The sequence below is a fragment of the Anopheles merus genome, chromosome 2L, assembly GCF_017562075.2.
Source record: "Anopheles merus strain MAF chromosome 2L, AmerM5.1, whole genome shotgun sequence".
NCBI lineage: Eukaryota > Metazoa > Arthropoda > Insecta > Diptera > Culicidae > Anopheles > Anopheles merus.
The window spans coordinates 28,175,479-28,291,422 of record NC_054083.1 but is presented as its reverse complement, the minus strand read 5'-3'; the positions used below and the strand labels follow the sequence as shown (position 1 = coordinate 28,291,422).

The 115,944-nt window shown below is 46.1% G+C and overlaps 3 protein-coding genes across 8 annotated transcripts; 1 reads left to right on the top strand and 2 right to left on the bottom strand.

Moving 5' to 3' along the window:
• Positions 1-4,937: 4,937 nt before the first annotated feature.
• On the bottom strand, positions 4,938-37,656 carry LOC121592609 (probable chitinase 10). Of its 3 annotated transcripts, none has more exons than XM_041914233.1 (9): positions 37,474-37,656; positions 36,614-36,729; positions 10,251-10,332; positions 9,796-10,046; positions 8,556-9,728; positions 8,369-8,480; positions 7,320-8,290; positions 7,051-7,252; positions 4,938-6,983 (listed from the first exon to the last, which is right to left on the bottom strand). In XM_041914233.1, the coding sequence occupies exons 2-9, from the start codon at positions 36,614-36,616 to the stop codon at positions 6,775-6,777; spliced, it is 3,003 nt and encodes a 1,000-aa protein (XP_041770167.1). In that variant the 5' UTR covers positions 36,617-36,729; positions 37,474-37,656; the 3' UTR covers positions 4,938-6,774. The 3 variants fall into 3 exon arrangements, with proteins under 3 accessions (XP_041770167.1, XP_041770166.1, XP_041770168.1); XM_041914232.1 differs by having other exon boundaries at positions 37,496-37,656; XM_041914234.1 differs by having other exon boundaries at positions 37,542-37,637.
• On the top strand, positions 16,590-19,040 carry LOC121592610. Of its 3 annotated transcripts, none has more exons than XR_006004687.1 (2): positions 16,590-16,851; positions 18,396-18,481. XR_006004687.1 is itself a non-coding variant. In XM_041914235.1 (2 exons), exons 1-2 carry the CDS (start codon positions 18,288-18,290, stop codon positions 18,663-18,665), a joined length of 318 nt encoding a protein of 105 aa, XP_041770169.1. In that variant the 5' UTR covers positions 18,062-18,287; the 3' UTR covers positions 18,666-19,040. The 3 variants fall into 3 exon arrangements, 1 of the variants encoding a protein (XP_041770169.1); XR_006004688.1 differs by having other exon boundaries at positions 16,590-16,740; positions 18,396-18,480; XM_041914235.1 differs by lacking the exon at positions 16,590-16,851 and adding an exon at positions 18,062-18,335 and having other exon boundaries at positions 18,396-19,040.
• Positions 37,657-63,722: 26,066 nt separating the features above from the next.
• On the bottom strand, positions 63,723-114,524 carry LOC121591741. Of its 2 annotated transcripts, none has more exons than XM_041912626.1 (7): positions 114,056-114,524; positions 101,142-103,324; positions 68,371-68,489; positions 66,021-66,155; positions 65,237-65,947; positions 64,354-65,166; positions 63,723-64,284 (listed from the first exon to the last, which is right to left on the bottom strand). In XM_041912626.1, exons 2-7 carry the CDS (start codon positions 101,953-101,955, stop codon positions 63,937-63,939), a joined length of 2,940 nt encoding a protein of 979 aa, XP_041768560.1. In that variant the 5' UTR covers positions 101,956-103,324; positions 114,056-114,524; the 3' UTR covers positions 63,723-63,936. The 2 variants fall into 2 exon arrangements, with proteins under 2 accessions (XP_041768560.1, XP_041768559.1); XM_041912625.1 differs by lacking the exon at positions 114,056-114,524 and adding an exon at positions 106,871-107,036.
• Between the last annotated feature and the right edge of the window lie 1,420 nt (positions 114,525-115,944).

The window sequence follows — 115,944 nt, the reverse complement described above, 5'->3', positions numbered from 1 at the left end:
GGCAATCAGTTCGTACCGGGTGTACCGTGTGAGGCTGCCTGTGAGCATTGTGGCTGCAAAGGAATCTATCTAGGCGAGAAATGCATCTGTTTCTGCACAACCGACGACAAAGAAAGTAAGTTGAGTGAGTAAGTAGTTGCTGAAGTTTAATTTAATGCATTTTGTTCTTCTTTTTATTCCCCAGAGGAAAACTGTTTGTCATCGATTAGGAAAAATGAGCTGAGGGCTGGCATTGATAACGATATTCTGATCCTCACGCGCACTGGCGGTAGATTTGCTCGGGATATCAGACAAGTGGCATCGCTGCGGGCACGCATGGGCCGAGGAGCATCTGCTGTGTGGAATTCAAAGCGTAACCCAGTCATGTTTCTGACCAAAAAGGAAAGTGAATCAAATAAACATGTTCAGTAACCATTTCAGTAAGTCAATTATAACTGTAATAGTAGTAGAACGTTAAAAAAGCTACGTGTATGTATTGATACTCTTTTTATAATTATTTAGATCTAACTGCTGATTGAATTATGAACATTTAGCTATGAATAAATGATAATATTTAATTAAATAAAAACTGCTTGTGTTTTAAAAGTTAGTTTTCCCATTTCTCAAAACATTAAATTTCAATGCACTTTAATTCCAGATTGCATGTAGTAGTATCCCTTGGCTAAGAATATTTTATAGTACAGAATTAAGATCAACAAAGATTGTTTCCAATGATCCACTTTCCAAAATGATTAAATAATGCGTCTTCCTCTAAAACAGCTTCATATTTTAGTTTTAGTGTAAATAAACTAGATCCAAAGCTCTTACATAGCTTAGTTTTTGATAAAACAATTGTGTGTTATTATTTATTAAACTTATTTGTCGGTATCAGTATCATGTAATGTAAAAACATAGGAATTAGTTTTTCTGGTCTGTTGTGTGTCGTTAACATTGTAAATGAAACAAGCTTGACTTACAAAAAAAAACTAAAAAAATGTAAATAAAATAATGAATTGATTAAATAAATAAATAAATAAATGAACAAATAAAGAAAACAGAATATAAATGTACAAATGCGATAAACAATATAAGAATGTATAAATAATAATTAAATTATCCGCAGACGATGTACTAAAGAATATAAATAAGGAAAGTGTACGTAAAATTGTCTAAAATCTTATTTTTTTTCTTATTTAAGTAAAGCTCGTTATTTTGGTTGAATGTGTACCATATTGTGTGCGACTGACAAGTGTTCTAATAGCTTGTCAGGTCAGATAAATGAGAAGCATGTTAAAGAAAACTCTGCATTAGAGACGATTTAATCTTACTTCAGAATGACATGCGCAATAGAAGACAGCATTAGATGGACCGACCTTCTAATTCGCTGTCTTATATTTCCTACTAGTGGTACACAAATCAGCCACGGATAGCCGTAAGCCTATGAATGGCTTAGACAGACCTAGACCGACAATGGTTTGTGTTCCATCGGGCAATGGCCTAGATGGCCGTATCACTTATCCGACAATGGTTGATGTTTCAAATAAAAAGAAACAAACTATTAAGAATGGTTACAAATTGCTATCTAACGACTCTTAGTTAATTTCTGATGGCAATATACTCTATTTCGATCAAAAATACAGTTGATAGGGATATGTGAGATTTTTGAGAGTTTTTTATTTATAACTTTTTTCCATCATAACGTTCCACAAATTGTAGGACATCCACCCTGCTGCAAGGTTGCGACTTGTTTTACTTTGTCTTGTTTATTTTTCGGCACCGGCCACAAACTGTCCACCGCATTGTTTAACGACGCAACCGTGTGTCTGTAGGCACCGTACGCTTGCAATGGCGCCCCGTTCCCGCGAGGGTTAAGCTGATTTGCGGCATAACATTCCAGCAAGAAAGCGCTGACGCAGTGGACGCACCAGTTGACCTGGCGCCCCGACAGATGCTGCGGTGGCACATTCCACACTCCCAAGCGAAAACATGTGCGTCGCAAGGCCGCAGATGAACCCACGGCAAGATGGGCAGAAATGGGATCACCCGCTCCCGGGCAACGCTTTGATTCTGGTTAAATACAGTACGACGCGCTTTCTCACTTATCAGAACCGTACCATGGTGATCCGAATTATGGACGGCGCGTGGCCGCTTTGGTGTTTAGTGGGTTGCCTTTTGTTGTTGGGGTCTTCACTCCCACTGGTGCGGGCGGACGAGACGGGCCCGGTCGTGGGTGAGCTGCTCGAGCCGAACGAGTACGGTTCGATCAGTCCCGAAGATCTGTGCCAAAGTCTTTGCGGGGAGTGCCAATGCCGCGGACGGTTGGTGAGCGAGAACCAGTGCCAGTGCAGCTGTGACTTTGCAGTGGACAGTGTGGGAGGTAAAACATTGAAAGGAAGGGTGTGATGAATATTGATGAAGGCGATAACTGATAATTTTTCTTTTGGATGGTCCAGGACAGCAATGTACTTTGAAAGTGCAGCAGCTGTGCAGCAAGATGGATGTGCAGTGTGTCTTCAACGGAACAGAGGAAGCTTTCGTCCGAGAGCCTCGCGGATGCCACACGATGTCGTGCTACGAGAAGGAGATGCATCACGATGAAGGAGGCTACGACGGATACGAGCATGGTGGGGAAGGATATGGGTATGACGAAGGATACGGCCACGGCGTCAAGCAGTTGGTGTGCTGCAAGGACAAGCACAAGCACAAGGAGAAGAAGCACAAGCACAAGAAGCACAAAAAGCACGAGAAACACTTGAAGTTTCACGTTGTGATTGTAAGTATGCGCTATTTGTGTTATTTTTTGGAGAATTTTTATTAAATCTATGTATTATCTCCTTATAGAAAGGCAAAATTCCCGAACATTCCTGTCACGGAGGACACGAAGGAGGAGAGCATTATGAAGAATACGAAGACCACGGTGGATATCGCGCAGCAGCTCCCGACCGTCCCCAGATGAACCCGGCCCAAATGCCGATGGATCTGGCGGTGTGGACGAACCGTCAAAAGCAGGCCAAGAAGCACCCGTTACGAAGACCTGTCCATCACCATCAGCAACCGTCACATCACAGACCTGCATCACACTACGGACGTCCCCCATCGTACGGACCTCCACCGCCGCCTTATCCGGTCGATTCCAGAGCGAAGTCTGCTGATCCACCTTCCCCGGTACCGATGCATCACTCGCAGGATACACAACCCCCATCTCCTCAAGAAGGTCCTCCTCCACCACCACCACCACAGCCTACACCACCAGCAGAGCCTGAATCACCCCCAGTGACTCCATTTCCCCAACATCAGCTAACTCCACCGCCGAACCTGTACGATGGAGCCCCAGTTGGTCCAAAACCCGCTCCACAAAACTCCAACCAGGAACCTCCAAAGCATCATTCGTTCACTCCACCATCACCACCATCCCCACCATCACCTCCCGTGCGTCCGCCGATGATCACTGTCGATCCTCCACCGAGGCGCATCGAGTCATCGAGAAGCTTCGACGAACCGAGTCACTCAAGCTGTCAGTTTGACAGCTACGATTTTAACTATTATCATCCCGCACCTCCACCACCACCATCATCCTACCGTTCCTTCTCTTCCTCTTACGTCCCATCCTACCCTACCAGTCACTACCATCCTCATGACCAATACGATACACCTGAATACTATCCCGAGAAGCCTGTTGAGTATAGCAAGTATGATGACAATTCGAATGAGCATCGCGCCTACCATTCATCCCACGGGGTGCATCCACTCTCCGACAACGAGGTAGAGGACTGGCCCGAATATCCACCCCGCTATCCGTCCGACATGCACACGTACAATCAGATCATTAGTCGGCAGATCATCGAGGTCGACACTGCCCTCGCGTACACGGACAAACCGTTCCAGCCGACAACGCGCCCACTGCGGGATGAGTTCGAGCCACCGACGGCCGAGGTAGGCCCAATACTGTTCGAGTCGGCCGGTCCGGCCGACAAGAACTACGAGATGTATCCTGTGCCGACACCACCACCGGAAGCGTTCATTCCAGCCGTACCTGCACCACCGGCCGTACCGTTTGAGTTTGCCGATCCGGAAAGTGGCCCCATCTTGTTCCCGCCCAACTCGGAGGAAGCGTTGTATCCGCAGCCAACGCCACCACCGCACTATCTGCTCGCAAAGGAGGCGGGCAGTATGAGTTCGTTTGGCTTTGAGCATCAGCAGCAGCAGCAGCAGCAATTTCAGCAATATCCATGGGGACCAACGTTCGACGGTGGATCGTCGTGGGGCTATAGTCGAAGTGCGGCTGGACCGAGTCAGTTCCGTTCGGGGTCCAGTCGGAGCAGTGCGCCCTGTAGTCGAAGGTATCAATAATCGGAGAAATCACAGGAAAAGTAGTCTAAGTGATGCTAGGTTAGGAAATAATTAGTTACTATAATATAAATGTCTGAAACTGAGTAAACTTTTGTATATTTTTGATTTCTCGTGGGATTTAAGTCATCCAGTTTTGGAGAGAATTTAGAGCAGGTGATATAAATTCATTGGGAGATATGAAGATGGAAGAAGAGTGTTTTTTGTCGTGTCGCTCAAAACTTTGGGGCCTTAAGCGACTGCCTGGTTTGATTAGTGGTTTATCCAACCTTGGTACAATGTGGTACATTCTTTACATTCATACTTTTTAAACATCAAAATCGATGGATCACGTGTGTTTATCACGCCTGAGTCTTTTATTTAATCATGTTGTTGAAGGCCGATTCGACAAATGTAGGCAGAATGTAGGTTTCTCAAAAGCACTCATGAGCGCTTGAACAAATGAGCATTGAGAAACTCCATGGACCCGCGGCCTAACACAGTAACTCCTGAGATCGACCATCCACAGCATCGCATAGTGATCGCATGCCATCGCAGTGCCCTCTGCCAGAATTTAAACGCACTACCACTACTATCGAAGTCAGGGAATGTAAAATTCAACCACATCAATGTTTATATTTATACTAATAAGTGATTTATTCATCAAAAAAGTACATTTAACATATATTTTTTTACATTAAAAATAAAGTATTGTCGCAGTTTGTATTAACTCTTCTCGTTTGTCGCTTGCACTCCGAAAGGGAAACTACGCCTGTCAAACGGGCCGCTTTTTCCAAATAGAACCCCATACTTTTACTGATTCCTCGTAATATTTTGCAGGTTTTTGTTTCCTTAGAATCTCCACAAATTGTACTGTCCCCACAACCCGTTTCCAATCGGTGTGGGACACGCGTCTTTCCCAGGTTCTGCGGCAAGGCTCACTCGCGTCACTGTTTCGCACGTGCTGTTAATCGCATCCGCTTAACGCTTTCCTGTTCTCCACACTTCCAGTTTACTCGTCCTGCGTTGAATTCATCTTCTCATAAACAGAAAATGAGCTATCTGTTTAGCCTTAGAAACAGTTCCTGCTTTTCTTGTTCCGCTTGTGTTCCGCTTATAAGTAGTAACGTTTTTCCCTTTTCCCGCTCGTTGTCGCTGGTGCTGTTTCGTTTTGTCTTGTTTTACTTTACTGGTTTGTATTTATTTGTCTGATTTTGGAAAGTTTTCTTTTAATGTTTGCTGTTTGCTTGTTGTTTTGCTAGTGTATTTGATCTCTTTTTAATTCGTTGTTTTCCGTTCTCTGTTGTTGTGTGAGACGTTTTCTACTTCTGTTTTCAATTCATTTTCGCTTCCTTCTCTTGCTATGCCTGCTTTCCTAATCATCTCTTCTTTTACATACTTTTTTTTCTTCACACGGCTGCTTAGCTTTCGCTGGCTCCTTGTTTTGCTTTTCTTTTGTTATATACACTTAATTATCACAGTTTTTATACATCTATCAAAAACGACATTTACAGATATTACTGGTGTTTTTAAAAAAAGAGAGAAAAAAAAAACAAGCAAACAAACAACTGCTGTTCTTCGATTGATGTCGTGTGTAATTTAATTGTTGTAATGTTAAAAAAGTGTAAAAAAAACTGTGGTTGTGTTGCCTTCATTTTTGTAACCGACGTTCGAAACTCTCAGCGTGCCGCCTTTTACGGTAGATTGAGCCTGGTTGACAACGAGCTCACGCACAATCACACCCGGTGCGTGTGGTAGCAATTTAAGCTTCATCTCTTTTTGTTCATAAATAGCATCTTTTTCTTTTTAATGTGTAGAACCAAGAGCATAGTTTAAGAAAAGACACCGTCCAGCATACGTAGCAACATCTCACACCGGTTTGTCGAGACCTGTTTGCTGTGGCTGGTGGAATGATAGCAAAAGAAGGACTTTTATGTATAAATAATTGATGTTTTCCTCCAGCACATTCAGATTGTACTGTTAGCAAGAAGAAATGCCTATCAACCGTTCTACCGTTGCAATTCAAAGTCCGTGTGCCAAGGCACAGGCGTTTGTGAAGAGGAAACAGGTTGCAATTTGTATTACTTTAAATCTCCACATGAAGGTGAAAGTAAGGACGTGTGGCATACAAATATAATAGTATTTACAAACAGTGGCTCCAAGGCTGTCGTGAGTCGATTTTCTTCTCATGTCATGCGTTCGTTGTGTGGCAGAATAAGTTTGGCCGCACCAAACTCCAGGGAGCAGAGTGTGGCTGACCCATTTTCGATTTCAGGTGGCAGGGTAGAGTATTCTGTTTTCATTTGCTTTACACGCTAACAACGCTAGCAATGAATCAGGGCAGTTGAAGATTAAGTTTGCAGTTGACAGACAGTTGTAAAATGGCTCACGATAAAGGGGGCGCCTGGCAGAATAGCTCACTGGGGCCGCTCAAGGCTGACCTTTTTGTTGTTGTTGTTGTTCGTCTACTTAGGCTGCCGGGGCCTGCGTGTGATGCTGACAGCCTTCCACATTTTCGGGCCAATCGCACACATTCTCGTTCGGATTGAAGACCAAGTTGGCCGGGCATGGCATGTGATGTTTGCGCTCTCCCTCGCACATGAAGTAGTGCGTACAGTCGGCCTTATCCGGATGGTAGCTGATGTGGCCGTCCTCTTCGGCGCAGGTCACCTCGTTGGCTGGGAAAGCAAACATTTGGGATTATTATCTTGCCAATGGAGAGCATCAGCTAGTCGAGACACTTACGATCCTTGGTCGTGTAAGCACCGCGCGGTCCGAACGACTCATACGGGCCATCGTACTCCAGCGCCACCTTGTAGTCCTTCAGCTCACTGTTGAGTACGTTCAGCAGCGGGTACTTGCCACTGCCACAGCGACCCGAGAAGTCATCCATATCGATCGACCACACCATAATGCCACCGAAACCTTCCTCCTTGAGCCACTCCATCTGCAATGTATCCACCAAATAGGCATTGAATTCTGAGTTCTGAGTACTTATTGAATCTCCAGCTTACCTTTGTCTTCAGCGATCGCTCATCGTCGAAACCGACCCACTGATCCTTTCGGTAAGCGAATGGCACCTGCTGCTCCGAGTCCCACACCAGCGTCGTGTTGTCCACTCCGAGGAATGCACAAATTTCGTAGTAGCTCAGGAAACCAGCCTCGTTGGTAAACTTGCCCGGCAGACCACCGCCCGATGCAGGCGCTCCAATATCGAACTGCGTCTGATTAACGAGCGTGAACGATCGTCCGTACGTAGGCATACCGATCAGTAGCTTCTCCTTGGGGGCACCCTGCTTAACCCACTCGCGCGCACTATAATCGACGGTCAGCTTCTTCTGATAGTTGGAGGCCGAATCCAGCGGGAAGAGCGGTGAATTGTGCCCAACCTGACGCTCCCACTGACCGTGGAAGTCGTACGTCATCACGTTGATAAAGTCCAGATACTTCGAGATCTCGGGCACATCGTACCCGGCAGCGATCGCTTCGAACGAGGCCGGCACGGCGGCGGTCAGCAGCAGACGCGGTTGACCAGACGTTTTCGCCTCACCCTCAAACGCGACGCGCAGCTCGCGCAGCAGATCAACGTACGCCTTGCGGTCGTCGGCACCGCGCGGATACTCCCAGTCGACGTCCAGCCCGTTGAACTGGTACTCGCGCAGGAACTCGATCGCTTCGTACACGAACTGGTTCATGCGGAACACGTTCGAGGTAAGCTCCTTGAACGGGGTGGACCCGAACGCCCAGCCGCCGATCGCGAGCAGGATCTGCAGGTCCGGGTTCTTCTCGCGCAGTGCGATCACCTCGTCGTACATGTCCGGATCGTTCTCGTTCGCTTCGGTCAGCTTGTGGTCCTTCAGCGTGGCAAAGGCGTACACGATGTGCGTGCAGAGGCTGGCGTCGACGTCCTTCGGTTCAAACTTACCGGCACCGGGGCGCTTCACTGACCAGCTGGTCAAGTAGCAGAACACTTGCGCTGGTCGTGCTGTGTAGAATGGGAGTCAGGTTGGAATGAATGGAATTGGAAGGAACTCTTGGAAAATACGGGCAACCTGATACTTACAGTTCTTTTCCACCGTTGCCAGTCCTTGCTTGATGATCTTCTTCTGAGGCTTCTGCACCTTGGCCAGCAGCTCCGATACGGAGATTTTGATCGGTGCAGGCTTTTCAACTTCCTGCAAATAAAAAAACCCCAAAAAGATTGGGTTTGTTAGCATGAAGACACCCCTTACAAATCATATTGCTCTTACCTTCTCCACAATGGTAGCAGCCACCGACGACCAATCGACGTCCTTCGCCTCCTTGCCACGGCTAACACCGCGCAGCTCCTCGCGCATCGCCCCGATCAGCGGGTACTTCACATTGCCACCGCAAACCGTGCCCGAGAAGTCATCCATATCGACCGTCCACACCATCGCACCGCCGAACCCGTTCGTCTTGATCCAGCTCATCTTGTTGCGGATCGCGCGCTCATCGTCAAATCCAACCCACTGATCACCGTCCACCAGGTACGGCACCTTCATCTCGTCGTCCCAAATGTACACCGCACCGTTCAGCAGCATCTCGCAGATCTCGTAGTACGCCAGGAAGCCGGACTCCTTCGTGTACTCGCCCGCCTTACCGCCTCCGCTGGCCGGTGAGTTCACCTTGTACCGTTCCGTGTTGGACAGCGTGAACGAACGTCCGTACGTTGGCATACCAATCACCAGCTTTTCCTTGGGTGCACCCAGCTTCACCCACAGATTGGCGGCATAGTCCACCGACAGCTGCTTGCGCCACTCGCTGTCCGACGACGGTGCGTACAGCGGTGCATTGTGGCCGGTCTCGCGTTCCCACTTGCCGTGGAAATCGTACGCCATCAGGTTGATAAAGTCGAGGTAGCTGGCCACCGCCGGCACATCGTACCCACCGCGCACATTGTCCGGACCGACGGGGACGGCTGCCGTGAGCAGCAGCCGCGGCTGGCGGATCTCCTGCGACTCCGCATCGAACGCTTCCTTCAGCTCCTTCAGCAGCAGCACAAAGTTCTTCTTGTCATCGCCACCCTTCGGGTACTCCCAGTCCATGTCGAGCCCGTCGAAACCACGCTGCCGCAGGAACGGAATGGCCGAGTAGATGAACGTTTGGCGGGCGTAGCGCGTCGCCGACATTTCCTTAAACTTTTGCGTCCCGAACGACCAGCCACCGATGGCCAGCAGCACCTTCAGCTTTGGGTTTGCCTTCTTGAGCGTCATCATCCGCTCGTACAGGCCCGTCTTGCCATCCTTCGTCTCGTCGTTGCTCTCGAACGAGCTCAGCTTGCCCTTCTTGAGCCAGCCGAAGGCGAAGATGATGTGCGTGCAGAGGTCGGCCGGGATGTCCTCCGGGACGAACTTACCGATCTTGGTACGGTACTGCGACCAGTTGGTATAGTAGCAAACGATCTGTGAAGAGAAGCGAGTCCGTATTGGTCAAAGATACGTTTGTGGGAAAGAGTTATATGACATTTACCTTGTAGCCATCACTGTCGATCTGCGCTTTCTTGGACACGAGGGCAGAGCTGGCAGCGCCCGCTACGACCGCCGTACCGGCAGCACCGGCCGCCAGTGAGCCGCGCGTTTTCGTGCGCACGCGGAATCGGTTCGTTGCCGAGGCGGGCGCCTGATCCGACCGATCCTGTGCCTTTTTCGTGGGGATTTGATTGTCTTCTGGCTTCGCTACGGAGGACTTTAGGTTAGTGGGTCGCCGTATTCTTCGCTTTGCTGTCGGGGCAAAAAAGGCAGAACGGTGAACGATTAGTTGTGCGGATCAAACGATTCAGTCACCAGAGAGTGTGTATGTGCAAAGATCACATTGCGAGTGTTGCAGTGACATCAGGACAATAAATTAGTTTGATTTATCTAACCTTCCTCTTGGGTGTTAAATGCCAGCTTAATGCGTTTAGCACGACGGGAGCAAGTACTTACTTTGCGCACTGTCTGTCGCTTGGGAGAAGATCGCGATGAGGATGCATAGCACTATCGCTATTCTTAGTATCCGAGGCGTTAACTGCAAGTGGAGAGGAGCGCAAATGGAAAGCAAAGTATTAATTGTCTGTCATTTAAATTCGCACCACCATTTAGGTTGAACGTTAAACGTCGATAACGACCGAAGCCTTATGGGTCACGGTGAAACCTTTCAGCACCTGCTTAAATGTTTAATGTTTACCTTTGGATGTCAACATTTAGTGTTTCCCTACACGGGCAGCGATAGAAAACGATCGGTTGCGAAGTTGTTCCAATTTTAGGATTGAAGATTACACGTTTTGCGTGCTGTCTAAGCCGTGGCAAGTACTAATCTGATTAGCAAATTGGCTTAGAAAACCAATTCACTCCCCCATTGTTTGTCAATAAGCCCAGATTTCAAGCGTCCCCCATAGGTAGGAAGGGTAGGGCTTGATGCACACACAGCAAAAAACACAGGCAAAACAGTTGTTATCTAATCACACCGGTGGATCTGTATGGGGCTGTTTTCTTCGCCAGTTAGATAATCACTCTACCGTCAAGTTCACAGCGCGCTGACCTGCATTCGATGAGAACGAGTTTTGCAAAGCCTGCAACAGCAGCTTGCCCCAAGTGCTTGTGCCACGGGCACATCTTCCAGATCACCTTCGGCAGATGATCGAGTGGATTGAGCACAGCTCGAAACAATCGGTTTGCCATTCTGACTGCTGCTGGATGGTGAAAAAGGCACGGCGCGTCTTGACGGTGTTGAAGCAACGCCGATACACAATCCACGCGTTGGCCACCTCTCGGCGGCTTGCCTAATTGGGTCGAGTTGATTAATAGATTAATAGAGGCGGCCGGAGTAGAGGGGCTGGATGGGCTGATGATTATACGATTGCAATCGTGCGATCGTGCGATAAGATGTGTGGCGATGCAACGGCACGAGATGCCACCAAAAGGTTGCAGGAGGTGTTGCTGAAGCTCCCGTGCGCGCCAAAGATATTCGTGGCGCGCGAAGCATTTTCAAACCCAACCCCAAACCCCGTTTGTCAGCTTCGCCAAACGACTTCGAAGTATGGCACGACAGTCGGCACTGGCTTTGCCTGGCCTAATCTTTTTGGCCTTTCGTCAAACCAGCGGCAGTGAGCGAGAATGTTTGAAAAAGTCATCAAATGCCACCAGCACATCAAATGTCGAGGTGGTAATAAGCGTCTATTAGCGATGCTGCCTAGGGTACGGCGCAGCTTCTTCGTTCGTGGTTGCTGCATGAAAAATTGTTCGGTTTTCGTGGTTCAAAATATTTTCATAGTTAACCTTTTTTTCGTGCGTTAACCACGTCCAAAATTGGACTTTCTCTCACCGCACCACGTAAATGCAAACGCGCTTGTTTTCGTCGGCCAGACACAGCATACTTCCCTCCGAGTACGAGACTTCACCGCAGCGCCGATCAGTTTGTACTTGACCGCAATTGGCCACCCCGACCGTCATAAACGGCATTCGGGGACGTTGCGACCAGCAGCGAACCTCCACAGCTGCTGCTACTCTTCTGTGCAACGACCGCAGCTGGCTAAAACATGGCAGAATGCTTCGTTTGTCTGTGCTTTGAACGGACAGCTTCTCAGCTGCAGCTGCTTGTCATGTGCTTTAGAATGCAAACATCTTGCTTTGCAGATTCTTTGATTTCGACTCTCAACACCAGAACACCTGGTGGGAGTGCATTCTTAGTGCATTCATTTCAAAACTGTAGTTCAAGCGTAGGTTAGAGTTTGGCAAAAGCGTTTGGCAAAACCAAACGCACACTTAATGCGGGGTGGGTCAAAAACTCTATTTCACCCCATTTTGGGCTGTGCAGATTGCGTAAGTGATACGGCGGTTACATTCGCAGACTTACCGTACCAACTGCGTCACGATACCGACGTTAAGTTCCCCCAAAAACCCACCACTACGGGGAGGAGATTATGTAGCGCGTGTGTCCATTTGAGGTTAGCTGTCTCCGTGCGCCTTCCATCTCCATCACTGGCTTAGAGGTTGTGGTGGGCTGTGTAGAGGCAACAAAAAACCCACCGACACAAAGCTCCGCTCAAGATCGCCAAACAGTACAACTCACAGCACAAATCACACAAGCCCCCGGGTGTGCCATATTATCACACAATGCAGCAGCAGTAGCCCCCCACGTTCGTTGGTGTGGTTGTGAATTTTCACGTCTTTACCGTGAGCCAAGAAGGAGTGCTGAAGTAGTGAAGCAAAAGCTCTCGATCGGTTTGCTGATTTGTTAATCTAATCTTCGTGTGCACACAAAACACACACACATACACAGAGAACGGGTCGTAGGAGCAATAGATTGTGTTTTGCTTAGTGAAAGGCCGATTGGTACCTACGGACAAGGAATTGAGTTATTTGATAGTCTGTCGTTTGAGCTAATTATCTAAATTGAAGTTGAAGCGTTTACAAGTGTTAGTTTAATGGATTTGCTGTTTGATAGGTAAATGTACTTTACGCCACATTATTGTGGAATAGGACTCAAGGACAGAAGAGTAAGTGAAGTGATGTAGCAAACGAGTAGTTCTTATTATTTTGCAACGGAATTTGATACTTGTAATTTTACGACTCCAATTGTAGGCAAGAACAAAAAGGTGTCAAGAACAAAATAGTTTGTGAAACAAATGAAGTTGATGCAAAGCTTACTAAACTCGTAGTCGTCGTAGTCGTAGAATAAATCAAAACGATTAACTGCATTCAATTAACTCATTCAACATCTTGGAATGAATTCATCTATTATAGTAGATCCTATGACCCCTTCTACTGCTTTATACCTGAAGGTTACGGCAATGCACCAAACTCCAATTTGCTACCGTTAAAGCTTTCTTCCACAATCTTCTAATAGGCCCTCTTCTTCTTACAGACTCTTAACAAACCGCAAAGCGCAACCCTTTACGCAATAGACATTTCAGGCAGGCTCATTAGCATATGGCCACTATTCCACTCGGTGCAACAACAGCCACAACAGTAGGTACGGATTTGCTCGTTGATCATGCTCTCACGACGAGCTTGTCTGTTGCCAGCTTATCATACGATGAGCTCACATGGGAAAGCATGGCATACCGACGCTACATGACGTTACACTCCCAGCATTACTTCGTACTTTACGGCGGCAAGAGTGATGCAAAAGCGAAAACACTCAAACGAAGGCTTTATCCCTTCGCCACAGAAGCGACACACAGAGACAGGCCGGCACCGTACGAGGCGCCACCGAAGAAAGCGTGCCTCTAATGGAATGGATGCTACCGCTACCGGACTGGGATCGGATGCTGCTGTCTTCCATTTGCGGCAGACCACCCGTAACCAACCCCGGGGACCTAATGGTTTGCGTGACTACACACGACCGCGTTGAACACCGTTCCTGGAGGGCCGCGTAATACCAAGCGGGCGATGGTGGGTTGGATGATAAATCATTGTTTCAAGATATTTTAATATTTATTAACCATTAGTGCGCTCACACCACCACCACCACCACCACAGCACTACCGGAAAGATGGGATAGGTCTTACGCGAGCGGTGACTACCTTTTACAGATTGCTGGCGGACGGCGTTATCGCCGCATTTGGAAAAAAACGTGTCAAAGCAGAACGAAACATGCTGGCGGCCCTTTGGTGCCTTTCTCACACCTACCATCGCTGTATGGTTGTGACTTAACACGGCAGGTGAAAGTTACTCCACACACACACTCACATGCAGCTGTTCACCTCGGTTCCCATAACACCGGAGCCCTTTTGCTTCCGAAGGGATTACTGGAGGTGTTGGACAGAAGTTACTGACCTGCTACAACTATGGAGCGTGCGCGTGCGCACAACGGCATCAGATTAGAGGGAGTTGGATGGGAGGGCACCGGTATGTGTGTGTGTCGGCCACGTGTTCAATTTCCCTACACTACACTGTCAGCTCAACTGTCATCCGTGTGCAGTCAGGCGAAAACAAACGCTTCCTTTCACCAGGCGCACAACACCGAGCGAAGGTGGCTTTGATTTCGATGAAAGAGAGAGAGAGGGAGAGACTCCCATGACGACTGACATGGGCGAAAAGTTCAAATTGGCGTTTGTTTTCCGCTTTCCTTTTGCTGCGGGAAAACCCCATTAGCATCAGTGGAAAATCCCTTTTTCTTCGAGCAGCCCCAGCGTGACATTCCCGGGTGGGCCGAGACTGACAGCTCAATTAACTTTTCCATCAGAGGGACTTCTGCTCAATCAAGCGTAAAGTTGTGATTTTCTTTGTACCGGGAGCGCAGAACCATGCAGCAGGATGCGTGAGGAGAGGTGAGTGTATTTGTGTGTCCTGTCAGCTGGTTGCTATACACTCCGGTTGCTAGGACTCCACTGTGCAGTCATGCGTGGTGGGAAAACTGCTCCTGTCACTGTCAGGCTCCTGGTAGCAGTAGGGAAAACTCCGAGCAGCGAGCATTCTCAATAGTGGTGATAGTGATGCTTGGTGATGGTGATGGTGATGCTTGGCAAGTCCGCCCCACTAATTGGAGCGATTTTGGGACTTCAATGTTCACTGAGGCAGAAAGCTGGAGACACCATGGCCGGGAGAGCATGCCCGGTTAGGAGGTCGTCGTTCGAGGCTGGCGTAGACACGCGACAAAGGGCTCACGAAGGCTTGGGTTGGAAAATGGGGTGCCCCAAGCATACTTTATTGACTTCAACCTGCCCAGCAGTAGCTGTAGCCGTGTATGACATCCTGGTGCGGTGAAAATCAAATTATTCACGGTTCGCTGCATCTGATCGCTGCCGATGCCCTTTCAAATCGTGCCCAAACCCCTCCCGGCCATGCCCGGGTTGGGCTGTGTCCGGGTTCGGGCGTGTTCGCCCCGCTTGCCGTGCATCCGTACGCCGCACAGACAATTGGCCCGCCGGTCCAATTTCTCCAAACGCCGTTTCCACGCCAAGGCTGTTATCACGTGCTGCGGTCTTTAACGGGGAACGCTTTCTCCATTCTCTCGCATTTTGTTCGGCCTCCAGAGGGAGGGCGCATGCGTGCAGCGGCCGAATGACAAGTGCGCCCTATTGCCTGCTGATGGCAAACCGCCTGCCAAACCGGGTGGAGCCGTTTTCGCACGGCTGTGATTCGATTGTGCAGTGGAATGGAGCGAAATTTATCGGCCACAGCTGACTGAGCTGGAAGATTTCGATGCCGCTTTTCCTAATCAAACGGGCAAACGGGGGGGTCGCTCGAGCGCACTAATTTGTTCGGTGCAATCAAGCGTGAAAGATAGAATTTTCCGGCGCCAGGAGCGCATACGCGGGTGTAGGTTGTTTTATGAGTTTTCCCCTTCACTGAATTTTCCTTACGCCCGGGGTCTCCCGTGTTCGGTCATGCGTAAAAGATGGAAAATAATTCCTCACCACCAACGCAGCATGGGAGATGCGTTTCTTCTAGATTCGTTTTGTGTTTGTGTGTGTGTGTATGGGGGATTTTCCACGGGAAAACCATACAGATAGGAGTTAACTCCCTGAGGGTTTGATGTGTCCGTAATTTGGGAATTTTCCACTGCAAATTGTTCAGTCAAGCGTGAAAAGTAGAATTTTCCCGTGCAAAGAGCGCAGCAGCGAGTGGAGGATGTTTCTTATCGGTGTTGAAGGACTCCCTGTTCAGTCATGCGTACAGCAAGTAAGAAAACAGCTGATTCGTATCGAAGTGTTGGTGGAAGTAAAACATTCAATAATGCGTTACTATTCGCAATGGAAGTCATGTTTTACCTGAAAATGTTCAATTTAAAATATTTGTTTTCCTTTTTTTATGTTTCATTATGTTCTTTAAAGCTCCTGAGTAAACTCAAACATTATTAATCATCATTTTACTTTGTCATCAAAAAGGTTCTTTCAAGTGCAGCCCCTCCAGAGTCAAAAAGCCGTCCAAAAAACACAAATCTATGAGGCAATCTAAACCTTCTTAATGAGCTTAATGCTCGAACCTCTTTTCTTATGAACAGCTGCTAACTAGCGATACTTAGTTGTCGCGTGGTACTATAAATCATCCAATTTTTGAAACAAACCCTCGCTCCCGTGAAGGCCGTTACCAACGCTCTCCCTGTAGCTGACTGTGTCGTGTCGTTACACCGATCTAGATCGTGGCGGCAAAAAAGAGAGCGTACGCAAACGAACAACACCGACAGCGAGGTGTCAATGTTTACAGCACAGGTTTTAGAAGGGCAGAGACTTTATACCTCCCTACCCCGGACGCATGCGCACGGACCACTTCCGCACCATAAGGTTCGATGATTTTCTCATGACATTGTCTAATGAAGCGGAACAGTTGCGATTCGGAGCGAGCAGGGTCGCATAACCCTAAACGCGGTAGATCGTTACTGGTTGGGTCCTCAACTACTAATCGGGTTGAATCACGGTAAAGGAAAAGGGACAGAGAATGAAACTACAAGCACCGTCAGAGTAAGCAAGCACAGAAAGGAGCAAAAAAGGTAAAATTGCGCACCAAAAAAGCCCGATAATCGTTTAATCGTGTGCTCAGTGATGCGAAAAATTCGATTCCACACCGATCAGGCACCCAGGACTGGGCAGGAAGTGTGCCGGTGAGTGTGTGTGTGTGTTTTTCTTTCCGATTTTCCATTGAGACTCCGGATTGTTCAGTCATGCGTAAAAGGGACCTTTTAACCCCTCGCGTCGAACGGAACCATTCCGGCGCTATGTATGCGGAACTGTCAGTGTGTATGTGTGTTTGTTTGTTGGTGATAGCCCTCGTTCACGGGGGGGTGGAAGTACACGAATGATAGTGGAACTTTTCGCCGCGATGTCTGTGGGTGTTATCATTGGGGTGGGAAGTGTTGGATTCAATTAAAATATGGCCGGCGTGGCGTGTTTGGAGCCCCACGATAAGGATGTGTTTGTGCGTTCGGGTTCACTGGAGCATGAATTATGATTTCGTTTTACCAGGGAAGCAGATGTTTTGAGGGATGGACTTTAAAAATGAGCATTGAAGTGGAAATGTGTGTTTGGTGCCACTTTAAAGGGAGATTTTTTGCGAAATCTTTCGACAATTTCAGGAGCTGTTTTTGATAATATTTAATATTTTTATTCATTTTCAAACAATAATTTCCCATGTTTGAGAGCAGCGAAATCAAATTCGAATTACTCAACCGAGCAGAAAATAATCCCTTTGCTTCCTTTTACTGCAGTTAGCTTGTTGCTCCTCGGAAGTGGGCGTTCGCTTTCCAACAGCTAAACACACTAATCGACACGAAGTGAATGTGCTCCAGCCTTTTGATTGCTCACTCTGCTTGACACCTTTCGCCCAGCGCTCGGCCAATGTTCCTGAAATTTGGTGTTGGCATTTAATTTCCTCAATTCAAATTCCTATTAAAGGTTCACTAAATTGCATGCGTGTATTTAAAAAGTGCGCACGAGCATAGCAAACACGCTGTCGTGCTGCCTAATTGTGTATGACTTTGTTGCACATTACATCGTTTAGTGAGCAATTGGTGGGTAATGAGGCGTTGCAGTGATTCGGGTGAATTGGATGAATAAACACTTGTGCTATTTTGTGTTCGTAAAAAAAACGGGTTCAGGAAAGCGAATGGAATTTGAACTGATTTCGATGAATGTTGGTACGCTTTTAGTGGCGCAACACAGCCGGACACGAACCATCATTAGCATCTTGCACGGCTCATTCCAACCACTCCTGTTGAAACGGTCAACCATCTGATTGAATTTCTAGCTCACCTTAAGATGCCGTCGTGGCGCACGGTCACCCTACGGTGACTGCTGCCACTGTTGTATTGTACTTGACATTGCTCAGGGCTGCTCCCAGGCACAGATCAAATAACTGCGCAAGGCTTGCGCTGTGAGCAATCGAGAATGTTCTCGGTGTTGTTTGCTCAACTGGGTGCAATCACGCCAGCTGAACGCAATGCACAGCAGGTTGTTTCTAGCCAAGAATCAGTTCAGTATGACTCTTGTTCTTGACGATCTTGTGTGAGAATAAAGGCACACACAGGAAATAGCGGTGAAAATGAAAGGAATATGTATTCTTTTATTTTTCGTACCTACGTTCGTTTTGGTGAGATGAAAATGTATTCAATAAGGCGTAGTACCTATGAAGAATTTATCCATTTTTCAGGTGTCCAGTGCTCCAGCTGAACCAAACCAAACACCAGTCTCGAAAGCGATCGCCCTCATCCACCACTTATCGTACCTGATCGACTACCTGGTGCAGTTCGTCCTGGGAAGCGGGAATGACCGCAAAACACCACCGGAAGCGGCCGACTACTATCAGACCGCACTGGTAGAGGGCAAAAATCCAGCGAGCAAAGATGAGGCCGGCCTAAAGCCGGATAATGCACGCGCTCGGCAGGAAACGGAAATTATACACAAAATGATGAAGGTTTAAGTGTGTACCGTGCTCACCCTCAGTGCTGTAAAGACTACCGCGCATTTATTGAACTCATTGAAGACAGGGTGTGATCGTTTGCATCTCTCTTGCCAAATCATGATGATGACAAAACCTAAATCGATGCCGTACAAACACCTGCGTGTGTGTGTGGGCAGTGTGGTGGAAATTTTTAATAACCATAACCCCCATAGATCACCGGGGCAGATTTGTGTTGGTTTCAATCCTTGACATGATTGCAACGGTGCCGTGCTGTGACATCGACAGCCCATCGTCACAACGCAAATCGATCGCTGACCACCGACGTATCTGAGGTTTTCGGCCGGCGACTCCCTTGGAGAAGGTTCATTAGTATGCTCAGCCGATCATTAAGCGCTGACTGCGGCGTGCCGTGGTCCAGCACGGGCAGGTTTATTGGTCTCACTGGATTGCTTTCACGATCCCTAAGATTGAGCTGCATTAGTATCGCGAGCTCTGATGAAGCAATGACAATCGAAAAAACACAACAAATCATTTCTAACGCTTACGGTGATGTTTACGGGCCACACCTAGCAAGCGTCTACCTTCCAAGAACCGGAGCACGGGCCAGTTTTTCGGCAGTTTGTTGGCGGCTGCTTAAAATTAATTGCACGCAGTCGTGGTGTGATTGCAATGTGAACGTGGTTGTTGGTTTTTTTTTTGTTGTTTCTGAACGGGGTTTGTATTCGAAGAATAAGAACAATATGCTACAATTTGGTTTCTCCCTGTGTGTCTGTGTGTGATTGGTGCGTGGTGTTCCCTCTCGACCGAACCCCTCCCTACAGTGGGCACACAAAGACCCTGATGGAGAGAGGGTGGGTTCGGTTCACGTCATTCTGCTTTCGAACCCGGCTGCCCGCCAAGGTGATCCAGTTCCCGCTCATGCGATCGATTCGTGTTCCATGCTCTAAGACCGAGCGCGCGAGAGCCACACCACGTCCATTCTTACCTTCAACGGCGCATGAAACAGCGTCCGGAGGGTGTGTGTGTGTGTGTGTGTGTGTGTGCGCGCATGGCGGTGCTGCACACTGCCGTGGCTTTGTGCAGGTTTGTTTGTTGGTTTTTTTCTCGTTCCCCATTTGCCACGCTTAGCATTGCGCACTTGCGCCTACAGGGCAACTTTTACGCTTTTGTTCTCCACGCGAATTCAGATCCCACCCCGTGCGAGGGGCGACAAAAGAGGCAAGCATTCACTTCGGACCTGCAGGGGCAGTCCGGTTTGGGGTCTAGCAGAACACAGGTCTCGGGTTCTCCCAGCCGCGCACGCACTTGGCAACACACGTTTGGGGCGATTGCGTAGATAGGCTCGAACTGCAGCAGCAGCAGCAGCAGCTTTTTATCTTGCCCGTACTGCCCCTTACCGCGAAACACTACCTGCTGCCATTTCATGGCACCGGGTGCGACCTTTCAGGGGTTGGGATTACAAGGTCTTCCGCCAGCTCCGCACAGTGCCGCGGAACCGAAGTGCCGCCGCCAGGGAGTGACATTTCACCGAGTACTGAGAACGGAAATGGTAAAGCAGGTAGCGATATTCGGTTGTAGGCAATAACAAAAAAAAAAAAAAAACGACAAACTATCAGGGCGGGAAGGGTGGACTGAAAAACTTACAGGAAGTTAAAGAGCAACAGCACACGCAGCGATCGTTCTTAGATCGTCCGTGTTTCCGATCAGCTAGAACGAGTGATCGTAATGGCGAAACATAAATTTAGCCAGCACAGTGGTGTCCTGTGTGGGCTTCTGTTCTTCTGGCTGAATGTCAACTATTGGCGGAGGCATTGATTTAGGGGTTTCCCTCGTTTTCTGTCAGTTTGCCAATCGCAGCTTCCGTCGCAGGAAGACCTTTTTAAACTGCATTTAGCGAGAGACCTTTGTGCACAGCGAACGAACAAAAAGGCGAAGGCATCTGCAACGGGCTGTAGGATCGCGTGTGCCCGTTTACTTACGAGCGGATCTGTCAAACGTGTCATGATGACAGTTAGTAAACATCAATTAAGCCACGCAAGCGTCAAATGTCAATAACCGCGCATTTATGAACGGTACGTGCGCCAACACGGTGCGGGTTTGATGCTTTTCTAATCGTTTGACCTTCAGCTGTGTAGCTTTTAGTGACGGTCTCGTGCATTGTGGGTGCTTGTCCCGTGCTTACTGACACTGTAATTTGGTTTCCAAACACACAAACCCTGTCGGTGACAGGTGCGATTGATGCAATGGCCATTGTGTGTGTGGCTATTAATTTTCTTTTTTAACAGAAATGGAATGATGTTCAGATGATGGAAGACCTGTAATACTTGTCAAAGTGTTTGATTGCTGTTGGCTTGTTGGTTTAATTACTTCAAGGTCAAAGAGGAATCTATCAAAAGTGGCCAATAATTGGAATGATTCATGTTGCAGCGTGATTGATCAATGTTTGCCAAATGAATTGAATTGAAGCAGTTGTTTAAAGAAATGATTTTTAATGGTACAAAATGCTTCAGACGATTAATCTCTTATGTTAAACCTTTTTAATGGATTTTTTCTTATTTTGAACCTTTTCCACCAACGACTCACATACGACTAAGTGGTTTGTTTTGAAGCACAAACTCCAAATTCCACTCCAGATCGTAACGCAATCGCTGGACGCGTGTAACTGTTTTGACTGCGAAACCCGCTGTGGTTGCCCAAGTGTCGCCCAAGTGCCTTTCATGCGTAGTTTTGTCTGCCGAGTTTGACCAGTTTGTGCGTTGAAACCGGTCGGTCTGCCATATGATTAAGTATTCATTGACCTCCTCGGCCGCGAGCAGACATAGAGGAGCGAGCGGGGTAGACCGTTTTCGTTGTCGTTCGCTGTAAACATCAGATGAAGACGGTACGTTAATCGTGCTGGCGCTGGGCTCTGCTCACAAACTCCAACGCCGCGCGGAGAAAAAAAAGGTCGAATGATTTCAGACGATCTTTTACTACGCCCTTGGACCACTGATTTTCGAGCACCGTGCTCACATTAGCATTCGATTGATCTTTCAACGCGCGTTGGTTTGTGGCGTTTACCGTGACGTTCAGACGCAGACGACTGTTTGAGTAGTTTTGTAACGGAAAATTGATTCTGAACTGTGAAATGGTGCAGTACGGTGTGAAAAAGAAACCAACACGGCTGTTTCGAATCGTCCTCGTACCTGGATGATCCACTTTCATTCTTTAAAGGGCTTAATTATTTTCCTCCCCAAAACCGGCTCTATTACTTCATTCCACCGAAAAAAAAACGAGAATGCAAAATTAGCGTTAAAAATCACTCTCATTTAATGCCCCATCATCATGATCGATTGAACCGATCACGGTTCGTTCGTTCGTTCCCGTTCGATCGTGCGTGTATCGAGAGGGAAAGAAACCGCAACCACTCGGTGCCATAATGCTGATGGATTTCTCCTTCCCGTATGATAATACGGTACGCATTCCCGCTTCGGAAGCGATGCCGGCCGAACGCAACACAGCTTCCCAAAAATGGCCACGGCACGTTTGCTGGTTACGTTACCGGTTGCGCGCTACGCGCTCGCGAACGCTTCTCCCCCAACGACCTCGTACACCGTACAACGCGAGAGCCACTTTCTTCCTGTCCGAGCGGCGACTATTAATTACAGCTGGGAGTGGAAAAGACAACGCCAACGACACAACACCCCAAAACACGATCTTCACCGCATGGAGCAAGCATCGATGTAGCGTTGCAGGTTCGTGGCAGGTTCGTCACTTATTACATCGTTATCGTTGAAGTCACACGGTCGAAAATGTGTTTCAGCGTGAGGAGCCAGCTTCCAGAAAGAAAACAGGGAGATAAAAACGCGATCCCGACGCGAAAGCATCAAAAGACTTGAACGTTTCAGAAGAACGCTTCTCACAAAGCAAGTGACGAACCTTCGCGTTGCTCGATGGAGCGATCGAGCGTTGTGGGTTGGCGCGTGTGCGTGTTTGGGACTTTACTTGTCGTGGCTCGTTAACAAAACCAATCGAAGGAATCAAACAGCGAAGAAGGCTGTGCATAGACACATATCCCACTTCCATCCGCGGGCTCCACTCGTGCATGACGATGCCCGGTTTGTGTTTTCTTTTTTCTTTTTTTGCTAGCAAACGGGACGTCGGGGATGAGGTAAGCGATTACCCGGGTCCGGGCTGATGGAAGATGAAAGCGAAAGTGAATTACGACGACCGGTTGTCTGCGGTTGTCTTGCAGTTCGTCGTCGCCGCTTCCCATGCAGTAACCCTTTTGCAACGGGTACGATCGACGGGTCCGTTTCCTCCCCCTAAAAAGGGCTCGCTCGTTCGCACTCGAACGCTCGGTGGCACTTGATTGGGTGGAAATGGAAATGATGATGCTGCTGCTGCTGATGCCGCTTCCTTTACGCTAGCAACAGTGCAACCTTCACAGACACATGAACATGAGCACGAGGGGCGGTTCGGGAAGATACAATGAACCGGAAGTGTGGCATCGGCAATCCGCTGGCCAATTGTGGCATCGTGAGAACGGCTAAAAGGGTTGAAAAACTGCACTAACCATTGGCTTATGACCTTTTGCATTGTTCCCCCGCACTGGCATCGACTTTCTGCTGGGGGTGGTGGTGGTGGTTGGGTGTTCGATTTCTGCGGGCGTCTTTATCTTTAATGATGGGGCATTGTGCATTTACTTATTGGTTGCGACCTTTTGCCTGTCTAGATGGCTTTCAGTATGGCTGAGCAGTTTTCGTTTGAGGGTGGAAATACGGGGTGGAAAAGGTTTCGTGCCCGTTTGTGGGGAAGGTTAAGTGAAAATATTCTCACCTTATCGGATGTGGATAATTGAAGGTTTTTGGACAATGCGATCAATGCAGAGTTTTCGAGGATCATCATTTGTGCTTCAAAATAGGTTACTATGGATAATTTGGAATGTTTTATGTTGCTCGCGAAAGGCTTGTACTAAACTATCTTTGATGCTTTATTTTGACAACATTTGGAAATAGTTACTAAAAATCCACACCCTGTAACTGGAACATTTATTGCACAAAGCTTTGACTGTGGTTCAACAACGAAAACCATCACGGAGCAGTAAAATACTTCCGTTTCCTTCGTACCCAACACATCACCTACTGCGTGATCATAAACCATAAACTATAGCCTAGGTGCCACAAAAGCGTTGTTGCAAAATGTTTGTTTCTTTTCCTCCATTTCCTTTGTCTTTCGACCATCGCCAGCTGGTTACGAGCAGCAAAAGCTGTCTCGCCTGTTGTTGCACGGTTGTTACACTTTCGTCCGTACCCAACAAAATAAATTGCTGCCTGATCTGATAGTTACACTATTCCGACTGGGAAAACCGTGCACACACGATTCTGATTTAATTTCGTTCGACAGTGTAGACTCACGCCACCACCAACAGCAGCCCACAGTGGGCCAATAAGTTCGGGCTCCGCTCGCCAAAGCGCCGTTGTGTCATTGTGAATTGTCCGGCTCTCTGGCGTGCGTGCGTATTGCTACTCGATTCACCTGCGCACACAACAAAACCGGACCCGTTTCGAACTCTTGGCCGGTCGTTGGACTATGTTTGGGAAAGTTAATTATGCACTCCATCGTCGTAGTCGTCATCGTCGTCGTCGATGTCGCTGAGCCGCGCGGCTTTCGTTTCGGTTCAAGTCAATCAGGCGGGCGCGCTCGCACCGACGGTTGGCGCAGGCAAAGGGGACACCGACCTTCTGGGGCTCAGTTTTCAGCCAACCCCCCGACTTCGCCATAGCTCCATGGACCGTGTGGACCGTGTTTGTGAGCGTTTTTTTTTCTCTCGCTTGGTTTCGGTGTGCGACTAACGGGGTAGCGAAATACTCACACGTCTTGAACGTTGCGTTGGATCGGTTTGGAAAAGTTGGAAAGAAAACGGGGAAGGGAGAAGCAGTGCTGCGTGCGTGGAGTCGTCGGGTGGTGGACTGTGCATAGCAATTCCACCGAGCTGCCCAGTTTCAATGACATCGATTTCTCGATAATTTTGCGATCGGTAGTCCTCGCGGTTGATCCGCTGGCGCGTTGCGCGTTTGCAATGGCTACAACGCTGCAGCAATGACCTCTGCACGTTTTGTCGATCATACAAACGTCGAATCAGAATCAGAAGCAACAAGTGTGCAAAGAAAGATGCTAGTTCCCGGGGCCACGTTGTGTTTCATTTGCACAATCAATTACACTCTCTTTGCATCCAACGGGCAGTGGCTGGACAGAGACCGATCGGTCGCTAATGTTTGCGGGAAAAATTGTCACCTTCAATGTGCGGTCTCCGGTCGGGTCCGGTCCGAGAAAAGGAAATCGAAAGTGACACAACACGGCTTCCGTTGCCTTCTGCCGTGTCGGAGGATAATTGCACAGCGCGCGAAAAACCGTCCAACGCTTTGGTCCGTCCACGGTGTCAACGAGACGACGAGTGTGAGACGCGTTTTGTCGCGTGTGTGCGCGTTTTCCCTTTCGGTTCAATTACGCCTGCTTGTTGGGGCATTATGTAACGCAAAACAAAATTGTCGCGTGACAGTGAGCGAAGCATAATGGAGGTGAAGAGTGAAGAGACACAAAAAATGCGCCCAAAAAAAAAATTTTGTCCAAAATGATGCGAACACGGAGCTAAGGAAGAAAATTACTAACGAGCTGGCATAATGTCCATGGGACACTCCCTGCTTCGGCAATGGATCAAACAGAGGGAACGGTTTTGTACTCCATTCACTTCGGTGCTGTTGACATTGTTGTCCAGCAGCTGGTACAGCAGTGGTTTGCAAATTTAATTTTGTAAATTATTATTTATTATCTTTACAGATGTTTCCGACAGTGCTTCTCGTTGTAGCCTTTTGCTAAGAAATGAAATCATTTTTTCACGCATTGTCTTGGTTATTAAAACCCACTAATCTTCAACCTATCCTTAAGCAGTCATTGTTTCGAGCAGTTTGAGCACTCCATTTAAGACGATCGAAATCTTACAAAATGATGGATAAACCTCACCGTCGAGCGTGAAACATTACGATACGATCGCATTTTTCGTGCCATAAAACGGCCGTAAACCCCCCCCCCCCCCCCCCCCGAAAGGAGCTTTGCTTTAAAATTGTCTTCCTGATTCCCATCGAGATCGTTAATCGTTGCAAATGGATGCCAACTTTAGATCGAAATCCCATAGACAACGATCTGTCGAAAGCTGACTTAGTATAGAAAAAAAAAACATTAAAACATTCCAAAAGAAACCATTTTCTGCCCGCACAAAACACAATGGACCAGAACCACAGTCTGGGTCTGGCTGTGTATTGGCAACTATTATCGCCACACCTACCGGGTGCTCGCGCTTGGGTTCGTCGCACCCAAAACGATCGACAATGGTGGCAGCGGCAGTGCAGATTTAAAAAAGATCTGCCGCTTGTGCGTGAGTGTGCTTTGTTTGTTTATTTTTCTTACTCTTCTTTCCCCAGGATTGGATTGGGTTACCTGGCCTCGAGGGAGCGCTCGCGCTCGCTCCAGATCGGACGGTATAAATCAAACCGGTATTGGCGGTGCTTCCGGTTCCTGGACGACGCCGTGGGAATGATATTATGGATAATCAGGAATCGAAGTCTGTGTGTTTGCGGTGGTCCCGCCACAAAGTCACCACCGGGAGCGGCTAGATTGGGATCGGTTTCCAGTGCTTGGTTTGCTAGTAAATAATTACATTGTGTTGGGTGCAGAAGTAAAACTTGTTTCTAATTTGATTCCACTTTTCCACTTTTGTGTAGTGATTTTATGAAAATTTCCATTCTCTGAAAGTTGTCTGTAATTTGATCGTTTATGGCTGGACGATCAATATGAATACGCTCTCTCTCTCTTCTGGTCATTTTGAAGCAAAATGGAAAGGAAGTGAATCGTTTGATGTTTGCAGAAACATTGATACAACCATATGATTTGCGATGGTTTCATGTTTCGTGCGGTTCAATATTCGGATTCGCTTTCCGGATGTGTTCCGAATGGACAATCAATTTTTTTTGTTGATCGCTTGATGGGTGTAGTTTTCAGTTGGAATATTTTCATTGAAATCATGGGAGTTACCTTATTTAGTTTTAATTTGGAAGTTTGGTGTTTGCTTACCTGAAAGTAGAAAGACAAAAACAGCATTAATAAAATTGTTCGAATTGAGGAACGAATTAAGTGTAAAATAATAAGCCATATCGTTTCCAAGCGCACAAACGAGGTGAATCATTAGCAACCTATTAACTATCAATTTGATCGCCTTGCTGTACGCAAAATCAATAAACAAACCACCCCTCGATGGACCATTGTTCACGGTAAATAGATCTCTTTCACTCTGCGCGCTGCGGAGCGAAATGCGGAAATCAATGTATCGCTGTTTTCGCAACATCTCCTTCCATCATTCGACCAGCCAGTCGTAGCGTCGGGCTCACCCAGTGCCCAGCACAATCTTCATCAAACCTTCCGCGTATTATTAGAGACACGATCGACCCGTTCAACCCGTGCGGTTGCTTGTTAGCGCCGACATTCTTGTCCGTTTGGAAACGGCTCGTACGCTCCTTCAAACGACTGCCAAGCCCTGTCGTACTGCATATGTCTCAATTTTGCTTTAAATCGTGCAGAGAGGACTTTATATATGAAAAAAAAAGAAAAAAAACATAACGATGGTAGCCCTTTAATTGCAAAATAATTATCACATTAGATCGGGATCAATTAAAGGCGAGGGTTGGCAAGCAAGACAGGAGACAGGAGTGATAGCAGAAAGGGGCACTTTGGGGCAGGGCCGATTGTGTGCCCTAATGAACGATAGTTTGCTTCATAGCTTTGCAGCCAGGGTGCAGGTTTAGCCCGTAAAGTGTCTGAAGTTCGTTTAACGAAGCCCATGATTATCTTTCTTCAGCGTTCAAGAGGCTTTGAATGAGCGATAATTATTGCCGTCAGCTGGGTCGGTTACTATTGACTACATGCATGTTCCTGCTTCCTGCCGTGTTGGTTGGAATTTCAAGTGTCACTTTTGACGTGGCATAGAGCAAACGAAACATATACTCCATTTCAGTCGAAATCGCATCCATGTTGGAAATTCCTTTCTTGTCACAACAATCAACCCACCACATTTCTGAGATAGCGTTCAAGCTCCACTGTAAACTATCATCACTCAAGGACAGGTCAACAGGGTCATTTTTGCACCGCGAGACAAGGTTAACAGGGGGGTTCGGCAAAGCAAAACACAGCACACGAACCCCAGAACAGGAAACATAACGCCATAATGCGGCTGTTTTATCGGTCGAAGGAGACCATCAATCCATACTGTACGCCGTAAGCGCCATCGCTGACGAAACGGTCGACAGTGTGCGCGGGCAAAGGTTCGTCGCTTGCTTATCGTTGCTACGCTCGTTGAAGTCGTTCGTTTTTCGGGCCCAGCACACAGCGCACGACGAAAGATGATGGTTTTTGGATTAGTGTCGCTTTCTGCATGCCTCTGTGTGTGTGTGTGTGTGTGTGTGTGTGTGATTTTGAACGTCTTCCCTTTCCTGATCCACGGTACTACCCTCAGAAAGCTACCCCAAAACCTGTTTTTCCACCTCGACTTTTAGAGGATGAGCAGCAGCGAACCGGTTGACATTTTCCCGGGGCGCACTTTGCGCTTGTGCGCATCGATTCCGGCTGGCTTGTGTTTTGTATTTAGACGATACGCTGGTGTGCGTGTGTGTGTGTGTACGCGCGTGTGTGGGATTTAGGGGGTTTTGCTTCAGGGTGTTTATTTATCAGGACTGCCTTGTGGCGAGTGTTTTATGTTTACAAACATTGGTAAGGTAAATTTGCATGGCATAGCAAATACGGCGGTGGTAGCGTGCACGTGCTGATCATTAGTTTTGGACAAATTTGCGCAATGTTGTTTTTTGCCATGATAGCGGAAGTATTTCTGAGCAGATCTTGATGAGTTGGGAATGAAGGAGTTTTATTTAACCGCGATGAAGTAAAAAAGACTTTTTTTTAAAACATTCGCAAGAAAACACTCATCCATCATGGAAACGCTAGAAAGCTGTGCAATTGTGATCTCTATTTATCACTCGCAATGATTCAAAACTTTCCCGAAAGTACCCAGTACGTTGCATCAAAGCGTAACAGTTTCTCCTGCTGCAAAAAGGGAATGCATTTTCTCATTCGGCTTTTCTATTTCGGTATGCGAATCGTGTGTGGGAATCACGCTCAATCTTCACCAACAATCAAATGATCGATCGCACCATCGCTCCCCATCAATCTAGCAGCCACACACACACACACACACACGTACATCGAAAAAAAAACTGTAGCAGGAAAAGTTTGCCCAAATCGCGTTGGCGGTTGGTCGCGGTGGGGTTCGGTTGTGCACGCGCTGCATTCCATAACTATCGCGTGAAATAGTAAAAGTTATATGCTTGGGCGTGAGACGATCGGGGACCGGAGGTCCGAAATCGAAACCAAATAAAAGCGCAACGCATGGCGTGCGATGAAAACTGGGTTGAATTTTACGCTGCTCGCGCACTGGTAATTTGGATATTGGGTGGGAAAATGGGAGGTTTATTTTGATCGGTAGCGTAGAAAAGTTTGATGACGTGAGATCTGCCGGCGTTAGAAAGTAAAAAACAGCTCTCACTGGTGAAATGTAGAAAACTGTTAGCTACTGAGACTGTCATTTCAGATGCAGATGATGAAGGAGATGGTGAATAGCTAACAGTAGCACTGCAGAGTGAAGCTTTACTACATCTGTATAAGAGTCTGTTTGCTGCATCACAATAAGCGTAATTGAACAAATTTACTTATTCAGCATAAACAATGTTGTGCATGATCGCTTTGAACGATAAATCAAATTTATCAATCAAGTATGCTGTTGTCCAGCTGTAGCAGAAGCACCAGACCAAAAGACCACCTCACCGTCCTAACCCACTGCTGCGGTAGGAAATTACGCAAAACTCCATGACCGATTTGGAGTCTCACTTGGCTCGCTCATTCAAAAAGCAGCGGCTTGCTGAAGTGTAGGTCTCGCTTTTTTTTTTTTTTGCGTTCCATAGAAAATTATGTAATTTTGCAGCTTTGCCTTCGTCACACGTCGACGAACCGAGATGCCGGACCGTGGCCAAGATGAGCCATCACGCAAGCGGCCGCAACAGCGACAGCAGCACCAGAGACAAATCGTTTTACCCATTTTCGGTTCGGGTGCGACAATTATGCCAGACTTGTCGTGGTACGTAAGGAGCCGCCACGCATAACACGCAACGTTTGCCAACGGCACACCCATAGACATCCCCCTCGTTATGATCGGTGTGATAAGATCTGCGAAAGGAGATGAGTTTGTGCAAGAGGAGTGAAAGGGATGTGAAGATTTAATTAAAAATAAAGCTCCTTCCCCAAGCAAAACAAGAGCTCGTCTACTGCGTGCTCAAACGCAACGGGAAGATACTGATCTGGAAGATAGAAGCTGTTGATGGTTGTTTTGAGCGACGCCAACATGGAGGGGGAAACCGACAACTTCACATGGCAGTTTTGTATTCAAATCGGCTTATTACCGGCTAAGCTGTCCAATACAGTCAACACATTAACGCGCTCTTCCACCCTGCTAACGCTTGTTTTAGGAGCTTTCAATTAACACGCAAGCGTACTGAAGCTCACACTGTTGCTCTTTCGTCGGCACCTTGGATTTTGGCTTCAAATCTCTAAGGCACACCCCCCGCCCGCCCGGTTGTGCGATATGCTGAAGCCATTTGCGGTGGGGTAGGGGCGTTTGGTGCCGCGAGGTCAACCATTTATTGTGTCCCAACCAGCCGCCCATGCTGAGAATGGATCATGCTGCTGTCCGAGCTGGCCGGCGGAAGGGGGCGGACGTGGTGTTGAGTACAATAAACAAATGAATTATTACCCTCGAAGAAAAAGTCCGAGGGCACGGCGGGAGTTTGTTGGAGCGAAAGCCAAAACGTGCGGAGGACAACGGAACGTGAGCCGGCCTGTTGTGGGCCTATTGTTAAATTAGCGCCCTAGGTTTGAGGTTTGAGCCCCGGCGTGAGCTTCTAATGCGGGCACGGTTCCTTGGGTGCCAATTTTTTTGTTAGACTGGGGTAGGGTGAGGGGTGAAACCATACTCCACCAAAAGGAGGGTCAATCTTATTTATGTAGTCAAAGTCCGTATGATCTCAAAACCCAAATTTTGAGCGTCCGAAAGGGTTTTTTTGTGTGTGCTATGGGTTCGGTTTCGCTTTCGAAAACGAGCCTTTGGGTGTGCGCGGGTGAAGTGTTTGGAGATTGGCTTCATTTTCACTTTTGGTAGCACCTTCCCCCCTAGTACGTGACCAGCACTGGGCGGCAAGATTCGCTTTAACAAAGCGGTAAGGCGTGATCGTTGAGGAAACAGTATAAAAAAAATGGTCAAAGGCATTTATCGCCTATGACGCACGTCGATCGCGCTGGTTTTGCTTGAGGAGGCGTATCGTTTTTTGTTAGCTTTTGTAGCAATATAGTAGGATATCCTTGTTAGCTGTGAGTAATGTAAATGGAGTAGATTGCTTCCTTGAAACGCGTTTTTTACGTTTTTTAGCAGCCTGCCGAATTTTTGGTGTAAAAAAGCAGCACTTAAATTGTGCTTAGTGAAACAAAACCACAAAATAAAACACTGTTGCAATGCACTTAAGCTAGTGGGCAGTTAGGTTGGCCATGGCAGCAACATTCACTCGTTTATTCCTTTTTTCACTTAGGCCTGCTGTAAGTGCACTCAATTTCAACTGCAGTTCAATTGCAGCATTATGTAATGTTTCTTTCCGAACAGCGATCGGGTAGCTATTGATAGAGAAACTCCCAGCAGACTTGGTTTTAGGAGAGAATGGATTGGTTAAATGTGTGTCATAAGTCAATTTAAATGGCATGGATGCATTTTAACAGATAAAATGAATGTCCATGGATATGAATTTTAACTACAAGAAGTTCCAACTGTTCCGAATCTTGTTAGAAACTATGTAGCACTGAGTAAAGACAAAATCATTTGAACGATGAGTTAGCCTAACTTAAAGAATTAATTAACTCAGTTCTTTTAATTACACTTTTATTTCCTACAACAAATGTAGTTCTTAAATCCAACCCTGATGTAAGATTGTGAAACAATCTCAAGCAAGCTCGAAATGAAATCGTCCACCACGGACAGACGTAGTCAAATTGATCGTCGTCCAGCTTAAAATCAAATGTCATGCTACGCATTATTGAGCCGTCAAACGGCCAGATGCAGCGTACACGCGCCACATTCAGGCCCTGGTCGAGCGGTTCGCAATCTTGTATTTCCAAGGTTGAGACAGAAAAACCGGTATCGGAATCGGAAAGCATGACAGAGACTGTACCGGGCATGGGAGAAAACATTCATTAAGCACTTCCGTCCGCCCATTTCCGAAGCATTGCTACGAACCGAGGGCAGGGGAGGGGAGAGTGATCGTGGGATGAGTTTCTAAAATTTCTTAAACACTCAGCAGCCACGGTGCATCGCATAGCGTCTATTTTTTGCAGTCCTTGCGTCGATGCACCCGGAATTGGAAAAAGCGTAACAGATGCAGCGGAACAAGCAGCAGTGAGGTGGTAAGGCATTTGAATGGTTTTGAATGTTTCGCGGTGGAAGATCAACGTGAAAGCGGAGAGAAAAGTCAACACAAACATAGCGAGCAAAAATCAACACGTATCAACGCGTATGCTGCAAGTGGGCGGAAAAATAAACATTCAATCATGATTAGCTACGGTATGCGGCAGGGAGTGCAATTAAAAAATATGCTTCGCGCGCGCTCGTCTGTGTGCTGACGGGTAGAATTTCGGGGAAGGGAAGGGAAGATGAAAACAGAAAAGGGTTTCTACAAACGCCGATGCTGGAGAATAACAAAGGTAGACTGAGAAAACGGAAAAGCCACAGCACACTAAACGGGGCCGTCGCCCACACGGTTTGCGGCTCGTTTTCTCCGTTTCATCTCGACGCATTGCAATCTCTCAATTTGCACAAACACACACACACCACAGTACGATCTCACGTACAGCTCGTAAATAGATGGGCGAAAAATTTGCAACCACCAACAATTGAAACCCAAGCTGCAGCGATCGCAAGCGAGAGTGAGAGACCGTGCAAGAAAAGGGAGCGAAAGCAACGAACGGGTGAAGCGAGGGAAGCGGAACGTGTACAGGCGAAGCCGGGCACGATCGTTGGGGTGGTAAATAAAAGTTATGAAAATAAACAGCAAAAGTGGCAACAGCTCGCAGGCCGACAGCACACCGTACGACCAGGTTGCGACCGGTGGCACTGGAAGAGAAAATAAAGCTCGTAAATAAATAAAAAATAAACGCCCCGGCCTGTTGTCGTCGTCGTGCACTGGTACGCTGGTCCGCGGTGACTTGAGCGAACGCGCAGGCGACGAGAATCCCCGGCGGGGAGGAAATCTCGAGCCGTTCGGAAGGGAACGGCCGATTTTACTTTCTCTTTCGATTGAACCGACCAAAGCGAGGTTTGGAGCTGAGTGCACACACACACACCGTTGTTATGGCGATCGATCGAAGTTACTGGAGAAGTAGGCAGCGACTACATGGTTAAAGAGTACCAGCCGCAGGGGCTTGCAGCAAGGTTAGATCGTGGAAAAGTCTTTACATTGAATGGATCAGGATGGTGTTTTGGTTTTTCTTTTCAGTTCATTTAAGAGGCTGTTTAAAAACCTGAAAATGTGACCTTTAGTCGAGGATTGCAATTTAATCTTCGTATGGCAAAAAGAGTACCATAAAAAGAGCCTTATCCCTTTCACGCTCAATTTGCGTGGATTTAAATCATTTTCACTCAACAGATGGAAGGTACACCTGAGCACGATCTCACAACCCGTTTCACAGCTGCCGCTGTGATTGAAAACTCCTGTTTTATTATTATTTCTTTTCTCTCCCACAAGGTCACAGGCCGGTCCATTTGAGTGGTTCACTGGCTGTACAGTTTTGCGTACTTTTTTGCTGTTGCTTTTTTATGCTTTTGCCCACCATTAAAACTATCTCTCACGGTGTGGGAAATACAAAAAAATGGAGCTGCAAACTGCGCAAATGAAATCAGCGGAAGCGATAAATAAAACTGCCGATGATCGTTAGATGGTACAGTGGTAGAAAGAGATGCAAAAGAGCGCTAGTATCGCTAAAAGGGACAGCTAAAAAAAATGGCAAGTGAATGGGAAACGGTGAATGAAAAATGATATCACTTGTCATAGCGGCTGGTAGAAAACACACCTTAAAAACTGTGGGGCCGAGAAAAAAAACCTTGTTCAAAAATAGAGGCATTAGCATTATCTTGGCACACTCGAAACAATTCCACTGCGGCCAGAGATACTACCATCCCAGCCGTTGGGATCTGCGTGGAAAAGTTCAAACACATTAGCATTCAGCAGCAGCGAAACGGTAATCCGTTTGCGGTTTGCTTTCAGCCACCGAATTGCTACGCTGCCCTCCATTGCATCCGGTTTGGGGTTTTGTTTTTGGTTTGCTACTGCCTTTTGCGTGAACGCTCTTTGAATGGTTTAGAGCATCAGGGTCTCAATTAAGGGTAAAAGAGTTTAGTGAAGGGTGGCATTTTTACGACGATTTTTGGTTGGTTTTGTGTGACCTCTTGCAGGAGCGGCTGAGGGCATTTCGTTAGACACAATTCCTCCGCCAAAGTTAGAGCAGAAAGAATCACCACACAAAGATTAGCAAACAATTGAATGTGTGACGTTTTATCAAGCTTTACTAACGACCTTTTGTTTCTTTTGCAATGGAACTTAAGCTATGAAAAATAGAAATTTCAATCCAGCAAACAATTAACGGATCGCTCTTCTGACAAGAGAAGTTAATTTTCTTCTCATTTGAGGCGCCTTAACGCAGGCACGCAGCGCAACTTCAGCCACCGTTCAAGTTGTCATTTGGTACGGGTTTCCTTGACATTTAGGTTTGGCTTTCCGTTATGCGTTTTGCACTTGCCGGACGCGTGTTGTTGTGTTGTTTGCGGTGTTTGGACAGCAAACGCGTCCAAACCAAACGGTATCAACGATTAGCGCACCCCGATCCATCCCCTGGTTAGTCAGCCTGCAACTGCAATTGCAAGCTATTTACAGTGGTGCAAAATATTACGTGCAATTATCTGCAATCGATGATGCTTGTGGTCTGTGCGAAAGTGCCATTCGTGTGGCCCATGCAGGGGTCGGTCTGCCATTAACCTAGCGAAACGGTAAACTTTGCAAATGATTTGAGTCGCTGTGCTTGTTTGCCTTTGTACGCATGCTATTTTTAACTGTAAAGTACTGTGATCTCGTTTTTCTTATGAAAAAGAACAACTTTTCAAGAGTGCAACAGACAAACAAAAAAAACCAACAACGAACAAGCGAACAAACTTGGTAACCTTCACAAGACACCACTCCAACGGCTCTGCTCTGTCGGGTTTAATTGGCTAGAGTGAAGCGGAGAGAACAGCAACAATCACCTTCCAATACGCCCGTGTGCAGCCGTGTGCAGCTTGCAGAGAACCCCGAACCAGAGCCCGTTGTTTTTTTCAAGAGAGGCCAAGAGTTTTCACGAAACGATGCCAGTGACGGTTGACAGACAACGGGCCGTGTCGCGCGTCGTGGCATAACGGGTATCGGTGGCAGGGTTTTATTGTACCCGAGCTGCCCGATCACCTGGCAAAACCCGACCCGACCCAGCAGAACCAAGACTCGCAAGACAGTTTCGCGATACGCGCAGTCTCGGACCATGATGGAGGTGGACGGCGCGACAGAACAAACGAAATCCATAATTACGAAAACGTTCAGTTATTTGTCACGCATAGCCAATTGGTACCGGTACCGGCGTATGTGTGAGTGTGTGTGTGTCTGTTTGAGGGCCGTGAGATATGGCCAGAGAAGTACCAGGGCGTCACCGCACCACTGGGCCCAATACTAGGAAAAGCATGGAGAAGCGTCGCAACCCTGAGCCGGCCGCTCTGTGCCGGATGATTGGCAAATGTTGACCGACACGCTCAACGCTGCGGCATGTTCTTGGTGTGGTTTTATTTGCCTGCCCGTCCAAGTGGCAGCATAAATTTGCATACTTATGTGTATGTGATGAGTTTGTCCGAGTTTTCAATGTCCGAAGACAGACGAAGACGACAAGGTAAGCAGAGTCACAAGCTCGATCAGAAGTTGGATTGATTATCCGATGTATCACGTCATCGTTCTTGTTCTGCTGGAAAGGTCTTTTTTACTTTGAGATGTTTACGTTTATTCGGCAATTTCAAAACAATTTGTTTACTGTTGCATTTCTTCACGTACAACAGTTAATAAGGCACAACCAAAATGGTGCTCGCACACGATTACGAAGTGTTCAAACCTAGATACCCATTCCATAGCCTCCTTCATTTGTTTCCCTTTCCCTGTGTTTTGCAGCTCTTGCATTAATTAATGCTTTACCCATAAACACACACATACACACACAACTCCGAAAAATGGTGTGAAACCGGGTGGTCTGCAAAACATAGGCAACACTCGCGAGCCACGGCCAAAAGGAATGGATCTGTGAAAAAGCGTCAAGAAACACACACACGAACGAAAAAAAAAAAACAGACAGAAACAATTTACAACCGTCCCCAAAACCGGTGTTTGATTATCAGAGGTTGTGTTTTTTGTTTGTTGCTGTCGTGGCCGTTTCACATAGTGCGATGTGTGTGAGAGCGTGGTGGCAAGGCGAAACCGTGCCCACCACAACACATCGCCCAACGCGCATCAAGCAGAGACCCCGATCGCCCGTGTGCTGATGCTGGCTTTCAGTTTCGACGGACAGCTTTTATGCTGTCATCAAGGTTGGAGGGTGAACAGCTTATTCGGTTTCGATTCTAGCTAAGCTGACGAACCGTCACTAGGATCAAGCGGCCACCAGAATGCATTGTCTCGCTGGGCTATGTATGAAAATTCATCATTCATTGCAGAGTTGTATGCATTACTTACCATTTTTTTGTTTGATAATTTGTAATCCTCAGTGGCTAACCAGCACTCACTCTAGACACTCTAGGAAACACACTACACACTATTGCACAGGCTCTTGGGAGGGAAAAAAACGATCGCTGCAAAGTGATAACCATTTCGTTAGTATAACATTTTAAACGTTCCTTTCGGAAGGAAATCAAGTTTGTAATAATTAAACTATAAAATTAAAACAATGAAAAGTTTACTGTTCTGCACGCTCATTGAAGTCTTTTGGTTGTTTGTCGCAAACATGGCATTAAGCGTGAAGTTGAGTAGAGTGTAAAAGGCTAATTATTTTTTAAAATATCAACTCTACATTGACAAATTTCCCGAAATTTTCACTACAATGCATTGACAGTCCTTTAATTGAATTGATCTTGCATGGCACGTCAAAAAATATCGACACGAAAAAACTTCTTCACACAGCACGTTTTCCTCACATGCTTCAGTTCAGCAAGTCTTCTGGCTCCATTCAACCGTTAGCGGTAATAGTCAAGGTGGTGTGTTTTTCTCTCCACCTTTGCTCCGCATTGATTCGAACACTTATTAGCAGCATGAAACACTTTACGATCTAATGTGCACGGAAGCAGGAAATATGACCAAGGACTTGCTCGATTTCGGTCGTTGATACTCCAGGCACACTGAGTGGTTGAACTATTTATTTTTTTTACTCTACACCACGCCACACCAAACGGTGGCCGTTACTCAAGGCCACAGAACAACAAGACTCTTGCTGATCATGATCGTGTCACTTGTCACTTAGACGATCACTAGCTGGTAGAATGATCGCAGCAATTTTTTTGGCTTAATTTTGTAATATTTAACGTAGTTTATCGATTTACTTCCTTTCACGCCTTAACTCACCACTCAGACTAAAAAAAAAAAGGTTTGGTTAAAAAACCACACGCACGCTCGATAAATAAATACACACAGCACCTCGCACACTCTCTGGTGGAGGAGGACTGGAAGCAAACTGTCCGTACTGACACAAACTATGCGCACTAGGGACTGACTCGCCGTTCGATCTGTCGCAAGCGTCGAAGCCCACACCAGTCGAAGGAAGATCGCCCGGCCAGGGATGGAGGTCGGGGGGGGGGGGGTTTCTTTTTTCGCCCGCAAATGGAAAGGCGCCGCCCGAGGTTCGGGTTTCGCGAACCAGCCGAAGCCAGAGCGTTCCAAAGCTAGCGCTATAGCGGGCCACCGGCTTGGAACGCGTTTCGGTAGGATGGTAGGGGAAGCCGTACCAGTAAAGACACGGCACGGTTTCTATCCCGCTCGCACTGGAGGGAGCGGGCCGCTGTACCGTTTCGGCTGCACTCTTCGGTGGTTCGGTCTCTTGGGACCGATCAGTTCGCGCCGTTCGATTCGATTTTATGTCGCGGCTGCATTCCACCCTCTTTGCCAGCGATATGCTCCGTCTCGCTCATGTCGCCAGTCCCGTGAGCCGTTTTGATGTTGCACGATTGATCCACTCATTAAGGTAAGCAGTTGCTACTGCTGTTGCTGCTAGTTCCACAAGAGCACGAACGGCCGTTTCCTAACTCTCGTGCTGGATATGTTGATTTCGTTGCCAGCCACACACACACACACACACACACACACACACACACACACACACACACACACACACACACACACACACACACACACACACACACACACACACACACACACACACACACACACATCGGCGCCCGTCTCGCTCGGTCCGCGAGCGAGTGTGTTTTATGCTGCAAATACTACTACCAACACCAGCTAGGAACGTTGCGAACTGCAAACGCTACATACTAAAGCTACTACCGGTGGTACGTGGTTGGCCACTACTGCTACCACTACCATCGATGCAGCTCGATCGATAGAATGACGGTTAAAAACTTGTCCGTCGCGATGATGACCATCATTGGCGACTGCTGGCTGGTTGTTTCGATGACTGGTTGCAGCAATCGCTTTTCGCGGCTGGCTGTGTGTGTTTGTGTCTTTTGTTAGGTGGCAGTACTACCTATAGCCGAGCGGGCGTAGGAACGAAAAACGCAACGTTTCGTTCGTTTGGCCAAGCGTCTTTTGGGCACGCGGCACGGTGTGTTAAAACATTACGCAGCACATACACACACACACTCACACACACACACACCACACACACACACACATACACACACACACACACACACACACACACACACACACACACACACACACACACACACACACACACACACACACAGTGGTTGGGGTTGAGGTGCTTTTGCATCAAAATGTTGATCGAGAACGGCAGCTCGAAATGGAAAACTGTCTGTAACTGGAGCGAGAGCGATGTAAAAGCTGAAATGTTGAGTATGGCTAGCGTTGGTGTAGTTGAAAGTTGAGTTGAACTGCTTTAGTTGAACGAATAAATGCGTTTTACCTACTGGTACAGTGGAATGTAGAGAATAAGGAGAAGCATGTGCAATTGTTATGTGTTGCTAAGTAACAATATTACATGATAAGAACTAAAAAATCGGGAAAAGATAAGAATAAACAAATAAATAAATTCACCATTTAAAGAGGGGGTTAAACATTCAAAATTGAGCAGTCATTCTCTTTCTTTCCCTGTTCTATTAGAAAGTGTTTCACATATCAGTTTCATCTTCACCCCTCGTGCTTTGATCATCCTCTAAAATGGGTCAGCGCTGCGACACAAAATCAATGGGTATCGGCGATCAGCCTTCGGGCCCCATAAAAATGTTCACCCGATTTCTCCTTGAAACGGGTGGTCGTTAGCTCTTTCTTATGCTTGAAGCACTGCACCGAAGCAAACAGATTTCCACAGCATCCGAGCATTCTCCTCAGCCGCAGACGAGCTAGAGCTAGAAGAAAGAGAAAATGTAGAGCGATTCTATCAGTTTTCCTGTACCACATTGGAACCGGTTGTGCATTGGGACGTGGAGCGTTGCCAATCCATTCGATGCATTTGATGGGGCTGATGCTGCTGCTGCCGCCCGGTACCGTGTGACCCGTTTCAGTCTACTCCACCACAGCACCCGACCCCGTAGCGGAAGCGTGATGTCAAGATTCTGGCATGATTAATGTAACCGATCCCCGTCGTCCTATGGGGAGGAGGGCCCATCCATTTTTATTGACCACTGCTCTAATGTGATGGCCTAGATTGCGGATTTTCTGTCGCTCTTTTATTAATTACTTAGTCTCGTGGAAGTGTTGTCCATCGAAAACGTGTTACATTCAAATGCAAACCCCTGCCGGAGGAAGCGAGGACCAGTGGAGCATTTGAAGCGGTCCACTCCTCAAGGGGAAGTGTTTATAGGTGTACGAAACGGCAAACATAATGCATACCCTTCACCTGACCCCAATATGCCTCGGTGTAAAGTGTCGGCCAGGTGCTGCATTAGGTCGGCAGCACGAACGCGCGAGCGCGTGTGTGTGTTGATACGGTTTAGAGGTTGGAACGTTTTCGTCATCTTCTTATGCTGCACTACTTATGCTGCTGAGTTGTGCGGGGTGTGATTGGAAAGGCATCAACTCGGTAGTGGACCATTTGTCAGAAGGCATATTAAAGCGGGAAGGTAAATTGAGATAGCTGTAGAAACTTCCTGAGCATCTTAGCTATGCTCGCAAAACAGGGTATAAAATACCATTTCAACCTAACAATTGCCAATAGAAAAACAACTTGAAGGCAATTTATTTTATTTATTTACACTTCAGTTTTACCCATGGATATGTTCGTAGAAATGCAAACAAAATTTCATTAGGATTTTTCACATTTCTTCAATCAACCTTCTCAGCGCGCTCCTTTGTGCACCTGCGACTGCGAAAAAAAAAATTCTCCCCCAAACAGACGGCATACCCAAGTGTCTGGTCCATTATGTAAGCGTTTGTTCAAATATAGGTGAACGATTTTTCCACACTCGAAAAACCGCACGAGCGCGCGCGCGCGCCTTTGCCGCTCGAAAGCAGTAACACTCTCCTCCCTCCCTCCGGAGTTTGGCGCTCCGATGTCGACGCACACATTGCATCCACCAGCTGGTGCAAAGTCTGGTCCGCTTTGGTGAATATAAGCGAAAAAAGAGGCAGCCCCTTTGGCTTGGATTGGTTTTCCACCAAACAAACCGTCCACTCGTGGCAGGCTTCTTTCTCGGTGCTTGTTTTGTGGCGATTTAGGCTTGATTTTTCTGGTGGAGACATCTAACGAACCACTCTAAACGTTGCCGAGATTCCAGCGCGTCCGTTACGTGTGTGTGCGCGTGCAATTTTGGGGGGCATACTTGCGAACGGTTGCAAGATTGAATAGTGCGACGTTACGATTTTGATGCAGGTGGTACTAACCGAGCCATGGGAAAAGCCACGATCGATAGCGATCGAGTGAGGGGAAAGCGTCAGAAGATAAAGGTTTGCATTTGTTTTAGGTTTTATTTGGAATTAAACATGGAGTAAGGGTATTGATTCAGGCTTGCGGTCCTTCGAAACACGATCGTTGTGGTGCCAATACAAGATATTTGGGGATCAACCTGTTACATTGCAAGTCACCATTGCATTAATCGAGACCGAATCGAAATCGCCATGTCACGGGTTACGATTGCACTACATTTCAATCCCCAATGCTCCGTACCTTTCTCTTGCCTCCTTCTGTATGGCGTATGGTTTTCTGTTATCTTGAAACCTTAAATTCCAGTTCGACTGGACTCACGCCACTGTACTCGGTGCAACCCGTTCCCTGGCCACCGAGAAGAATTCAGGTCAGCTTCGAGCTATGGACGCCATGAGTGGAATCCTGCCGATAATTGGGTGACGAAGCGAGGTGCTAGTTTATTTGCTTTGACTTACATTACTGGACAGTCGAGCGCGAGCGTATATTCCACATAATAGCTCCACCCATCGGGATCGCATCGTTGTGACAGCATCATCATCATCGTCCACTCAATTGTGACGATGCGTCGTCGGTGCCGTGACATAATAGGAACGAGTAACTGGATCATCCATCAAAGCGCATCTGCACCCGGTGGCAAGCAAACGACGAGCAAACGGTGCTTAATTGCCACCGGTATCGCATAAACTGGTCTAATCTAACAGTTTCTCTGTTCTGTACAGCGTCCCTGACATGGCACTCGGAACACTCGGAATGGCTCTGGACGCCGTGGTTTGACCGTATGGTAGGATTGCATAACTCGGCCCGAAAGACAGGGACACTAATTTGGCCGCGCACTAAGCCAAACAGGGCAAGGCGGAGCCCTGCAGGACGGTAATACCAATCATTAGCGGGTTAAAGTGGTACGTTTGGAGTACGTTTCTTACAGACCTGGCCGGTGGTCTGGTCTGGTTTCCGGTTAATATATTGAGGCACGGAATGGAGGGAGGGAAAATTGTTTGTCCCGGAGTGTATGGGTGTGAGAGGTGTTTGTTGATTTATTTCGAGCAAACAGAGCGCTTGCGAAGGATGCGAAGTGTGTGATTAAATCATCGTTCGACACATTTCATAGCAAGCAACCGATGCACGAGAGTGGATCATTGGATAATTGGTGTTAAACGGTTTTCTGTAATGATGGTTAACTAGCTTGCAGTAATTGTTTGCTTAAGGTTCAACAGGACGGCATCTTGAGTCACAACACCGTAAGAGCAGATTTCTGCATCTCAACACGCGCTTCAAGGTCTCGCGATCATCGAACGTCGAACTGACACCCGATCAATTGTCAATTTTTGTACAATCGTGATACGCACGCCGAGCTTGTGCCCTGCCCGTGCCGGCACGGTTCTTGCCGGCTGCATGGTAACCAAATGAGGAAACGGGCCTGACACGATCCAACGTCCAACGAGCTGTGACGAGAATCGAAAGTGCAACAAAAAGAAGAAGAAAAAAAACTTGAATCTAAAGCAGTAAAACACTTAAGCCCAGTCGTGCCCCGAACTGAAACGCACCAAAATGGAACTACTTTTTGTATCCCTTCGGTTGTGGGGCGCAATTTTAGTGCTTGTGAGTGAGCGAACGGTTGGGACTTTAAGTATTCCACCGACTAAGGTGCGTTACGGTGCTGGACAAACGAGTCGAGTCGAGCTGAAAGAGCCGAATAATTGCATGACGGACGCGGTTAGTAGCGAAAAGAACGTGGCCACCCCACGTTCAACCGAACGGTCCGATTTGCGACGAAACACACCGGATCCCTTCTCTTTCGGCAGCTGGTAGTGGCCAGGGGGCTAGGTGGTTTTCGTACTGGGCAAGTATGGCAGGGAGTGGTAGTCGGGAGATTAATCACCCGGTGGACACCGTGAAACCGAACCACTGGCGAACAGTGGCTGGCGGGTTTGAATGGGGGAAGGTTTGGGCGAGTTATACAACAGACAAACTCACACACTTACACAGCGATACATTACGCGTTGATTTAGAACTGCTTGGGGATCTAAAACACTTCAACACTTAAGTCATAATCAATTGCCCCACCAGGATGTGTATTGAGCGGTTCGATACTTTGTACTGCAGTGTACGGTTTTCTTCTTCCATCGTATGGTTGGCTCTATGTATGAGTCATGCGATGCAGATGTGTTCTGCACCCGTTTCGGTGCGTAATGGAACAGTTTTATTTTGAATACGACAGAAGCCAAAGAAAGCCCTTTCATTAATATGAAACACAGTTTGAATACATCCCTTGTTCTTTAACGAGGTCCACTGTACACACTTCTAAAAATAAGCCGTGTCTATGAATTTGACGTGAGTTATGCATTAGTTGCTGGATTGGTATGTGTTCTAGATCAAATCGAGGTTCGCGATGGGATTAGAATTAGATCCAGGCCCTGTATTGATTAGACCGGAAGAATTCAGCATTAGTTCCAGGAGCGATATAGAGATGAATTTCTTAGTCGTTTTTTTGTCGCGTAAAGCTCTTACAGATAAAGGGTGTTTTGAAATTGTATTGCATAACTCTGAAATCGGACCAAAGTTACTAGTAATATTAGAAATTATATAAAAAAAACGTTATAATTTTCATCCATCATCACTATGTAGGGGCTGTTTGTTAGAATAGCGCCCTACGACATGTCAAAAAAGGATGCATCCGAAGATAGTCAAAAAATCTGAGAAGATAGGAGTCGAATTGATCGTAATGGGAGCAGCTGGTCATTCGAGGTTCTTAAACCAAATAGCGAGATTTTTTTTGTTACGTTTCCATTAATAAATGCTTATCAAAGAATTCCACCTCGTTTATGGTTGTTCGTTGTTTAACACTCTTGGGTATGGTAGGTATGTATCACTTGGATGTGGCTTTTTTCCACACCTAATTATGAAACTGCGATTTATCCACCTAGGCACTGGAAGAACTACAACAGTATGTTTTCCTTAAACAAAAATAATCAACAATTGTGTGTGAGATAGCAATAATTATCAATCTGTTTAGACATATTTTTATTTGTTGTTAGGCGATGATTTAACGCGGATTAAAGTGCTTTTGTGGTGATTCTATATGCTTGAACAAAGCTTGAATAAATGCATGTGTAGTGCAGGCGGGTTAACATGCCCTTCATCGTACTAAGCCCCGAATGGATTGTATTTTGAGATTGGAAATAAGACTGAAACAGAGCCAAGAGTTAAGCATCGATGGGCATTTTGAGGAACAGATGTTTCGAAAGGAACCGGATTAACGTCAGAGGTAAGGGAATGTCCCAGGATGCAGACAAAGACACGGATACAACAAGGTACAGTGATTCCTAGCAAGGTAGAAAACTTCGTGTGCACTTTGTAGTAAGTAAATGTATATTAGGTTATTAGGTTTAGCTTTTGTTATCGGGGCATTTTTACTAATTTCATTCAAAACTCTTCGCAAAATATCTATGACAAAATAATATTCATGAGTCGTATACAATTTATCTTTACTGTCAATAATCATCCAAGGTAGCCACGACTCTACCAAACCAATGTGACACTTGCGACACAGCTTGTGGCAACAGAAACATTACCAAATTTTGCACAAAATGTTTCCCTTTCGGTTATGGCACTGTGGCTGCGTATCATTGTTGTGCAGGCGCGTCTGAAACCGCTCCGAATACCTAATCCAACACGCACGTCACTTTGCGCGCGGGAGGTACCGTATACTAATGATTTGATTAGTGTTTTATTTGACTTTTCCTCCACCTGCGCAAAATGCACCATTACGAGGGAGATGGCGGTGATGCTGCCAGCAAGCCAACCGTAGCCAAACCGTAGTTGACGGCAGTGGGATTACAGCTGCCCACACGACGACGACGACGACGACGACGACGACGACGACGACGGCCGCACAAGGAGAGGGTTACACCGTAACAAAAACCCATCACCGTCAGGCAGCCGAAACGAAACCTTCGCCAGCGGGTGTGTGAGTCCGGCGAGAGAGTAATTATACTATTTGCAAATGGAAAGTCGAGCCCAGCCTTAAAAGAAAGGCACTGGGCGTTATGGCCGGGGGCAGCGGGTAGTAAGCGGGACGGTGGTTTGTGTACGCGAGCGCAAGGAGGAAAATCAAACAATGTGCCACGGGTTTGCGAATGCGTCGTCACAGAGGGAGAGCCTGTGGTTTCGCGTCTTCCGGAGTTTATGTCACCCTCCGGGGGTTTCGAGTAGGGTTTTGGAATAATTTGTTTGAAATAAATCAAACATTCGTGTAAGAGGGTCGTAATGAATGAGGAATAATTTTAGCATTAGTTTATTTTTGTTATTTTTTGTGAAAATCGCGCTAATGAGGAAGGTTCAACGGAACGTTACACAAACGTTTGATCTTGAAAATTCGATGCAAAGAGTTGCCTTTGGTTGGTAATTTTAGACTTGTTGCTAATCAACAGCTGTTGCTTTGTCGTTTTCTACAACGTGTGCCATTTCGGGCTAACGAGCCACAATCTCGGCGGCACGGATTGAGTAATCATAATGAAAAAAAAAAAAAACTCCAGAAAAATGAAACCATGTTACTCGAGCAGCCATTCCAGTCTCTGCTCGTTCGTTCATTTTCGGTGGGGAACAGGATCACCCGGACTGGACACTTCGTTATACTGCACTTTGTGGTGGCTTTTTGTGTGTGCCTCAAATTACATGCACGGCTGTCGGATCGCTCCATTCCAATTATGTGATATTTAGCTCACCTGTATGAGTGTGTTTGCGCATGTGTGTATGCGTGTGTGTGGCTTCATACCGTTGTCCTACGATGGTTGTCCTTGAGACTTTCCCCGTTACTGCGGCTGGTCCTGCCAAGATGTTCTAGTTTTTTGTTGCCCTACCGCCTCCCACTTAACTGTTTCGCTTTTATCAGCCACCCGTTTGTATGTTTTTTTGTTGTTGTTGTTGTGTTTTGTTTTGTTTTTTCTTATAAAGCTTTGGTGGCTCCACGCAAAGCTGCAACGTTCCGAGGGGAAGAAAATGGTCAGTGGCTAGTGCGCTCGGCCGGTAAGGTTGCGCGAGTTTATTGGCACACTTTTAATCGAGACGGTTTTCGGTTCGCAACTGGCCGCGATTGTGCCAGCAGAACCTGTTCGATGCATGATGGGTGTCCGATCGGAGCCTATTGACCGGGGCCGGCACAACCATGTGAAAGGTTAGTAGTGCGGCACGGTTTCGGGACACCGTGCAGTAGTAGTGCACCGGTTAGCTAGTGGCTGATTATGTCACCGCACTTGCGGTTGGCAAGCGGGAGCATGTGTTGGAACAAGTGGCATTGATTTGGCGTGCATGTAAAATGACAAATAAGCTTGGGGGCGATCACTAAAAACCAATTATTTTTTCATAGCGGACAGGTAAAACCCTAAAATAACTGACCAGATGAACTGTTTTGTGCGTAGTTTTTATTTTGCCGTTCAACTGGACAGTTGGTTTAACATCAATATTCTTATTTACTATATCAATAATTAACTCGACGGTACTCGACTTACACGGATTTGTAGATATGCGGTTTAATAAATTCGATAGATTTAATGTAAAATCTATACAATTTGCTTCAAAAATTGTCTAATGCAGTATAAATTGCACTTTTGTTAATAACAAATTAATTAAAAATTTATTTAAAATAATAAAGCCAGCCATATCAAATCATAAACAAAAACTACTAAATATGATCAAAAAACATCAAGTAACCCATTGAATTTTAATCGTAAACGTGAAATTCGACTTACGCGGATTCCTCGGGAACGCGTAAATCGCGTATTTCGGGAACAGACTGTATTTGAAATCCTGTTGGCGAGCACCCACGCTCAAACATTATGATAATCACATCAATATAATGAATTGCTATATAAAGCAAAATTAAAGAAAAACTTTTAGGAACACAGAGATGGTGATTTTCCAGGAAATAAAACTGAACTTATGTAAACACCTAAACGAATAATAAAACTGTACGTTGCATGCAAGCAGTGGCTCGAAGTTGTACACATGCCGTGAGCAGTTGCAGGCAAGCTTTTGCATTAAAGCTGCTCGAATGACCATTAAACTGATTATTTTTAAAAAGACAAATGTGTTCTGATTTTATACGAGTTCGTCATCAGCAAATGGTTCATATTTATTTCATATTGTACATTACACGTCCCAAATAGCCAGAATTGCTTAAGCAGCTCATTTTGGCACGGTAAAGATCGCTGCTCTAATTCGCCTTTTGCAGTAGATAAACAGCATTAAAGTTCTATGTGGGTCTTTAAAACAGCGCCTAAGCAGCTTCCTTATGCCACGATTCCAGGGATTATTTTTCTGTGTGTTTTATTTTCAAGCAAGCGTCATCGATGAAATAAACAACAAGATTTGTTTCGTTTAAACACATATGTATATTTTTAAAACTTTTGTATTGATAAATTACACAAAATTTTACACAATTTACTGATAATTCACAATCACTTCACTCAATATTCCTTCTTTAATTAACTTATCTAACTTGTACAGCAGCAATGAGATGATTGACGGCGTCTCTCTTTGACACTTTGACAAGATCCACCTTGTACCGATGCCATGCATTAAAAAGCTATAAAGTTCCATCAAGTTCGATACACACTCTTAACAAGCCTTAAAGTTCTATCATGAACCCTACACATAGTGCTAATCAGCCGCAAAGTTCCAAAGAGTACCATGTGCCTGTTAAAAAGCTCCATAGTTCCGCAAAGTACCGTCTATCTCTTAATCAGCCACAAAGTACGACATCGGAACGATTTTTCGTTAAACAGCCCTAAATCAGCTATAAAGTACGAGCTGGCTATTTGGGGTTGTACATTATACTGCCATAAGTGATTCTAAGCCACATAAACTACAAATCATAATGTGATTTAATTGCTGCGTGGTTTGTCCTGGCTTTTAGTTGATATTATCTCCATTGAGAAATACTCAACAATCAAAACAGTAAAGCTAATCATCCAACCAACCGCTAGCAACTGCCACACAGGTATCAGATACTCTAAGGTGAACAGAACCTCCGATAGTGATGGAGTCGGTGCTTTTATGTTTGATCCCATGATAAAATACGCCTTTTGTCTACCGTGTTCCCATAATCCTGCATCGTTGAACTCCGCAAAGTAACGCTTGAATACTTCCGTAAATGGTGAGTTGCCAGGAAGCTGAAACCTATGAATATGTGGGATCAACTTTTCTTTTAGCACAAATCTGGGAAACTGTGAGTCGTAGAAATATTTCGAGGTAAGCTCTAAAGCATCACCACAATTTTGGACTGAGCAAACATGACGATTGTATAGAACTCCATGCTCAGCGGACATTTGCTCCGCTTCTTCTGGACTCAGTATCTTTGGGCCTAATATGTCTTCATAGAGTTTGCTGCGTTGCTGTTCGTGCAACAAAACCATGTAGTCCGACTGCATAAACTCGGCGATAGTGTCTGGCCGTGTATGGAAATTTCTTAACGACATAAGGCCTAATAGTCTACAGTTGTAAGCTTTGGCCAGGAAGAACGAGAGCAAAGCGAATAGAAAAAGCAATATTTGGGTGGGGAAATTGTGATTACAGGCAGTTCTATTTGCTCCAAAGAAGACGAACCCGATTAAATCGAATCGGAACAGGACTGGAAAGAGAAGATGCAGAAGAAAAGTAACGGTGATCATAGCTCCAAGTAGAATCGCAACTTGAGCGGAGAAAGGTTTCAACAAATGAAGAAAGAAATATTTGAAGGTCCGTTCTGGACACAGCAGACACGTGCCAGTCATTTCCCGAAGCACGATCTGTTGATGAAAATCATCTTCCAGGGAGATTGGGCCAAAGTAGATGTCAACATGATTAGACTTGATGTTTGCATCGACATAATAAAATCTCACATTCAAAGACTTGGTTCCTGAAAAAGTAAACGTCACTGGTACTACTCCTGAGTAAATGCCTTTCACATAAGATACAACATAAGGAAAATCTCTACGAAATATTCCAACGACTAGGTACATATCATATAAATTATTGAGTTTGTTTGGATAAACACGATGCAAATTATCGCGGTCATCCAACTGCACAAATATCGCTTCGTTTGAGAATCGGTTTTCTGTGTACACGCTGATGTTATCCACTCCTTCTGAGGCACTACTGGGCATTGGGATGATTGCGTAGTTCAGTATGCCCTGATCGTTGAGGAACTGTATGACGTTGCGACGATCGTCGGAGAAACACGAACGCGTCACAAGGACAATAAAGCGAGCATCGATGAAATGACATGGATTGACACTGAACTGATGCGTAAACTGTTGCACTGGAAACTGAGAAACGAGCACTTATCATTACACATTGAATCACATTATACCCGAACGTTTAAGATCACCTGTTCCCAGCCAGTAGCATCCAGCAGCACGATACTAGCGAGCTTGGGTTTAATTCTGAAGTCTAGTGCAACATGGGTTTCCGCAACAAACTTAGTAGGATAGTTGGAAATGAAGAAAGGTTTGACAGTTGGATGGGTTTGGTCCAGTGTGGAGTTGTTGGACGATATGATGCAGACATCGGCATGGTTGTTGTGCACGAATCGCTGATGTTGTAGTTGGATGATAGTTTCGACAGCTGGCGAAAGGTTACAACTGTCCGAAATCGTACCTAGTTCAGCTCTAAGGCCTATGACAGAGGCACACAACCAACACAAAATACATTTGAATCTGGATGTTAGCATTGTGTAGTGATGAGAATGCCTGTTCGAAGTAAATCTAATAAAGTTATACACCAATAGTTTGCAGAGGTATGCAGGTGACCTTGGTACATATCATTTCAGTGTAATGAATAATGCAATATGGAATTGAATCTTAGATAAGGGTTCATCATGTTTGAATAATGCAAGATTAGAGGAGCGGATGTACTGATAGTCTTTTCATGATGGACAAATTGAAAAGTCATTATATATAAGAGTTAAAAGAAATCTCAGCAGTTACTCAATTTTTACAGCAATACTCTATGTAGGTTTAATGGACATTATTATCGGTTGAACTTACATTAGATATTTGTTTTCATTTGTGATATTGTCACTGATGTATCTACAAAGGTCTTGTGAAGGTGTTGGAATGTCAGAATCATACTTTTAATAGTTCTTTTCTTTTGTTTCATAGCTTTTCGCAGCATTATTAATTTATTCGGATGTAAAGATTCTATAATAAGTTGAATTATCACATCTTTTCAATGTCGTCTGCTTTGATACAGAAGTAAAGAAACCAAAATGTGTGGTATATTATTGGGATTGTTGTAAAGGTTTGGATGAATTTATTACACTGCAGAATGTCTGCTATAGAAAATTATATAATCATACAACCATCTGGAAACTATCTGTTGGAACATTTTGCTAGAAAAGTGTCCAACGACCTGTCACAAACAGAAGGTATCCGAAGATACCTAGAAGCCAAAAAACTCGAACAGATAGGAGCCGAACTGATCGGAAAAGGCACAAAAAGAGTAGCGGGGTAATATTCGAGGCTTGGCGCGTATCACGTAATTAATGTTTGGCAAACAATTCTATCCGTTTTGGTTGTTTCAGTTTCTAACACTATTTCACAGATCAAATTGTAAAAACTTTGACACATCCGGTTTGAACAGCAGATAAATGATAAATGCAGAAAATGCAAAGATAGAACCAAACTGTAAATTATTGTATGGAATCATTAATGTTGGCCTAAAACAACAGCGTACAACGTCAAACAAACTGCAAGATGAAAAATGCATATGCGTAGGGATAATTGAATCCTGTAAGTTAACAATGGAAGACGCATAGGTCATAAAGTTTCAAGCGTGTTTAGAAACTTTCTGGAAACGCGAAGGATTTCAAGATGAACAGGCAAAACATAACGGTACATAAAGACAACATAAAAACCCGAGAACAGACCAATGGAGAGAAATACAAAATAGGCATAGCATAATCATATACGAACTTATCACACCTGCACAACGAAACAAGATGTAAATACACACCCATAAAGAGGCGAAAGAACTCCACAGGAGCCAAAGCCTCTCTAAATTATTCCAACAACAAGAACAACATACACATACCCATCACACACAAATAATTTTAAAATATAAACCACAGTTTTCGTGAAATAGGTTCCGGTGGGCTAGCCATGTTGTACGCATGCAAACGGACGACCCAGCCCGTAAAGTCTTTTTAGGCCGCCCACAAGGACAGAGAAAACGTGGTAGGCCCAAATTGAGGTGGCAGGATGGCGTAGAGGCGTCCGCCATAAAAGCCGGGATAACAGACTGTCAGAAGAAGGCGCGAGACTGTGAGCGATTTCGAACATTCCTGAGGAAGGCCAAGACCGCTAAGCGGTTGTAGCATCGGATAAATAAGTAAGTTTTGTGAAATAAAGAACGATTAGTAAAGACATTAAACAAAGTCGTATGTTTTCTCAATTCAAGAGCTGGAAGTTGTCTCTATTCAAGATGAGGCCCTCTTAGCTCCAATAAAATATGTATTGTTAGCAGTTTTTTTTAATTATTTTGTTTTACTTAAAACTTATTTTTTACTTTTTTAAACATATTACTTATAACACATATAATAGAAAGAGAGAGAGAGGGAGAGAAAGCCTAATGCTGGTTGGGCCACACGACATACACTATGATTAAGTGATTCACTTGAACCGGCTGTTTGAAAATATATTCCATGCTGAAAAATACTCTACAATGAAAACGGCAAAGCTAATCATCCAACCAACCGCTAGCAGTAGCCACACAGTCATTAGATACTCAAAAGTGAACAGGATCTCCGATAGTGGTGGGGTCGGTGCCTTCAGGCTTACGCGCATAAAATTAAGGGTGTATTGTATTAGGTAATTCCACAACCCTGCATCGTTGATCCATCCAAAATAACGCTTCCACACCGTAGCAAACGGTGAGTTGGCGGCAAACTGAAACCGAAAGATATCCGAAAACAATTTCTCTTTCACTGTGTATATTGGATGTGATTTTTCCTGAGCGTAGAGAGAAGACAGTTCGAAAGCATCGGAACAACTCTGCAGTGAGCAGTAGTAATAGTGTATATTTACTCCAAATTGTGCACTTAAACGTTGCACCTCTTCTGGACTCAGCAGCTTTGTGCCTAACATATCCTCAATGAACTGACTGCGTTGGTTTTGGTGAGCCAAAACCAAGTAGTCGGACTGCATAAACTCGTCGATAGTGTTTGAACGTGGGTGAAACTTTCTAAAGGAGATCAGACTTATGATTTGACTGTTGTACGCTTTGGCAAGAAAAAACGAAAGCATAGCGAATATAAAAAGCAGCATTTGAATATAGAGATTATGGTTGCTAGCAGTCCTATAAGCTCCAAACAAGATGAAACATAGCGGATCGAATCGGAACAGGGCTGGAAAGAGAAGTCGCAGCAAAGTACAACAGATGATCACTGTTCCAAGGAGTATAGAAAACTCCACAGAGAACGGTATCATTAGATGAGCAGAGAAATATCGATGGATCTTTTCTGGGCACACTAAACACATACCGGTCATCTCACGAAACACGATCTGTTGTTGGAAATCGTCCTGCTGGGTGATGAGGCCAAAGCGCACTTCGGGTTGATTAGACTTGAAGTTTGGATCGATGTAATAGAATGATAGGTTTAAAAACTGCATTTTGAAATAGCTCAATGATAATTGTATAACACCGGAGTAATATCCTTTTATGTACGATCGAATGTATGGGAAATCGTCTCGGCTTATTTCCATGAAAACGGTGTATCCATGAAAGTTAGTTAGTTTGTTGGGATATATTCGATGTAGATTATGCATGTCCCCCAGCTGTACAAAGATCTTCTCGTTTGAGAATCGGTTTTCCGTGTACACGCTGATGTTATCCACTGGCACTGAGGCACTGCTGGGCATTGGGATGATTGCGTAGTTCAGTATGCCCTGATCGTTGAGGAACTGTATGACGTTGCGACGATCGTCGGAGAAACACGATCGCGTCACAAGGACAATAAAGCGAGCATCGATGAAATGACATGGATTGACACTGAACTGATGCGTAAACTGTTGCACTGGAAACTGAGAAACGAGCACTTATTATTACACATTGAATCACATTATATCCGAACGTTTAAGATCACCTGTTCCCAGCCAGTAGCATCCAGCAGCACGATACTAGCGAGCTTGGGTTTAATTCTGAAGTCTAGTGCAACATGGGTTTCCGCAACAAACTTAGTAGGATAGTTGGAAATGAAGAGAGGTTTGACAGTGGGATGGGTTTGGTCCAGTGTGGAGTTGTTGGTCGATATGATGCAGACATCGGCATGGTTGTTGTGCACGAATCGCTGATGTTGTAGTTGGATGATAGTTTCGACAGCTGGCGAAAGGTTACAACTGTCTGAAATCGTACCTAGATCAGCTCTAAGGCCTATGACAGAGGCACACAACCAACACAAAATACAATTGAATCTGGCTGTGAGCATTGTGTAGTGATGGGAATGCCTGTTCGAAGTAAATCTAATAAAGTTATACACCAATAGTTTGGAGAGGTATGGAGTTTGGTGACCTTGGTACATATCATTTCAGTGTAATGAATAATGCAATATGAAATTGAATCTTAGATAAGGGTTCATCATGTTTGAATAATGCAAGATTAGAGGAGCGGATTTACTGATAGTCTTTTCATGATGGACAAATTGAAAAGTCATTATATATATATAAGAGTTAAAAGAAATTGCAGCAGTTACTCAATTTTTACAGCAATACTCTATGTAGGTTTAATGGACATTATTGTCGGTTGAACTTACATTAGATATTTATTTTCATTTGTGATATTGTCACTGATGTATCTACAACGGTCTTGTGAAGGTGTTGGAATGTCAGAATCATACTTTTAATAGTTCCTTTTTTTGGTTTATAGCTTTTCGCAGCATTATTAATTTATTCGGATGTAAAGATTCTATAATAAGTTGAATTATCACATCTTTTCAATGTCGTCTGCTTTGATACAGAAGTAAAGAAACCAAAATGTGTGGTATATTATTGGGATTGTTGTAAAGGTTTGGATGAATTTATTACACTGCAGAATGTCTGCTATAGAAAATTATATAATCATACAACCATCTGGAAACTATCTGTTGGAACATTTTGCTAGAAAAGTGTCCAACGACCTGTCATAAACAGAAGGTATCCGAAGATACCTAGAAGCCAAAAAACTCGAACAGATAGGAGCCGAACTGATCGGAAAAGGCACAAAAGGAGTAGCGGGGTAATATTCGAGGCTTGGCGCGTATCACGTAATTAATGTTTGGCAAACAATTCTATCCGTTTTGGTTGTTTCAGTTTCTAACACTATTTCACAGATCAAATTGTAAAAACTTTGACACATCCGGTTTGAACAGCAGATAAATGATAAATGCAGAAAATGCAAAGATAGAACCAAACTGTAAATTATTGTATGGAATCATTAATGTTGGCCTAAAACAACAGCGTACAACGTCAAACAAACTGCAAGATGAAAAATGCATATGCGTAGGGATAATTGAATCCTGTAAGTTAACAATGGAAGACGCATAGGTCATAAAGTTTCAAGCGTGTTTAGAAACTTTCTGGAAACGCGAAGGATTTCAAGATGAACAGGCAAAACATAACGGTACATAAAGACAACATAAAACCCCGAGAACAGACCAATGGAGAGAAATACAAAATAGGCATAGCATAATCATATACGAACTTATCACACCTGCACAACGAAACAAGATGTAAATACACACCTATAAAGAGGCGAAAGAACTCCACAGGAGCCAAAGCCTCTCTAAATTATTCCAACAACAAGAACAACATACACATACCCATCACACACAAATAATTCCAAAATATAAACCACAGTTTTCGTGAAATAGGTTCCGGTGGGCTAGCCATGTTGTACGCATGCAAACGGACGACCCAGCCCGTAAAGTCTTTTTAGGCCGCCCACAAGGACAGAGAAAACGTGGTAGGCCCAAATTGAGGTGGCAGGATGGCGTTGAGGCGTCCGCCATAAAAGCCGGGATAACAGACTGTCAGAAGAAGGCGCGAGACTGTGAGCGATTTCGAACATTCCTGAGGAAGGCCAAGACCGCTAAGCGGTTGTAGCATCGGATAAATAAGTAAGTTTTGTGAAATAAAGAACGATTAGTAAAGACATTAAACAAAGTCGTATGTTTTCTCAATTCAAGAGCTGGAAGTGTCTCTATTCAAGATGAGGCCCTCTTAGCTCCAATAAAATATGTATTGTTAGCAGTTTTTTTTAATTATTTTGTTTTACTTAAAACTTATTTTTTTACTTTTTTAAACATATTACTTATAACACATATAATAGAAAGAGAGAGAGAGGGAGAGAAAGCCTAATGCTGGTTGGGCCACACGACATACACTATGATTAAGTGATTCACTTGAACCGGCTGTTTGAAAATATATTCCATGCTGAAAAATACTCTACAATGAAAACGGCAAAGCTAATCATCCAACCAACCGCTAGCAGTAGCCACACAGTCATTAGATACTCAAAAGTGAACAGGATCTCCGATAGTGGTGGGGTCGGTGCCTTCAGGCTTACGCGCATAAAATTAAGGGTGTATTGTATTAGGTAATTCCACAACCCTGCATCGTTGATCCATCCAAAATAACGCTTCCACACCGTAGCAAACGGTGAGTTGGCGGCAAACTGAAACCGAAAGATATCCGAAAACAATTTCTCTTTCACTGTGTATATTGGATGTGATTTTTCCTGAGCGTAGAGAGAAGACAGTTCGAAAGCATCGGAACAACTCTGCAGTGAGCAGTAGTAATAGTGTATATTTACTCCAAATTGTGCACTTAAACGTTGCACCTCTTCTGGACTCAGCAGCTTTGTGCCTAACATATCCTCAATGAACTGACTGCGTTGGTTTTGGTGAGCCAAAACCAAGTAGTCGGACTGCATAAACTCGTCGATAGTGTTTGAACGTGGGTGAAACTTTCTAAAGGAGATCAGACTTATGATTTGACTGTTGTACGCTTTGGCAAGAAAAAACGAAAGCATAGCGAATATAAAAAGCAGCATTTGAGTATAGAGATTATGGTTGCTAGCAGTCCTATAAGCTCCAAACAAGATGAAACATAGCGGATCGAATCGGAACAGGGCTGGAAAGAGAAGTCGCAGCAAAGTACAACAGATGATCACTGTTCCAAGGAGTATAGAAAACTCCACAGAGAACGGTATCATTAGATGAGCAGAGAAATATCGATGGATCTTTTCTGGGCACACTAAACACATACCGGTCATCTCACGAAACACGATCTGTTGTTGGAAATCGTCCTGCTGGGTGATGAGGCCAAAGCGCACTTCGGGTTGATTAGACTTGAAGTTTGGATCGATGTAATAGAATGATAGGTTTAAAAAATGCATGCCAAAAAAGCTAAAAATATAAGGTATCACACCCGAATAATATCCTTTATCATACGATACAACGTATGGGAAATCGTCTCGGCTTATTTCCATGAAAACGGTGTATCCATGAAAGTTAGTTAGTTTGTTGGGATATATTCGATGTAGATTATGCATGTCCCCCAGCTGTACAAAGATCTTCTCGTTTGAGAATCGGTTTTCCGTGTACACGCTGATGTTATCCACTGGCACTGAGGCACTGCTGGGCATTGGGATGATTGCGTAGTTCAGTATGCCCTGATCGTTGAGGAACTGTATGACGTTGCGACGATCGTCGGAGAAACACGAACGCGTCACAAGGACAATAAAGCGAGCATCGATGAAATGACATGGATTGACACTGAACTGATGCGTAAACTGTTGCACTGGAAACTGAGAAACGAGCACTTATCATTACACATTGAATCACATTATACCCGAACGTTTAAGATCACCTGTTCCCAACCAGTAGCATCCAGCAGCACGATACTAGCGAGCTTGGGTTTAATTCTGAAGTCTAGTGCAACATGGGTTTCCGCAACAAACTTAGTAGGATAGTTGGAAATGAAGAGAGGTTTGACAGTTGGATGGGTTTGGTCCAGTGTGGAGTTGTTGGTCGATATGATGCAGACATCGGCATGGTTGTTGTGCACGAATCGCTGATGTTGTAGTTGGATGATAGTTTCGACAGCTGGCGAAAGGTTACAACTGTCTGAAATCGTACCTAGATCAGCTGTAAGGCCTATGACAGAGGCACACAACCAACACAAAATACAATTGAATCTGGCTGTGAGCATTGTGTAGTGATGGGAATGCCTGTTCGAAGTAAATCTAATAAAGTTATACACCAATAGTTTGGAGAGGTATGGAGTTTGGTGACCTTGGTACATATCATTTCAGTGTAATGAATAATGCAATATGAAATTGAATCTTAGATAAGGGTTCATCATGTTTGAATAATGCAAGATTAGAGGAGCGGATGTACTGATAGTCTTTTCATGATGGACAAATTGAAAAGTCATTATATATATATAAGAGTTAAAAGAAATTGCAGCAGTTACTCAATTTTTACAGCAATACTCTATGTAGGTTTAATGGACATTATTGTCGGTTGAACTTACATTAGATATTTGTTTTCATTTGTGATATTGTCACTGATGTATGTACAACGGTGTTGTGAAGATGTTGGAATGTCAGAATCATACTTTTAATAGTTCTTTTCTTTTGTTTAATAGCTTTTCGCAGCATTATTAATTTATTCGGATGTAAAGATTCTATAATAAGTTGAATTTTCACATCTTTTCAATGTCGTCTGCTTTGATAAAGTACTGAAGAAATAAATATGTGTGGAACTTTAGGATCTTAGTAATGGTTTGGAAGAATTTATCATAAGTTGTGTGAGAGTTATTGAGTCTACTTGCCATAATATTTTTACCTTATAGATATTTTTCTTTTTGCGTGTCCAATATATAAGATAAATTAAAACATATTATTTTTGACAAATTTAGCAAAACCATCGAAAGAAAAAGCCTAATGCGGGTGGGACACTATGATGAAGTGATTCACTTAAACCGGCTGTTTGAAAATATATTCCATACTGAAAAATATTCTACAATGAAAACGGCAAAGCTAATCATCCAACCAACCGCTAGCAGTAGCCACACAGTCATTAGATACTCAAAAGTGAACAGGACCTCGGATAGTGGTGGGGTCGGTGCCTTCAGGCTAACGCGCATTAAATTAAAGAAGTATTGCAATCGGATATTCCATATCCCTGAATCATTGATCCATCCAAAGTAACGCTTCCACACCGTAGCAAACGGTGAGTTAGCGGCAAACTGAAACCGGAAAATATTCGAAAAAAGTTTCTCTTTCACTAAGTATATTGGATGTAGTTCGTTATGAAAGTAGGCAGAAGTCAGTTGATAACCATCGCAGCAGTTTTGCAGTGAGCAGTAGTATAAGTGCATATCCGCTCCAAATTGTGCACTTAAACGCTGTACTTCTTCTGGACTCAGCAGCTTTGTGCCTAAGATATCCTCAATGAACTGACTGCGTTGGTTTTGGTGTGCCAAAACCATATAATCGGACTGCATAAACTCGTCGATATTGTTTGAACGTGGGTGAAACTTTCTAAAGGAGATCAGACTTATGATTTGACTGTTGTACGCTTTGGCAAGAAAAAACGAAAGCATAGCGAATATAAAAAGCAGCATTTGAGTATAGAGATTATGGTTGCTAGCAGTCCTATAAGCTCCAAACAAGATGAAACATAGCGGATCGAATCGGAACAGGGCTGGAAAGAGAAGTTGCAGCAAAGTACAACAGATGATCACTGTTCCAAGGAGTATAGAAAACTCCACAGAGAACGGTATCATTAGATGAGCAGAGAAATATCTATGGGTCTTTTCTGGACACAGCAAACACATACCGGTCATCTCACGAAACACGATCTGTTGTTGGAAATCGTCCTGCTGGGTGATGAGGCCAAAGCGCACTTCGGGTTGATTAGACTTGAAGTTAGGATCGATGTAAAAGAATGATAGGTTTAAAAAATGCATGCCAAAAAAGCTAAAAATATAAGGTATCACACCCGAATAATATCCTTTATCATACGATACAACGTATGGGAAATCGTCTCGGCTTATTTCCATGAAAACGGTGTATCCATGAAAGTTAGTTAGTTTGTTCGGATAAACACGATGCAAATTATCGCGATCATCCAACTGCACAAATATCGTCTTGTTTGAGAATCGGTTTTCCGTGTACACGCTGATGTTATCCACTGGCTCTAAGGCACTGCTGGGCATTGGGATGATAGCGTAGTTCAGTATGCCCTGATCGTTGAGGAACTGTATGACGTTGCGACGATCGTCGGAGAAACACGATCGCGTCACAAGGACAATAAAGCGAGCATCGATGAAATGACATGGATTGACACTGAACTGATGCGTAAACTGTTGCACTGGAAACTGAGAAACGAGCACTTATCATTACACATTGAATCACATTATATCCGAACGTTTAAGATCACCTGTTCCCAGCCAGTAGCATCCAGCAGCACGATACTAGCGAGCTTGGGTTTAATTCTGAAGTCTAGTGCAACATGGGTTTCCGCAACAAACTTAGTAGGATAGTTGGAAATGAAGAGAGGTTTGACAGTGGGATGGGTTTGGTCCAGTGTGGAGTTGTTGGTCGATATGATGCAGACATCGGCATGGTTGTTGTGCACGAATCGCTGATGTTGATGTTTGATGATTGCGTTAATTGACGGTGAAAGGTTACAAGTTTTTGGTATAGAGTCAAGGACATTACACATTACGTTAGTAGTTCTCATATCGAACACAAACAAAATGAAGAATATTTTGAACATGCTGAATTCTCGAATTCAATGAATCAACTAAAAGTCAGTGTTAATGGTGTGGAGGTTAAAGTGTGAATTTGTATGATACTTATGTATATCAATTTTATTATATTGATACCAGATGAAAATCGTGTGATGCATTACGATAAAGGGAATATTATTTTTAATGTCTTACATCATGCAATTATAATTTGATTTTAGGTTTGGAGTAAGCTACAATACTACTAAGATTTGTATGCAGTATTTTAAAAATACTATTTTGTGATTCAAAGAACTTCAGAGTTTTTTCAACCGTTAGAATGTTCGGCGCTTTTACGATACTAGCCAGCTGTTTTATATGGAGTTTGGTAGTTGACGGCTAAAATTATGTCATCATTTCATGGTGAAACTTGGTGGTGATTGTGGTGGCGGTGAAACTAGCCTCAGATGTTCAGGCTAGATTATTTTAGCCTAAATGATATGTAAACAAACGTAGATTCGTCGCAGTCTCGAGCCTGATCGCCCATGTAGTATTTCAAGAAAGGTTCAAAAGGTTACAAATGTGTACTTAAGTATTATAACGAATTTCAAACAGAAAAATAGAAAACAAAACAATGTTAAAATGCATGTTTGCTTGTACACAAACGGTGAAATCCAATATTGCGGAGCGTAATCGACAAATGGATACAACCTGGATGTTGAAAATTGTCCCAGTGACAGGCAAAAGTTTCAGCTTGTTTGGTAGAAAAAGAAATGAAATTATTAGAATTTCCTGATTTTTCGGATTTCTGGATTTCGGATTTTTCCAATCATCCATTCGCATAAGACCAACCTTAAAAAAAGAAAAAGAAATTCAAATTACATTGAAAAATGGATTCATTCTTTTATTTAGTTGAAGATCTATCAATTGCTTCCTCGCAACTTACGTGGCTCAAGACAGAACAGAAAATAAAAATAATTTTCCCCCTGCCGCAGCTTGCACACAACTCTACGCCGATCATTGTCCTCAGCTCTGTAATCGATTTCATTGTCCCCAACACACTACTGTGCATCATTTGCTTTTTTCGTAGGCTTTCAACGGCTCGCGCTGGCGCTTTCCCTACTTATGCGACTGAGAACATCACACCAGTTCTAACAGTAGTAGTAGTAGTAGTTGTAGTAGTAGGAGTAGTAGTAGTTGTAATAATAGTAGTAGTTTTGTACCTCTTACGAATAAGACTCTTGTGACACTTTATACCGCCCTGCGTCTAGCGAGTGCCGTTCCTTTCCTAGCTTCGCTTCGAACAACTAATCCCATTCCCAGGTCGGATCATAATGATTTCTTGCTTCTGCTCCTACTGCTGCTGGCACACTTTGGCTGTCATGTCGTCTCCTTCGGCGTCTCCCACGCGCCTCGCTTCTAACCCTAACGCTGTATGGCGGTGTTTGCGCGAACGCAGTTGGTTAAGAAAAAAAAACGGGAGAACGACGAGAAGGGAAATTTGGGAATGATTGAGATACATTCGGTGCCTAGTAGTTGACATAATTTAGCTTACAGCTAGTACAATTTTTTCACCTTATCTACTGTGTAATAGTGTGCTTTGTGTTGTGTGTTTAGGTGTGTGTGTGTGTGTGTGTGTGTGTGTGTGTGTGTGTGTGTGTGTGTGTGTGTGTGTGTGTGTGTGTGTGTAGGTGTGTGTGTGTTTGTGGTCGGGCTGTGTTTTGCTTGTGTGTTGTTGCTTAACCATTTTGTTTCCAGTACACGCTTGCACCTGTTGTACCGGTACTGCTTGTCACCAGTAAGCTCAAGCAGCCAGAACTGATCTTGTATGCTTATTGTGAGAGTGTGAGTGTAATTGGTAATTTAGTTTACATTTAAAAAATCCTATCATTCTACTTACGTCCCAAACATTGAATTTAGTGTACTAGTTACCTTGCCTTATCTAAGTGTTCATTTTACACCGTGCGCTAACCTATGGCCTAGCAGCTTACACAAACATTTATCCCTTACTGTGTTGTTCTGATTGAAATGCATACTTGTTTTTCTTCCCTTGCTGTGTTTACATGCGAGCCAGGGCTTTTCAAAACCAGAGACCAGGGCTACTCCTGGTGCATAGGAGAGCACAGGAGCACGAACAAAGAATGGATTAAAGTTGTTTCGGGGGTAAAAAGGTAACACAAAAAGGAAATGTAGCAAAACATACATTAAAATATAAAAAAAAACTAAACTCTTCTAGACAAAGTGTGTGGCGTGGAAAGACAAGCAAAACAAGGAAAGCAGAAGACGCTTAAACATAGCAACTAAACTAAATTTCACAGTATCACAATTAATGATCAGCAAACGATCTTATGAATAAAGTACGCTAACATGTACACAGAGTTTGAAAAACAATAAAAGTAGGTGCTGATAGCTAAGAACGTAATCTTATCTCTCCCTTTTTTGCTGGAGTCTCTTCCATTCGCAGTGTTTTGATTATTTAGTGCTTGTTCTTTTTTTTGTGGCCGATAGATATCGGCCCCTGCTCTCTACGGATACGGTAGAGCAGGAAGTTAAATATGAGAATTGCTTGACTGATTGTTGCCAGATTGTTCCATTGCCAACTATTGCCTTGTGTTTTATCTTGTGTGTGTGTGTGTTGTGTATTTGTATTAGTATCCCTGCGACAACACTCTTCCATCCTTTTGCATTTACTTTAATTAGCAATATTGATTTCCATGTTTTGTTATACGTGCACTGAATACTGTGTGTTTGTGTGATCGTTGTGACATTTACTACCATTTACCATCTGCTAGCTGATTTGATTGAGGAAATGTTCCCTTCGGGGTCGAGGTTGTGCGGGGTCAGATCAGATTGATCTTCGCCCGGCACCGCCCTCTTAGAAAACCGATTCCGTTGCACTGTTTGTTGAGGGTTTGTTTGTTTGTTTGTTTGTTTGTTCGTATGGTTTTTGGTCACCTGCAGAAAAGATTGTCCTCACATTGTCTCACAGCACCAGCTAAGTTTGCTTTTTTGCATGCCTTTCTGTTGGTTGATCTGTTGTGTTGCCATACACACACAAATCTCATCTCATCTTTCATTGTCCCTCACGAGCACACCTTTTGTTTCTAACGTTTCATTTCCCCTTTTACAAAAATGCACAATATTGGTTTCTGGTTTTTCTTTCGCTAAACATGTATTTTGCTACGACTAACCATAGTAGAGTTTTGGGACAAATTTACCGTGTTTGGTATTTTCGATAGAAGAGAAGGAAAGAATGTAAAAAGTGGGAAAACATGTTTTCCATGAAGAGAGAACAGGGAATAATAATGGTAGCAAAAAACTTGTTGCAGTGGAAACGTTTGAGAGATACAGCTTTGCATTGGAGGCGGTTTCTACCTGTGACAGGTGTAAGTGCAGTCAAAGCCAAAACGTTGAAGCTATCGAACGAGCAAGAGGGATTATAAGATGCGATCAGAGAATGGCAAAAACGTTCCTATATAGTTAGTGGCACAAACACCGTGGAGGAAGGATATATTCACCGTGTGTGGTAAGATTGAATGCGATTACATTGCGCAAGGCAAAGGTGTCTGTGTCAACTTCTAATAACGCGATTAGTATTAGCTCGAATAGCCGTGTACAAGGGAAGGTTGTAAAGTGTGGTAATTGGTTGGAGAAATATGCGTAGCTGCTTTTTTTTTAAAGGTTATATGGTGTTTGTTTTTAAAAAGTTGGGAAGAGGAATATTCACTTCTATGTTTGAAAACACTGGATTTGGCGTTGGAATTAACACTCTCATTAAAGCTTGCAATTATGTTTTACCTTACCGCGACGATATGGATTTCGAAGGGCATACGCACACTGTGCGCCCTTGCACAGACCGAACGGTCGTTCGCTATCTCCCTCCTTTCTTCTAGTTACATCAAATGCATCATTGATCACGATTCAAATTGTTCGCCCTTCTTCTGCTCCCTCGGCCCTGTCATTACTGCCCTAATGTGTTTTTTTGCTATTGATCCATCGGTTTCAGTGTTTATCGATTGATTAGGAAAGAGTTTTTTCTGTTGTTTAGCTAGTACGAGATACAAAACTGGACTCTCCGTGAGCTTCTGCCGACTGTGCGGTTCAGCTCGGTCCTTGTGCGATACGGCGACGCACTACACTTTTGGCGTGTTTGCAGTGGAAGTATGCTTCTGCTCGACTTCGGCTCTCCTGCCCGGCCCTTACAGCAGATACTCGTCCGTCGACGTGCTCAAATGGTGATGATGATGATGGTGATGGTGATGATGGTGGTGGTGAAGATGCTGGTGCTGCGTGGAGTCGCTCTGCCGGTCGCTATCGTGATGAGGGTGATGGTGGTGATTATGAACGCTTGAGGTAGTTCTTTCTCGCAGGCAACAGTCGATCGCTTGGCACTGTTGCGTCGATGATAGTCCTTCGCAGCACGCGGACGACGCGCCGGCCATGACGCACACGGAGCGCTGGCGCTTCTGCTGTGCCGACTCGAGGTTGAGCGTTTTGTCGATGGCACGCAGCCGCTTCTTCAGACTCGTCGTCGAAAGGATGTCAACCTGGGGGAATAAAAGTACACAGTATTAAAGTTCTGTCGATGGCTATCTACTACCGATGTCAAACCATACCTTGAGCTTATCGTTCAGTGGCAAGATCGCAATGATCCACCAGGCCCACGCCGGCCCGTCCGTCACATCTTCCCAGTTCTCCTCCAGGTCCGGCATCTTGCCGAAGCTTTTAAAAATCTCGCACCGTATGCTCTCCGGCAGGCTCTGGTGCCACTCGATCGCCTTCAGCAGCACCTTCTCGTGCAGATCGCGCACCAGCTGCAGCCGCTCGTCCGCCTCCGTGCTGCCGCCGTGTATTTTTTCGTCCTCGAAAAACTCGACGTGCGCCGTATCGTACCCGTCCCGCTCGTGGCGCGTCAGCACCCGAAACCGGCGGCCCCCGACCGTCGAGAGGATGGAGCACCCGTCGCCCAGCTGCACGCAGTCCCGGATGTCCAGCATCGTGCCGTACTCGACGTACCGCTGGCGCCCGTTCTGGGCCGGCAGGGCGATGCCGAACCGCCGCTCGCCGCTCTCGATTGCCCGGCGCACCATCAACCGGTAGCGCTGCTCGTACACGAACAGCGGGCACGGCACGGAGGGGAATGCGGTGGTGCAGATGAACACCGGTACGGTCGGTTCGCGGTCCTGCTCCTGCTGCTGGCGCCGCTCGTACGCCTCCGGGATGAAGCGTTGCATGGCGAGATCGACGAAGCGCGTCATCTTCCGCTTCGCCAGTGAGATCAGGTTGGTGGACGGGCTGGCAGGGCCCGGTGCAGCTGCTTCCGGTGGAGTCGCAGCACTGCCGGGCAGATGGTTGCGAAACTGCTCGACCAGCGGCGCCATACAGAGCGGACAGGAGGATGAGTAGTCCATGCACCGATCGAGACAGACCTGCAAAAATTGGAAGGAGGCATTATTAGAGCGACTATGTCGGCAAGACATCAAGATGGCATCTACATACCCAGCAGTAGGTGTGACCGCACGGTGTCACCACCGGACGCCACAGCGTCCGGCAGCACAGCACACAGTCAAAGTCGGAAGGTTCAATGAGGGCTGGGTTTACCGCTAACCGAACCGGCGTCGTGTCCAACCAACGGGCTGACTGCAGCTCACCATCCAGCCGCTCGAGGAGCGACTTCAGCCGGGCGCTGGCCTGCGGAATGATTGAGTCGCACTGCTCCTGTTTCGGCTCGACCAGGTGCGGCACCTGATACTGGGCCTGGTGATACTGGTGGTCCCGCAGGTGTTGCTCCAGCCTGAGATCGGATTGTAGCAGCAGTGCGCTGCCCGACTTTCGGCGCCTCCGGTGGTGGCTACGGTGTTGGCGCTGGTTTCGCGTCGGCACCGGTCCCAGCAGCGTCTCCTCGCTGAACGGATCGTCCATGTAGTCGAACAGCAGCTCACTGCTCAGGTAGTCGTCGCCACCGTAGTCGGAATGGTCTTCGTCAAAGTCGCCCTGGCGGAGGGTGAGGAACTGCTTCTTCGACTTGCGCCGCTGGGTGGCGAGCGGATCGCACCGGTGCCGTCGTTTGCGGCAACCCGCGATCAGATCATAAGAATGGTCCAACATCAGCCCGAGCGGATCGTCAGGCTCGCTGGGAGGATGATGATCGATGAGAGCGCCACGGGAGCCTGCGACCGATGCGGGCTCGAAAAGTAGTTGCTGCAGATCCTGTAAGGATGCACAAGAAGGGTTGTTTAGTAAGGAAGACCGCTACCATTTTGAGGGAAGCGTGTGAACGTACCTGCATCAGTTCTGATTTGATTCCGCTTGGTATGGCCTGTGACTGTCGGTCTAGGAAGATGGATAGGCACCGGGCTATGATGGCTTCCTCGTACTTGCCCAGTGCTGATAGCGATTTGGCTCGGCAATAGTGAGCCTGCAAATGGAATGGAAAAGAAATAAAATTAGTGTACTGCTCTGCTGCTTTAATATGGATAGGGATATGTTTGTTTAGAGGTTATGGAATGAAGATATTGGAGGCCTAGAACAACAATCTAAATACAAATTTGTTTGTCCACTATCAAATTATGCTCTGATAGTGGTCCCTTTCATGGTTTAAGCTAGAAGAGCTGCAGCCTGGCTAAGAGAAAATACTAAATCAACTGACTTGTACTTTGCATATGCAATTGACAATTGCGATTTTTTCATATTGGATCTTGTTGGATATCATTCATATTGAAGAAAATCACAATGAGGCGTTTCATTGCTTTTGATACACTTTAAATTATTATTTCAATAATATTAAAAATATATTTGAGCAATTTATTCATTCACAGGTGTAAATACGATAAGGGTTTTTTCAAGCCTTTTGAAATTATTGAGTTTTTTTTGTGCTTTTTAATTTAAAATTAGTCATGAAGCTATAATAGTCATACGCTATTGAGGCTGAATGTATTACTCCCAACAAGATCACGTTTATTTAAGGTTACATTTGCATTCAACGGTGCTTTGTTTCTTCTCTTCACACTCCCCAACCACCGAGTAAATCTCATGAATGATCAATGAGTTTCCGACAAACGTGTTTCAGCGTTTTACCAGCCACCGACACATCAAGGACTTCGCCCCGGAGGTGATTCGAGCAATTTCAACCGCTCCGTCTACACATGTCTAGTGCAACGCATGCTATTGAACTCACATGTAGGACGAAAACCAAAAAAAAAATACAGCACAATCAAGAAGAAGAAAAAAAAGAACACCAAATGTCTATTCCATCTTCACCTCCGTATTCTCCGCAGACAAGATTCATTTGCACTTTTTCGTTTGCATCGCCCAACACCAGGCCGCGGGGTTCAGTTTCAGCACCCAGCGGCACACTTTTTAGCTGCACGTTTTTGATTTGCCGCCCCTAGCCTCGACAGGCGTAAGAGCTCACGTTTTCCTGTGGAAGCCATGTTCTTATGAGGGGTATAGGGAGGGTGCTGAGGTTGTATTTTGTTCAAACGGAATTTTCACCTCCCCGTGGCTCATTCGCCGTATGTTTGCTGGGATAACTGACTGACACGTAACACACACTAAGCGCTACAAAGTGATGCCAGTGTGTGTGTGTGTGTGTGTGTGTGTGTGTGTGTGTGTGTGTGTGTGTGTGTGTGTGTGTGTGTGTGTGTGTGTGTGTGTGTGTGTGTGTGTGTGTGTGTGTGTGTGTGTGTGTGTGTGTGTGTGTGTGTGTGTGTGTGTGTGTGTGTGTGTGTGTGTGTGTGTGTGTGTGTGTTTGTACGGGGTTTTGTGCATCGTCAAAATGTCAATTAAAACGTGCGCTTTGCTGGTATGGACATTAAAGTGTGAGTTTTACTATTTAGTATAGAATAGTTTAAACTCGTGGCAGCGATTTGAAGGAGTTTCAGAGCCGGCAAAAACAATTGAAATGGGAAAACAACATGCAGCTCATCGTCTCTAACGCTGACAGGATGGCTACGCAACATCAATATTAAATTACCGTTGCCCACGATTTTTAAGATTATGTCACACTCTCTTACAAACCACCGCCGGTCACTGAAAGCTGACCAGTCTGGCCGTGAGTAAGAATCCATAGTATAGCGCACCGAGCGCATCCAATCGTACGCCATGTGCCGGGGTTGGCACATGCTGCGAAAGATTTAGTAAATGACATATACATGCACACACACAGTCGTACAAAAACCATCCCCATGCGGCCGTTCCTCGTCCGTTCTGGCCAGAGACGGCTTCATAAAAACGTGCATTGAGGTTGGGTTGTTACGCTTGTTTTTTTTTTTGGCTGAGCGCTCCAGCAAACCACACGTCTGAGATGAGTTGAGAAGCGCACGAGCAAGAGAGTGAGAGAGAGAGAGGGAGAGAGAAAATAATGCAGTGTGGGTGGGTGTGCAGGTGTTGGTAAAATTTGGTTTCGATTTTCATTACATCACAGCCATTACGAGCGCTTGGAAGTGAGGTGGGAAGCGAGGGCGCGTTTTTCCATCTCGGAAAACGCGATACCATGGTCACGTTCTGAGTGTTGCTTAGCGGAACACCGGTGGAACGTGGGAGTAGGCCTTTCAGGGTGCCGCGTTATCGTGCCTGGCAGATGTGTGTGTGTATGAGTTGTTGATTCAGGGCAGGGGAGGAAGCTTTCTTACCTTGTGGGACGTGGGTAGACACTTGAGCGCACTGTCCGCATCGGCCAGCGCGCTTTGGTAGTGGTGCAACCGGTGCAGCACCTCCGACCGTAGCTGCAGTCCTTTGGCACTGTTGGGCACTGTGGAAGAGAAAGAAGAAGCATCGTGAATGAGTGTGGGATGGCAAACATACGCAACAAAGCTGTCAGTTGTAGGTAATTTTTGTTTAACATAGTTATTGATTAAGTTTCTCTTACGAGTAATGTTATGAAAGTATTATTTTGTAGAAAATTCGCAAGCAAATACGCTGTTTTTTGGAAATGAAGTCATATGTTTGAATTATTTTACTCCAGCTGTTAAGTCACCCGTCCCCTTCGTAACAACATAGTTATAAAACTTTTTACCGATCAATCCCGCCCGTTTAAATGATTGATGGCAAATTGCACACTTCTATTAACCCATCCTTGCTAATGTCTTGCTTTCCCCCCGTTCGAATACCCTTTGAACTGGTTCCTGGCGAAATGTTACACACACGGGGTCATATTTTTTCCCTCTGCCAACCCCCTTGTGACCACCACGAACAGCTTACCACCACGGTAGCCGTGCAGTTGTGAGTGCTACATTATCCCACTGCTAGCGAAACCATTAGCTGATACTTACTCGTAACCTCATCAATCCCATTCTCTCCGTCCTCCGCCGGAAGGCCATGGCGTCCGCCAACACTCCTCACAAGATCCTATTTCGCACTCCTCACACACGGTCCACACGGTCCCTTTCACATCGGTACGGTATCGATTTGCTGAACGCCGCACTCGCCGGGCAGCGAGGCCACCGTAGGTGTGTGTGTATGTAGGGTTTGCCACCTGTTGCTTCGCTTACACCGACAACGACGGTGACGGCAGCGGCGAAACTTATCCGATGGTCATCAATATTGATGGAGTTTTAATTGGACTTAGTGTAGTGTAGACCGCTTTACATGTCTGCGGGTTTGTAATGAAGCCCAGGCCACAGGCACTCTGGTAGGTGAGGCCACTGAGTTTGTGTGTGAGGCTAAATAGTCAGTAAATCTTGCCCGTTGAATGTTTCCCTTTGTTACCATAGCGTGGTTTTGAAGATTAAAAACACATTTAAAATTGTCATATTTGATTTCATAACGATCTCATGTGAAATTATGAAAATGAAGGATTTAAACTGTTACCTTATGTTTCGACAAATCACCACAAACAACCATTAACTTTAGTCACTTCTAAGAAAATCTCATCAAAAGTTACGGTCCCTTACACATAGCGATCACAAACAACAACACATCTTGCTTCACCCCAAAGTTACACTCGCTCGGGGCAAGTACAGGGAAAAACTCACGAGAGCAAAAGTTAAAAATGAAGATAAGAGAAAAAACTAAGCTATGGGCAAGTGGGTACGATGCGCAAGCAAATGGAAAACTTCCAGACAAGCGAAACGACACACCGGGAAGACTCAATCCGGTAAGCAGGGAGGCAGACAAATAAAAGAAAAAAAGAAACAAGTGACACGCGTGCACCGATAACCATGACATTGGCAGAAGGTTACCGTCGCGGTGAGGCGCTCGTTTCGCTTTCTGTGGCTGTGGCCGTGCAGGTTCGGCATCGGTATCTGCTCCTTAAATATGGAAAATGCGCTCTATGGCAATGGATCACGGACCAAGAGACAATCTTCTCCGCCTCTCTTTCGTTCGATGACGAACGTAAATAATCAACCCAGAATGACGGGACAAAATGGGGTTGAATGTTGGTGTGTATGTGTTTGTCGGCGGAAAAGCTAAATCCTTTTCACCACTCTTACGGGGCAGTAAAAGAGAGGCCACGCGAAGATGATACACACAGTGACAGTGGTAATCTATCGATAAGCTGCTACAGGTTGTCGTTGTTGTGGTGGTGGTGGTGATGAGCAAGCCTGCCATCGTTAGGAAGCTTCGTCCACAGAAAAACCCGATGAGTCACCGCGATGGGCGCGATGGATGAGGCGCCTTTTGTTGGGATAAGCAACAAGTTTGCGCTGGCCCTGGGTTTGCTTTGCGATGGTTGAATGAGCTGTCGATGGTCTAAATAGTCATTCTTGGTATATCATTATTGGATGGAGCTCAAGGTTGATGGGCGTGATTGGATCATTGTCATTGTGGATCATTTTGATAATGTTCTATGACGTTTGATTATCTTTACCTACTCATGAAGAATTGAATCTATATAATCTAGGTTAAAATGCTAAATTTGTTGAATCACATCCAAAGGATGAAACAAAAAGATCCAATAAACTCTACCATAGCTCACAAGAAAAGAGGTTCAAACAAAACCCGAAATTCTCCCAAAACCGTTGGCTTTATTTCGCCATTGTCGATTAGCGTGCATCGACCCCGGGACTGTGACCGATCACATCCACTCAGCGTCTCAACGTGTCGGATCTTGATCAAGAGTTGCGATTTCTGACACCTTTACTACAACGGGTTCTTCTCGCCCCAGCACAACGCGAGCTGATAAGACGCTTCACGCTTGAGTTCGATGGACCGGACTTTCTCAAAACCACTCGGACCCCTTTTCTCTTCCCTCTTTGCCCCTTAGGAACCCGCTATCGCCTTGCATCAATGAATCACCCACCCACTTTGCCACCATCCCACCGCTACCACCAGCTAGCCAACCATCAATCACCGCGATAGAGGTTTGCGACGTGCAACGGAGCACGCCCCATCACACCGTCGGGCTGATAATGGGCAAGGGCGATTTGTTTTCATTCTGGTGGATCCACGTCAACGGGGTGTAAGGTTTTCTGATTTCTAACTTTCCTGCTCTCGGTTGTTGTCTTAGCCGGGGGGTTTGAGCTGCTGCATGGGCTGAGAGAGCGTTACATATCAGGAGCGTCCACGATAACTATCAGCGGTCGCGGGTTGATGGAGCTGCCGGTTTTGTTGTCGTAGGTTAGGAACACCCGCCGAAGCAGACAGGGTCTCAAAGAGACAAGCGGTTTAGGAGTGAACTAGAAGATCTTGGGTTCGGTAAAACGTTTGCGATGTCCTATTCTGCAATATTGGAGTAAATTGAGTTTCTGAGGTATCATGCTTCTAGGAGTAATGTGCAGTACACTGGCAAGCTGAAGTAATTAATTAGCTATCAATGTGGAGATTGACTTTGAATGTGAGTCGAACTTAGGAATACGATTTTCCTTCTTTATTTTCATAATAAAAGTACCTAACAATGGTTGTCAAATGCGCCTTTGGGTCTCAACCTTCACCGCCGTACGCTCTGACGTCTTGAGTTAGGGAGAAATGGTTGTGTAAGGGCTACCGGAGCGAACAAAAACAAACATGTAACGCTATCGGCAAACCGACGAACGGTGTTTATTATAGCTGGTGGCGTACTTGCTTGGGACGCTGTTTAGCTTTCTGGCTTGTAAGCTGATAACGCGCAAGTATTACGCGCCGACAGTCCGACGTTACGCCCCGGTGTATGGCCTCTCGTTGGTCTGTGCTGTGCACCCGTAACATCGGTTTGTGTTTTGTTCTATCGTTGTGCGTTTTAAACCGATTACACTGAACGAAACATGCACAGCAAACGAAATGGAAAAGGCTTTTGTTTTGAGTAAAAAGCAGAGCGAAGTGGATTAGAGGCCATCTCACATTTAGCGGTTAAGCGTATCGAATGTTGCCTGGGCCGTTTTGAGCTCTTTGAGAAACCTGATTTATGCTTTAATGGTTGTTTAGGTTTTGAGTAAAAAAAGGCCCTTCCTCAGAGGTGTTTAACACATTGTTTTCACTCAACAATATTCTTCGTGCTTGATGTCTTTGTTTGAGTGACAACTATAACTGCTTTCACCTGTAACCGTTGTGTGCATTCTTGCGTGATATGTTAACAACATAAGTGTGAACGATCTATCTCTTATTAAACACTTTTCCTCGCATGAAGACGGAAACCTTCACAGCAACGCGTCGTTTCTTTGAAGTTCCGGAACACGAAACAAAGTCCTCATAGCTTATGCGCCTGCTTCCGGCGTAAGATCAATCCCAACCCACACGGCCTGCTTGCTGCTTAATAAATCAACCTTTGCGCGAGCAACAACCTTTTCGGGCTGGTTTACGGATGCCCCAGAAGTCCGTGACAAGCGGCCGGCCGTGTGAGTGTGTGGTGAATACGGAATGGAATTTCCGCTCTAAGCTCCATCCAGGAAGTGAGATAATTTATCGTCGCCCATGGTCCCGTGTGTTTCGGTGCAGCGACGTGCCATTCCCAAACACGAACAGAAAAGACGCTCGTGGTAATATGCAACCCACGATAACACCGCCCACAACGCTTCCCCCCAGGTGGGAGGCGGAAGGAAGTGAAGAAGTGAATCACTCAAAATTCCTTGCCCGTGCCCCGGGTATGTGGGTATGTCCATCGTTTCCATCCCGGCAGCCGGGGAAGGTGGGCAGCAATCGTCACGGAACGTAGCTCGTGGCTTCAAGGTGAAGGAAGCTGTCAGCACAAAGCATTCCTTTGCCCATTTCCGGCTCATCCGGATACTGGTACAGTCGTTTACCTCCCATTCCACCCTGGGGCGGGCTTTCCGAGAAAACCATGTCCGAGCGTTTGGTAAGAACGGCAAATGAGTCTTTCGGCAAATATTCTTTTTGTTTTGTGCGCCTTCACGGTGCTGCCCGCCCGGAAGGCAACGAGCGAGAACGTATCTTATGCTTCCTTGGAGACGCACCGCACCGGAGAAGCCCTGCACGTGGTCACAAATTGATGCTGGCAGATAAATAAAAAGCTAGTTCATGTACGGTACGTTACTTTCGCCGTCTCCGCCTTCGCCTCCTTTGGGTGCGCGCTGTCGATGAGCGGAAATTCAATTTCCTTCCAAAAACGAGACGGAAAGAAACCTGATTGCCCTGTCCCATGTCGGTACATGTGGGGTTTCCTTTGTCTTTCGGTTTGTGTTCGGTGCAAAATGATTATTTTTGGTATCCTTCGGTACATCGGTTTGTGGTGTGCTTGTGGCCCTGACTACAAGAATCCCCGCCACGACGAAGGTAGCTCGGTAGCTAAGGTGTGCAGGGAATTAATTTATAGCTAGAAAGGACTGCTCCCTCTCGGTGGTAAAGTACGGTGCTGTAGCGAAATCTCACCCTAAAGGCTGAAGTGAAATAAGAACACGAGACAAAATGAATCCGGATGTGTTAATCCTTGGAAGTGAATCCTGCAAAAGTACACGGAAATAAATCACTCAATCAAGCTGAGCTGGGATGGGTAGAAGGTGACTATGGGGAAGTAAACAGATATTAACCTTCTTTTCTGTGTAACGAGAGGAGCTGGAAGGAGCCATGATTGTATTAGCTGGGAAGGGCAATATATTTTACAGTGGAGGATTTTGTTCATTCAACTACTTCTGAGCTATCCAAGTGAGGTTGAATTTCATTTATTTATTTACGGAAACTATTCTGCAAATGCGATCGTACAAAAACACTCTTAAAACACAAGCAAGTTAGCGTTCTCACTGCTCCAAGTTGAAGTGTCATCATGTATCTTAGTGTCTGAAATGAGAAGATTTTTCAGACTTTTACAAAAAAAGCTACTAAACAAAACAGCAATCCTCATGATTGCAATGGTTACTGTGAAATAAAGTGTAAAGAAGCTGCTGAGCGCTATCCTGCAAGCCACACAATTAATGGTCTGAATTAACGCTCCATGTAGCACTGGGTGGAATAAATATAAATAAACTCATTCATTTACCGGCACAGCATACCATTGCAACAAAGTTGCTGTAAAATCTTTCGTATGAAAAATACGCTCACCCACAACCGGCGTATGCATGTTACTTCAATTTGCATAATCCATCCCACTTGCTGAATAATGAGTGCCATTAGAAGAGCTGTCCTTCAGCAAAATGTCACCTAACGCTCACTCAACACGCTCCCTTTTCTCTCGCTCGCTCGTGTTGAGGAACGAATTACCCTCCGCTGGATTCTTAAATCCAGTTTGTGCGATGTAACCATTGAAAGAATGAAAATGGAGACAACCAGCCCCTCTATACATTCCTTAGCCTAGACGCGTACCTTTTCAGTGAACCAGCGACAGCATAAATAAGCGACCCCTTGTGCTCAGAACGGAAAGGACATGTTGGTTGTTAATAACAAAAATACAGCCAGAAAACCAAAATCTCCCCTTTTCGTGAGGATGGACTGTTCTTTATCTGGCCGGGGCAGCAAATTGGTGTGTCAGATAGCAGCGAGCCGTACACTGCAATTTCGTGAGCAGAGTGAGCAAATCACACACCGCGAATGGGGTCACACCCGGTCAAAAACACACACACAGACACACGTAAACAAGTCATTCAACTCGTTGGGGTGAGAAATTTTTGTTTTGATAAACGAAAATAAACGTCCCCCTACCGACCTTGCTTGGCCTGGAACCGGACGGGCAATCGCCATTTCTTTGTTGTCTCGGGCATTGAGCCCTCCCCTTGCCCCTGCACGTTCTCACAATGCACTTGATAATCAGTATTATAAACGAATCAGCACTTACACATGCAACCACAACACTTGCTGTGGGGTGGGTTTCGCCTGATGACAGTGCGAAACCTCTGCCTCTGTATTCGTCAACTGAACGATTCGTCAAGTTGCCTTATTTTTTCACTCTATTTTACTCCGATAACCTCCGTTCGGTCTCTCCCATCCCACTTGGTGTACATTTCGTGCTGTCAGGTTCACAGAGCCAAGTAGTGCAGCAGGGAAGGTGTTTGAACCGGCAGGTCTGTAAACAAAACGGTTTCATGACAAGTGGAATAAAAGCACTGTTTCGCCATTGCTTTCTTTTGCAAATCGCAAGAAACACCAACCAACCTCGATCACGTCTCCTCGATGTTCTTTTTTCCTTTCCTTCCGTCTAGCGGTGTGGTTCGCTGTAACTGCGTTCTTTCTTCGTTTTGGTAAACGCCAGCGACTGACCTCAAAAAACGAGTCCATCTGTCAGTCAGGCCCGCGTCCGGGCTGTCCACTTGGAGCTCCCCAAACACACAAAGAACGGCGGTTTCGAACGTAACAGCAAAAAACCGCACACTCACAGGGAGCAATGGTGTACGTGACATTGGAGAGCTGATATTAAACAGAGCTGCTGCGGCGGGAGGGTTGTGGGCAGTAGCCATGGAACCAGACGTTCCCCAATTTTGAGTGTTATTTGTTGCTGCTATATACGTTCCTTCCTTCCCGTTTCGTTTCTTTGTCTGCTGAGCTGCGGCGTACTTGCCGTTGGTTTGCCGGTCGTCTTGACAGTGCGCACTGTTGCTGCAGTGGCGCGTGTGAACGATGGCAGCGTCTATTTCGGGTGTTGTATTTTCTTTGAAGTCGCGGGTGACACGCTTAATGGCGCTGAAAGTGAGCTAGATTCAGTGGTTTCACACCGGAGGGGTGTAAGCAAAATTTACATCAATTTCCAGCTGGTACAGACGTTGCTGGGTAAACCAAAATATGAATTAAATTGGTTGTGTTCATGACGCAAGGAAATGTCCAATTCATGTAAAAGAAATAAACATTTCCACATTTGTCACGCGTCTGCTCATCATCAAAGCAAAGCTGCACAAACACCAAATTACGTTGTACACTAATTAATTCAAACCTAATTTTCCACTACATAGCAACATGTACACACACACGCTCATTCTTTCTCGCATAGTTCTGTAATTGTTCACTTCAGAGACACTCTTTGTGCTGATTTTGACCGACTAATGTGTCGACTGTGCTCGCTCCGTCATGCTCAATCTCGACCGTGCACATCATCCGGGCACTGATTAAGTCCCGGAATTGCTTCATTCCGAACTCGCTCTAAAACTTCATCTGCGCTGATGAGGCTTTTGCGTTAAATTTCGCATTAGCATAATTATTCATTAGCAGCACCCCGTCCGGCAGCAGTGGCAGGGCAGCCGGGACACATGCGAATGTGCTGCCGGACCTTCCATCATAATGTCATCAGCGGCAGCGCTCATCGTTCATCCTGCCACAAAGCTCGTCTTCGCCCGAGCAGCCTTGCCAGCGTGTGCTATATATTTCCCAGCCACTTTAACCAGCATTGTGCTTCGATGTGTGTGTGTGTGTGTGTGTGTGTGTGTGTGTGTGTGTGTGTGTGTGTGTGTGTGTGTGTGTGTGTGTGTATGCTCGTTGCTGAGCTTGTCTCTACGGGTTGGGTGACCGAGTTTTCGGGAATGACTTTCTGCCCGATGCGTCCGTTTCGAATCCCACACAGCTACTGGATGTCCGAGAATCTGTATCATCTCCCCGAAAAACCCGCCACAGGCGCACTGGCTGGGGCTGGGAGTGGGTTAATGAAAATTTATTGCAAATTACGACGTCTTGAGTGCACCGGAACGTCCACAGTGAGTGTCCTCGGGCTGCGGATGTGGGTTGCTGAAAGGAAAAACAAAATCATCACTGCCTCACCGCACCCGTACACACGTACACAACACATCCGAAGCCGTTCAAAAGATAATGATGATTATGATGGAATGGATGGACACAGCAGATGAAGATTAGTTTAGTGAGTAATTGATATCAAAATGGACTTGGAACGAACCGGTGCACCGTGTCTGTGTTCTGTTCTGTCGTCCGGCGCCCTTTGGAGTGAGCGGAGCAGCTCTCCTTCCGATCAGAGTATTCATTTCATGTCTGAGATTAAATTACATGCACTGCATAATATTCGTTCCACCCAAAGGGTTGGCAATTGCACGGCTGGACGTTGAGTTAAGCTACGAATAATGTTGATAAATATTAAATTGATCCGAGAGAGCGCCCAAGCAGAGCGTGATGAAAATGTCAAATTCCGATATGCAACGGGCATGAAATGGAAAATAGTAATGGTTTGTTTGAGGGAAAATTTATGAACTTCATCAATGTCTGGCATTGCTATAACTTTAATAATGCATTTAAATTTTGATTCAAGGTACACGGAAAGCGAATAAAACACGCGAGCAGCAATTGCTAGGTATTAACGTATTTGAGTTGAATGTTTAACAATTCAACTGTAATGCTGCTTTCGTATAATCTCGAAATCATTTAATATACGCTAGAAGAGCTGGATTAAGCATTCAATGAAATTGCAAAATACCATTCCACTCCGACGTGTGTAATCGCTTCACCAACCCACTGTGTGCGGTGCGCTTTTCATGGAGGCGCCTAGTGCCGCTCCGCACACGTTGAAAGTACCGTGCGCCTCCATCAGCACGCGCCAATTTAATGAAGCCTTGCCCGCTGAAGGGTACATAAATTCGTTAGCAAAAACGGCTTAACAACGCTGGCTTTTCAAACGAAAGACAGAAAAAAGGCATACACATTCACGCTCAGATCGCACACACAACCATCCGAGGCTGGCTTAATTGCGATCGACTGACTAGGATGCCTACTTTAATTTGCATACAATTACGGCTCCACTCTTTTTTTTCCACCCCTTCTCCGGGCCGGGCTGTGCTCATCATAATCCAGCCAAAGACACAGGCAAGGCAGCAAATCCAGTGCGCTTATTCTAGATGCTATTTTTTTTTTTGCCTCTTGTGTGGCACCGGAATGTTTCTGTTTTTTTATTCTCGGCGTACCATTTTGTGTCATCACATTTTGCATTCACAATTAGGCACCAGCCCTGTTGTTTGGTTTTTATTACCGGTTTGTTTTCCGGCTTGTCTGCGTGTTTGCAGCGGGTTTTGGCGTTTCTCATTTTTATGTACGCTGTTCGTTTGCCGCTAGGCGTCAAAAAATATCGTTTGCTTGTTATGGTGTTTTGTAGGGAATAATCGGTTTTGTGTTTAGTTCTGGGGAAATTTGTGTAGTTATAGAACTGTTATTCCAATTGATTCAAGTGTTTTGTAGTTGTTGTTTAGCAGGAAATACAGATAAATTGTTCCCAGTAGAATCGATATCAGTTTGGTATCGGTTTGGCGTTTTTATGTAGATACATTACGTTGAATATATGTTGTTTGCTGCATACATTCAGACAACCTCTTATCCCCAAAACCTTTTTATACACAAATATTGATATTTCACGCTTCTCCAAGTTAGAAATACGGAATAATCCAATATAGAACTATTTTGCTAGGGCCTCTGCGAACGTACGGAGAATGCATTTAATGGCCCGATGTTGTCATTAAATATTCATAAAATGGAACAATCTCTGGTGAGACTGGCAAAAACTGGTCGAGTTTTTTTTTTAAATATTTAACTACAAACGTACCATCGATCGTGCAAAACTACACATCCACAACGAAATCCCAAAACTAGCTGACGGTGCTCGGTTTTTATGAGCGCTTCTGATTCTGTGCGGCGCGTGAAATTGAATTCATTTCACGCTCACAAAGCCCACCGCTGGCGACTGATTTCCCTTGCCTGCGTGCAGCAACTTGTTTCCAGGCCGTCACCAGACTGTTGAAGCGCATCGCCGCAATACCGCTCAAGCCTAAATTGCATTTTGCGATGCTATACGATCCCGTGGGTTCCGGGTGTGCGAGTTTTGCTTTCCACGCTTTTACCCGAAACTTTTACCCCTGCCGGAAATTGATGCGTATTGCATGGTGCAACACAGCTAGTGCAAAAAATGTACGCCACCTCAGTACAACAGGACAAGCTGGGCAGTAAAACTGCAAACAGATGCGAATGCGGATGATTCTGCAACGTGGTAGCAGTAGCAGCAGCAGCAGCAGCCATGTTAGCGATATTATTTAGTGCTCCGCTGAGACAAGGGGCTTAATATCCGAGCCAGACTCATAGTTTGGGAAACAAAAGCTTCGGCGCAATAAAAAAAGGAAGCCACGAGAGATTTATTTTTGCTGTTCAAACCGAAATTGCACGATACGGAACGGTTCATGCAAGGGAGTGCAAAGGAAAAGGAACAAAAAATAAATAAATTTTCATAATTTTCGCATTCTCTTTGAACCGTCAACGCCGGCCGCACAACGCCGTGGTGCGCTCTTTATTAATGTTGACGAATTGAGCTCTCCGCATATTGCGCTTTTGATCGGCCCGCCATTCCCATCACAAATCCTTTATAATGGCACACAATTAATTACCGAGCCTTCTCGCGGGTGCGCTGCAGGCACATGAGGAGTTGCACCACCTGCAGTAATAACATCGCCATCGACTCCGGTTAACCATTATTGCGTTAACTCGCTCGCGGCAATTAAATTTCCAATCACACCTGCCATCCGATCCATCTGGCAGCGTTCGCTCGGAAAAGCAAATAATTATTCATCTGCTCAATCCAGACGGAAAATAAAAATCAATTTCTGAAATGACATGTGTGTATAAGCAGGTGTGTGTATGTGTGTACGGCCGGTTTATATTTCCTCTTGCACTAATCATTCTGCCGGGTTTCCAAACGGGAGTAACAGCATTGTTCAGGACAGCCGGGCAAAACCAATGTTTGCATTAACCCGCATCCACACCGAGGAACTATAAATTCAAAGGTATTTATTTACACGGCTTTACATCGTTATTGTGGTGATGATTTATGACCGGTGCGGTTATTTAAATGCACACAACCATTGCACCATTGTCCTTGTTCACCCCCTCAGGGCGGAGCCGAGCGCTTTCCTTTCGAGGATTGAATTTCAAATGAGGCACACCGAAATGACCATTGTTTCGTAGCGGACTGGTACGTCCAACGTGCGAGGATTAAGTGGGACGAAAGATCGTTGTTTGATATGTAATTAAATTATCCGTATTTAATTTACGACGATGGCTGTATCTAGTGTGGCTTGTCCCGAACGAGTGCTTTTCAACGCCTGCATTTATGGCTTTAAAATAAAGGCCAAGGAAAGCGAGTATTCTTACTGCATTCTGTACCAAGATGCATTGCCTCTTGGAGCGGGATTTTCACATTCAAGCTTAATTTCTTGCTGCTCTGTAAAAGCTCAATTACTTCTCATCGGGCATAAATCTTTCCACACTGTCGTGTCCTTCCGGAAAGAAACAAAAGCCCTCAGCCCGGGAGTGCGTGAACTGGGACGTACAAAAACTGCATTTAATGGACAAAAGAAGAGTAAAAAGTAAGCACAATTGTAACGATTTTCGGTAGAAAACCTTGGACTCGTCCACATTCACACATACGTGGAAGAGCACTCTATGCGAGGCAATAATTCATTCAACATGACGTTTCCGGTTGTTTCCTCTTTGTTGCGTCTTGCACGGCTCGCACGGTTTCGGCACGGTTTCGGCACGGTTTTGCCGCTATGCCAGATGAGGAGTGGCGTTCTTCACGACTGCAGCATTTTTCCGAGCAGCTGGGTGGGGAAGAAAAACTACGTGCAGCTTTCGTATATTTATGGCTCACACGTTTTCATCGCGTGTGATGTCCACTGGGCGTGACTTTCTCGTTTGGCTGAGAAGTGGACCACGAGCACCAAGTTCCAACGCTCGCTTCCGTACACTGCTGGACCGGTACTTGGGTTTACTAAGGACTGGTGAATGCGTGTCCATACCATTCCAGGCCGCATGAAGGATGCAGCTAAAACAATTTCCGGACCAATGGAGTGATGTTTTAATTACGCTCCATAAAAATCGATTTTCATTCTGCAGAACAGGAGGCTTGCCTAAGGTCCCCGGTTTCGAGATGGACGATGAAGGGTTGAAATAATATTGCCCTATGCCTGTAGGCGGCGCATCACCTGGGATGCTAACAGCGAGCAACGTTTCGCACAGGGGGCTCAGCAAGGGACATTACATTTTCACGGACGAGCTGGACTTCCGTTACGTTACGCTTTTCAGTCCTTCGGCGCGGTCAAGCGTTATGCCTGGCAGCGGCTGCGTTATCGTTCGGTCAAGAGCGAACGTTGGAAGTTATTTACCCAACCCCGTAGATGGTATCGGTCCGCAGTGTCCATGCTTATGCAAATGAATGGCTGTTGCAACCGTTCCCATTACCATATCGATTATGGGACCGTCCGTGAGGCTTTTTGCTGGCCCATCGTTACAAAAAATAGGTGTAAAAGAGTATTTGGTACTATAGAGTTTAATACACATATTTCTATAGTGTAAAACAGATAAATTTATGATATTATTTCGCAAAATCATCACTGTAAGCACTTATTCCCATGAACCTATTATTGCTAGGCAAGAAAATAGATTGCCTATCCATCGGCACGAGATGGCTAAACTGACTGCCTCCACTTAACAATAGATGTTTGCCATTGTGGTACCGTTCCAGGAATGACCATGCCGGGTCGGTCGGTAGGTCGATCATTGGCAAAGGAAAAGGTCACCCCATCGACTACCGGGCGACACGAGTGTCCATTTATCATCCGATGATAGTGGGTCATGTTAGATTCCCTTTTCCTCTCTTATCCTGTTCTGTCTACTGCATTACCACCCTGCCAGGGAATACAATACTGCACCGCAGCAGCAACAGGATGCTCCAGCAACCAATCGAGCAGACCTCTATCAACCACGGGGAGAAACGCTGCGTGAGGTTATCTGCATTGCGCGATAAATAAAGAGCGTTGCTCTATTTATAACAAACGGCCTACCCTTCCCGGGCAACCAATTCTGCTTGTGGCTGCACGTACGTAAGCCAATTAGAAGGGAGTCGTTAAAAGCTGTCGATAAGGGCAAGATGTGCTTAAGAGTGCGTGTGTGGGAAGCTAAGCTATAATGCGTAGACAAAACATTTAAATGCCTAATTGAATTTGAGTCTCCGTCTCTGCCGGAAAGCGTACAGACATCACATGCAAATGGCTGTATCGATTAGAGCTGAGATTATGCAGTAATGAAATGAAGTTTACAATTTGAAATAACGTTGAGCGAAGATCCTAAGATGAATGGCAAAAGATAGTTTCTACACACTAGTAATAATCCAGCTTACTCATCCGAAACCTCATAGTGAAATGGAACTAAAACGTGCCTCCTGTAATCATTCCAGCCACATCCCATCAGCTAATAAAAATGAACCGCGGTGAAACCTGTTCCTAGAAAGCCATTTCCTTCCCGAACCTAACACCGAACCATTTCCTGTGACTGTGTGTAAGAAAAAATCCACTCAACGAAACCACAACGAGCAGCCATTGCGCTCTCAGTGGACTTAAAATTGCTTAATTATACAAAAGATTGCCGACCGTGCAAGAGATATACAGCATCTTGCCATGGCCGGACGCGATAAAGACCGGCTTCCTTCCCGAGGCCGACCAACATCACTCTCGGACCCGAAACGTCGTTTTGCCTCGAGTGTCAATTTTCTGTCGCTCAAGGTGAACCGCGCTGGACCACAAAATTGAACAACTTTTCAAACCGTCGTCCGTCGTCCGGTTCCGTCGTCCCATTCAGCCGACCCGCTTAACAACTCACCTGTAACGCGGGGGCGAAAAAGCGGCGGGGAAAAGAAAGAAAACACCCAAAAAAAGGTGTACACCATCGTTAGCATTCGACTGGAACTCCAAGGTAAAACTCCAAAACAAATCAACATTAATTTTGCAAAGCGTTCAGTTTTGTTTTTTTTTCGAAATTTGATCTTAAAGCACGAATAACAAGTGGGAACACGTACCCCAGGCCAGGTTGAAGAAGGACGAAATGTTAGTGGCTTTTTATTTTCACCTCACGAGGGCCACTGAACACCGAGCCAGCCGAAGTGGACCAGCAGCTTAAAAGCATTTCGTATCACTCTCAACCGGGGTTGAGAGCCTCCACTAACAAGCAATTTGCCATTTTGATCTTGGCTCTGCAGTTGCGTTTTGGGGGGTAGTGGCCGTACTTGATTAAATGGAGCACTGGGCATCATGCAAGGCGTACCGATCTAGACACGGTCGCCGCTCTCATCCTGCTGCCGTCACTTACAGCAAACGGTCGAAGTGGCCTGGCCGGGGAGGTAGTCATGAAGAATTGTGGAATGAAATAAGACATAAACTGAGCAGCAGCAGCAGTAGCGTAGAATTTCGTAAATTGAACACGCTGTTTCGTACAGCGTTTTCGTCTCGGCGAAAACGGCTACCAGCCGACCTGGGGTCGATCATTGACAGTACCGAAGCTCGTAAAGCTGAGAAAGCTTACCCATCGAAAAGAAGAAGTCAAGTTTGTTGGCATTTGGGGAACCACTAGCAATCAACGGTATCGCCCATTTCGCCAGTCTGAGTCTGTGCCAGAGGGACGATAGTCAGACAGCATCCGTAAGTAGTGGCATCCACCTTCGTCCAAACGTCGCAAGCCCGCATCCGTAATGGTGAATTCCTTCCATTTGTAGCACCATGCCCAAGCTGAAACGGTGCCCGGTGCTGGTGATTGTGTAGGAAAATTTACATTTTCCGTTTTCCCCCTTAATGTCATCCAAGTTTATTGGCAAACGATAGGACGGTGGGTAGGATAAGGAGCGATTGAGCATTTTTATCGCTTAATGGTACGTAAAATGTGTGAACCATGCATTGGATCTGGGCGATGCTATAAACATGAAGAACACTACGCCACGATATCATATTTTCGATTGGGCGACTATCGTTTAGATTTTTATTTTACCCTCAAGAGTGGTGGCTGCGAATCTGCGAATACTTGACCGGACGAATATGTTCATTTTGCTATTTTCGTTTATGAGTCGCTCAGCGTTGTCACGCCTTGTAAGAATGTGCTGTTTACGATGGACCGCATCCCAACCATAAAGCGCTAATCGAAGTGCCTGGGCCATCAGCTTATAAAGCCCAGATTACAGTGCTCGAGGAGTCAGTTTTGGGATTGTGGAAGTGCAAAAAAAGTGTGTGCTTAGCAACGCATGAAATACAGGGTTTTCCAGGGGTTCTCATAGTTGCGGGACACTTCTTTGACTTTTGGAAATTAACTTTATATGATGAAAATTGGACTCTTGGCCCCCCTCTTTTTGGACAGTCTGCATGGAAATTCCTATTAGATTTGTCCAGCAAGGGTCCTATAGAGTCCAATTCCCATTACATTAAGTTCATTTCACGCAACAAAATGTCAATAAAGTGTCCCACAGCCATGAGAACTCTTGGAAACCGCTGTAATGTATAATAAAATTAATGAAACAGATTTTCATTGGCGAAATTACTTTTTATCCTTCAAAAGCTGTACAAATAGCAAATCTGGCCCATCAACTGTTTCTGTGATCAATTAATTCAACGGCACATGATGTGTTTACATTGAAAGATGTAATACAAATCAATTAAATGCAAACGAATCTGCGCACCGCCATACGAGAGGTCAAGCGTTTCGATCAATCAAGAGTTTCCGTTTCAAGCGATTGGGGTGTACTAATTGTATTTACGTTTGCTGGTAGGACTGTTTACATGCACTAGGTGTACCTTTTCCTCGAGTAAATAATTGAATTTGCCTGCAAACCAGCAATATCAATAGGGTGGCGTTTATATACAACGATGGTTGAAGGAAATCTTACTACTGGCCTTATGGCTTTTAATGGTCGATCAGGGTGTTTGAAATGCATTTGTGGCGAAAAGATATACTTTTCAACTCATGCTGTAGGTGTTTACGCAATGCAGACTCAACCTTAGCTGCTTCTGGACTGACAGCTCACTGACAGCATCTCACTTGAAAATGCAACCCCAAAATTCCACTCACCATCATTCCTATTCGCAAGACCGCTCACGAGACTCACCTCACGAGCATGAACACATTCATTACGGTGAGTTCATTGTCTATTTAGGGGATGCTGTTGAGCGAACTAAAAGAGCAGAGAGCGAAAGGTCTCCTGTATGTGTGGCGTGAGTGGCGACACGTTTGAACATGTTTGAAACCGTGAAATAAACAATATGAAAAAGAATAAACATAACAAGCAAGCAAGTAACAATAATCTATACATACGACACACGAGCAAACCTCACACGCCACATGCCGTTGCAATGTCTGTGAGTGACGTTTTTTTTTTGCTTATTCTCTTTTCTTCACAGTGGTGTGGGTTGGAGGGGCAGCAGTAGACCGGGAATAATACAAGCACTCGACCCGAACACGCCGCCCTACCGCCCTCGCACGCCGGTAAGGGAATTGGCGCGGATCGTAGCAAGCGTGGTTCATTGCTCCCGCCGTTATTTCGAATGCCTGACGCGTGAAGTCACTTCCGCTCGGGAGAACCAGCGCTGCCTGCCAGACGTGGTGCCTGGTGCCGGTGCGGAAAAGTCCAACCTCATAAAGGTATTATTAACTGGTGTGATTTGAAAACGCGTTTTAGGCGCTTTGCTTTGGCGGTTGCTTTAACCACAACGCCCATACCGAGTTTGACATTGTGTCGCAGGAACACGCATTTGAGGTTTCGCTTTACACGTACAGTCTTGACATCAAGGCCAACCTACAGTTTAACGCAACATAGAACCGAGACAGGTGTTTCTTTGGCGAGCGTTTTCCACCGTGCAACGGAGGACACGCGTCTGTTTGCGCTGGCAAGAAGAAAACCGGCACACACGGATCGATGTCAAGCGTGAAGACGGAGCCGGCCGGGATCGGTTTGCACGATCCATCTGCGCCCTCTTCATCACTGACTGACAGCTGTCATCGTGTGTCGACGCTTCGTGACAGTCGCGTCCCGTCCCGCCCCGCGGTTAGTGTGCTAAGTGATGACGAATGTGAGAAAACGTGCTTCCGCCGTCCGAAAGTAAGGATGGAAATGTAAACTGGCACACTTGCTCTGGGCTGGTGTATGTTTAAGCATTTCTTGCAGCAAGCATTTATTATTGCAGATGAATCATGTTCCCTGTGAAGGGTATGATTCCGGCTCGTGATCATCGTTCTTGCTGATTCATGCACCAACCCGGAACATGCTTCTGGCACCCGAAATAAACTGTGAGACACACTGTTACCACTCTTGGGACACAGCACACGGCCCCCACAGTCGGACGGTTGCGGTCTCAGTGCGACTTCGGCCAGTTGTGCTCGGCTGTGCGCTAGAAAACGCTGCCGCGGGGAGTTTTTCTGTGATTATGTAACATATCTTTTGGTCGGTTTGGTGCGAACGGCAAGGTCTGACCCGAATCGAACAACGAGCACAGCAGAAAACGAACCCACCAGCAAGAGGCGGGTTTGCTCTCCCGCTTGCAAAAGTACGGCTTGGCTCGAGGGGCGATGCCGGAGGCAGGGAGGTCGTCGTGCTGAAATGGCCGGAATCGCGCAACCATGCGTTTCGTCGGGCCGGGTGCCGCGACCTTGAAAGTTAACTTTTATCACGTCCGATCGCACCCCTCCGCACCGATACGACATTTCTGCGTGAATTCGATGTGCGTGTGTGTGTGCGGCTGTGTGTTACAGTGTGTGTGTATGTAGATGTTCACATTAAATGATTTTATTCTGCTCACGCGTGCTGGTTCAGGGTTTGAGTTTCATCTTCATGGTTGGACGGGAGCGTTTGCTGATTCCGAAATGGCAAAGCGGAAAATGACACTGCAAGCACAAATAATTTGTTGCCTCCGTTCGGGAAGTATGTAACAAATAATGTTACAAACTGAGGACAATGTTTTGTTGTTCTGTTGCTTAAAAATAATAAGTGATTATTCTAGAATTATTGTACTTTAACATTGTAATAGAGTTTTGCTGGTATCATGTAACATTAATATTGGATAAATTAATACAGAAAACATTTCAAGAACTAACCAATTTTGTATCCAGAAGCTAAAGCAAAAAAACCTTTCAAATATCTCTCCATGTTAAGTGATGTGGTCTCAATGCGAGGCGTGGAGATTCTCTTCTCAAACATGCATAATAAATGTTAATTGAGTAGTAACAAATTATTAAACCCTCACGACATTGCGACTGCCTGTTGCGCCGCCACAATATCTGTTACAATTCTCACCGGTATTATTCGGAAAAATGTCGAACAAGTAATGAAAAGACATATCCTGAGCACAAAGCCAGCATGTGTTGCTACTGGGGAAGTGTTACAGCATGGAAATGCAGTTTAATTATTCATCACTGTGCAATGCATTTCACATTCGCTTGTCCATGGAGGTGGTTGTATTGTTGCAAATTGTTGAAATACGTTGTAGTGCAAAAACAGACGTTCAGCATGTTTGTGAAAAAAGAGAGTTTTGATGAAACTGAAGCTAAGACCAAACTAGCAAGAAACAAATTCGATCTAACCTCCAACTTGTTCTATTTATCTCCCACATCAGCAGAAAAAAACATAGCCAACAGCACGGGTTATGAGGTTGTTAAACTTATCGAGTAACTCCCACCCGCTCGAGGCCGTAAACTGCATTTAAGTGCAGATGGCACGAGGATATCACGGCTATTTGTAGCCTGCGCTTTGCCCTTGCCCGCTCAGCATTCGAACAGAAGTGTTAAAAACAAATAAACTGTTTACAACATCCGCCCGCATCCACTGCAGAGTGCATCCCGAGGCAGTCCCATTTATTGGCTGCAGGATAAATTGTTTTGCTGTCCAGCTGACCAGGGTCTGGGTCTGGGCGATCTACGATGTAAGTGAACCGGGGCATCATGATTACAGCCATGTTTTACACAAGCACACACAAATGGTTACCACTCCGCACACACACACACACACACACACACACACACACACACACACACACACGCAGTCGCACTCCCGAGCGGCTGCAAAACCACCAACCAGGGGCTTTGATAATGTTGTTACCAATGTTTACCAGCTGACGAATGGTGAACGGACAAAGCAAAAAAAAAAACATTGAGCAATGGAGATGGCATAGAGAAGCGCAGGAGAAGTAAAACCGAGCGAAAACCATCATCATTCGAATTGCCTTTCGTTTGCCGTTGCAGGCGGGAATGATACAAAAAAACATGGTTGTGTTTCGTTGCTTCGATGCCGCCTGGAGGATGCATTCAACGTTGGTGCATCGTAAAAAATGCACATAAATAGAGATCTTAGCAGAGGCAGCTCTTTGTAAGGCGCGTCTTACAAGCGGGCAGGAGGGGTAATGTAATTTTGCTGTACGGATGCTAATAAAGTTTTTTTCCCTTCCCCGATCGCCATAATCTCGGCTCAATCCGTTTTCGTAGCCAAAAGGGAGTTTTTGTTGTTGTCACTGGATGGAAATTTGTTTCATTCGCATTGCGCTCTCCCAATCATAGCAGTCAGCATGTCAGAACGAAATGCTTGATTGGATTGATTTTGTATTTGGACATTTTTCTCAGTGTTCGAAAAGGGTGGCCTTTTTTACTCTAGCAATCGGATTTTCTACTTTATACTTTCCACACCTTCTCATTTCACAGCCATGCCGAGTCACAAAGAGCTTCAGTCGGTTGAACTGAAACGCGATGTCAAAGTCACTATTCCCCTGGTGTTGGGGACAAGCTTTAGCACATTTGTCAGAGAAGTTATTTTTTACTGCGTTCGGTTTTGACGCTCCAAAAAAAAAACAGAAGCAAAGCCCGGACACAGTGCGCAGGTGAGCTTCATCAAAAATTCATTTTCCTGCACTCAGTGTGTGTGCGCGCGCTCTAGATGAGAATGCAATCAAAACTGTGTTGCAGAAGATTTTGTTTTTTTTTTTTTTTTTTTTTTCTAAACCCGTCGAAAGAAATGAGATATTGAACAGAGCGTGTTTTCAACATCCTGGCCATGAGATGCAAACGTACAGCTCCGGAGGCGGCTGGGATTAAAAAGGATGCACCAGCTGACAAATCGAACAGAGTACAGAACAGCACAGCAACGTACGATCGTATGATTGCACCAAGCCCAACACTCCTGCTGCAGTTCGACATTCGATTAGCTTGCTGAGAGTGTGCGAAGTGCAGAATGCTCTCTAGCATAGTTTCGAAAGCAGAACATAAAATTGCCCCCTTTTACCAACCGAGCTGCTGTGAAAATCTGTCAACAGCGAACTGGTGCCGGAGGAGTTTGACAGGGACGGAAGGGAGTTACCTATCGCTGGCATGTTAATTTTTCACCCAGTTCTTTTGCGAGCGATGACAGGAGTGGACTTTTCAACTGCCAACTACTCCTCCGGGATGGCCGATAAAGCTAAACGAGCGTAGGGATGGTTTTGACAGCAAAATTTCGAGCACCGGTTGGGAGTTGCTAGACGGAGAGCGCAAAAGTGAAGCGGAGATTAAATGGAAAGCAAAGTGTGAATTTTTTTTGTTTGTTCAAAGAGCAGCTTTGTCCAATTTTATGCTAGATTTCAAGCAATTTATTTTACAATTCCTTTAGTGTTGTGCATCATACCCATAATATGTTTAATATTTTCATATATAAATTGAGATGCTTTATTATGCAACTAGTATTATGGTAACTCCCCCTAACCGTTACGTTCTATATTGTACGCGTTACGGCCGGCGACTCCGTCCAGCTAACACCAGTGACTATCAATTAGTGCGAAAAAAAGCTCCCCCTCCGCCGCTTCACGCTTACTTCACGCACAACGCATTGAAACGCCGAGGGTTAAGTAATGGCAAGGTGAATGTGACCGACTCTTACCAATGCCCGTGTATGTGTGTGTGTGTGTGTGTGTGTGTGTGTGTGTGTGTGTGTGTGTGTGCGTTACGCTAGCTCTGCACTGTTGCAATTACTTAAGCTTTTTTTCTGTCTCTTCTGTTCAGCTCAACCCAGACGCCATCTGCCTCGCGCACACACGCACACAGCTTCGTTTGGAGAGTGTCTTCAGCCTGACCTTACGAAATAATGTTGTCAGACCGATTCTCCGTTCACACTCTTCACACTCGACCCACATTCAAACTCCAATTTGTGTCTCCCTCCGCTACTACCGCCAAGCCCCATGCTGGAGTTTAATGTCGATTTAATAAGAAGAAGAAAAGCGCCCTCCCCCCTCATTTATGCCCCGACATTACCAACAAACGACCAAACTCGATCCCTGGCAGATGCACAACGCAAGCAGCAGTGGTGCAGAAATTTATTGAATTAAATAATCACCGGCCTGAGCCGGACGGTATAGCGGTGTGTGTTTGTGTGTGTGGTGCACCGGAGCAATAAATTCCCATTCTCCTCCAGCTGAAGGCGATCGGGAGGCGTTGAAGGACAATTCCGCCACCGGCTGAACGAGCGGCATGAGACACGATAATTGAGTGGAGTTGTGGGGAAGACCGAGTGCGCCGAGTGCTGTTGCGGTACATGCAATTATGTTGAGGGATGAGATGAGCTCATCACCAAGCGGCCGGGCACAAATACAGCGACACACAGGCTGTACGGAAAGTCAGACTGCACGCGAGGGCCAGCATTGCTTAACCAGGTGGTGTGGGTTCGAATGGAAAGCGCCAGAAGTAAGAGCGTCGTTGTGACATCGAGCTAGAAACGGGGAAGAAGGTGGGCCCATTGTAACCTTCTATACCGGCTGGGGATCGGTATTGATCGATTTGTGTAGAGCGCAGGGTGAGCGATCTTAGTAAGGTTATTTTATCGTACCGATGACCCTCGCCGAGATCGTGCTGTGTTGCAGGTTGTTTGTTTCTCTTACGACATGCAGTTTGACATTTGGGAGACGTCGTTTCGCAACGAAGAGAATGAGCGAACGATCCAATTGTTGGGATAAATCATGCGATCCTCACTTAAGTAGAGAAGGTTTTTTCTGTACTAGTATTTACAATTCGATTTTATTTTATAAAAAAATCTACAATAAACAAACACGGATAATTGCATCGATCAGTGTAGTGCTGGTTAGACCTCCCTGTGGTATACCGATTGCCAAACGAACCTGTTTGAGCTCACCTACTTTTCGGCGCCATGCTGCCGTTTGGCTTACATTCGTGGCACTTTTTATGGCACTCCAGCAGGTTTCGAGTTTATAGGGGGCCGAGGGTTGGAACCGAGAGGGTTGGCCACCGGGGACGAGGAGGAGAACTGGGCTCGCCGTCTGCCACAGCAGCGAGAACACTCCCCGTCGCGAGAGTAGGAGTAACATTTTCGAAGGGCTGCGAAGGTAATGTCGCAATAGTTGCACAGAACGTACGCTTACAAAACACCGATCGGTCCGGGATCTGGGCCAGGCAGGCAGGGTCTCTGTGTGTATGTATGCATGGGCAAAGGTTTGCAGTATCGGCAACCGGTTCCCGCCAGACACAACTCTATCAATTGCACCAATCAAACCGAATTCAGTGACTTTTTCTTTTCAACGCGTTGTTGGGCGTTGCACGGAGTGGAATGGTTGTGAATGTTGAATTGGCATTTCCCTGGAGGTGAGAATATGCTTTGCATTCTTTGAAACTGCACAATTCATTATACAGTTTTTTTTGTATTTATTGAGCTTTTTAATGTAAGCTTTTCGACATGTTTTAGTTTCTTCTAGCTGTTCACCACAACCTTCAATCACTGGACGTCCAAACAGTGAAGGATACTGCTTATGCAACGCCACCAACAACACGGTTCGACCAATCTGTTTCGAAAGAACGAACGGCACAAGATTGGGAGCACGGGCTTTTGCAACACTTCCCTCCTCCCTTGCACAGTGCATCGACGATCCAGCAGTAAGAGGCAGAGGCAGTGGGCACACAGTGTGTGCGCGTGGTCGTTATGTCGCCTGCTACTACTGCTACATTGCCGCGACGAATGACCCTATTTCGGGTTTGCCCGTTTTGGGGTCCTCCCTCCCCCTTTCGAGCCAACGGACCCTCGAAAGTCATCTGTCGGTTTTTGGGGGCAATATAACTTATTTCTGCTCACCTCATCCCACCACCTCAGCCAAGCAAGCCACTGCGTGATTTCGGTTTCGCACCATTACGTGTGTACGCAACCGCAGATACGCGACAGGCACCCGCGATGCATTGGGATATTGGGGACGCGCAGCATCGCCCGGGTGGCTCACGAAATTACGTCAAGTGCTACGTGCATGTGGGTTGTGCGGTGAGGCCTTTTTTATTTAATGATTTGCTTTGTGCACTGTTGCTGTTAAGCAAGTGCATTGGCACACATGGTGACATGTCAATGGAGCATGCAGTAACGCCGAGTGACAAAATGGCTGCAAAATGATTGCAACTAATTCCTTCTTATAAAGGCGAATTTGCAAGTCTTCAAATTTGTGTTCTCATTGCTCTCTTTTGGTAGTTTTGGTGGTAGTTGGTAGTAGCAAGCAGAGCTCAAACTTCAGCCATGTGCATGCACAATACCAAAGATTTCAGTCCTCTGTCTAACCATCCCCTGTGCAACCAGAAACCATTGCGTGAATCGTGTGTTACGCGCTGCTCCCGTTTGGCGTCATAACGAGTGACTTCGCGTAATGACAGCACGCGCGCGTTGTCAGCGCTTTGGCGTTGCCGGTGCGTATTGTTACCCAAAAAGTGTGGCTAAGTGGAGAAGGCTTGCCAAAGGTGGACGGTGTAGTGACCTCCTCCGATCGCGACCGTTCGCATTCGGGTTCGCGTTTTGTTGTACGATTTGTTTAATGGACACCATCCCTCTCTCCTATCTCTCTTTCGCTCTCTCCCTCTCTGCTTTTGCTCTCACTTGGTTGTATAATGGTACCCGTCTCACACACATTCGATCAGCACACGCGGTGAGGTAATATGATCGTGACGAGCCAAACGCGCGCCCAGAGGAGTTGCGACTCGGCTCGGCCCGCTCGGTTCGGCGGCTCGCTCGGTTCGCTCGACCGCAGACCAAGGGTTGGGTAACGTCTGCTAACCTTGAGCTCATTTCGGAGGGCCGCTTACGAGAGCCGCTGCAAGAGCTGCAAGAGAATGGTCAAACAGAGACCGAGAGAGAGAGAGAGAGAGAGAGAGAGAGAGAGAGAGAGAGAGAGAGAGAGTGCGCAAAGCACAACGCGTGCGTGCAGGATGCAGTTCGGCTGCGGTTCACCCAAGAGATTGCGCGCGCGCCGGTCTCAGCATCAGAGACAGCAAGCGCAGTGGATGAGAAGGTGACCACGGCCGATCACGCGTTATTATGTAGATCACACACACACACACAGAGCCAGCAATCCCCGGAGGCTCACGCGATTGCAATCGGCGTTACGAAGTCAGTCTCGTTTTGTTGCGAGACATTCGGCGGTACTTCTTTCGAGTGTTGCGGTTTAAATCACTCACATCTCCCCTCTCACAGCAACACACGCACGCTTCACCTTCGACCTATTGTTTCGTGGCGGCGCAATCGTGGCCGCGAAAGAAGCATAAACATTAATCCGTAACACCATCACACGACGTGCCACACACAGCAAAGGTTTGGTTCAATCGTTTGGCGCTACCAACCAATCCGTCTGGACTATCCTCTCCCACTTTGTACATGCTTCGGGAAAACATGGGACTCGATAAAAATTATGTCTGTTTTCGGTGCAGTGGATAATGCAAAAAAAAAAAAAAACGCAGTTGAAACATAACATAACGCACATAACCTTTGTTGCGGATTACATCTCTCACCTTCGCTGTTTCTCTCTCTCTCTCTCTCTTTCTCTTTTTGTCTTGTCCGGCAGTCCACCGCAGTTCGCAGTTCAGGTGCCATTGCGTCAAATTATGTTGCGTCAAGCCCGCCGGAGCTGCATGGCAGGCAACTGGATGGGACCGGGGGGGCGACTGCTGTTGCAATGCGTACGTGAGCGTTAGTCGTGTTTGGTGACCGTGTGGTTCAGTTCTAGATAAATCTGCCCTGCCTCCGGATCGGCTGCCCAGCGCGACCAGCCTGCAGTTTTATTGGGAGCCAATTTTATAATCGCATCGATTGCACGCTGCCCTTACGTCATCTCGTTACCTTTCGACGTGGCCGGGCAACTCCAGGAACGGAACGTTGCTGAAATTAAGGTTAACCCCGATGGCAACTCAACTGAAGCGCCAGTGTAAGCTTGCTGGCTTTGGTATTTGTGTCAGCTAGAAGTAACGACATTGCGGAAGGGATCGCGCAGGACCATTACTGCACAGGACGGTTGCCAGTGGGTGGGTATGCTGTGCTCATAGGCGAACGGTCTCTTAGCTCAAAGACTTTCTGCACAAAACTTATGCTGTTAACATGAAATTTCCTTGCACCTGTCCGATGCGCAAACTCTTGTGCTTGTAACATTTGCTGACAAAAGCCCCCAAAAAACACATCTGCAAACGTTTAACTTAGTCTCCCCTTTTCCCTGGGTCGTGGGGCCAAAAAACTCGCTCCGAAACTCGCTCAATGACAGCACTTTGCCCGTAACTCAGCAAAAGGAAAAGCGGTGTAAGCAGGGGTGTTGTTGCTTCTCAAAACTTGCTCCAGCATCGCTGAACTTGATTTTCAGCGCCCATCGTCAAATTTCCAACATACCGTCGCTAGCCCGGCAACAGCATGCACAAACACACACACATTGTATCTGTTTTCGGGGAAAAATAGATGTTTGTAGAGAAGCAACCACCACCACCACCAACGCTCTTTTTAGCCCACCCACGACGTAACCGAAACCATTTTGGCATGTTGGCACACGGCAACGAGTAACGCACCAACAATGTACCAAACCCGCTGTCGTAACGAGAGTTATCTACCATCGGTCCCTCGGTACCTAACCTTTTTTTTTTTCGCTCCATCCCGGTTGGAGAAGAGGCAAGCGTCTAGAGGGGTGGTTTTCTTTTTTTTTTGCCTCAGCACAAGCGTAGCAGCATGATAAGCCGGCGGGTCCGGGCCATGCTGCAGTTTTGCCGACGCGAGCTATGCAAATGGTTGCGTATGCAAAACTTCTTTATCGTGCTTTACGGCTCGATTGTTGCGCGTTGCGCCGGCCCGTACGGGTGGGAGAGCGCGCGCGCGATTTGTAATGTAACGCGAGATCGGGCGAGCTGTGCTATGAGTTACACAAAAGCTGAAACCCGGGCGATGAATCATGCTTACTGTCATGCTTGGTTCTTGCACAAACACGTGTGACTGGTGGTGGAATATATTTTACAGACAATAAAACGGCTAATTGATTATTGCTGGAGAAGTTTTCATCTAGTGAAGATATTGTAAACGATTTTTTAATTAAATATGGCAATTGTGTTAAGTAATGCATTATTATTATTACGTGTTTTTACAAATTAAAGTATCTACAAATTTTACAATCAAAACAAAGTGGTAAAGAATGTTACAAACTATTTAAACTATATTCTCATCATAGAAAAAGGTATATTTTTAGAAAAGAGACTGTATTCTAGACAGCCATTAGTAGAGTAAGTCGGAATAAATAACACTACAAAGGTATATAACAAATACACCTTTAAAATGAAACCAACAGAAACTGTTTGCAGCTACTACTTTTTATAAGCCAAAATGTTCTTTAATAATAATACAGAATAAAAATGCTGCTTTTTCTTCATTGGCTGACCATCCAATCACTTAACAACGTTATTCTTGCTCTTAAAAGAAGTGAATGAAATTATAAACTGTAATTCAGAAAAAACTCACTCCCCATTCACTGCTTCAACACCTCATTACCGGAACAGCTCTTCGAAAGAGTGCCACAAATTATGTCAGTATGCTTTAAACCCGTCAACTGTCCTGTGGCGCCAAACGACACTCCCGCGCGTTCCACGTGCGAGCAACACAAAAAAATGCCATAAAAGCGCACGCAAATTCAGTGTAAAAGTCGAGCGTTGAGCGACTTCCCATTTCTGTTTCTACTTGTTGTTGTCCCCCCAACCCCCGCAAACCCTTCGGTCATCGGTAAAGGGAATGTGGGGCCCGACTCCGAAACACCATCGTTATGCGGCGTTCCGTGGCGATTTTTTTACTCTCTTACTCTTCTAAATAAACTTCAATGCTTTTTTCCCTCCACTTCTGCTTTTCGCAATCCCAAGTGCCGACCCCGGACTGTATGTGTGTGTGTGTGTCGTGTGGGTGGCATGGACCCCAACGGTCGGGCCTCGGGAGCGAAAGGGAGCCCGTTCCGTTCGTTACGTATTGTTGGCTGTTCACGTGAGCGCAACGTAACGCGTTCACAATCGCAACGGGACGCGGGCTGGCCGGGTAGGATAGGGCAAACACTATCGAAATGGTTACGCCAATTATGTAGATGTGTTTTAGTTTGTTCGGAGTCTTTTTAACTGCGGAGCTACTGCTGCTGCTTGGGCCGTGGTGTTGGTCTCGATTTCTTCATCCCAAAGCTCCCAGTTTTGCCTAGCGGAGGTGGGAGGTAAGTTTATAATTCCCTCGCCTGTCCCTAGCGTCGTGCAACGTTCCACACTCACGGGTGTGACTGTAACGCATCCTCCGCCTTTTCCCCTTTCCCTTCTACACCCGGGTAGTGGCGCTAGATTTTGATCTGCATTTCAAACTTCTAGCCCGCGTCAACCACCTTCGGGCCGGGGCGGTACCGGCCCAGTCACGTGCCCGACAGACACGTCTGGGTTCGCCTAATTCCACGGGGAGACCCTTTGTGAAATGAGCCGGCCATGAGTTGGTGCGGCACGTTGCCGGGATTTTGCGATGGCGCAAGGCGAGGGAAGGAAAGTGCTACATTTCCCAGAACCGAGCCTATGCGCAGCGTCGGGCCGGTGAAAAGGGCAACCGATTGGCATTGCAAGGGGCAAAGAAAAAACCAAAGAGAAACAAAAAATCGTATCGATAGTGATTGGACGATTGGCTCTCTGATTAGGGTTGACGTCGGCAGTGCCGGTGCATTCGAATTCGTGTTACATGATGCATTTGTGCAACGCGGTGGCCCGCGGATGGTTGGGAGTGGGAGTGGTTAGCTAACCTCGAATTAAGAGCCTCGAAAGAATTACGGCGCGCGAGGTAAAGAGCAGCGTGATGAAATGGCAAACAGAATGATTGGGCAAAAAGCATGTTGTTTCCGAAGAACGTGTTGTAAGTAAATAAGTGTTTTAGTAATAGCTCAACATGTTTATCGACAATTTTTCACTTTTAGCCACAAACAGTACTCGAGGTTTTTTGTTTAAATAAAACTGTGCAATGCACACCATAATCTGGCTCGTTATGTCACACTCGACGACGACAGTATGGCTTCAGCTTAAAAAAAAACCGCCCATAATGCAACTCCCTTAACGATCCTTCCGTGTCACCGACGTGTGTTCCGACACTTTTGTGGCTGGTAATCGTTTGTACAACAGGACAGTACATTCCCGCCAGCAACTTTTGCTTTCGTATACAAAGGTCTACCAGGGGTGGTGTGAATGGTGTTCAAATAAATTACTCACAGTAAAACCCCCGGAAAGAACGATTCTTACATACTTGCTACATGCATTTGAGCAGGGTGGCTGGAAGGGTGTACGAAAAGATTGAAAGCGAATCCAATCGCAACCTGGCACCTGTCCTTGGTTCCGATTTTTTTCTCCTCACCATCACAAAAAGAATTCCACTTTCGAACAGCCTTGCTCATGACTTCTATCAAAATTGCTTCAGGGGCCGTTCGAAAGAGAGGGCGATACAAGGCGAGCGATTGGGGTGTTCGGTTGAACCGCTGACTCACTACGTACGTACATCGCGCTTACAAGCACCGATTTTCTCGTCCGTTTTTTTTTCTTTTCGGAGCAGAAGCAAAGCAATTGAAGCGAAAATTAAATTGTGTGCTCCATTCTGTCCGTTCTCTGCTGCTCTGCTCAGTCTCCACTCTTTCCCCGGGGTGGTGCTTCCGCTTTGACAATTTACTGGTCGCTCGTTTTTGGTTGGCTCGGTAGGGGCCGAGCAGGAGGTGAAATAAAAAATCTTTTACATCTTCAACCGCTGGTAGCGTTTGCCGAGGGAATAGTGGAACTCAATTCCTTACGTATCCTTCACAAAAAAAGCAAGAAAAAAGCCCCAACCAGCGAGCTCTACGATAAGATTCTTTTTAGTGTGTTTTATTCTTGATCGCTCGTAAAGTTAAACAGTTTATTATTTCATTTTCTTTGCTTAGCAATTTCTTTCGTCTCGCTTCTGCTCTCGTCTTCGCTTTGCTTTGCGGGGGCATTCTGTTGAGAAACACTCCTTACGGTTGTTCGGTGGAACTACCCTAAGGCTCTCATGAAACACGGTTATATTATTTTTTTATTTTTATTTTGCTACAGTGACTTTAAGTTTTCTCACCAAAAATCGGCTCCCAGCTTTAGAAATTTTGCCGCAAGTCCGGAAGCTCGAGCTAGCCATTCTGAAAGTGGTTCCCAATCACGGACAAAAAAGGCTTCATAAATGTATCGAGGGAAAGCGATGCCTTTCACAGTATGCAGTCTTCCTGAACGAGCTCAGCAGCGGGGGGGTGGCGGAATTGTTTCGTGAAAAGCTTTCACAGCTTGATGGGGGATTACCATTTTAACCACAATTTTGTTCCGAAGTTAAACGCAACGAGCGGTTGGTAAACGTACTGCCGCAGAGCGCAAAAACAGTGTGCGAAGGCATGGGCAGGAAATATGGCTCTAAAGTTTTCGGAATGGAAGCGAAATGAAGCGATTGTGTGCGCTGCTTCATGATGGTATTCAAACTTTCTTCCAACAGGTTATGTCAACTAATGCCCCGACACGGACGAACGGACGGGACGGGCAAAAAACAAAAAAAAGTTCGCCCCGGTAATCTGTGGACCGTTCTTATCGTGAGTCATAAAGAATCCGTGTCCTTTTCGATACTTTCCTCCAGCACACACCGGGGGACGGCTTATACTTCGATCCTGCAAAAGCCTTCGGAAGCGGTAGGCCTTTTGAAGGGTGTGATAGATGTGGGACTGATTGAAAAGGAAGGAGATTATATCACCCACACTGAAGGTGCTGGTGAGTGGTGGGAGAAATGTAATGTGATTTCTTATGCTCGAACAAAACGCTCCTTTTTTGCCTAATGGTGTAGGAAAACTGATGAGATAAGTATTTCGGCAGCAGAAGAAGATCGGAGAAATCCGATTATCGAAAACAGCCAGCTCGTGTGAGGGAAAAACTCGTGGTGGTATTTCATTGTTTAAATTTAATTTAAACATTCACAGTTTCATGCTTTTCGATGCTAAATTTACGCACATTGCGCGGCAACCTAACGAAGCTTGGTGATTAATCTAATTGGAATAAATTGTGCCCGCGCGAGCGAAGCCTTACACGAACAGAAGGATCGGTAATTCAATCCTTTGCAGCAATCCTTTGCACCGAGCGCAAGTCAAACATTGCAATAACCAACTTTTTAACGACCTTTTTCAATTTATTCCATCGCAGAAACAGGATCGTAAAATAATACTTTTTTTGAAGGGGAAAGGGGTACGCTGCCATACAATGCTATTGCACACACACAAAGACACACATACACTCGTACCTCAGAATGTACTTCTCGAAATGTACACCGGCAACATAAAAGCAGAGAGCAGTGGAGAAAAGAAGTACCAGAAAAAATTGATTTTTAAATTCCAATCACCAGCGAGCGCTACTTTTCTTTCTGCCCCGTAGCCGTACTCCACATTTTACGACCGATGTGTGACCGTGGGCGCAGGAAAGGATTATGTATTGGTGCGTTTCTTTGGCACCGAAATGGAAAGTTAGTTTTCCCGAGTAGCAGCAGCTCAAAGCGGGAATTGGGTGGCCAACAAAAAAAAACAAACCTTCATCCTTGCCACGACCGCAAATCCAGGCCATAGTGGAAATACAAGCGCGTCGTGTTTTGTGGTGTGTTAAATTGATATTTCTCACTCGGGAGGATAACATTTTCCTACTTTTTTGTGTCGGCACCAGAGTGCTGCAAATAACGAATAAAGAAACTTTCGTACGAAATAAAAAAAAACCTCGAGCACTCAACTCAACACACACCGTGAAGCTGCCGTGTTTATGGCCGCACACCACATTATGCGCCACGAGACGGTGGCGCTTATCAGCCTCCTGTGCTGTCAGTTCACACGTACCCGGGTGTGGTGGGTTCTTTGTTGTTCGTGTGCTTTGTGAGCAACGTGTTGCCCACGGAACGGAGCAAACCGTGCAACTGCGGGCACATAAATCCTTCCACACATGGATTCTCGGGAGGATTTAACCCGACGCCGGATGGTGTTAGGCCGCGCTAGGAAAAGGTATTGCAGAACGAAAATGGACAAAGTGTCGATTTATGATTGTCTTGGCGCTTTTCCTTCCTTGACGCTGTGCTACAACACGATGTAGAAGCGCAGCTGCATCGATGTAGAAGTTTATGAAACCGACTCCTTAGGTGCCATCATGGTCAGGGCTCGAGCCACCGGAAGGCTGATTTTACTTACTGGTAGTGAAACGAACTCTCTGCTCCACATGACGGAAATGCGGTAGCCGAGGATGAACCTTTGGAGCTATTTTCTTATGAAATCAATCATCTCTATCCATCAGGTCCGGGACCGGGGTGTTGGAGATGGCGAAGTAAGAAAATGGACCCTTTTCGAGCAGATCGACTGACAGGTTGTTTCATGTCGCTTCTCGGAAGAAAGGACTAAAGAGGATGAATTCCCCATTTCCAGGAAAGTTGCACGTGTTCATAAAAAAGATTTAATAAAACCTTCAACTCTTTCCCATGTTGCACATGACCTTCCGAAACAGGTTCAGCACCATGATTTTCGTCCTTCATTGTAATGCACAACTTTTAAACTGTTAAGAGCGCTGTCACGCTGTCTCTGGCAAGTAATTGAACGACTTCACAGACGGAATGAATAATGCGCAGTTAAAAGTCCCCCGAAAAGTCAATTACACGGTGCTCCATTAGCAAGAGCGAACTCTATCAAGACTCAATTAATCAAATCCCCCGGAAGGTATTGGAAGATTCTATTGGGATGATCAGCGAAACTTTTGTGTCACCTGTTCGTGCCATCAGACCGAGGTGCAACTTAGTTTCGAACACCGTTCAGGTCGTGCGAAATTCCGCAAACGTGATGGATGAGCCGTAGAAAATGAACCGTGAGCGAATTAGTTTTCGTCGGTTCGATTCGCTTCGAAAACGGTGAAACGTGACCAAAAAGTTTTGCCAATTGATTCCTTTTGGTGGCAATTTTGCCGGTTTTATCGCCTACGCCATGATAAGTGAGTGTTCGTGTGTGTGCTCTTGTCTTGTTCCACTTACCGTGCTCGAGACTTTGATTGCAGCAGCGCAGGGCCTCGTCGAGCGAGTTGTCCTCCAGATGGCGTTGCGCTTCCTCGTGCAGATCGGCCGCCTTCAGCTCCGGTGCCCACCACCGCTCCACCAGCCGCCGGATGAGAATGTCCAGCTCGAACCCAACGCTCGCCGCCGGTGCCAGCTCGCTTCCCTCCTCCGGGGCCGGTAGCGCTCGGAACGACCCGGACGTCACCGTCGCCGAGGACGACGAGGAGGAGCCGGAAGCGGACGAGACGGAGGCGGACGGAGTGGACGTAAATGCAACGGGCGCACTGCTGGATGCAGCCGCCGCTCCCGCGACGGAGGGAAACCGCTGTCCACACACCGTGCAGCGCCCATGCCCGAAGCAACACTGCCGGCAGAACGTGTGGCCGCAGGTCGCCGTGACCGGGTATCGCAGCACACCCTCGCAGATCGGACAGCACAGCCCGTCGGCGGTGAGCCCGATGCCCTGGCGGATGTGTTCCGTACGGCGTGCCTCAACCCGACCCACCAGCTCCAGCACGGACGCCCAAAGATTAACGGTGGCCACATCTGCCATCAACTGCCGACTGAGCTCGGCACGACCGGTCGCGGGCCGCTCTACCAGTGGCTGCGGTCGCTCGGCCAGCAACAGCTCATCCTCGGCCGCATCCTTCCCACCGCTCTCGTCACCCTCCTGGGACGAAGCGTCCCACACACTGCGAACGTCCTCCTCGGTGCTGTCGTAGAGGGTGGCCCGCTCGGGGCGCGCATAGTACAGCGACTTCCGGTGTACGCGCACGTACGATGTGGCGGGCATTATGGCTGTGCGCACCTTGTTTGTTCCACCACCACCCGGCTCCCACCTGCTAGCACTAGCGTGTGGCACACTAAACACTGGCACATACACGCCCGCACACCTTCAAAAGCTAACCTTTACCGCGGACGGAGAACTGCGGAACTTCACCACGCCTGAACACCACACACGGAGCGACGTTTTTCACTGCACAAAAACACGCACACACACACACACACACTACGCCTAGTGTTCTTGATCTTCTCGCAATGCAAGACACTTGGAAACGCGTGAAAGTGAAGCCGGCTTCGTTCGCGCACCACACGCCGATAAAGCGCCCAGACGAGGTGTGGACAGATTTACGTGCGCGCCAGCGCCAGCACACGAGCACAATATTTTAAACGCACCACGATTTTGCGATGCAACTCCTGGCCACCTTGGCCCCAACCACACTCCTTGGTGCTTATGTAATCTGCTGCTCACACCAAACTCACACACTTACGCAGCACAAATGGATACGAAAACGGACACTTATTATGAGCCTAGGTTTTTTTTTTACATTTGCTTCGTTTGCTTTCCCGCGAGAAAGAATGCACCACAATAAATTAGCTCCACACACACACACACTGCCCCTACTTGAGCTTCTTAGCACAGAATATCAACTAATGGGCACACTTTTACACTTCCGATACTTCTGCGGTACTTCACCGTCCGTCCTACTGCGATTGCACACGGCCTTCACGCACTTTCGCGCGCGGAAATTCGGCAAACACGGCGGTGACACACGGTTACCAACTTACCAACGGATTCACACGGATGCGCCGGTCGGCATTATTTTATTCGCGCCCATCATGATCATCAGCAGCAGGAGCGTTTGCTTCATCGCTTTATTAATAGAAACCACCCGGCAGGCGTGACACTAGCGCACACATTAGCGCATCGTCGAGCGTTGCAGCGCGCTGGGAAATGCTGGGGAATGCATTTGTGCGGTTGGTCAGCAGAACTTTTCTCTCCTCTGTTTTTTTTTTCAGTGGTGCTCCAGGCACAAACTGCAACCAAACACTGGGCGGTTTGGCAAGGTTGGGGTAAACTTTTCCCGCCTCGCTGTGGGCGTTTTGTCCCGGCCAGCGGGAGCGTATGTCAGCTTGTGATGGTTTTGTCACTTTGCGGTAACAACAACTTTCAAATCGGTTATAAACGGTTCACTTCTGCACACAGGCACACACGCGAGTACAATTGTTTTTGGGGAGCTTTCGGTTTGTTTGTTCGCATGTGAACTGATGGCAAAATGTTCGGTACAGCTTGCCCCCCCACCAAAAACTCTCCGTCTCGCCAGGAACGGGCACAGCGTTGGTTTGGATGTACGAGTTTTCACTGCTGCGATGAACGTTAGCTGTTGAGTGAAGAGCGGAGCAAAAAAGAAGAAAAGTAACATTAGCAAAAGTTATGATTAATTCTCGGTACGGCACGGAAATGGTTTCGGGCAAATTCATTTGTCGAAAGTAAACCGAAATCTGCTGTAAAACATCTTCCATGCCGGGGGCAAAGGCCGAGATGTACGAAGGGAAATGTATACACTTTGCTGGCAAAACAATTCTCGGAATGCAATGCGTCAGTGCGTACAATTCTCTGCCGAGGCCGATCAATAATGTATCATTTGCGAAATTCAAGATGGTGGACAACGATCTGGTTGGGACGGCGGAGGGAGGGTGGTTGGATGTGACAGAGCATTTTCTGGGAAAAAAACTGGGAAATGAATTTCGTCTTCTCACATAGAATGCTGATCAAAAGCTCGCCATAATTGCCTTTTTAGGCAATCGTTTACAAAACAAAATCAACAAGCCAATAGAATGTTCTGCACGAATAAATTTTGAAGCAGTTGCTTATGTGTTCTGTTTGCTATAAATGCAGAAAAAAATCTTAAAATAATGCAAACTATGATTCAGAACCGTTCGGATTCTGCTCGCCATGAGTCAGCCTGTCCGCTGCTGACGTCGCGACGTTAAACGCGTTTATTTACGCCCATTTGCCGTAGGCCCCGTGCGTCTAAGCCTCATTGCCGCCTCATCCTGCCACCCTGCTGTACACAAATTAGCTTATCGGAAAACAACATTACGAGCTGTTTACATTACGAGCAAATAATTAAACTTCTTTATCAGCGCGCGCACACGGTCTCGCGGATGTCGTTCTGGAAGAGACGCGACCGCTATTGATTGCGGTCCGCTGCCACTCTGTTTATCTTATCGTGGCCCTGCTCTTTCTACTCGCTGTGCGTTGTGGGTGGGTGACGTTAAAAGGTGCATTAAAATGATCCTTTTTCATTTGCGGCCCCGAACAAGCATTTAACAACAAGGAAAAGCCCCACTCTGTACAGATAAATTAGAAAACTAAGGGAGCCGACGCGCAGGGACAGCGACAGCGGGCGACCGTGCGCGGGCAGGAATGTTTTAATGTTTTTAATTGATTCTCGGGTAACCGAACGGTAATGGCCGCCGGTATGGGCCGATTCGGTGTGGTACTTAAACGCAACCAATTGAAGCTTTCCCGGCCTAGCCACCAGCTGAATAGGGGTTAGACGGAAGGAAGGTGAACGGGTTTGGTTTGGTTTGCTTTCATTTCAGCATTTCACCTCCATGCGGTTAGGTGGTTCGTTAATTTGGCTGTCTTTTTTTATGGGAAGGAATGAGATCCATTAGCTCTCACAAACACACACACGCAAACTCCCGAACAATGTATACAACATTTAATTTCATTCTGCTTTTCCTCCACCCCCTGCGTGGTTATCTGTACCGGCCGGTAGGCAAGGTAAATTCGGAACAAAACCCAACCGACCTGTTGTTGTTTCTGTCGTCGTTCGACCATCACCATTAACCAGTTTACCGCTTAGAAATGGGGTCAAAAGCTCCCCTGTCTTTGCTTTCGTGGTGCAGGTGGTTGGAAAATCCTCGAAAAAAAATCCCCCCTCAGCCAGCACAGCAAACATCAAAACACCAAAAACTTTCCGCGGATTACATAATACACCCGAGGGAGGAACAATTCGCCCACAGGCGGGGACGGCTGGCCTCGTTCTTAGTGCCCGGTGCCGGCACTGGTGTTAACAGTTTCCCCCTTTGTTCGCACTGTTTTCTCGCTGCAACCACCTGGATACAACAATCCTTGGGGGCTGGGTACAGTGGGGGACCGGTAGCAGTTTGTTTATTTTTCGAGTTGAGACATTTTTGCGGTTGTGTGTCGCGTGCACGCGTGCTAGCTCCAGTGAGAAACATGCGGTCCGCGGTGGCTTCGGACAAATGGTCGACCCGTGGTGGGACCTAAAAATATCACAGGCGCGTTGCCGCGTTTGCTGGGTGCGTACCGCGTCGGTAAACAGAACGATTAAGCGCTATTTGGAGCGCGGGACGAGCGAAAGGTTAGCAATGTTGTTCTCTAGGCGGTAAACAAGTAACGCTTGGAAATAGAGCTCTGGGGCGAGAATTGAGGGACAAATTGAAATTTAAATGGTACCACAATCGTACGATTAGTGCAATAAAATCTCTTATGTAACTGCTTTGATTGGGAATTTGAATTTCACATTTATTCTTGATTTTTAAGCAATGCTTTACCGAAGAATAATTTACGTTTAATGAGAGCCTCTTCAGCGCTCATTCCGCCACTTGAATTCATTCTTTGCCCGCTCCATATGGTATCACTTTTGACTGTCCGGTGAAGCTAATCGACGTTACATAAACCCGTCTTGCAGTAGGCTACGTTCTCCCACTTCAAAACCGTGCACCGGGGACGCGTCATTACACCGAAATCAACCTCCAAAATGCAGCCCAACACTTCATCAGTAAGCATTTTTCCTTCTTCCTGCACAGCCACAAATTCTAACCCCTCGCAATCCGAAGAAGAAAAAACAACCAAACACACACACACACACACACACACACACACACACACACACACACACACACACACACACCACACACACACACACACACACACACACCGAGCACCGTCGGCGGCCTGTTATCTAACAAAGTTTCGGGCGGCCAACAAGCAAAACTGTTGCTGTATCGCAATCTCACTCTCACGCCCGTTTCCCTTTTGGGGTCGGTTAGCTGTTTCTTCTTGCACCCATCTCGCACAAGCGGGACCCGGCGCGCACATGTTCTCTGCTGCTCACCAGCGCGCACACGCTTCACTCTCTTTCTCCAGCGTTCTCACACACTCCGACCGTGTAGCGCGACACGTACGCAGCAGCAGCAGGAGCAGCAGCAAAACATGGCCCAGCAGAAGAATATGGGAATAGAACGACGGTGAAAAGCAACAAGACGTTGGGGTTGGTGGGGGGGTTGGCGGTTGAGAAAACACACATACACACACGCACACATACAAGCCAAACGCTCCGGAGGGACACCAAAAACCGTAAAATAGTGCTATGCTGACTGGTTCCCCCCGGTGACGGAGCGGGCAAAGAAAATAGAGTGGAAAAAGTAATGCCCCAGAGGCGGTCGTTGGGCAAGGGGCATCTTTCCTCCGATTTTCTGGTGAGACTGCACTCCAGCAACACAGACAAACACAAGCACACATACACACACACACACACACACACACACACACACACACACACGAGCGTATCAAACGTACACACTCCTGCCGCTCGAGACTCATTCTCGCGTTCTCAGCCGACACCGTTTCGTTACATAACGCAAGAGACCGACGCTTTTCGGCGCCGACGACGTCGATGTTGGTTTGGTTGGTGGTGTGGCTCTTCGGCACATGGATGGAACACTGCTGGAGACTCTCTATTGCTGTGGAGGAATACTTTTTATTCGCTCCCTCACAAAGGTCACCGGTTTCAGTACACAAACTGTCACCAACTTTCAACAAAATATTGAACAATATTTCTTTTTCACTCCACAATTCGTTTTACCGAAACACACAGTAGCTCCCTTACCGGTTCGCGAGCTGCTGCAGTGGCAAATGGGTGCTCCGGCTCTAGAAAACCAACCAAAAAGGGTCAGCGTGCACGCACGCCGCGACAAAACTTTGCACACTTTGCGCCAACCGGCCAGACCAAGCAGCCGACAAAATTGTTGCCCCGTTCGTGTTGAGAGGCCGCGAAGAAATACTGGCACGGCATTGTGCGCTGCAGCCAAGAACGCCATAAACACGCGAGCCAGAAATGCGCGAGCGAGCGAGTGACAGAGAGCGAGAGAGAAAGCGGAGAGTGTTGTTCATCCGAGCGCGCGAATGAACCTCTCACGGACACTCACGATGACGATTCGAGGGAGAGTCCAGAGCATACGCTGATCGCGTAATCGTGTTCACGGCTTTTTGTTACTTTTGCTATTGTTCGCAGAACTGCTCCCTTGCTCTCATTTTCACACGAACTTACACCCCCTCCCCCACCAACGTTCAACAGAGAGGGTGAATCTTAGAGAGAGATAAAAAGAGCGCGAGAGAGAGTGGCACGAACTTGGCGTGTGGCGCGTGGTGCTGTCTCCCCCCAGCATGGGGCCTCAGCCCATATAACAATAAAATGCGATTTTTGAAGGTTGTGTTATGAAAGCAAAAAACCGCACGCGGACAGCAAAAACGTAACGCCACAGCACAGTTTTCCGACCGCACGCAATCGCCCCCTTCCCGCTGCATGCTTTCAGCCGCAACCCTACTACAGTGAGGCGGAGTACTACGGCGGTTTGTGGGTTTGTCGGTTTGCAATGTCGTTTCGTTGGCGTAAGTTTTTGTGCAGCGCTGTAGCATCAGAACGGCTAGAAGGGCTAGAATGTTTATACGCCAAGGGCTTGTAGGAGTTGAAAGCGATGATGTGGGATGGGGACAGTAAACAGGCGGGCAGAACCGCTGTGCGATATGCATTGCGTGTAACGGGACCAGTGCGTTTCCTGTTTGGTAACGTAAGGGTAAGACGTTGGTTAAGATTCTTAGCGGGCGGTGAAGCAAAGGTTGCTGAGCCCTATAATTATAATTATGCCAGTATTGTTTCGCTGAGTAGTGTTTGAAGAGAGTGCAATAATTAACGAAGGAAAAGGGGAACAATATTCGCCACCTAGGTGGGCTGGCGTGACGAGTGATTGTTTGGAAATGCTAGAAGAACTGTTTCTTGCTCGAAGAAACATTCTTAATTCATAAAAAGCGGCCTTATAACACGAAAATGTAAAGTAAAATATTTTAGTATGCTACTAGTAATAAGACCTTTTCTTAAACTTCGTCTTACCTGTTTTCCATTCCCTATTCCCCAACAAAATATTTGAATTGGCGGATTACACGATAAAACAGAAGCAAATTTCCTCATTAACTATGAGATAATACATTATGCAATTGCAGATGATGCAATAAGGACTTCCGGTCCTGGAATTATATTGGTACAGCATGTTTGTGCCATGGAATTAATCCATATCCATATTCAAGAAAAAAAAATAATAAAAAAAAACTCCTCGTGCCAGCAGAGCAGTACAGAGCGAACTTCCACTTGATGAGGTTTCAGTTTCACGTGTTGACACAACAAAGCCGATTTAAAAAAAGGCCACCAAAACACACTTCACAGGCACGCGACGGGTGTAATTGTCTGCTTAAAATAGGCAACGATTCGCGGAACAGAATCCGCACACCTTTGACCCGCGTCCTGTGCTTCCATGTGTTCCCATTCCCACCCCCCCCCCACCCCACCCACCCGAGCGGTTATGCAAATTCTATTATAAAATATGTTTTAACCATTCTCCTCCGCTGGTCGAACCGTGATGACATCATGTAATGTATAAATTAAAAATGGAACAATAATAGGACGTAACCCCACAATGGGCCCCATCCGCTGCGGGGTTGTCCTTCCATCTTCCCGCTTTCATAAGAAATCAACTGCAGGGAGAGTAAAAAAACCCACTGCATTACGCAACGGTCACTTCCCTCACTGCACTGCGCACGCCAGGGCAGCTGCAATGGCGGAAGGACATCATTGGCGGTGGTGGCGACAACACACAAAAAAGGGGTGTAATGTATTCGCCACAACATAGGGGTGCATGGCGACGTAATCGAACCGTTTGAGTGGCATCTTTTTGTTTCGGAAGGTCAATGCCATTTGTCGATCGAATTTGATATTGGCTCGCGATGTAATAATTATGTTACATTTCAATGGGCAAATAGTTTACTACCATCGGCACCGGGTCATAAACACACTTCCGAGAGCCTTACAAAACGAGTGCGTTCGGCTAATGCTTGGGTAATTAAATCCCTCCCGACTACACGGAGACACTACTCGTAACGTCACATACCCGCTTCCCTCGCTCTGATATAAAAGTCATAAACCATTGTTATCGTGGAAAGTACCGTTGCCAGAGTGGTCCCTTCCAGTGTTTCCTAATCACACGCACTACCAGCATTCTTATCACCGCACGCATAAATCTAAGCTGCGTGCTGCCGGACCGTTTCCTTGCCACGTTCACGTTGCTATTAACCGACCGGTGGAAAATTAACGGACCCGGGTGGCGTGCGATTTCTCCCCCAACACCCCCTTCCCCCATCCAGCTGCACACCAGTGAAACTGGTGGCGCGAAAAACCAACACGCGCGTTAATGGCTGGAAGCAAATACTCCCGCATTTTCGCGCTCTTACACACTCTCTCTCTCTCTCCCTATTTGTGGTAAAGGACTCTCCCGGTCCCTGCTTTTTACTGCTTTGCACGATTTTTCGGGATAACGATGGCAACGCTGTGCCGCTTCCAGGCACGCACACACACACCAGCCGAGCAATGAACACCTTCCATACACTGGGTGGGAAAAGGTGGGCGAGCGTAGGCCTCTAGAATCTCCCGGAGAGAAACCTGTCCCCGCCCTCCCTTTCCCTCCCTGTCCCGCCGTCTACACGGCCACCCGCAAGTCGGCGGAAAACTGTTGCATAATCGGTTTCGGTGTTAGCGTGTGCCAGCATAACACTTCCCGGCTTGATAATTCCCGGCAATTCCCGCCCACTTGTTCTCGGGCGCAACATAGTTGCGGGGAAGATTGTTGTGTGTGCGTGCGAGAGAGAGGGAGAGAGATGCAGAAATACAACTGTTGTGTAACCGCACACAGAAAAAAAATAAACCAGACCGTGAACGTTATGAGGCAGAGGAAGGAAAGACAAAAAAGGAACCCCAATGATAATGGAGTGTAAAAATATGCTACGTTCTTTGTCGATGGGGGTGCTTAAAGTAGCTTTACGACGAAACCTTCCATTGACTCCTTGGTGGTGCTTATTGTATAAACAAAACAACAACAACAAAAAACTATATAGAATTTATTCTAAGAACTTCATCGGTTACTTTTACAACGGTAGCTTCTTATAATAAAGGTAGTAAAAAAAGCGATACCAACAGAACCGTTACTCAAGATGATTCACATCCGCTGGAGAAAAAAGGATGTCGGCTCCCATTCATGGCCCCTTTTGAGTTCGCTTTGAGGGGCTGAGTACGTGCCCGGCCTGGCTGTCACGTCGTGCCGATGACCGAGCAGGAAAAACCCGACCCCTTCTAACCGGGGGCTGGCATGAGCGCGCGCGCCTATAAGTTATGTAAACAGCGGTCCCGGTTGCATCAGAACAAGATGCGCTAGAACGAATAGAAGAATAAAAAAAAACAACAATATACACACACGCACACACAATTTTGAACGGTTGCAGCAGCAGCAGTAGTCAATAACGTGAACCGACGCCGGAACTGGCATCAATTTGAGCGTTACGGAACACGGGAATACGTCAGCCAAACGGTAATGGCCCCATCCATGATTCATCGTGCAATGGTACGTGAGAATTGCGCTTAGGGGCTCTTCCAAAGAATGAATAAAGCGTAGATGATAAGGTTCTACTTATCAGTCAGCTAATCGGTATTCCCTAATCTTCTCTCGCTCTCTCTCTCTCTCTTTGTAAACTACCAAATTAAAGTAAAATGCATGAAAATTTGTTAGCCAACAATGCGCAACAAAGCGGGGGCAAATTATCAAGTGAACAATTATCACCCATTCCAGCCGTGATTGTGTGTGTGTGTGTGCGCAACGTGGCGACAAATATTGGAACCAATTTTTTCCCAATTATATAACACCGGCAAAGGTCGATTCCGTACCGGGCACGGTTTGGATTATGTCATCGACAGCTGTTTCGTATGGAGCACTAAATCTAAGTGTGTGTGTATGTGTGTGTCCATCTTGGAAGGGTATTGGGACGGGGGATCGTGAATTCTGAATCGTCTCAAGCCGGCTTCGGAGAATGATTACCGATCCCTCTCTTCTGCCTTGATCACTCTGGGGTTTTTTTTTTAAATTTTTCATTAAATTCATCCCTCGGTGATGAGCTTTCCCGACGATAACTGAGAACAAAACTTGATTCACAGAGTTTTCCGGTTTTCCGAAACCACAAACACACCGAAAAAATCGTTTTCTCCTCATCCGTAATCATCAACAACTGTGAGTGAAGCTTGTTGTTGATGTGAAGTATTAAGATAGGGGGTGGGGGACGTGTTTTCGGCACATTTGACCACCCTTTCCGATGAACGGGACGAGCGAGGGATTACTCTGTACGCGAGAACACTCACGCTGTCGAACAAGAGGGCAAATACTGAGGGTTTAGTGCTCAGAAGAGAGAAAGAGTAAGGTGAGTGAGAGGCTTACTGGTTCAGAAGCGAACAAAACAATGCATTGCATACTAGGGCATGTTGGGTTGAAGAAAAAGTAACTCTACGACGCATATTGGTAGTTCTGTACTAATAGGCCGTAATAATTTAACAACCGCATTAGGATGAGCACAATTTGCAGTCCAGAAGCAGTCCAGGAGCACAATAAGGAGTCTTTACTATTTTTAGAATTTCCTATAATTTTAGTAATTTGACCGATACATGAAATCATTAATCATCAGATTAATAGATTATGTAAATTTACTTTATTTATTTTAAATTGACGTATGTGGAATGTGTTTGAAAGCGGTTAATTTATGGAACATTAAAGTAAAAGGTAAGCAAAATCCTTTTTTTAGTATGAAAAAAAGAAAGAGGCACAAATCCGCTGTAACAAGAAAAAGTAATGCACAAAGATTAAACAATACACACAACAGTCAACTTGCTGAGTTAGTAAACCCGATCTGCATAGGCAATTACATTGTGAGAAGCGATTTTTTAAAACTGCGATTTCATAACCGATTTTTAAATACTTTGTTAGCCTCAATATGCACGGTCCCAAGGTACAGTCTCAAACTTGTACGGCCAAATGACATACTCGTCATAGGCTCAATCACCGAATGAACAAAGCCCCCTAATAATACTAATAAGTAAACAGAAAACCTATCCCACTAGTGGTACAGGTAGGCCTTGAGGTAGGCAATGGTTGTTGCGCCAAAGAAGAAGAAATTAGCTCCAATAATTGAACATTGAACTACAAACCAGATAAATTTTAAAGCTATTAGCTATTTGATTCCGATTGTTTTAATAGAGTGCTTGCTGTTTTTGTTATTCGGATTAAAAATATAGTATCAAGCAAGTCGGTTGAACCTTTTGTTTTAGGGGTTAAATTCTGGAACATTGACTTTAATTGGTTGGATACCAACGTGCCCGTAAGTAAATGAACCGAAACTGTTCGTCCAACCCAACGCTTTGCCCACTTTCTGCTCTCTAACGCGTCCGAACGCGTGGCATATCGAATCTCTCACGCGCTCTCACGCTCTCACGCTCAATCGCATTCACGCTCCCCACATTCGAACGTGAGCGTGAACGCGTTGTATCGCGTAACCAAGCGTCACAGCCGTCAGAACGCTGCTGGACCTTCTCGCGTGTGTGTGTGTGTGTGTGTGTTTTCTATTGCTTCGTTGCCTACACTTTATCGCTCGCTCGCTGGATTCAGGTCGAACGGCGATCTAACCGCGAACACAGTGGCGCGCGCGCTCGCCAGCCCCATTATCGCTCGCGCAAAATGAACTGAGTTACCCATCGCACGTAATCCTTTTCACCGAACCACCCGTACCGGCGGTGGTTTGGTAATCCCGCAAAGAAAAACACACAAGCCGGGAGGGCACAGACGAAATAAAAAAAACACCAAACACACACACACACATACGCTGGTACAGCACGCGTTAGGTAATCACGGCGGGAACAAGAGCGGTGTATGGAGCGGCCATTCAGTACGGTTTTACTATGTAACGCACAGGGAGCGAGGGTTCGCACAGAGGGCGACGGGTGGTTGGAAAACGCACTTCTTACGCACAACAAAACTTCACCAAGCGACTCGAACCGGTCGATTCTGCTGGCGATTGTTTACGCTATCGGGAGCGGTTTGTTCTGTAACCGTGCGGTTGACAAGACACTTCTAAATCGTTGAGGTGCTAATACAACAGATTCACTAAGCGACAGGCTTTACATCACTGGACGGAACTATCTGGACGTGTATAGAATTGCGACAGGGAACGGAAGGGTAGCGGCCAACACATCAATAAATGCAACGTCTTCACGTAATGATGACACAAATGGCGCTTTGCCCCACAATATACACACAAACAAACACACACGCACTCATAGGCCACACATCGGCCTTCCAACCCGTTCTCCTTCCATGCTTTCCAGCGAGTCGATTCTCTGCTGCTCGTCTCACTTCTCACACACACACACACACACACGCTGCGTTCTCGTTCTGCGTTACGTCGTACCGGTCGACGGAAGTAGGCAACCAGCTGTTATATCATCAACGGTGGAGCCGTTGGTGACGATGTTGATACTGCTGCTGCTGCTGCTGCGACACAGCACCAGTCCCGTTCCTGGAGCCAAATCGTTCACGCCACCACCGTCACACTCACCCGCGCCCCATGGAGCCGAGAATCGAGAATGAATTGATTCGGTAATCACTCCCGCACACTGCTGGTTTTGGGTGAAGCAAGCAGGCAAGCAAAAAACCGTTGCAGCGCTTTCGAACTGCATGCGACGCAGCAGCAGCAGCAGCAGCAGTAGAGGACACACTTACATCACAAGCACCGAACGCACCGAACGAACCCAGGGCCCCGGCGAAGGCGAAACCCTTCTCGCAACCTATTCGCCCGTATTATTTATTTATTTACGTGTGTTTGCCCTCATTGCAAAACCTCATTTTTGACACCCCCATTTTGTCGCAGCACTTACTTTTCGATTCGTTTTTTTCTCCTTTCCTTTCGCTCCCTCACACTCGGCGGCTGATTACAAAACACGCCGCCAGACACTCACACGCGACGACGCAATCGGACGCGTCGGTTAATTTGGTGTTTTTGTTTTGTAGTTTTACTTTGCAAAACCGTTCTATACGCTTGCCTGTCCACTCACGGTCAACAAATTTGCGAAACAGATTCACTGAGAAAAGCACACACACACATGAGCACGCACGGAGTCTGTGCTCCAGAATCTCGACACTACAAACGTTTTTTTTTGCTTCAACCAACACACAGAGTGCACGGTGTTACGGTGATGCACACACGAGCTCGTTACGTATCGGTGTGTTTTTGCGCGCCGACTTCGAGGTCGGAATCGGAGGACGCTCCTCAAGCGCCAAAACAGCCGGGCCACGGGTAGACGTAACGTAGATGAACCGAGCGCTCGTGCGCCTCCACCTCGTACAACGGACACGTTGAAAGTGAGATATTCATCCCGCCGGACCGACCGTCCACACTCGCGAGCGCTCTCGCAGTGAGCTCTCTCGCACGTTCATTTTAGTTTCGAGCGAGCGAGTGAGCGAGTGAGCGAAAGATATACAGACAGAGAGGGAGAGACACAGATTCGAGAGTGTTACATGGCGATATACGCTCTTTATGTAACGCACCACCGTTCACGCAACATAGACCGGCGGGCCCAGCTCAACCCACCCACCACTCCATCTCGCTCACGGGACACTCGGAGCGAACTCCCTCTCTTCCCCCTCGGAAACGCAACACCAACACCATTTGCTCCATTCACCTTTCGCAGGTGGACGAGCCTCTGCATGGGGAGTTGTTCGCCTCATCTCGTCTGCAGCGCGCTCGCTCATTGTTTCAGTTTTCTGCACTCGCGTATCTAGGTCAGTATTACAAGCTGTCTGCGCTGCTTTTCGGCGGGAGTTGCACCACACAACCACCACATCACCACAGCGACCACCGAAAGTCACCGGCTGGTTGAAGGTTCGGGTCTTTTTAGGGTCTCTCCCACATTGCTCCGTCAGCGCTTTTTTTTGTTGTTGTTTGGTGTGGCTTGGTTGCGAAAGCTTTTGCTACTGCGGGCAGCAACTCTCCGAGGCTGGGGTTTGTTGAAATGGTTTGAGTGGCAAATTTTGGGTCACTGGCAAATGTTGAGCAGTAGCAGCAGCAGTGGGGGGGCAGATTTCGTTGCGTTACAATGCAGCCGGTCGCGTGCCATGCTCAGGGAGCAGTCTAGCAGTTGGGTTGCTGTGTTGCTTTGTGGTAAGGTGTAAGGTGGTTGGCATCAACAGTTCAACAGTGCGCTATGGTTTGGTTTATAGTAAGGGAAAGGATGTCTTGGGAGCTTATTATAACCTTGATGGAACGTTTTAAATAAGCTAGTTCAATATACCGTCGATGTTACTAGAAAAAGTTCAGAAAAATCCATTTGAATATTTAATAAAAAATAATTCTTAAGGAATAAAGTAAAATGTCATCTCCAAAATATTATATGGGTAAAATAAATTATAATCCTAATATAAATTACAAACCTCTGCAATGCAATGAACATTTTATTAGTTTGCCTACCTACACCTTTTCTACGGCGTTCCCGTGGTACTGTCGTCCATTCGTACGACTCAATAGCATATCCGTCGTGGGTTTAAGCCTAGAACGAACCGTCCTCCCCTGACTGACTGCAATGACTAACCGGCTGTGTGGTGTAAAATAAGTCTTGAAAGCCAATAAAGACTGGCATGTCCGTCCTACTCATCAGATGTATTGTATCTTGAGCTCGAATTGATGAATTGTTGATTGAATTGTTGATTGTAGAAAAAGTTTACTTTGGATTTCATTGTTTTTTTTCAGCTTTCAGCTTTCATAGATATG

What these genes read in the sequence shown, in the direction of transcription:
- LOC121591741 (XM_041912626.1), bottom strand. Translation starts at nt 101,955, where the DNA reads ATGCCCGCCACATCGTACGTGCGCGTACACCGGAAGTCGCTGTACTAT. An exon ending in GTCTACCCACGTCCCACAAG is followed by an intron (nt 66,156 to 68,370) that starts GTAAGAAAGCTT and finishes TTCCATTTGCAG; the next exon opens with GCTCACTATTGCCGAGCCAA. An exon ending in TCAAATCAGAACTGATGCAG is followed by an intron (nt 65,948 to 66,020) that starts GTACGTTCACAC and finishes GCATCCTTACAG; the next exon opens with GATCTGCAGCAACTACTTTT.
- LOC121592610 (XM_041914235.1), top strand. Translation starts at nt 18,288, where the DNA reads ATGAAAGGAATATGTATTCTTTTATTTTTCGTACCTACGTTCGTTTTG. An exon ending in TCGTACCTACGTTCGTTTTG is followed by an intron (nt 18,336 to 18,395) that starts GTGAGATGAAAA and finishes TCCATTTTTCAG; the next exon opens with GTGTCCAGTGCTCCAGCTGA.
- LOC121592609 (XM_041914233.1), bottom strand. An exon ending in TCGACAGTGATGGCTACAAG is followed by an intron (nt 9,729 to 9,795) that starts GTAAATGTCATA and finishes TTCTCTTCACAG; the next exon opens with ATCGTTTGCTACTATACCAA. An exon ending in GGCAACGGTGGAAAAGAACT is followed by an intron (nt 8,291 to 8,368) that starts GTAAGTATCAGG and finishes CATTCTACACAG; the next exon opens with CACGACCAGCGCAAGTGTTC.